At 37.1% G+C, this 144,179-nt stretch overlaps 7 protein-coding genes and 2 long non-coding RNA genes across 20 annotated transcripts; 5 read left to right on the top strand and 4 right to left on the bottom strand.

Annotated features, from left to right (window-relative positions):
• Nucleotides 1–8,657: 8,657 nt before the first annotated feature.
• Nucleotides 8,658–12,011, top strand: LOC125279302 (piggyBac transposable element-derived protein 4-like). The gene is made up of 4 exons (XM_048208811.1): nucleotides 8,658–9,314; nucleotides 9,997–11,175; nucleotides 11,567–11,904; nucleotides 12,005–12,011. Exons 1-4 carry the CDS (start codon nucleotides 8,658–8,660, stop codon nucleotides 12,009–12,011), a joined length of 2,181 nt encoding a protein of 726 aa, XP_048064768.1.
• A 4,532-nt stretch (nucleotides 12,012–16,543) lies between these two features.
• Nucleotides 16,544–18,818, top strand: LOC125280625. The gene is made up of 4 exons (XR_007187670.1): nucleotides 16,544–17,102; nucleotides 18,036–18,283; nucleotides 18,484–18,594; nucleotides 18,679–18,818. It is a non-coding gene; the product is annotated as an uncharacterized LOC125280625 (long non-coding RNA).
• LOC125280623 (serine/threonine-protein kinase pim-1-like) lies at nucleotides 18,124–21,616 on the bottom strand. 4 transcript variants are annotated; one of them, XR_007187669.1, is made up of 9 exons: nucleotides 20,560–21,487; nucleotides 20,064–20,267; nucleotides 19,876–19,970; nucleotides 19,638–19,688; nucleotides 19,176–19,551; nucleotides 18,919–19,095; nucleotides 18,646–18,734; nucleotides 18,356–18,538; nucleotides 18,124–18,260 (listed from the first exon to the last, which is right to left on the bottom strand). XR_007187669.1 is itself a non-coding variant. In XM_048211286.1 (7 exons), exons 1-7 carry the CDS (start codon nucleotides 21,491–21,493, stop codon nucleotides 18,616–18,618), a joined length of 1,164 nt encoding a protein of 387 aa, XP_048067243.1. In that variant the 5' UTR covers nucleotides 21,494–21,616; the 3' UTR covers nucleotides 18,574–18,615. The 4 variants fall into 4 exon arrangements, 3 of the variants coding, with proteins under 3 accessions (XP_048067243.1, XP_048067241.1, XP_048067242.1); XM_048211286.1 differs by lacking the exons at nucleotides 18,124–18,260; nucleotides 18,356–18,538 and having other exon boundaries at nucleotides 18,574–18,734; nucleotides 21,352–21,616; XM_048211284.1 differs by lacking the exons at nucleotides 18,124–18,260; nucleotides 18,356–18,538 and having other exon boundaries at nucleotides 18,574–18,734.
• A 16,406-nt stretch (nucleotides 21,617–38,022) lies between these two features.
• LOC125280097 (G2/M phase-specific E3 ubiquitin-protein ligase-like) lies at nucleotides 38,023–41,380 on the bottom strand. Its single transcript, XM_048210421.1, has 3 exons — nucleotides 40,481–41,380; nucleotides 39,928–40,142; nucleotides 38,023–38,573 (listed from the first exon to the last, which is right to left on the bottom strand). The coding sequence occupies exons 1-3, from the start codon at nucleotides 40,573–40,575 to the stop codon at nucleotides 38,458–38,460; spliced, it is 426 nt and encodes a 141-aa protein (XP_048066378.1). The 5' UTR covers nucleotides 40,576–41,380; the 3' UTR covers nucleotides 38,023–38,457.
• Nucleotides 41,381–43,011: 1,631 nt separating this feature from the next.
• LOC125279301 lies at nucleotides 43,012–43,985 on the top strand. Its single transcript, XM_048208810.1, has 3 exons — nucleotides 43,012–43,266; nucleotides 43,426–43,553; nucleotides 43,647–43,985. The coding sequence occupies exons 1-3, from the start codon at nucleotides 43,110–43,112 to the stop codon at nucleotides 43,983–43,985; spliced, it is 624 nt and encodes a 207-aa protein (XP_048064767.1). The 5' UTR covers nucleotides 43,012–43,109.
• A 16,927-nt stretch (nucleotides 43,986–60,912) lies between these two features.
• LOC125280353 (serine/threonine-protein kinase pim-1-like) lies at nucleotides 60,913–64,238 on the bottom strand. 3 transcript variants are annotated; one of them, XM_048210848.1, is made up of 9 exons: nucleotides 64,074–64,238; nucleotides 62,792–62,995; nucleotides 62,604–62,698; nucleotides 62,389–62,439; nucleotides 61,927–62,302; nucleotides 61,670–61,846; nucleotides 61,414–61,502; nucleotides 61,162–61,306; nucleotides 60,913–61,084 (listed from the first exon to the last, which is right to left on the bottom strand). In XM_048210848.1, the coding sequence occupies exons 1-8, from the start codon at nucleotides 64,174–64,176 to the stop codon at nucleotides 61,301–61,303; spliced, it is 1,101 nt and encodes a 366-aa protein (XP_048066805.1). In that variant the 5' UTR covers nucleotides 64,177–64,238; the 3' UTR covers nucleotides 60,913–61,084; nucleotides 61,162–61,300. The 3 variants fall into 3 exon arrangements, with proteins under 3 accessions (XP_048066805.1, XP_048066803.1, XP_048066804.1); XM_048210846.1 differs by lacking the exon at nucleotides 64,074–64,238 and adding an exon at nucleotides 63,278–63,962; XM_048210847.1 differs by lacking the exon at nucleotides 64,074–64,238 and adding an exon at nucleotides 63,278–63,962 and having other exon boundaries at nucleotides 61,171–61,306.
• On the top strand, nucleotides 61,231–61,850 carry LOC125280354. Its single transcript, XR_007187583.1, has 3 exons — nucleotides 61,231–61,362; nucleotides 61,447–61,585; nucleotides 61,719–61,850. It is a non-coding gene; the product is annotated as an uncharacterized LOC125280354 (long non-coding RNA).
• Nucleotides 64,239–70,016: 5,778 nt separating the features above from the next.
• naa35 (N-alpha-acetyltransferase 35, NatC auxiliary subunit) lies at nucleotides 70,017–91,462 on the bottom strand. The gene is made up of 23 exons (XM_048210845.1): nucleotides 91,353–91,462; nucleotides 90,456–90,584; nucleotides 88,217–88,250; nucleotides 88,018–88,132; nucleotides 85,895–85,969; nucleotides 83,321–83,488; nucleotides 82,497–82,563; nucleotides 80,787–80,830; nucleotides 80,610–80,660; nucleotides 80,370–80,453; nucleotides 80,164–80,278; nucleotides 79,866–80,044; nucleotides 79,717–79,776; nucleotides 77,071–77,177; nucleotides 76,424–76,490; nucleotides 76,230–76,328; nucleotides 75,245–75,423; nucleotides 74,865–75,001; nucleotides 74,699–74,766; nucleotides 71,582–71,722; nucleotides 71,359–71,481; nucleotides 70,963–71,043; nucleotides 70,017–70,277 (listed from the first exon to the last, which is right to left on the bottom strand). The coding sequence occupies exons 2-23, from the start codon at nucleotides 90,574–90,576 to the stop codon at nucleotides 70,218–70,220; spliced, it is 2,175 nt and encodes a 724-aa protein (XP_048066802.1). The 5' UTR covers nucleotides 90,577–90,584; nucleotides 91,353–91,462; the 3' UTR covers nucleotides 70,017–70,217.
• agtpbp1 (ATP/GTP binding carboxypeptidase 1) lies at nucleotides 91,018–143,565 on the top strand. Of its 7 annotated transcripts, none has more exons than XM_048210838.1 (26): nucleotides 91,018–91,108; nucleotides 94,777–94,843; nucleotides 95,020–95,141; nucleotides 105,724–105,791; nucleotides 105,901–105,964; nucleotides 107,696–107,842; nucleotides 108,034–108,165; nucleotides 108,331–108,424; nucleotides 108,546–108,583; nucleotides 110,201–110,409; nucleotides 110,512–110,689; nucleotides 111,028–111,128; nucleotides 111,969–112,085; nucleotides 118,294–118,784; nucleotides 119,239–119,322; nucleotides 121,607–121,693; nucleotides 121,806–121,954; nucleotides 122,243–122,330; nucleotides 122,432–122,576; nucleotides 123,104–123,254; nucleotides 124,611–124,791; nucleotides 125,122–125,251; nucleotides 125,345–125,476; nucleotides 127,279–127,455; nucleotides 138,363–138,532; nucleotides 142,026–143,565. In XM_048210838.1, exons 2-26 carry the CDS (start codon nucleotides 94,812–94,814, stop codon nucleotides 142,198–142,200), a joined length of 3,462 nt encoding a protein of 1,153 aa, XP_048066795.1. In that variant the 5' UTR covers nucleotides 91,018–91,108; nucleotides 94,777–94,811; the 3' UTR covers nucleotides 142,201–143,565. The 7 variants fall into 7 exon arrangements, with proteins under 7 accessions (XP_048066795.1, XP_048066798.1, XP_048066796.1 ...); XM_048210841.1 differs by having other exon boundaries at nucleotides 91,086–91,108; nucleotides 94,780–94,843; XM_048210839.1 differs by lacking the exon at nucleotides 91,018–91,108 and adding an exon at nucleotides 91,801–92,001 and having other exon boundaries at nucleotides 94,780–94,843.
• The last annotated feature ends 614 nt before the right edge of the window (nucleotides 143,566–144,179 follow it).

Below are 144,179 nucleotides of genomic sequence, written 5' to 3'. Positions count from 1 at the left end.
GCACAAACATTTGCTTGACCATCCGCAACAGCAGCACATTGAAAAGTTATTTATTTACCTCCAACTCTCGTTGCAGAACACACAATCCACAGTCTCCTCAACCATTTCCTCCTCCATATTCTTCTTTTCTTTTTCTTGTTTTCGCTGCAAATCAGCGCACAGGCAATTCGTATTGCAAGCTTCTTGCGGGCTACTGTTTTTAATAATAATAATAATAATAATAATAACTCCGGTCTTGCACGCGTGATATCGCGTTGTTTCCTTGTCACATCTCGCGTGTGTTTGGTTGTGAAACGTAGTTTGCGTGTCAGACAGAGTTGTCGGCGATTCTTCCTATTGTAAAGTCATGCAGTGTGAAACCTTCTGTCGCCGATCCATCGTGCAGTTTGAACACAGCAGCGACTGAATGCTGGCCAAGATAGTCATGCAGTGTGAAAAGAACAGTGACCCGACTGCTTTGAAAATCGTGCAGTCTGACTCTGAACTCGGCTTTACCGGGCGTGACCGCAGTCATAACGGTCGACGGTGACGTCACGTGCATACCATCGACGTCACTTTCCCGCCGGAACGGGAAACTCAGCTGGACTGAGTGGCAAAAGAACCTGCTTGCTGCATGACTGGATTTAATAGGGGAAAACGCGAGTAAAACTAACGATTACACTATAGGTTTGACTCGAAATTGTTTCTTAATTATTCATTTAGTATATAGGGTATTTAAATTTGTTCTGTGCTTTACTGTTTATATATGTATATTTTTATATGTATTTGATGCAATAGCATTGACCAGTTCTTACTAAATTGTCGTCAGTAAATAATAATGCTGAGAAATAAATTTAAAACTTTCTTTTATTATTAAATTTTAAACTTTCTTTTATTATTTCATTGAACAGCTTGTGTGAACATAAGAACTTGTTTAAAACTTTGAATGTAAAAATAATGCATTGCTTAACATTAAAAACAAACTTTGATTAATACATTCTCTTTTTTTCTACATGTTTTTGTTTTAGATTCATATAGACCCCTTAAAAGTTTGTAAACATTGCAAGGTTTCCTGGTGGGCGGGGCTTAGCTGGAGGCAAAAAGAGATGCTGGACTCAATGATGACAAACGTAAGCTAGCATGTTTTAGGACGGATTTATTAAACATAGATGCAGAAGAAGGTTCAGAACTGTCCGGATATGTACAGTCACTGACTCTGCGGGACCGTGACAGCTATTTTTGTAAATTAACTTAAGTTTTGGATATTTCCTAGACAACATATGAATTACTTTCGGGTGGTTCGGGGAATTTTGTCAAGGCTTATTGTCTAATGTAACCTAACGCTGGGCTAACTATGATTATGGCTAGCAATGCGGATTATTTTAAGAGACCATTAAAAGGATGGCAATTAATTGTAATAGGTAAATAAATAAATAATAATAATTGAATAGATTAGCCATCTTTTTTACAAGTAATAAATGAAATGCACAGATTGAATAATTAATACTAGCATTCAATTATTTAACTTTTTTTTGTTGCTATTTTTAAATTGCATTTAAGTTGTTAGCTTGTCATTTCTGGTCTTTGAAATTTGTTTTCTTTTCGAATTATTTATTTTGATTTTATATATTGGAATTATTTTGTAACCTTTTTATGTTTTAACTGATCCATGTTTCTCTTTGTCTTACAGGTAAAAATCCTTGGTGAAGTCACCAGATATGGATGGGTAAGTACTGCATCTAAAGTTAAAATTGCTTGGAAATAAGATTAGAAATGCCTTTCTCTTGCAAAGTGTGTCAGTACTCTGTAGAGTCTATTCCAGAATTTGTCAGACATGCTAAGGAACACAGGAATCTTGCAAACTATAGATTCTCTTGTGGATTTTTCCAGTGTCCATGTAACTTCAAAACTGCCGTTGGCCTTCGTACACATATGTATCGTAACCATGCAGTGATTACACCAAGTGCTGACAAATCACACAGTGGTGTTAATATGACATGCCAGGTTATGGGATGTTCTTTCACTTCCACATCTGTATCTTGTCTTGTTAAATGTCCTTTTCAAAGCTGCAAGAAAATATTCAGGGTTAGGTCATCTTTTCTCTCTCACATAAGCAGAAAACATTCAGCATGTGATATCTGTGGTGAAGACAGTGCAGTAGGTCTTGACACCAATATGTCATGTGATGCTGATGAGTCTGACAATGTAACGTTTGCAGAGATTGTGGGAACTACTTCAGCCCATGCAGAGGGAGATGTGCTAATGACTAACTTGGCCCTCTTTTACCTCAGAATGCAAGCAAAAATGCTCCTGCCATGCACCACAATATCAACATTAATAGACGAATTCCAAGATTTACATGAGCACCAGATGGCACATGTACTGGCAAAAGTAAGCCAAGAACTGACAAAACTTGAGATACCTAGAGATAGGATCCAAACCATAGTTGAAGGGCTCTCAAAGGAAAATTTGTTGAAGATGTACAATCAGGGTGTGTTTAGGTCAGACCAAACTAGGAAGACTTTTTTTTAAGAGGAATTTCTTTTATGTTGAGCCTACTCGGATTTATCTAGGCATTAATGCCAAAGGAAAGGAGTGTTTCTGTCAGTATGTGCCTGTCAAAGATACACTTAAAGCCTTTTTAAGTCATTATTCAGTTAGACAACAGTATAACACCACTAAAATGCAGCAAGCTGTAGAATCAGATATATTGGAAGATGTTCAGGATGGTAAGAATTGGAGAAAAAACACTTTCCTTCAGCAGTGTCCATCTTCTTTATCCATAATTCTGTACCAGGATGCATTAGAGGTTGCAAATCCCCTTGGATCTGGCAAAAAAATCCATAAACTTCTGGCTGTATACCTTACCTTGGGTGAAATTCTGCCATATAATAGGTCCTCTATAGATCCCATGCAGCTAGTGATGCTGTGCAGGGAACAGGATTTACAGTTTTTTGGCCAAGACTTGGTATTCTCTCGCCTTGTTAATGATTTAAGGGATATTGAGGAATCTGGAATTATTTTGGATGATGGTGAGAAACTGCAAGGAGCTCTCATAGCAATTGTTAGTGACAACTTGGGATCCCATTCTGTGGGAGGATTTACTGAAAATTTCAGCAAAAGCAAGAACTTCTGTCGGTACTGTATGATACATAGAGACGACTTTGAAAGGGAGCCTACAAAAATTGGTCCTCTGAGGACTCAAGAGGCCTATAAGAACAGTGTGAGAGGGTTGTCACTGGGTCACAGCCTTATAGATGGTGTGAAATCTGATTCTGTTTTCAATCGTTTGAGACACTTTCATGTATGCCAGCCAGGCCTTCCACCATGTTTAGGGCATGATCTTTTCGAGGGGATTGTGTCGACCGATCTTGCTTTGTACATCAAGCACTTTGTATCGGTAAAGCATTTCACATACACTCAGTTAAACAGGAGTATATCTCAGATAAAGCTTGTTGGCAGTGATGCAAGCAACCGGCCATGTGAAGTTGTGCAAGATGGAAAGAAGTTGGGGGGGAGTGCAGCCCAGAATTGGTGTTTTTTGCGCCTTCTCCCTCTTTTTATTGGTGATCGAATCAAAAATGCCCTTGATGACCAAGTGTGGCAGTTGTGTTTAAAGCTCAGGGAAATTGTAGAGCTTGTTTGTGCACCCAAGATTCACACCAATCAGGTAGCCTATCTCAAGGTTCTCATCAGGGAGTATGTTCAGATGCGAGTGGATATTTTCCCAGATTCCCCTATCAAACCAAAACACCACTTCCTTCTCCACTATCCAGACCTAATCCTTAAATTTGGTCCTCTCATTCGTCTTTGGACAATGCGGTTTGAGAGTAAGCACACATATTTTAAGCAGTGTGCACGGAAGCTTCACAACTTCAAAAACCTCTCCAGTACTCTGGCAGAAAGGCACCAGTTGCTTCAGGCATATCTTCATGCTGGTAATGTCTTTCCTCCTGTTCTTCAAGTAGGTCAGGCTAATGAATTTAATGCCCACATGTATAATTTCGCCATTCAAGAAGCTGTACGACTCAGTAATTTGACTGGTAGCATCATGGTGTAGCATATGCACACGTATCAGGATAATCAATAAACTTTGGAATGTTCAGAACGCTTTTAGCATGCTGGACTGGGTTGTAAAACCATCCCGGCTCCGAACAGTCTGCCATAAGATGAGCCCACTTGACACTTTTGTGGACCTGCGAGGGTAAACAGAAAAACTCCAACTTCCTCACTTTGGTGACTTCAAAAGGAGCACCCCCCCCCACCCCCAGAGACTGACCAGATCCACATTCCAAAACCCACACACACAGGCACACACAAAAACACACACACAGACACATACAGAAACACACAAACATACATTTTTGACTGTATATGTAAAATACCACTATGCCAACATATACCCCTCCTGTATTTTGAAGCGTATGCATGTTTCCTAGTGTTTAAATGAGTGTATTTGTGCTAGTGTGCATTGTAATAGTGGAATTCTGTCTGTAAACCATAACTTCTTTTCTATGCCTTTCTGATCTGTCGAGTTTGATCTCTCCGTAAAGCTCCGGACTCTAGCTATTCACTGAGGTATGTCACATAGCTGGCATATGCATTTTTCTATGTGTTTAATGATACTGTGAAGAAAGCACTCAATCTCAAAATCCGATCTGATAGTCATTAAGTATGCAAATTCATCTAGGAGACCAAACAAAGGAACTTTGCCCGCCAAATAGTGCTGCGCATCTATTGGCCGCTACAATTCAGGAGGTGTGTTAGCTTGGGTTTCCATAAAACAACGACACACACCTTCTCCTGGGTTCTCCTGATTGTCTCACGAGCACCTCGTGCACGTCTCTCCTGGACGCCGCTGGTGACCACGCACTGCCATCGCGCTCACCTTCGGGACCACTTCTTTGGACTCTCTCTCTCTCTTCGGTTAAGTTACTTAAGTTTAAACCTCTTTTGAAAACCCCGCCGGAGAAACCCTCTCGGAAAGGACCAACCAAGCCAAGCGCATTGAAACTGCTACTCACGGACTTGAACCAATAAGCAAGTATTATCATTTATCTGAAATTTGTCTAAACTGATTTCTGTGCTGGCTCTCTCAAAACGGTTTAACTGTGTAATTTGCCATTCTTTGATCATCTTTCTTTCCCTGTCTTTTCTTCATTTTCACTCTTGTGTGTATATATATGTGTATACTTCTGTATATATTTTAGACGTATAATCTCTGTAGTCGTAGCTGCATATATTAAACACTTAATTCATGCTCGATTGTTCTGTTTGTTCTTTCAACTGAAGGTCAAGTCACTTTAACGTTTTCCGATCGTTTTAGGCTTTGATGCTATAATAGGAATATTCTCTTGGCCAGAGAATAACTCCGTTTATAATATTCTGTGAGGGGCTTAGTTTGCTGGACAAACGAACAGTTTCTCTAAATAATTATTAAACCAGAACTAATCATATATGTAATTGATTATAATTCATTGTAATTGATTCACAGTATATGTTTAATTCCCCGTTGGGTCGATATATGAATCATAATTTATTCATAAAAATGTATGAATTATTATATTCATATTTCATCCATAAATTGATTAATAACTGTACGAACCGCTACATCGTTACAATGGAGACAGTCATGGTCACATACAAAGGTACAACATATAAGAAGGGAATGGGTGTTGTACTTGATGTTAGTGGTGGTGGATATGTGCTGGGGAAGATTGCTCTGATAATAGTATGCCAGGAAAAGGTGTATTTTGTTTCAGAGAGACATCAGTCAGTGCCAGTGTTGGATCTTGGTGTGCACTGTGTACAGCATGACAGTGAGACTCGTTATGTGTGTGTTTGTGTCGACGGGCTTGCAGACTATCACCCAGTGTCTGTTTATAGACATTTGGATCTCGAACTTGTTGTGCTTCACCATTCTATCTGTTTAGGTTGCAAGACAACATGGAGTCAATCATAAAGGGCACACTTGCCCACTTGAGTGAGGAGACGCTGACATGTCTTCTTGAACATCTCTCTAACATTGGCATAAGGACCTGTGAATCTACTGTCAAATGTCGAGAGCACATTATTGTGACGCGAGAGCATATCAATGTAATGCGCGATTCATATCATGCGCTCGCGCGTGGATTTCCTCTGCTCTCGTGCAAATCTGTCCGCTCGCGCGCAGATTTCCTTTGCTCTCGCGCAAACCTGGACGCGCGCGCTCAAATATACAGTGCTCTCTTATGAACTGCCTCTCCTCTCGCTCAGATATTGCGTGTGCACGCTCAAACTGTTTCCTGCGTGCTCAAATGTGTCCTGCGCACTCAAACTGCACATGTGCGCTCACAAATCTCTCCGTGCTCTTGCAGAAACTAATTTGCTTTTGGATTAAACGCTGTCAAAAGTTATAAACCAATCAGAAGAGACGACTGATCCATGAAAATGCTACGTGGAATCTTATTGGCTGAGAGTGAACTGCGCCTGGAATTCTTTCGACAAAAATATATATTTTATTTCTTTACAATTTAATAATATTTATCAAATGTAACCTAGTCTAACTGCATCACATTACAGGTCAAACCCCTATTTATCTAAATAAACAAACAAAAAATGTTTCTTAAAGTTATTGTGGTCATACGTTTTGTGTTGAATTTTTTTTTTTAAATAGGTAACATTTTACAATAAGGTTTTTATTTGTTAACATTAGTTAATGTATTATCTGACATGAACTAACAATGTGCAATACATTACTGTAATTATTAATCTTTGTTAACGTTAAAAATACAGCTGTTTGTTGGTTGTTTACTTCACAGTGCATTTAATAATGTTAACAATTATAACTTTTGTTTTTAATAACGTATTAGTAAATGTTGAAATTAACATTAACAAATATTAATAAATGCTGAAGAAGAGCAATTCATTATTAGTTAATGTTAACTAATGCAGTTAAATAATGTTAACGCAACCTTATTGTAAAGTATTACCAACAAATATCTTCTGATTTAAGACCGAACAAGATCAGGGTCAAATCGTCATTCCCTTAATACTTAATGTGGAGATCACATACCACCATAGTCAATTTCTTTTGAGGTCTGGAATTAATGATTCTGATACATCAAATACATTTTAACAGTCACTGGTCACCACCTTTTGTGAAGCTGTTTAAAACATATAGCTTACATGACCACTGCTTTCAGCAGCAATGCAAAAGCAGGTTTAAATATTCTGGTATGATTGTAATTTCAAAAGGTTAAATAGACATAACCGAATCGTTGTCATTTAGGAATAAGATTGCGTTCTTTTGCTTAATCGTGCATACACAAGAGCTTAGGTATTTTTGTATGTCATGTTTTATACCAGACCTCAAAAGAAATTGACTATGGTGGTATGTGATCTCCACATTAAGTATTAAGGGAATGACGATTTGACCCTGATCTTGTTCGGTCTTAAATCAGAAGATGTTTGTTGGTAATACTTTACAATAAGGTTGCGTTAACATTATTTAACTGCATTAGTTAACATTAACTAATAATGAATTGCTCTTCTTCAGCATTTATTAATATTTGTTAATGTTAATTTCAACATTTACTAATACGTTATTAAAATCAAATGTTGTATTTGTTAACATTATTAAATGCACTGTGAAGTAAACAACCAACAAACAGCTGTATTTTTAATGTTAACAAAGATAATTACAGTAATGAATTGCAGATTGTTAGTTCATGTTAGATAATACATTAACTAATGTTAACAAATAAAAACCTTATTGTAAAATGTTACCTATTTTTTAAATAAATTTCAACACAAAACGTATGACCACAATAACTTTAAGAAACATTTTTTGTTTGTTTAGATAAATCGGGGTTTGACCTGTAATGTGATGCAGTTAGACTAGGTTACATTTGATAAATATTATTAAATTGTGAAGAAATAAAATACATATCTTTGTCGAAAGAATTCCAGGCGCAGTTCACTCTCAGCCAATAAGATTCCACGTAGCATTTTCATGGATCAGTCGTCTCTACTGATTGGTTTATAACTTTTGACAGCGTTTAATCCAAAAGCAAATTAATTTCTGCAAGAGCACGGAGAGATTCGTGAGCGCACATGTGCAGTTTGAGCGCGCAGGACACGTTTGAGCACGCAGGAAACAGTTTGAGCGTGCACACGCAATATCTGAGTGAGAGGAGAGGCAGTTCATAAGAGAGCACTGTATATTTGAGCGCGCGCATCCAGGTTTGCGCGAGAGCAAAGGAAATCTGCGCGCGAGCGGACAGATTTGCACGAGAGCAGAGGAAATCCACGCGCGAGCGGACAGATTTGCGCTCGCGCATTACATTGATATGCTCTCGCGTCACAATAATGTGCTCTCGACATTTGACAGTAAAATAACGCCATAGTGGTGGTGGTACACAGCACAGTCAGCCAAGTGACAATGCAGCAAGCGACACAATTACACTGACATTAACTCCAGTAACTGAATTGGAAGTCTCCTCAATAATGACTTCACCACAGTGCAGTGTTCCTTTGCAAAATAAAACCTGGACTTCGACATTTAAAATTCCATGGGAGAAGACTAGGCCCACTCTACAAAGATGTCTCTCTCAGAACACAATCCCAGAAGACACAGACAGACGGCACATGGTTAGAATCACTGTAGATGCCATGAGAGAAAAATGCTTAAACCCAACATGGACAGAACAGATGAAGGTGACAGAATGGGCAATGGATACTTCACGTTGTCCTCACAACTGAAAAATAGAGTGGATAACCTTAACAGAAACAATACCCTTGCCCGTCTCAGAAAGCCAAAAAGACCTGCTGATACTAATGATGTCCACCCAGCACAGCCAGAAAAAGTTGCAAAAACTGACAGCTATGGATGCATAAACTGGCAGCCATCTCAATTACCAGAAGGAGAGACAATAGACTCTCTACATCATAAAAAAGAAGAACTTAAATTAATTTTCTCTCAGGAAGGACCAAGTGTATCAGACCATGTAAGAGTGAATGATTTGATGGTCTTAACTTACGCAAGTCAGCGCAGTGCAATAAACTCCACACCTTCACTTAGTGTAGATGAATTGAAAAGAGAATGGCCTTTCCTGTTTATGAAGAAGTTTTTAATGCAGCACTTCACTTCACTTACTGGGATCGAACTTTACGAAAGGCTGAGAGAATGCATTGCTGGAAAAGGAAGGAGGGTGCTCCAGTTCTTCAAAACTCAGCTTCTTCGCTGGACAAAAGAAGTGAAGACTGTTCTTGCCGACATTGAACGTCTCCAAGGCGAAAACATGGACTCAACAATTGCTGTAATTTTGCTGATGATGACCTTCTTTACCTCTGAGGTTCTTCGGTCATTTATGACCCGACATTTTTTTTTTTTAAATGTTAAAAATCGTAGCTTCATCGGAATGGTCCGAAACTTGGTGACTTTATTGGTACTTGGTATATGAACACCCAAAAAAATTGGGGACAGGATTTGAAAAGTCTAAGTGGTCGTAAAAAAAATAGTCACACTCAGGGTCTTCGGGTCAAAAATGACCCGCCATAGGAAATGAATGGGAAATTGGCAAAAATATGAAAATACTGAGTTTTTTTGTGTGTACAATCTACAAATCAGCCACGATGCAGAAAAAAAGCACACAACAGTGAAGGGGTGAATCTCTAAAACATCAAGAGTGCAAAACAGACAAAAAAATTCACACACACACACACACACACACTTATACACACAAAAACACACGCACACACAAATGAAAGTGTGTCACTGCAAAAGCTAATTTTGGATTCAAAGGAAGATCAAAGGATGGAATTCTTCCCTAGTAACCTTCAGGCGTATTGCAGCACTTGTTTATGAAAACAAAAAGCCAATCACAGCATTTGTTTATGAAAACAAAAACTTGGGGTATAAATATTGCCACTTTGAGCCCAGCCCACAGTTCATTCTCCACAATGGCTAAGAGATATACTGCTCAGGAGACCCTGGCTTATTTACTACATAGCAGTGATGAAGAAGAGGGAACATAGCCAGATGAGCAAGTCTCTGAAGAGGAAGATTTTACAGAGGCTGACCCAAACTTCACTGAGGATTCAGAGGAGGATTCAGAGGAGAGAGAAGGCCCTGAAACTTACCTCTCCAAGAACGGGGAAATACTGTGGACTTCAACTCCTCACACAAGGACACAAAGGAGAGCACGGGCAGAGGAGGTCAGAGGAAATGCGCCTGGACCAACAAGGTATGCCTGTGTAAGGGCTGAAGATATCAAATCTACTTTTGAACTTTTTTTTCCAAGCTCCATGCAACAAAAGCTTCTTGAGATGACAAATTTAGAGGGGCAACGAGTGTTTGGTGAAGACTGGTCTAATATTGAATGTAATGAAATCCAAGCATTTATTGGACTTCTAATTCTTGCTGGGGTTTTAAAATCTCACCACGAATCTGCATCCAGTTTATGGGACAGTGAGTTGGGGAGGGCAATTTTCCGTACAACCATGCCACTGAAAAAATTCAAACAACTGACTAGGATTTTACGTTTCGATGATAAGAGGTCAAGAGCTGAAAGGAGGGAACAGGACAAACTGGCACCAATCAGAGAGATGTGGGAAGACTGGGTCAAAAGACTACCTCTCATGTACAGACCAGATACCAACATTACAGTTGATGAGAGCTTGGTGGGATTCAGGGGCCGGTGTCCTTTCAAACAGTACATGCCAAAAAAACCTGCCAAATATGGCATTAAAATATGGGCAGCCTGTGATGCAAACTCGAGCTACTGTTTGAACATGCAGGTGTACACAGGAAAACCTCCAGGGATGCCACACAAAAGAAAGCTGGGAAGGAGAATAGTCCTGGAAATGATGGATGGCTTTCAAGGGCATATTGTCACTTGTGACAACTTTTTTACTTCATATGCTCTTGGCATAGAGCTCCTAAACAAGAAAATGAGAATGATAGGAACAATCCGAAGGAACAAGCCAGAGCTGCCAAGTGCTCTGACCATTCCAAGAGGCCGGGCTAAGTTCTCATCTCTGTTCGCCTTCACAGAAACACACGCCATCGTGTCGTACTGCCCCAGAAAAAATAAAAACGTTCTTCTCATGAGCACTGTGCACGAAGATGCAGCAGTGAGCGAAAGAGAAGACAGGAAACCTGAAATGATCTTGTCATACAACAGGACCAAAGGGGGAGTGGACAATCTTGATAAGGTATTTGCTACTTTGCTACAAATTTTTTATTGAAATAAATATATATTCTAAAAAAATGATGATGATAATAATAATAAATATTACTAATATATGTAATATATATATATATATATATATATATATATATATATATATATATATATGACATCCAGTGATAGTTCAATTCACTTTACATGCCATAGCTTAGAATAAAAAAAAAGTATTTTATGCAATTATTTATGTGTATATATATATATATATATATATATATATATACATAAATAATTGCATAAATAATTGCAAATACTATTTTTTTTATTCTAAGCTAAATGGCATGTAAAGAGAATTGAACTATCACTGGACGTCAGCAGTAATACTAAATGTTTGTGTATGCTTTTTTGTGATATTCCAGATTGTTGCAACATATACCTGCCGGAGGAAGACAGCTCGCTGGCCCATGGCAGTCTTCTACAATATGCTAGATGTATCGGCATACAATGCCTTTGTCATCTGGAGGGAAATAAATCCCAGTTGGAGACAGGGGGACAACTACATGAGGAGGCACTTTTTGCAGGACCTAGGAAGAGCGCTCGTGTTCCCCTTCATTCAATCAAGGCGGCACATTCCACGCACCCCAGCCTCTCTGCAACTTCTGAGGAAGGTGCAGGAATGTGATGAGGAAGCAGTTTCCTCCATGTCTGGTCCCTCCCAAGCTGGTCCCTCCCCCGCCAAAAGAAGAAGATGCAGAAAGTGCTTACCACACGATTTGAAAACAGGCATCGTTTGCTCAAAGTGCCACATTCCAATTTGTAAGGGACACTCTATTGTGATGTGTGACTGTGTTAATTAGTTTGTAAATAATATGTAAATATAGTTAGAATGATTTTTTTATTTCTCTAATTTACTGTTTGATAATTTACTGTTTTGATAATTTTTAGTTTATATTTAGTATAATTAATTTAGTTTGATAACTGTTAGTTTAGTTTTGTTCATAATTGCCCGTTGCCAATTTTGGATAAGAGTTACTGTTCATTCAATTTAAATAATATGGACATAATAATATGTAAATATTTAGTTATGATGATATTTAAAACACTTTTTTTATTTTTCTATTTTCCATTTACATGTACTGTTTGAAAATTATTATATGTTTGCTGTTATTTTTGTTTTTTGTTCATAATTGCTGTTGGCAATTTTGAAGAGTTACTGTTCATTGAATTGCAAAAAATAATTTTAATGGAAATGTTTATAATAAAAGGTTAATAAAAATATGTTATGATTGAAATAATGTAATTGTTTTTATTAAGTTAGAATTAAAACAATGGGTAACAAAATGCTTTCCATTTGTTCTCTTTCTAGTGCAATGTTCAGGTTTGACTGTATTATAAAGTAAAACTGGCACTTGAAATTACCATTTAAACCAACCAAACAAAAAAAAAAAACTTGACAAAAATAGTCTTTAAGAATCTGTGATTATATATTAAAATCCACAACCTGAAATAAATAGGCAAATATGTGCAAAAATCACTAGAATTCACAAGCCTTTCTACAGAGAGCTGTAAATTCTCTATAGTGGTAAAATGTGCTATTGCATGATAAAAATGCTTAATTTGTCCACCAGATGGCACCAATCTAATTTCAAAAATTGTTTTCTATAGGCCTTGGCTGTACTTTAAAATAAAATACAGCATTAATAAAAAAAAATAAAAAAAAATTACAAATATATATAAATTTTCTAGTATATTCAATGGGAAAAAATTGATCATAATTATTGCATAAAAATTCATTATTATCATAAAATTCTCTTAAAATTGCTGTGGAGAAGAAAAATGACATACAACACTTGCTGGAGAAAGCCGACAATCAGCAAGATGGTATGATTTTCTGCCTCAATGTCTGTTGCATGTGCACACATTTTTAAGTTTAAATGAGGAAACTAAATGTGAATTTTAATGTTCAATTCATGATAAAATAAATTTTGTTTTAAATTCTTTTGCATGTGACCTGCATCTTCACTTCATCAAGATGAGCTGTGCTACTTTTTTATTTAACCTTTATTTTACCAGGCAAATTATTAAGAACATGTTCTTATTTTCAATAAAGGCCTGGCAGGAGAACAAAAAGTCTCCCGAAAGACATACATTAAGATATACATACACCAGAAAAAAAAGAAAAAAAAAAAGAAAAAAAAAATCAGTTAAAACATTTACAGGTTGTAATAAAAGCACTCATTAATAATTTTTTAAATGCACAAACTGAAATATATGTCTCTAATTTCAATAACTTTCAATAACTACACTATGTTGAAGATCCTCATTCATCTTCTTCCACCCACGGCATCTGGGAAAAGTGTTGCTGGCAGTAAATGCTGTGTGAACTCTGCAGTCTCATACCTGTTGGAGCAAGTGCCGGTATGCTTTTTTTTACTGTGTTAGCTTGTGATAAACAACATTGTTTCTCATGCAGCAACATTTTCTGATGCTTTTCATTGTTCCATTTCTGTAGGCCGGTACCAACGTGACCTCCTTGCTCAGTGAATCCATGAAAGGGTCCCTGAAGTCAGCTCAGCCGCAGTTGGTTTCCATCGGTTCTCTACAACATGGAGCCCAGTACGTAATTGTGGCAAAGAATGATTCTTTTGCCCTTCCACTTGACGTTGAAAGCCTGACCTGTGCTGTAGACAGACTTTTCAAACTCTTCTGGCTGTGCAATCTTCAGTATCCATGCCAACTGTCTGTTTTTTTCATTTTTTGAGTATATATATGACCTACCTTTGACCCAGTCCTCTTGCAAATGTTCAAAGGTCATGGAATTGATTGCAAAATTGCAGTCTCGTCCCTAATTGAAATAAGCATGTATACCTGTCCAAAGTGTCTTGAAAAAGTTTCTTTTGAAACAAAGTTGTTAATTTGGCATTTAAGGGAGGTACATGCACTCTCCGACAGTCACAACCTAACTTTAATTTGTAGTCAAAATGGTTGCCCCAGAACGTATCATAATTTCAATTCATTTTTAAAACATCTTAGCAGAGATCATTGTAACATGAATTCATGCCCTTCAGTATAGTCAGGATGCACTGAAAACATAGATATAGCAAATCAAATTGATGAAAGCAGAATAAGTAATTTTGAAGATGAATGTCTGAAACAGAACCAGTTCCGGCAGTTTAAGCCTAACAGATTGTGCTGCTGTTTTTGCTGCCCGCATGTATGCCTCTTCTAATGTAACTTATACTGATGTTCAAAAAAGTATAACCTGCACAAAAGAAGTCACTGATCGTGCCTTAGGTCATTTGCAAGAAAAGACTAATACTTTAGTAAAGAACTTGGCAGTTCCGCTAGATAGCACTGAAGTTCAAACACTTATGAAAGATTTTAAGAGTACTAGATACATGTTTAGTGACATAGATACATTATTTAAACTAAGTACTTTTCTGACAATTTTTCCTTTGAGAAACCAACAGAAGTGTTTCTTGATCACAGATTAGATTGTGTTAAAAAGAATGGGAAAAAAGCAAGGTGTTAGTGCCTGTCACATGTCAGTACATCTCAAAAATTAACACAATTACATTTCTATTTAGCTGTGACAAAATGCAAAATATGTATATGCAGTCTTGTGGTGGACAGGGAAAAATGCATGATTATTGTGATGGTGTTCATTAATCTAAACATCCTCTTTACTGAAACCATTCCAATGCATTACAAATTATAAATTACAAATCTCGATGATTTGGAAACAACAAATCCTCTTGGATCAAAAACAAAGATTCACAAAATGGGGGCCGTTTACTTTGCATTAAGAAATGTGCCTTCAGAGTACAATTCTGTGCTTTCCAATATTCATTTACGTCTTTTCTTTAATTCTGTTGATTAAAACATTTATGGTTTTGACAGAATTTTGGAACCACTTTTAACAGACTTAAAAGAGATTGAGCAAAAGAGGTCAAAATACATGATAAATATTACTTTATGGAATGCTTTGTTTGTTTACAGCAGACAATCTTGCCTGTCACTCACTCTGTGGCTATGTGGAAAGTTTCTCTGCAAACAGATTTTGTCAAATTTGTTTAATTGACAAATCAAGTTCTCAATATATTTTTGATGAGAATAACACAGAGAGACGTACAAGGGAAAACTATGCATACCATGTACAACTCAATGATGCAAGTGCAACCGGTGTCAAGCATAACTCATGCCTAAATAGCCTACAGTATTTTCATGTCACTGAGAATATCGGTGTGGACATCATGCATGATGTGCTTGAAGGAGTCGCACCTCTTGAGGTGAAATTGATGCTGCGGCATTTCATTTATGAGGAGAAATGTTTTTCTCTGGAACTATTAAATGAAAGAATAGCAGCGTTTAACTATGGCTATGAAAATCAAAAAAATAAAGTGCAATTAAAAATTTTAGGACATCTGAAAATGCTATTAAGCAGACTGCATCACAGATGTGGTGTTTACCACTAGTCTTGCCTTTTCTGTTGGGTGATTTAATTGATCCAAAGAGCCCACATTGGCATCTTTTCCTGTTGTTGCGTGAAATATGTGACATCATTTTTGCACCTGTTGTGTCAAAAGGGCTTGCAGCTTATCTTAAACAACTACAGACATCCCAAGTCTCCCGGAAGTTCCGGGAGTCTCCCGCATATTGATAGCGGCTCCCTGATAACCGCAAATTAGTTAAAATCTCCCGGAATCTAGAGCGAGCGAGCAAGAGCGCGCATAGAGACTGTGTTTCAAACCAGCGCGCGCACGGCAGAGAGGGAGAGGGAGCGAGAGAGAGACCTTGCGTGTGTGTGTGTGTGTGTGTGTGTGTGTGTGTGTGTGTGTGTGTGTGTGCGTGTGTGCGTAGCGCATGTATGACAGAGAGCATCCCGAATGGCCTTTTTCGGCAAATCAACCAATCAATTATCAGTGAGGTGAATTGACAAGTTTCATTTCATGTGCATATTATTCAGGCAAGTTGCCAAGGCTACATGAAAACAACAAACTCCTTAGACCTGTTTAAAGTTGCAATGGAAAATAAATAAAAGCAGTTTACATAAATAGTATAAGCAGCTTATATAAATAGTAAAAGTAATCTTCATATTTAAACATAATTAACGAATAATTGCATATGCCTATAGCTTATAGCTCCTTCCTCTTTTTTTTTTTTTTTTTTGGGGGGGGGGTGTACCTCCCTGAAATGACTTTTTGCAGATTGGGATGTCTGCAACTAATAATAGATCACCATACACAATACAAGCTGCTTTATCCTGGTAGGAATCTAACTCCTAAACATCATTATATGACACATTATTCAAGTATTATGACTGTATTTGGACCTCTTTCCAAGTTGTGGTTTATGAAGTTTGAAGGCAAACATCACCCTCTTAAGCGACATGCCCAAGTAGTATGCAACTTTCGAAATATTTCAAAAACGCTGGCTCATAAACATCAGATTCAGCAAATGTAGCACTGGAAATTGAGCTCACCACTCAATTTTGCCATGACTCTGCCAAATGCTTTCCCAGTTGTGATTGCATCTTTGTATAAAGGTGACAAATTGCTTGACAGACTTAAGACAGACTCTCATTTTGAGACTCTTATACCAGTTCAGTTCATGTGGCTAATACTATCAGTTTTTTGGGGACAACATACAGGACTGGATGCGTTCTGACTTTAAATAGTGCCCGTCCCTCCCTTGTCACTTGTCGCTTGTCGCCTGTCAATGACGCATTATCCCTAGTTTCTTTGCGTTGCACAGTAACCATGGCAACAGACGCAGACAGCTGTGTAACGTCTATCGGCACGCTGTTGTTGTTTCGTTCAAACATTATGGCAAACTATGGGACAAAAGGAGAAATAAAACGAGGATCAATATCGGCGTGGCGTTTCCGACATTGTGAGAGCTTTGCAACAACTTTGACTTGACAGAGCTCGACGCCGTTGCACGTTATTAGACAAGGTAAGCAAATGTAGGCTATGTTATATAGCTCAACACGATGAAATGTTAGAATATCATTAGTATTATATTCTAATGTTGATCTAGCTTACTGTTAAATCTTATACAGCCAATAAACTAATACTTACATAGATAAAGTTAGCATTACAGCTTTCAACACACTCAAATGCAGTTTAGTATGATAGTGTAACGTGAGACTAAGTGAAACAGCGCTGCATTGCCTCACAATTTTAATGTGTCAAATAAACTGTATGAGTAGTATTTCAGCTTTGCGAGTATTTTGCGAGTAGAATGAAATGTCCTCATTCCTTTATATCCTCTGGGACTCGCGTGTGGCACTGATATCTGTCTCTCATTAGCAATCGCGCCCACGATTCTCGGCCACGCCCTGCTTTATACAGTCATGTAAAAAAATAAATAAATAAACATGCATTCACTCATCCATAAACATTATTTCCCCATAAACATTACTAGATCCATAGGAATGACAAGTTCCATGAGTCCACGCCTTTGTTATTGTTTTGAAGAGTTTAGCGACCCCTAGCGGCGAAAAAAACATACTGTGCCTTTTACAGCCTCCCTAAAGTTTGTAAAAAAACAAAACAAAAAAAAACCTTTTTTATTATTATTTATGACCAATATTGCAAAATCATCAATCACATTTAATAAAATAAAATCATTCTCTTTTATAAAAGTGTTTCTTTATGGAATTAAATAAATATTCAATGTTAAGATTTACATTTAGGTTTAAGTTTCAATTGAAGGAGTGCAATATGTCAATTTTCATTTATCAATTATGATTAATCCATGTACTGTAAAACCATGTCTTTTATTGTTTTGAATATCAAGTATAAAATATACAATTTTACACAAGTTGAAGGCACTGTATGGTAACATGTCTGTTAACTTTTTCTTTTCTTTTTTTTTTAACAACAGTAGATCTCTGAAGGCAACCTTTGTGGCTGTTCAGATGAACTACACTCAAATTGTTTACAAAAGTACAATTATTTATTTTTACATCATTCGGAAAGCAATATTGCCAGATGCTAATGTTGCTACTTCAAGCCAAGATGGAAGAGGCTAAAGCGGATGGATGGAGACGCCACTGGATTCAGACACACAGATGAACAGATGACACTTCTGGAGTGACCGCTCTTACACCTGGAACAAATAAAACAAATGAGGTGAGAAAAGTTGCAGCTTCTCATTTTTAGGTGTAAATTATGAAGTGACTTTGAAGAGCTTCAGGAACCTACATAGAGTTCAATATTCTCATAAAATGTTTGTCATTTACTGTCGGTACTTCTGGATGTTTCCATCTCAGTACTTTGGTCCTTCATCTCATCCTGAGTTCTTGTTTTTGGTGGATTTTTTCATCAAACAGAAAGAGATTTTCTGAACCGATGACACTTCTGGAGTGGCTGTGACCGGACTTACACCTGGAACAAAAAACAGAAATGGGTTTTATTGCCTAAATTCATTACACTTTGAACAGGTGAGATGGTCAAAATACATCTTAAATAGTTTCTAGCTCATGGCTCAGTACCGAAAACCATTCATGGTTAACAATCCTTTCCAGATCAGGCCGACACTCAGGCTTCTGCTGCAGAAGAGAGCAGATCAAATGGCAGCAACCTGTGCAGAAAGATGGAGAGACGTCTGATTATTACCGTAAACTTTACATCCACTCTTCTGAATCCTTATTCTAAGATCTTCAGGTCAGAAAGCAGACAAATTCCTGCATTATCAATACAGCCATCTCCTATAAAGCCTATGAAGTTTAGCATTAGAATTGAACTTGAAGTAATAAACAAATTACCTTCTGTCAAGCCCGGTTTGTACCAGGTGTTCATATTGATCCTGTACAGGTCAAAAGTATCTGGAAAGTATCCGCACAGCATTCTGAACAAGAGGATCCCCAGAGTCCAGACCGTCGCCGGCTTTCCATGAAACTCGCCCTTCATCCTGTACTCGGGAGGGCAGTACATGATTGTGCCTGGAGGAAAAAGAGTTTGTCCCATGTGTGAGTCTCTACCCCAGCATGAGTTCACATGAGTTTGGAGAACTAATACACACCACAGAATCTCGTGTAGGCAGATTCTGTCAGGAGATCGCCGCATCCAAAGTCAATGAGTTTGACTTCGAGGTTCTTCAAGTCTATCAGGAGGTTCTCTAATTTGATGTCCCCATGGTAAACCCCGCGGCGACAGCACGCCTCAGCGGCTAGTGTTGCCCCCCAAATGATGAGCCGAGCAAAGTTCTCGTCGATGCTGCCGCCGTTGCCTTGCACTAAGCGAGACACATCCATGCTGTGCGAGAGACGCTCGAGGACCATGACGTAGAAGTCCTGCTGGTCCTGCCAGTCCAGCAGCTCGATGATGTCCTTCACTGGACCTTTATTGGCCAGGATTGTCAGAGCGACTTCTTTGGGAAGGGGCTCGGGATGATCAGGCTGGAAGAAACAAACATTATATGATGTCAGATGGTTTTAAACAGGGATTTAACGAGTTTGTCTATTGAAAAATCTCTTATACTCACAATACTGATACATTCCGTGTGTTTTGTCTTTTTGACAAATTTCACTGCCACCTGATGGACAAAACAAAAAGCAATTAATGTGTGTAGAGGTCGTATCATAAATTTCAAGCGAGAGTTTAAGTTTTAACAGATCAAGAGCCCTAAAGAGTGAATATATGATACAGGTAGATGGCTTACATTGGATAAAGTGAGATAATGCAGATCAAAAACCATTTGCTAAGTAAAAAAGACATCAAACCTGATGGCCATCTGCCAAACGAGTGCCTTCATAGACAGCACCAAATCCACCTTGCCCCAGCTTACGGCCAATTGCATATCGGCAGCAGATGTTGTCTATTAAAAGATGAACAGAAGAAGACGATGTTTAGTGGTGCTGATCTGCAGATATTGTGAGATTATTGTTAGGGACTGTGTTAGGAAACTCACCCTCAGGTCTCATGTTCACTTCATTACTGTCCAGCGGTTTCGTCAGAGGAGACGTTTCACCTGCTGGAGCGTCGTGAACTTGAGTTTGGAGCTCTTGAAACTCCAGAGGCTCAGCAGCGGGAAGGACTCGGATAACACCGACAGGAGGTTCCTCGAGATCAGTGACCTCTACAGATCTGGAGATGGACTGTAGAGACTTTTGATCTGAAGAGGAGAATATCAGCACAAGAAGTTATGCTAGCAGTCAATTAACTGGTAAAATACTGATTTATTGGGAACACGACGCTTTGATATTAAAGTAAATTACTGATTGTTCACCTATTGATTTTTAAAGTGCAAAAAAAGTAGAATTTTATTTATTTTTATTTTTATTGAACTTAATAATTATAGAGGGTCTGTTTAAAATCATCCTATAGGGGGCAGAAAAGTTCCTGTCACTCATTTAGGTGTAAATTATGAACTTGAAGTGACTTTATAAGATGGTTGTGTCATTTACCGTCGGTACTTGTCCTGGGTGTTTCCGTCTCAATATCTTGGTCCTTCATTTCGCCCTGATCTGAGCTCTTGTTTTCGGTGGATTTTTTCTTCCCACTGAAAGAGAGCCACTTAAAGAAGTTGCCCCCTTTCTTTTTCTTCTTTTTCGGACGCGAGTTGGGAATCACGGCTCCCTCTCCCTCAGCAACATCAACAGGCCAATGAGGATGTTGTTCCTCCGCCGTGCTGCTGCTGCTGCTGCTGGGGTTTGGGTCGTGAACCTGCTCGCTATCCAAAAAAGATCGTACTCGTGAACTTCTCTGTCCCATGATGAACCACTAATGGTATCAATCAATCAGACTAGAGCAGCTACAAACCGAGTGAGTGAGTAAAGTGTGAAGAGTGTCTGCTTTTACCCGCGCGACATTCTAAACTCACTGTGACGACATCGTGGATAATAGACACCGTCTAGCAGGAATTTAATTTGAAAAACAACATCAGAGCAATGTGTAAGATAATAGAATTACATCTGAATCTAATGACTGTGCAATAACTTAAAAAAGATGAACAACTGAACTGTGCACGGTTACTAATATTTTAAATATTGTACATGTTGGAAATAAATGTATTAAATATATTATCTGTTAAATACATTTTGTTGAAACAACATTTGAAGTGAGCATTTTTAGAAAATCAGTGTTTTATGTTATGTTATATATGTTATGTTTATATCCAACCATTACACTTATTACCTATTGGCTTTCACTTGTCGGTATAATTTCTTTGCTCCACATCAGCTACATCATCAACTAACCGGTCAGAAGCGTCCTGTTGCATTCGACATGTTGTCTCTTCTTCTTGAGTCCTCCATCATTGTCCACCTTTAGATTGAACAGAAAAGGCTGAACAGTTTCTGACATTTTCAGTGAGTCTGAGGTAATCAGAGCTGCTACCATGAGCTCTTGAAACTCCGCCCTCTTCTTGAGAGCAGCAGCTCATTTGCATTTAAAGGGACACACAAAAACAGCATTTTTGCTCACCCTCAAAAAATGACAAATTTAACATGCTATAAAATATGATCTGTGGGGTATTTTGAGCTAAAACTTCACATACACACTCTGGGAACACCAGAGACTTATTTTACATCCTGTAAAAGTGGCATTATATGACCCCTTTAATGAACAAGGTTTATTTTCATCATTTTATTTATTTTGTACTTTAATAACACGAGATGCTTTTCAGTTTTAGCTGATTGTGACCAAATATATTTTGTTTGTTTTTGATCAGCCCTGCAAAAAAAAAAAAAAAAAAAAAAAAAGTGAAAATTGCAGATGAATGCAAAAGTGTAATACCAGTAAAAGTATAAAACTCCTTAATATTTTCACAAGTAAGGTGTACATTTACAAAACTCCAAACTGATCACACTTGTGACACAGCTAGTCATTCTTTCAAAACCTGATCTCATGCTTTCATTCTAGCTGTACATATTTTCATTCTACATAATCACTATTCCAAACACAAGATCATTGTGATATGTAAAGAGAACATTTGGTTTAATCACAGAAACACAACAGTATGATCTTCTTTCAGTTTAGTACTTAAAACATTCAGTTAATTCAATAGCAAACAATGCAAAATACATGCTTTAAATCACCCTTGTTGCTGAAATAATTACAGTTACACAGGATACAAATGCCATATTAGAAAATACACTCCCCCCACCCATCACAGAAAAAATTCTGCATTTTTATATTTTATAAAAATATAATTTTGAATTATTTATAAAACGTTTTCCTCATGGGGACCAAAAAAAAAAAAGTCATGGTAAACTGCGTTGTGAACCAAATGTCCAAACCAAAAGGATGGTAATACCAGTAATTTTAGACCTAGTGGGGACATTTGGTTCACAGCGCTGGGTTTACCATGACCCCACACACTCACTCTGACAATTGTGGTCATCATCTAAGATAAATTGCTTATAATGTAAAAATAATTCTTTACATTTGGTTATCCATATCGGAAAATCCAAACAAGTTCTATAGAAACTATAGAATCAATATCTATAGAAATCTATAGGTGTTACAAATGATCCATTGATTAAGTTCAGTTCAATTTAATAATAGACAAATGTATTACAGTTTTTTTTATTCGCTTTGGTACTATTTTCACAAGTAAGGTGTACATTTTCAAAACTCTTAGTACAAAAATCCAAACTGATTACACTTGTAACGCAGCTAGTCATTCTTTCAAAACTTGATGGAATGCTTTCAGTCAGTTGCACATGTTTTCAGTCCACATAATCATTGTTTCAAAAACAAGATTATTGTAATATGCAATGGGAACATTTGGTTTAATCACTGAAACACAACAGTATGATTTTCTTTCAGTTTAGTACTTTTAACAATCAGTTCATCCAACAGCAAACAATGCAAGATACATGTTTCAAATCGGCCTTAGAAGTGCTGAAATTAATATGCTACAGTACTATAAAAGACAGATTACACAGTTTCACATTAGGCAATACACTTACATTACTTACATTTACATAATCTATAATTTCCAAAATATCCATCCTATGTGTATCAAGTGAATGATCAATGAAGACATCCTCTACAATCATTTGGGCAAATTAATTTTTATTTTTCAGATATAATTGTAACATAGGTATACTTTCTATTATGTAACTAAATGAGAACAAAACATAACATTTAGTGCACACATTACATTAATTGGGATCAAGCCTGTCTTGAGCATTTGGCCATAGATTCTCATCCACATCACAATGAATGTTATCATTGTTCAAGCACCTTGGAAAAAACCTTTTGGCGTGACGAATCCATGCTTGACATTGGTCTACATTGATGTCATCACATGCATCATCCATGGCCTGAAGGAGGGTGGCACGCTCAAGGGGTTGGCGATCATAGACCTTCCACCTCCATGCTGAAAAACATTCCTCAATAGGGTTGAGGAAAGGAGAGTATGGAGGCAGGTAGAGAGTCATGAATCGAGGATGGGCCTGAAACCATGCTTGAACTACCTCTGCGTGGTGAAAGCTGACATTGTCCCACACAATTACATAGGTGACCCTTTCACCTTGACAGGCCAGCTCAATTTCATTGAGAAACTCAATAAGATGTGCAGCATTACCTGTAGCATTATAGGAGCCAAGTAATGGCCTACGTCCTACGACACCATCTTCAGAGATAGCTGCACACATGGAGATGTTTCCTCCACGTTGTCCAGGCACTTGGACAGTGGCCCGTTGGCCGATGATGTTCCGTCCACGGTGACGAGTTTTGGCAAGGTTAAAGCCCGCTTCCTCAACAAAAATCTACTTGTGCTGGTTCACATCAGCGTCAAGCACCATAACCCTCTAAAAATATATATTTTGGTTAGTTCTTTTTACAGTGTTGTTCCATTATACATATGACGCAAGTGATGCATCAAATAGTAACAGTAATACAATATATAGTGCTGTACCTGAACATACTCAGCCCTTAGTTGTTGCACCCGGTCATTGTTTCTCTCAAAAGGCACCAGGTAAATGTGTTTCATTGATACCTGGTGCCTCTTTAAAAGACGGGTTACTGTTGATAGGCTGATGGATGCCACATTTGCAAAGGTGTCATTGTTCTCCTCAATTGCCTGCTTTATTTCTGACAGCCGTATATCATTCCTGGCCCTCACCATTTCCACCACTGCCAACTCTTGCCGGTCGGTCAGCACACGGCCACGGCCACCACTATGGGGTTTTCTGTCAATTCTAAGCATAGAACAGAGTATACTGTCAATAGATCATACTGTACAAATACTGTAACATGTCTGATGAATTTACATGCATTACAATTTACTGTGAATGTAATAGTATACATCCTCCACACTTACCGGTTTTCTTGGCAAAAGGTTCGGATGATAGAATTGACAGTTGATCTTTTTAGATTTGGATCAACTAATCTGCCAGCTTCTGCCATAGTAAGGCCTTGGTTCACCACATGATCAACAATGATGGCCCGGTCTTCATTAGAGACAACAGTTCTGCCTCCCCCTCTCTCATGACCAACCCTTTGATGGGCCCCATGCCCACCTCTTTGACCTCTCTGTTGGTGCCCATGCCCACCTCTCTGACCGATCCCTTGTCCATGAGCTCTTCCTATTCCTTGCTGTCTATCCTGTTCCATGTTGAAAGAAATTGCCAGTGTTTACACCCCAACTTTTACAGTTTTTTTTTATTCGCTTTGGTACTATTTTCACAAGTAAGGTGTACATTTTCAAAACTCGTAGTACAAAAATCCAAACTGATCACACTTGTAACGCAGCTAGTCATTCTTTCAAAACCTGATGGAATGCTTTCAGTCAGTTGCACATGTTTTCAGTCCACATAATCATTGTTTCAAACACAAGATTATTGTAATAATGGGAACATTTGGTTTAATCACAGAAACACAACAGTATGATCTTCTTTCAGTTTAGTACTTTTAACAATCAGTTCATCCAACAGTAAAGAATGCAAGATACATGTTTTAAATCACCCTTTATGCTGAAATAATTATCATTATCATAGTTATCACAGGCTACAGATGCCACATTAGAAAAAAACACTTACATTACCTAAATTACATAATTGACATAAAATCCATAATGTTTGTAATAATATCTATTCAGTATGCTATCAAAAGGTTTGATAAAGTATGACACAGTCATGAGGTTTTGTATAGAACAGAGTGTGCTGGCAATACAGTAAATGTTCCCACTGTACCACATGACTGAATCTATACTGTAGTTGATCTTTACTGATGAAGGGTGAGTTACAGAAATGTGTCAGTCTCTGCCATGGTAATGCCTCTTTTTACAGCATCACATGGCATTCTATAATGTAAAATGATGTTGGTTTGCCATGTTTTATGGGGACTTTCCATAGGCATAATGATTTTTACTTTATAAATGCTATGTTCTATCCCCTACCCATAAACCTACCCATCACAGAAAACTTTCTGCATTTTTACATTTTATAAAAATTTTATTTCATAAGATTTATAAGCTGTTTTCCTCATGTTGACATTTGGTTCACAATGCAGTGTTTACCAGGACCACAGACGCACACGCATACACACACACACACTTTTTTTTGTGGTTATCATCTAGGTAAATCTGAGATAAATTGCTTATAATGTGAAAAGAATTTGTTACATTTGGTTATCCATAACTTAAATTGCAAAAATGTTCTATAAAACTATGCCTATAAAATCAATATCTATAGAAATCTATAGGTTTACCAAATGATTCATTGATTAACCATTAAGTTCAGTTGGATTTAATAATAGACAAATGTATTAAACTGAACGAAAAGAGATTCAAATTCTGAATTTATCCTCTGCATTTAACCCATCCAAATTAGTGCAGACACATTACAGTGAGTAGTGGACACACACACCCGGAGTAGTGGGCAGCCTTTTTTTTTTTTTTTTGCTGTGGCACCTGAGGAGATATTGGGGGTTACCTGCCGGTACTGAGAATTTAACCCACAAAAAAGGACAAGATGATACATCGGACATTTAAACAATTTTTTTATTATGAACATAGGATACGGAAGCACCTTTGTAGCAAATTTCATTGCAGGTAATAAACTCGCTCAATCGATCTCTCTTTCACAACACTCTTCTACATAGTACAGTAAGCTTCAATGAACAATATCAATTGAGAACATACAGTTTACGTTGCTAAGGGTGTTGTGTAGTGATACACAGAACTGTTGGGTGAGTCATAGCCGTGTTTTATCGTGAAGAAAACAGCTATTGACCAATCAGAATCAAGGACAGGAACTAACCCAGATAGCATGGTGACATTGATACAATGTTGAGTTTTGATCCAAACCATCATTTTGGTTGAGACTGACATTTCAATGTTTAATGTATGTTGGATCAACATTGAAATTTTGATGAAAGCCGACAGCACACATGGGTAGAGACAGTGACATTGAACTAACAGTGATTTGTAGTTGATGACCACAAAATCATGCAGGCATGTGTTTCTGCAGAACACTAGCGGGTGTTTCTCAATCAGTGGGCCGTTTTCAAACCACGATGGGCTTTTACCTGATTTGCTCTATTCCACTGGGGGCTTGGTTTGGGGCAGACCTTCATGATTTTAGCAAGTCTGCAAAAGTGATTGAAAAACATCCACTGTAGTTTGAAATCGGCCTCTGATTAGTAAATGCCCATTTTGGTTTTGCATGTGCTAATCAATTCCTCCTCATTTGAGAGAAAACACAGGTGCATCTTATACAGTAGTGTTGTTTGTTGAACCACCAAGCATCTTTCTTATTATTTCTCTGTTCTTTTGTTTGTTTTTTGTGCTTGCTATTTGCATTCCATTTATTGTTACTGAATCTAATAAGATGTATTTATTTGAAAAAAGAAATAAACCATCCATTTTCTAAATTCTTAAATAGTGCATGCATCTTGCTTGAGTAATATTTATTAGGATATAATATTAGTGAAAGTGACATGAACATGAGCAAGAATATCATACTTTACATAGCCAATATTGCATACTGTATTACTCAATGCTTGCAGAGCACCTTGTCTTCTTTCCTTTAATAGGAATGAAGGCACATGAGGATGGACAATTAAAAAAAAAAAAAAAAAAAAAGATGCACCCTCTTGATAAATGTAACATTGATAATACATTGAGTTGTAGTCAATAGGATTATCAAAAGAAAGAAAGAAAACAGCATCTTGTGTTTGAGAAAGTGAATGACATGACTATTTTGTGATAAGATCTGCAAAAGGTGAATCTGTAGCTCTAAGGAAATTTTCAAAAAAAAAAAAAAAAAAAAAAAAAAAAAAAAAGCTTGTTACTTGAATGCTATGTAGTTTCACAGAAAATTAAGATGAAGAATTATGTAATGGCCATAGTTCAGAGGTGTTTATTCCTCTTCATGAGGAGTTTAGCTCCACCACACCTGCCTGGAAATTTCCATTGATCCTAATGTCATTGATTAGTTGCTTCAGGTGTGTTAGAGCTGGAGATAAACTTGGGTGGAAAGATTGGACACTTCCCCATAGTGTTAAGTGTTGATAAATAGATTAAATATACATAATTTAACAGTATTATACTTAGAATATTCAGTGTTTAGCAATTTATAAAAAGTGAAATATATTGTGTTTAGCATATTAACATTTTTGAATGTGACTGTATGTTTGACAAGTGAATTGACTTGCTCTTAAAGGGATAGTTCACCCAAAAATTAAAATTCTGTCATCATTTACTCACCCTCAGGTTGTTCCAAACCTGTATAATTTTTTTTGTTCTGTTGAAAACATAGGAAGAAATTTTAAGGAAAGTTTGTAAAAAGGCCATTGGGCCACCATTTACATCCATAGTATTTGTCATTCCTACTATGGAAGTCAATGGTGGCCCAAAGCGGCTTGGTTAGCTGGTACCTGGTTGACATCTCGGGTGGCAGTATTGCACCTGTCAAACAAGAAGGACCATAGCCGTTTCTCAATATGCGTTCTTGTCTGTACTTTTGTTCTTGTGGACTAATAAAATTTGGGTAATATTATACTCATTACAATCTCAGTAACGCACGTTAAAACAACAACACATTTTAACCAAAATTAAGTGGTGTTAGTTTTATTCTTATAGTTTTATAAGATATTCCAGCACTTTTCCAGCAACTTTCAACTTTCAAATCGCTTGAAAAAACACCTGGACTGGTGCCACACTAACACTAAGATAACCGAGAGAGCTTCAGGTCGGAGAAGAGATGCAGAAATATCAGTGAGCCGCGAGCGCACATACACGGTTTGTTTGCGCATCAATAATCATTCATATTCATCAATAATCAATAATCATTATTGCGCATCAATAATGTGACATTGAAGACTGGATGTAAATGTAAATACAATAATAACAGACTCACGTAATGTGTGACTCCTGTATATGTCGCTGTAATCGTCTTTACATTCTTTACAATTGTCATCCATCAAAATTTTATTAGCGACACTGGTTTCCTTTATCCATCCCATCTGAGAGATGTTTGCGTATACTATGTTACTGATGCAGTTGGGTGATTTGATCCTCCGTTCAGTCACACAGCGCGATGAAAAACGGGGTGGGCTGCTCCGAAACAATCGCAGAATACACAGAGAAGTGGTGTTTGTTAATATTTAATTTAATGATACAATTAATTAATTCTATTAATATATTTAAATGAATTTTAATTTAGGCCTATCTCCAAGCCCCCCTGGAGGATCACTGGCCCACACAGTCATTATGCTTTACCACAACGCCCTCCACTGGATGTATAATGAGCAGCAATACAGCCTACATTTTAGCATTTTATGCCATCATACACTACGGGACAAAAGTCTCTTCTGCTCAAGGCTTCATTTATTTGATCCAAAATACAGCAAAAACAGTAATACTGTGAAATAATTTTTACAATTTAAAATAACTGTTTTCTATTTTAATATATTTAAAAATGCATCATTACTCCAGTCTTCAATGTCACATGATCCTTCAGAAATCATTCTAATATGATGATTTGATAATCAAGAAACATTTATTATCATTATCAATGTTGAAAAACATTTTTCAGGATTATTTGATGAATAGAAAGTTCAACAGAACAGCATTTATCTGAAATATAAATCTTTTGTAACATTATAAATGTCTATACTGTCACTTTTGATCAATTTAATCATCCTTGCTGGATAAAAGTATTAATTTCTGTAATTTAAAAAAAAAAAATGTTTTCAACATTGATAATAATATTAAGAAATGTTTCTTGAGCAGCAAATCAGCATATTATAATGATTTCTGAAGGATCATGTGACACTGAAGACTGGAGTAATGATGCTAAAAATTCAGCTTTGACCACAGGAATAAATTACATTTTACTATATTCACATAGAAAACAGTTATTTTAAATTGTAATAATATTTCACAATATTACTGTTTTTACTGTATTTTGGATCAAATAAATAAAGCCATGGGTGCAGCAGGCGCAATGATATTACGCAGCGCCTGTGACCCCCTACTTGCACAGGGAGCGTGCCTTGCAACCATGGAGACATTTGTGAGAGACGCTGTGTAATATCATTGGCCTGCTGCACTCATGGTACGGCAGCAAAGTTCCTTGATTATTACGCTGGAATGAGAGTATATTTCCTAGCCATTTCGGCCTAGAAAATCGCAACTTTTCATTTTCCGTCAGTCTTAGTAGCCTACATGATGTAACTACAGAAGAGTCAAGGTTTAAATATGAAAAATATTGAAACTCTTTGGTCATTGAGCGAGATGCTATTGGTCTAATCAGATTCAATGAACTATGCTAAGCTATGCTAAAAGTGGTACCGCCAGACCCGGAGATCGGCTGAATGGATTCGAAAACTGTAAAACTCAACTGTTTAACTCTAGGGGAGTTGGAAAATGAACCTGTTTTCAAAAAAAGTGGAGTCTTGCTTTAAACGTACAATTCGTTATACTACTCCGAAAAGAAAAACATTTTCTACAAATGTAGGCTACATACCGTGCACCTGAGGAAAAAACAATGTCCTTATAATGTCCATTAGGACTAGTATTAAAGGTGATACAGAGGATTTTTTCATCGACTGAGAATCCAAAGACTGTTACTGAGTTTTTGAAATGAGCGCATGCGTAAGAACAACCCCCCTCCTTCACAACACATTTCAAAGGAACGCCTCCTAAAACTCGTAAACACGAGTATTGGAACATGAGTGTTTACCACCGGCATTCGCTGTGTCGTGTTAGTGGATTCATTATGTCGGACTCACCGCAGGTAACTCATAATCTGCAGTTGTTACTCCTGTCTCCTGACAAAAACATTGCATGCAGCGCCTGTGGAGTGTGGAAAGTTACTGGAGCACGCAGCCGCACTCGTCTCTCAAAAGGAACGTCACGGCAGTGATTGACAAGCCAGAGAGCCAATCGTTTACGCGATGATCGCAACATGTCAGTAACTGTGTTAATTCTAATGCCTGATCTGATATTAATGATTCATGTACAGTCTGGTGTTCTTTGTCTGTGTGTCAGTAAATCAAACCCGTGACTAAACGTCTACTTGTGTTGTTTCTCTTAGTAGGATGAAAATAATCTGTTATTTAACGGTGATTAAATTATATAAAGAAAGCGATCAAAGAAAGCTCACTTTGCAATCGTTGGAGCAGCGCGTGCTGAAGCTGTCAATCAAACAGTGCGAGTTTATCAGTGACTGACGCACAAAACTCCCGTTTTATTCAACGAATCTCTTAGTTAAATCGTGTTTGCACTGTTAGTGAAGATGAAAGCATTCGTTAGTGTGCAGAAATTGAGTTGCAATGACGAGATCTCTGCATCATCATCATCATAAATGATACATTGTATAAACCAGTGGTTCTCAACTCCAGTCCTCGGGACCCACTGCTCTGCACATTTTGTATGTCTCTCTTATATGACACACTCAATTCAAAATGTATTTTCGATGCTTCAAAAACTTCTAACTAACCCACTGATGTCACATGGACTACTTTGATGTTTTTATTACCTTTCTGGACATGGACAGTGCACCGTACATACATTTTCAATGGAGGGACAGAAAGCTCTCGGACTAAATCTAAAATATCTTAAACTGTGTTCTGAAGATGAACGAAGGTCTTACGGGTTTGGAACGACATGAGGGTGTCATTAATGACATAATTTTCATTTTTGGGTGAACTAACCCTTTAAGAGACGATGGTAACTTTAACCACATTTAACAGTACATTAGCAACATGCTAACGAAACATTTAGAAAGACAATTTACAAATCTCACTAAATATATCATGATATCATGGATCGTGTCAGTTATTATCGCTCCATCTGCCATTTTCGCTAATGTCACTGCTTGCATGCTTTACAATACCTGCACAACGTCTGATGATTCAGCTGTGCACAGATCCAGACGTTAATACTGGCTTGTCTAATGCCTTGAACATGGGCTGGCATATGCAAATATTGGGGGCGTACATATTAATGATCCCGATGGTTGCGTCACAGTCGGTGTTATGTTGAGATTCGCCTGTTTTTCCGTGGTGTTTTTCACGCATTAGATTTATATAAGAAGGAGGAAACAATGGTGTTTGAGACTCACTGTATGTCATTTCCATGTACTGAACTCTTGTTATTTAACTATGCCAAGATAAATTCAATTTTCAATTCTAGGGCACCTTTAAAGTGTTTTCAGGTTACAGCAAAATCGATGTCAAAGGAGTTTTTTTCTTTACCACTTTTGATAACTTTAAGGTCCAGCTATAATATCTTCATCAGAAGTCAGTTCATGTGTTATTTGCAAGATATACCAACAAGCATTTTGAGATCATGTACTCCATATACAAGTGTCTTTTCAGCTAAAGTGGGCCTGATTTATAAATAAATTAATCCTATATTATATGGTTCAGGGTTATGTAATTAAAGTGTGTTTTGTAGCTTGAATCAAGCCTATGAATTATTATATCAAATATATATCACACTTTGACTGTCCATTTGCCCTGTTTTTTGCCATATGCCAAATTTCAATCTTATCGATGCCTTTATTAATTTTGTACTTTTGCCTTTATGGTAAAAAAAAACATCATCATCAGCCAATCAAGATGATATTACTTATTGATCTGGTTTGACTGTAAATCCTGTTTGCAAATCTGCAGCATTTACTTAAGCAATTTACTTAAGATTATCGATCGCAAATCAAGTTTGCATTATTTAACAGGTTATTCCAAATCATTTGGTCATGAATATCGTGCCGGCCTGACGGAAGATCTCCAGGAACAGTAAATGAAGTTAAAACTGTAGAAGTGAATCTGATGTTGATAAATGTTTGTGTGTTTCTCTTTTTAGACTGCAGCAGTTCCTGACATCAAACCAGCAAATTCTTCTTCTTCACTATTTTAAGTCTCTTCTTAAACATAATTTATGTCAAGTTAAGAGCTAAACCCGACAGGCAGGGTTACAGTACACCATGAACCTGTCTTGTATGAGTGGGTTCTACTGACATGTATTGTACAGTACAGTCCAAATGTTTGGAACCACTAAGATTTTTAATGTTTTTAAAAGAAGTTTCGTCTGCTCACCAAGGCTACATTTATTTAATTAAAAATACAGTAAAAAACAGTAATATTGTGAAATTATTACAATTTAAAATAACTGTTTTCTATTTGAATATATTTCACAAAGTAATTTATTCCTGTGATGCAAAGCTGAATTTTCAGCATCATTACTCCAGTCTTCAGTGTCACATGATCCTTCAGAAATCATTCTAATATGCTGATCTGCTGCTCAAGAAACATTTAATGTGTACAATTGTACAAAATATTTGTGTACAATATTTTTTTTCAGGATTACTTGATGAATAGAAAGTTCAAAAGAACAGTGTTTATCTGAAATCTAATCTTTTGTAACATTATAAATGTCTTTACTGCCACTTTTGATTGATTTAATGCATACTTGCTGAATAAAAGTATTTATTTCATTAATTTCTTTTCAAAAAAATAAAAATAAAAATTCTTACTGACCCCAAACTTTTTAACGGTAGTGTATAATGCTACAGAAGCTTTGTATTTCAGATAAATGCTGTTCTTTTGAACTTTCTATTCATCAAGGAAAAAAGTACACAACTGTTTTCAACATTGAAAATAATCATAAATGTTTCTTGAGCAGCAGATCAGCATATTAGAATGATTTCTGAAGGATCATGTGACACTGAAGAGTGGAGTAATGATGCTGAAAATTCAGCTTTGCATCACAGGAATAAATTACTTTGTCAAATATATTTAAATAGTACACAGTTATTTTAAATTGTAATAATATTTCACAATATTACTGTTTTTTTACTGTATTTTTAATTAAATAAATGTAATCTTGGTGAGCAGACGAAACTTCTTTTAAAAACATAAAAAATCTTAGTGGTTCCAAACTTTTGGACTGTACTGTATGTCCATACCTCACTGTATGATACGACAGCATGGTGCTGGCAACGGCAAGGTCAAAGGTCACAGGAGCCGCTGAAGCACCCTGGACGACTGCACTTGCATGTGTGACACTTGATCTCTGTTCAATCAGATTCAGTGTGATGCCACAAGTGACACACTGTGTACCTTTTTATTTTGTAAAAGTGTACAGCGGGTCACTAGCTGTGTTTCCATCCAAAGCTGTGAATTTAACTTATGTGCAAAATTGGAATCCCACATAAAACATTTGTGAATAAAGCAGCGTTTCCATCCAGGGAGTCAACGAGAACAAAAACATCACTTTCTGATAAACTGTTGCTAAATTTATTTTGTAAATGTGTTTCCATCGTAGATTCTTATCAGACAAAAATTTTATCTGACTCAAACAAGCGCATACGTTTTCATGCACATTTTTAGAATTTCAGTCAGGACCACTTATGTCAAAAATTACAAGAGACAAACTTTAGTCCTTTTTTTTTTTTTTTTTTTTTTTTTTTTTTTTTTGGCATGTTTTGCTAAAGTTACTGTGATGAGCAGGGCGGGCGAGAGCCGTGAGGGAACGGTGCGAGGCCGGTGACGCAAGTGATAATGAGTGTCACCTGCGAGGCGCGCCGGCCTTGAGTCTCTCACGGAGGAGCTCCGGGAGCAAAAAAACATGCTGTCGGAGAGCCCTCACTGCTGAGGGGGATTGCGGTGCTGCGGAGTTCGGGCAGCGCGGGGGTGAAGACCACGAGAGGCTGCCCGAGGCGGTGGTGCTGGAGCATAGTGTCAGGTGGGACGAAGAGCTCGGTGCCGTGCCCCTGGGACAAGGTGGGGTGGCTGCCGTCCAAGAGGGAGCGGAGGAGTCGCCGCCGTGGGCCGGAGCCTGCTGCCGTCTGCCATGAAGGGGAGGAGCAGGGAACGGGGGACTCGCTGCCGGCTGCCCTCAGTCGGAGGAGCCATCGCCGGCCGCCAGGGGGCGGAGGAGGATCGAGCCGTCCACAGAGCGTCCAGTACCATCGTATGGCACTGCGAGGAAGAGCCTCTCGGCTGGCTGAGGACCGAGCGGCAGTGTGTCTGGGAACCGGACCAAGAATTTTTTTTTTTTTTTTTTTTTTTTTTTTTTTTCTCTCTCCCCTCTCTTGTTCTGTCGCTCCCCTTGCTTCCGTCTCCTTTCTCTCGTCTCGTTTGTCCTTACCCCAGGTGCTGCGGCCGCCGAGACAGGCCCCGGGGGGGGGGGGGGGGGAGTAGAGCGCAGTCTCGGGAGTACCCCCCGGCCTGCAAGGGGTGATGGGGATATGTGACGAGCAGGGCGGGCGAGAGCTGTGAGGGAACAGCACGAGGCCGGTGACGCAAGTGATAATGAGCGTCACCTGCGAGGCGCACTGGCCTTGAGTCTCTCACGGAGGAGCTCCGGGAGCATAAAAGGAGGAGCGACGACAGTGAAGGACGAGAGAAGACCAGGCCTGGACTTTATTTTATGTTTTATTATGTTTGTGTGGCCGGCAGACGTCCGCGAGGGTTGCATTACTTTCGTTTTGTTCTTTGTTTATTTTATATTAAAGTTACGTTGAGCTCCATGAAAGTCAAGAACGGGAACAGCAGCAGCTTCTGGGGACAACCTCCCATTTTTTTTAACTAGGAGAGCAGCACAAAATCCCCCTATTGAGAACAGAGCATGCATCAATGACAACAGAATGACATTAAGTTAAACACAAGTTTAAGGAGGAGCTGGGGAGGAGGTTGGTTGCAAGCAAGGTGCAGTGGAAACAGCCAAGTAAGCAGAGAGACGGAAGCTGCGTTTAAATAATGCACCTTATTTTAGAGTTGCCAATGGAGTCCAGAGAAATCGGATCAGCTGATATGGGTGGGGTTAGAATTTGCGAATCAGCTGATAGCTGAGCTTGCTTGAGCTTGCCTGAACTAACGCAGAATGCTTGTTTTGGGTTTGTTTTATGTTTATATGTTTGTCTTTTATTTTGAAATTCTCATAGTCTTGTTTCCGGGTTTCTTGTCATGTGACTTCCTTGCCTTCAAGTGATCATGGCTGCATCCAAAATCGCATACTTCCCTAATATATAGGTGAAAAACAGTATAAAACTGTATGCAAAAAGTCCCCAGATGGACGCTCTACTATCCATGAGGCCACAGGAGAATTTGTGATAACGGTGAAGTGATGCTGGTGGATCACATGATGATGACAACATCTTATTTTTTACTTATCTTACTAATTTCACATATTTTTTTATATAAATAAGTACCTACACTGTAACAAATTTCTGTAGTTTTCACAGCATTATTACTGTAAAATGAATAAATCCTTACTGTAGAACCTGTGTACCGCATGTTGCTGTAAATCTGCAAAGCGTCAGTTTTTAATGGTGGGTAAAAGCGTCAATTTTAATGGTGGGTAAATTCTGCAGTAAATATATTTTTTACTGTGAATCACAATAAAGAAATTTTGAGCTGGACTTTTTTCAGCAGCAGAAACTGAGGAGATTCCACAATTTCTTTAGGATTCGACTTCAACAAGGTAACTTTGCTCATATTTGCTCATATCTACCTGCTAATGCATTCGCATTCACGTTGACAAGTAAACTAAATAAGCTCTGGAAAAATCGACTGTGTTTTCAGGACAAAAAGCATGGTCATTTTCTGTGAGGAGTTTCATAAATAGCGGATTGTGAAAATATCATCGACGAGGGAATCATGTGTTAGAGAAACTGTATCTTATTTTCCTGAGTAAACGTTCATAGATCAACAGTGGAAATGATTTGACTTCACTTTAAAACACTTTAAAAGTGTGACAACTTGCCCCAGTCTCAGAATACATCATCTACTGACACTCGACTGTCTGCTTGTGTTAAACATGATTTATCTGAATATGTTCTTAGTTTATGGCAGCAATACAAATAATAAATCGTTTTTTACACATAGAGGTTAATGGACTGGAGATGTGACAGACTGTATCCACATCTTCTGAAGAATTAAAGAAAAGATGCATGAGACTTTATTGTCAAGATAGTGTGGAATATAAAAGACCAAACTCATGAATAAATGGTTATGTTTATGGTTACGATCAAGTTTTAAGTCACTGTATACATCTAGATATTATATTCTCTTACACGCTGTAATATTTTCACTTCCTTCTTTATGTTCTGCAGTCTGATGACACAGAATAACCAGATAATAATAAATAATCATTTAATGAGGACATTGTTCAAGTACACAAACTACATGTGAGAGAACAAATGATAATGCATATAATAATAAAGCAGGAACTAAAACTTTTATTACCATTATGCGATTGTTTATTTTTCATGCATTAGAAATAAAATCGTATTCATATGCAAATCATTATATATACTGTATTATTATATGTCCTTATTGCCAGGAAAATGTATATAAAATGGTAAACATTTGGCACCCTGTACTGCCATGCATTTCACTTTCTTTCAGTGTAAGCTATTCATGTTTTGAATATAAACAGGAGCATAAGAATATTAAACCTAGAACTGCTCCCTACTGCCTCCCATGCTTCCATGAATGCTGTTTTTTTATCCTCATTCACGTTCTTGAATCTTCATGTTTTCCTCTTCTTCCAACCTCCATGTCTCATTCCTCTCTCTGCTTCTTCAGAGCTTCCTTCTTATTTGTATAATATTCTCCTCCGTTCTCCATCACCATTCTTATACTATCTCATCCAGCAGTTCATTAACCTGTGATGGATTTTTATCTTTGTTATTGAAAACATGATATCTGGATTTACACTGTCTAACAAGCTCTTGAATCTGCCTGTTTTCAGTCAGAAACTCCTCTATAGGTTTATCTATCTGATCTCCTCTAGTGAACAGAATGATGGAGTAATCAGCAGCTTTTTCTCCAAAGTTCTTCTGAATCCATTTCACAGTTTTCTTCTCCTCGTCTGTGAATCTCACATCCAGTCTGATAACCAGCAGAAACACATGAGGACCAGGAAAAGACACGTTAGCATAGACTGTAAAAAAAGATGGACGACGGGTATTCATCGACGTCATTTTCCCACCGGAACGCACTCCCTCAGCTGGACTGAGTGGCAAAAGAAGCTGCTGCGGATTGGACTTAATAGGAGAAACGGCGAAAACACAAGTAAAACAAATGATTACACTAAAGGTTTGACTCGAAAGTGTCCCTTAATTATGCATTCAGTATGGTATTTAAAATTGTTCTGTGTTTTACTGTTTATATATATATATATATATATATATATGTGATGCAATAGCATTGACCAGTTCTTACTAAATTGTCCTCCGTAAATAATGCTGAGAAATAAATTTAAAACTTTATTTTATTATTTCATTGAACAGCTTGTGTGAACATAAGAACTTGTTTAAAACTTTGAATGTAAAAAGAATTCATTGCTTAACATTAAAAACAAACTTTGATTAATACATTTTTTTTTTTCTACGTGTTTTTGTTTTAGATTCATATATTTTATGAAAGGGTCAACCCAACCCCTGTTACAGTTGGTTGCAGGAAGGAGCACAGACGAGGAGAATAAATCCAAATACTAGTTTAATGACGTAATCCACAGGGTAACAGGCACAGAGATACAACACAACCTACTCAAACGGTGAACGGACAAAGACTGAGTGAACAGGGGGAAACTAAATAGCAAACATTACAAGGATGATTAATAAGACACAGGTGATACTGATGAACTAATAATGAAGGCGGGAAACAGAACATGTGATCATAGAACACAAACAGAAAGTCCATAAACTGAAACTGAAACTAAACAGACTGTGACAACCCCATTTCTAAACCCCAACCAACCCCCATTCCCAAACCCCAACAACAACACCAACCCCCATTCCCACCCCAACCACAACCCCAATATAAAAACATAGTGGTGGAGAACTTAGGCAACTCCAAAAGTTGGAGACTGAATGATGCCAGACTCCATCCAGAACTTAAATTCGGTGAAAGTCTTGTGCATTGGTAGTCGAAGTACTATACTGCATGTATTTGCCTCTGGAATCCTGGAAAATCAAAATGTCCTCCAGCTGAAGTTCTGCACATTCTCCCCCTAGGAAAAAAACATCAACTTTTACATTTATTAAGCAAATGTATTTAGCCAAAGTGACCAACGAATGAGCAAAAAATAGCAATTTTTCACAAGTGGACATAGAATTTTATTTTTAAAGGTGCCCTAGAATTAAAAATTTAATTTACCTTGGCATAGTTAAATAATGTACATAGTTGTACATAGTTCAGTACATGGAAATGACATACAGTGAGTCTCAAACACCATTGTTTCCTCCTTCTTATATAAATCTCATTTGTTTAAAAGACCTCCGAAGAACAAACAAATCTCAACATAACACCGACTGTTACGTAACAGTCGGGATCATTAATATGTACGCCCCTAATATTTGCATATGCCAGCTCATGTTCAAGGCATTAGACAAGGGCAGCCAGTATTAACGTCTGGATCTGTGCACAGCTGAATCATCAGACTAGGTAAACAAGCAAGGACAACAGCGAAAAATGGCAGATGGAGCAATAATAACTGACATGATCCATGATAGCATGATATTTTTAGTGATATTTGTAAATTGTCTTTCTAAATGTTTCGTTAGCATGTTGGTAATGTACTGTTAAATGTGGTTAAAGTTACCATCGTTTCTTACTGTATTCACGGAGACAAGACTGTCGTTATTTTCATTTTTAAACACTTGCAGTCTGTATAATTCATAAACACAACTTCATTCTTTATAAATCTCTCCAACAGTGTGTAATGTTAGCTTTAGCCACGGAGCATACTATCAAACTCATTCAGAATCAAATGTAAACATCCAAATAAATACCATACTTACGCTATTAGACATGCTGCATGACGAACACTTTGTAAAGATACATTTGAGGGTTATATTAGCTGTGTGAATTTTGTTTATGCTGTTTAAGGCAGTCGCAAGCTCCAGGGGTGGGGAGCACGAGAATTTAAAGGGGCCGCAGCCTGAATCGGCGCATATTTAATGATGCCCCAAAATAGGCAGTTAAAAAAATGAATAAAAAAAAATCTATGGGGTATTTTGAGCTGAAACTTCACAGACACATTCAGGGGACACCTTAGACTTACATCTTTTAAAAAGACATCCTATGGCACCTTTTAGTCAGTTATTCTCCTTAACCAAGGTTTTTATCAGATATGGAACAGTTTTATGGCTTCCAAATAAACTCCTTGCAGCAAAATTACATGAAAGCCTATGGATATGAATATGAATATGAACATGTAGGGCTATTTTAAAGCACCTTAATTATACAACTACTGTAAAAAAAATACTACTTCTAATAATAATAATAATTACCCAAAATGACCCCAAAACAAAATTATGTAACAATCCCCAATTTAGCATTCGGTGCTGCTAGAGTTAAAGTACCTTCGATGTCAATTAGCCAATCTCTCCAATAGCAAAGCACCCTGCTTTCCTCTTGTCGCCGACTACTTCCTACTATAGAAAGCACAGGCTGGAATAGATTGATCAAGTCCTGAGCACAAATCTTCTCAGTGTTTTCAACAAACAGGGCTTTGAAGTGTTCTGGATGTGCTTGGATGGCCTCAGCCAGTTTGAGTGTGCTCAGCCCTTCCATGAATCTGGAAAATGAAACATCACATGCAAGTTTTTAAATGTAAAGCCTATATATCAGCACTCACTTTACTCACAATGGAAAATACAATGGGTCTCATTAACTAATAACTGCATATACTACTCATAATTGTACACACATTTGAACTTCGAAAATTTTCGGCCTAATTCATAAAGCATCCATATGTACGTGTATGCACATGATATATATGTTCCAAACATTTTTCGTAAAATTTAGAAGTTATTGAATCACAATTTGTTTGTGAAAACTTTTTGTACGGATTTATTGCACAAATTCATGCATACCATGCTTAGTGAAGGAGACCCAATGTTTGTCATCACTTACTCTTGAAATGCAGAATGTACCCGTCCATCAACATACTGATGGATAGAGTGGTTTATTAGGCTGTCCCTCTCATCCATGGATGAGATGTGGCGCATTGTGCCCAGGACTGTGAGTATCTCTGAAGCTTGGAGAATCGCCTCTCTTGCTTGTAAGGCAGGAGCACACCAAGTCGACGGTCGGCCGTCGGGCAGTTTTTCTTCGTCGGCCGACTAAGTTTTCTCAGTGTGTTCCGCACCGTCGGCTGAAGTTGGTCCTCGTTGGCTTTTTTTCGGCCGATTCGACATGTTGAATCAGCGTCGGAGCTCGTCGGTCCGTTGGGCCATCTAATCATTCTGATTGGCTGCTCAGCTACTGCCACCTGCTAGTTCGAAAAGGCATTTCTTCTTACGCAGGAGCAGAACGGAAGTGCTACTTGGCCGCCGGCTGTTGAGCGTCGGTTTGGTGTGTCAGGGCAACTTTGGACACAGACGCTGCCGTCGTGAGCCAACCCCGCAGTCTGCTTTCGTCGGCATCGGCTTGGTGTGTTCTGGCCTTAAAATAGTCTCTGCATAAGTTAAAAACAAACAAACAAACAAAAAATGAAAATACAAACAAAAGAGTAATTAGCTTTAGCATATATTTTGATTACCAAATTTCAAAAGTCACTTTACATTTAATGCTATACATTTACTTGTAGGTTTTAAATTCATGCATATCCTCCTGGGACCCAGGAATAGACTTCTGTCCTCTGTAGTGGACATTATATTTTAGTGGTTTTCTCTGACATCATACATGTCACAGTTTTAAGTCTGGATGTCCTGTAAAGAGCACATTCAGGGCTTTGCAGAGATACCAGATTTTTAGAGGTTTCCCCATTACAACAACAACTTCTTGGTCTTTAAATATGACAACAAAAAAAATGAAAATTAGCACTCTTATGGAAATATGATAATATTTTGTGATTATTTAAATCGGATTAATTTTCAAATTGTTTATTATAAATCAACATCTCAGGAAAATGTTATGGGGTTTCAAATCAAAATATGACTTTCTGTTATGAAACAGAACATTGATTTCATACATGTCCACTGTAGAGGACACTGGGACTTAAATCATGTTTATCAGGCATTTCAGGAGACACAACAAGTGAATAGGGAAAGAAATTATATATCAATATTCCTATTAATTATTAGATATTATTATGAAAATGTTGCCAATTATTGCTCCCATTATTACACTTCTTTTTTCATTGTATGTTGCTCCAAGAACACATTAATATGCAAATTAGATACAGTGTATAGATACATTGTATTGAATGGGAAAACCCATGTATGGCCATTTTACCCTCATACTGCATAAAGTAAAATGGTATATCAATTAATTCCATTATATGTTTCATAACATAGTTGAGAATCATCTTTATACAAAGTTTGGTTAAAAACAATCCTGAAGCCTAAAAATTGATTGGTGATTAAAAAAAAAAATCCCATTGTTTTTGCCTATACATGTCATTTCATGTCATTTTATTTTTTAAACAACTTAGTCCTGGTGTCCACTACAGAGGACATAGCATAACATATGAATAAAATATAATTTTTTAAAAATGTTATTTTTTCATTTGTTTCTTATGCTCTAAACAATATAATGACGTGAAAAAATACTAAATTAAAAAAAAAAAAACATTTGGGGGTCTCAGGAGGATATGGCACACACAGTGGCTTTATAGAAATGAGACTGCTGAATATCAGACGGAAGCTTCAACAGAACCAGCGGATGTACAGTTTGAAATGTCTTCATTGTAGCTACACTGCAACCTTCTTTGCCGAGTCAAGGGCTGCGTCCGAAAACCTAGGTAACTGTCTTGCTGCCTCGCTGTCTTATAAGAGAATGACTTGTACGGCAGCGTTTGTACATGAAGGTACCTCACGAAACTGATTTCGGACATACTTCTGAGGCAGCGTAATAGTTTAATGATCTACAGCAATATAGCGCGAGCTTTGGTGAGAACTAAACAAATATTTAATTACTACAGTAGTAATTTCGCGATAGAAATGATATCAAAATTGAAATATGTTGGTCAAAATCTTACATTTATACACAAACTGAGCAGCAAACGCAACTTTCGGACGCCATCTTTATTTTTCTAGCTCAACTGTCACAGAATGGAAAGCACGGGATTGTGGGATATCAAAGGCAGCTAAGGATACATCTGTGCTTCCTTCAAAAATCGATCAGATGAAGGTATCTCAGGAAACAGGAAGTGAAGCTAACATTGGATTCGGACGTGCCTTGATGCCTTCCTACCTTGAAATGTATCCTCAGAAGGCAGCATTTTACAGTTTTCGGACGGAGCCAAGATGAAACTGCCAAGTGAGTGGTTGACCCTGATAAAAAGGATGCGATCGTCATCAGAGAATTCATCATCAATAAAGGCTGCAGTTGAACAAACCTTCAGTTACCGAAGGAGATGGATAACAAGCAAATCCCCAACTGTTGCTGAAATCTTCAAGGAATATCCCAGATTTCTTGACATGCCCACCTTGGTAATAGACATGCTCAACTAAGAGAGAACTTTACACAAACTTATATTTCATAATTGTAATATTAATATTTCTTTCTTTCTTTCTTTCTTTCTTTTTTTGCATTGAAGATGGACATTGAATTTTACAAACTCACAGATGGCAAAGAAGACTTTTTTATCCGGAAATGGGAAAGGAGCATAATTCCAAAGCTCAAGGAAATGGCATCCTTGGAGAAGAAAAATGACATACAACACTTGCTAGAGAAAGCCAACAATCAGCAAGATGGTATGATTTTCTGCCTCAATGTCTGTTGCATGTGCACACATTTTTAAACCTAGTTTAAATGAGGAAACTAAATGTAAATTTTAATGTTCAATTCATGATAAAATAAATTTTGTTTTAAATTCTTCTTTTGCATGTGACTTGCATCTTCACTTCATCAAGATGAGCTGTGCTACACTATGTTGAAGATCCTCATTCATCTTCTTCCACCCACGGCATCTGGGAAAAGTGTTGCTGGCAGTAAATGCTGTGTGAACTCTGCAGTCTCATACCTGTTGGAGCAAGTGCCGGTATGCTTTTTTTACTGTGTTAGCTTGTGATAAACAACATTGTTTCTCATGCAGCAACATTTTCTGATGCTTTTCATTGTTCCATTTCTGTAGGCCGGTACCAACGTGACCTCCTTGCTCAGTGAATCCATGAAAGGGTCCCTGAAGTCAGCTCAGCCGCAGTTGGTTTCCATCGGTTCTCTACAACATGGAGCCCAGTACGTAATTGTGGCAAAGAATGATTCTTTTGCCCTTCCACTTGATGTTGAAAGCCTGACCTGTGCTGTAGACAGACTTTTCAAATTCTTCTGGCTGTGCAATCTTCAGTATCCATGCCAACTGTCCTCTGTTTTTTCATTTTTTGAGTATATATATGACCTACCTTTGACCCAGTCCTCTTGCAAATGTTCAAAGGTCATGGAATTGATTGCAAAATTGCAGTCTCGTCCCTAATTGAAGTAAGCATGTATACCTGTCCAAAGTGTCTTGAAAAAGTTTCTGTTGAAACAAAGCAGTTAATTTGGCATTTAAGGGAGGTACATGCACTCTCCGACAGTCACAACCTAACTTTAATTTGTAGTCAAAATGGTTGCCCCAGAACGTATCATAATTTCAATTCATTTTTAAAACATCTTAGCAGAGATCATAGATATAGCAAATCAAATTGATGAAAGCAGAATAAGTAATTTTGAAGATGAATGTCTGAAACAGAACCAGTTCCGGCAGTTTAAGCCTAACAGATTGTGCTGCTGTTTTTGCTGCCCGCATGTATGCCTCTTCTAATGTAACTTATACTGATGTTCAAAAAAGTATAACCTGCACAAAAGAAGTCACTGATCGTGCCTTAGGTCATTTGCAAGAAAAGACTAATACTTTACTAAAGAACATTGCAGTTCCGCTAGATAGCACTGAAGTTCAAACACTTATGAAAGATTTTGAGAGTACTAGATACATGTTTAGTGACATAGATACATTATTTAAACTCAGTACTTTTCTGACAATTTTTCCTTTGAGAAACCAACAGAAGTGTTTCTTGATCACAGATTAGATTGTGTTAAAAAGAATGGGGAAAAAGCAAGGTGTTAGTGCCTGTCACATGTCAGTACATCTCAAAAATTAACACAATTTCTATTTAGCTGTGACAAAATGCAAAATATGTATATGCAGTCTTGTGGTGGACAGGGAAAAATGCATGATTATTGTGATGGTGTTCATTAATCTAAACACCCTCTTTACTGAAACCATTCCAATGCATTACAAATTATAAATTACAAATCTCGATGATTTGGAAACAACAAATCCTCTTGGATCAAAAACAAAGATTCATAAAATGGGGGCCGTTTACTTTGCATTAAGAAATGTGCCTTCAGAGTACAATTCTGTGCTTTCCAATATTCATTTACGTCTTTTCTTTAATTCTGTTGATTAAAACATTTATGGTTTTGACAGAATTTTGGAACCACTTTTAACAGACTTAAAAGAGATTGAGCAAAAGAGGTCAAAATACATGATAAATATTACTTTATGGAATGCTTTGTTTGTTTACAGCAGACAATCTTGCCTGTCACTCACTCTGTGGCTATGTGGAAAGTTTCTCTGCAAACAGATTTTGTCAAATTTGTTTAATTGACAAATCAAGTTCTCAATATATTTTTGATGAGAATAACACAGAGAGACGTACAAGGGAAAACTATGCATACCATGTACAACTCAATGATGCAAGTGCAACCGGTGTCAAGCATAACTCATGCCTAAATAGCCTACACTTAAAAAAAAATGCTGGGTTAAAAACAACCCAAGTTGGGTTGAAAATGGACAAACCCAGCGATTGGGTTGTTTTAACCCAGCGGTTGGGTTAAATGTTTGCCCAACCTGCTGGGTAGTTTTATTTAAACCAACTATTGTTTAAAAATTGCTATATGGCTAGCTTAAAATGAACCCAAAATAGTTGGGAAATTAAAAACCAGATGCAATTAGAGGCAACAATAATAGACAAAAGGTGAATGTTTATTAATAAGCAATTTAATAAATGTTTATTGTTTAATAATTATTCATTGAACATTAATAAATGTTAATTTCCAACATACTTTGGGTTAATTTTAATTAAGCAAAACAGCCATTTTTAAACAATAGTTGAGTTAAATAGAACTACCCAGCAGGTTGGGCAAACATTTAACCCTACCGCTGGGTTAAAACAACCCAATTGCTGAGTTTGTCCATTTTCAACCCAACTTGGGTTGTTTTTAACCCAGCATTTTTTAGAGTGTACAGTATTTTCATGTCACTGAGAATATCGGTGTGGACATCATGCATGATGTGCTTGAAGGAGTCGCACCTCTTGAGGTGAAATTGATGCTGCGGCATTTCATTTATGAGGAGAAATGTTTTTCTCTGGAACTATTAAATGAAAGAATAGCAGCGTTTGACTATGGCTATGAAAATCAAAAAAATAAACCTAGTGCAATTATCAATCTTAGGACATCTGAAAATGCTATTAAGCAGACTGCATCACAGATGTGGTGTTTACTATTAGTCTTGCCTTTTCTGTTTGGTGATTTAATTGATCCAAAGAGCCCACATTGGCATCTTTTCCTGTTGTTGCGTGAAATATGTGACATCATTTTTGCACCTGTTGTGTCAAAAGGGCTTGCAGCTTATCTTAAACAACTAATAATAGATCACCATACACAATTCAAGCTGCTTTATCCTGGTAGGAATCTAATTCCTGAACATCATTATATGACACATTATTCGAGTATTATGACTGTATTTGGACCTCTTTCCAAGTTGTGGTGTATGAGGTTTGAAGCCAAACATCACCCTCTTAAGCGACATGCCCAAATAGTATGCAACTTTCGAAATATTTCAAAAACGCTGGCTCATAAACATCAGATTCAGCAAATGTAGCACTGGAAATTGAGCTCACCACTCAATTTTGAAATGATCGCGCAAAATGCTTTCCCAGTTGTGATTGCATATTTGTATAAAGGTGACAAATTGCTTGACAAACTTGAGACAGGCTCTCATTTTAAGACTTTCACTTATACCAGTTCAGTTCATGTGGCTAATACTATCAGTTTTTTGTGGACAACATACAGGACAGGATGCGTTCTGACTTTAAAAGCAGATGAGAGGGGAGAACCATTATTTGGTGAAGTTAGACACATTATTCCCCAAAGTGAAAGAGAATGTGCACTTATGTTCCTGAGAGTTTTAGGAGTTAAATATTTTGATGAACACCTTTTTTCCTTCAATGTCATCAGAACCAAAGATTTTGACATGGCAAAGCTGCCTGGTGACTTAATAGATTACAGATCTTTAAATATTGTATCATTTTGTGATCAGCAATATGTAACTCCTAAATACAAAATTTTGTTTTAAACATGTTGGTGGTTGAAAATGTTGAACACATTGTGTTTTGACCAGACTTGACAATGAATTGTTTTGTTAACATGATCACCTATAGGTGAATGCATAAACAGTAAGTGTGTAATGGTTATTTCTTTGAATACAGTTTTTAGGTTAATAAAAAATACAATTTAATAATTTTCTGTATGAAAATTAAATGTTGGTACACTTGAGAATAAGTTCAGAAAATGTGGTACTTTATATGTTGGAAACTGTTTCATACATATTTGACGTTTTATTTGACTACTTAACAGTTTGCCACCTGATGTCACCGGTCACAGTTTGGGTTCCTTGCCGCTAGTTGGGGACACTTGTTATTTGATATTCAACAGTGCTTTGCATCTGCCTGCACTGACACCATTTTCTTTAAGAGCTGCTGTGCAGCCAAAATGATATACCAGTTATCACTGTAAAGCTGCTTTGGCACAAGCTGCATTGTAAAAAGCGCTATATAAATAAAGGTGACTTGACTTGATAATACATGCTGTAGTGTAAATAATATTTTAAATAGTACAAATACATAATACGTACATATTTATTCAAACTCTTATTCTAATTTGTAATTAAAAATATATTTTTGTAAATCTAAAAAGACCTCACTGTATATTCTGTATTGAATGTGAATGTGATTTTATACACAAATATGCAAATACAGCACCTAAAATGGAGTGTGATGTTTTCCAGATGATGCACTTTCACAGATGTATTACTAGGAACTATTCTCTCACATACATTACTGAATGTTTGTTATTTTTGCTTTTACTGATGCCATTAGTGCAGTGGTTCCCAGACCTGTTCCTGGAGCACCAACACGGCACATTTTGAATGTCTCCTTTGGTCCCAAAAATGACACACTTCATGTGCACTTGACAAGACCATAGGGTGTCCCATTTGTCATTGTAGTTTTCAGAACGGTGCTCAAGAGTGCCCCTATACTTCTGCTGAGCACCGCTGCAGACTTCTAGCCGACAGTCAAAGAACGCATTACTTCATGAAAGTGTGGACCACGAGGCCTTTGCTTTTCATTTGGGACAGAGCCTTTGTCTGACACCCATTTCAGGTCTTGGAGTCTCTACTAATGAGCTGATAACCAGAATCAAGTGTGTTTGATTAGGGAAACATACTAAATGTGCAATGCTGGAGAAGCTTCAGAAACAAAACACTTTTATGAACCATATTCATCTTCTCTATTAAGCATAGGAGCAGATATCAGTTAAAGGCACAATATGTAAGATTTTTATATTAAAATATCCAAAAAACACTCGCACAGTGTTATATATTTCGTTCAGCTGTGTACTTACATTATCCTAAATTTTTCAAAGAATTTGTAAAATTCAGAGGAATTCACAATTTTAAATAGTGCCCGTCCCTCCCTTGTCACTTGTCGCCTGTCAATGACGCGTTATCCCTAGTTTCTTTGCGCTGCACAGTAACCATGGCAACAGACGCAGACAGCTGTGTAACGTCTATCGGCACGCTGTTGTTTCGTTCAAACATTATGGACCATGGTAAGCAAACTATGGGACAAAAGGAGAAATAAAACGAGGATCGATATCGGCGTGGCGTTTCCGACATTGTGAGAGCTTTGCAACAACTTTGACTTGACAGAGCTCGACGCCGTTGCACGTTATTAGACAAGGTAAGCAAATGTAGGCTATGTTATATAGCTCAACACGATGAAATGTTAGAATATCATTAGTATTATATTCTAATGTTGATCTAGCTTACTGTTAAATCTTATACAGCCAATAAACTAATACTTACATAGATAAAGTTAGCATTACAGCTTTCAACACACTCAAATGCAGTTTAGTATGATAGTTGATGCAGAAACTTGTGAAAATGAGATCCAGGCAGTTTTTAAAGTTGATGGAAAATTATTTATTCATTACAATTAAATTTATGAAAATATTTAATAAAACCAAAAGGTAAAATAACCATCATAAAGTATTAGTCAATAGTTAATAATAAAATTTAGAGTATTGTAAAATCCAGAGTATTGTATCTAATAGATGAAGATCAAAAAGAGCAATAATTAAGACATTTGCAGATGAGAGACGAGAAGTAGAAGCCAAGGAGAGCAAAGGAGAGAAAAAGCTGAATTATCAAATGACCCAGTCAGCTTTATACCATGAGCATATAGGGAAATTTACATCCCACTCAAACGGATGTTTTTGTTCTAAAAGAAAAGGTTAATTTCACCCATTACGTCATGCAACGTCAACTGGCGGCCCGCGGGCCAAATGCGGCCCGCCAGAGATTTCCATCCGGCCCCCAGAATGATACTGAATTCAGGAATAGCCTTGTAAGAGGAAAAAGTTTAGGGCTGGTCCGAATACCATTTTTTGATGAACATCGACTATTCGAAGCTTCGGAGAGAGGGGCTGAACATATTTTTCTCTCTAATAAAGGCAGGAATCTGTGTCTGTATATCCGTTTGCATTTTTATTATTTCGAGAACCGTTCATCCAATCGACTTCACAGGGGAGTGCAGTGTCGCATTTGGTGCAATATAGATGGACACGCGAGACGCGACACATTCAGAATTAATAAACTTTTAGTAAACTACAGTTAGAGCAGCGCGAGCGGGAAGCGGCGCACCTCACGCGGGCAGGGCTTATGCTCCGAGAACGGACACTGCACTAGTGATATAAAACGCACACACACAGGTCTGTTAAATTAAGCAATACTTTTAAGGTAGTCTAATAATTTTCTGACTAACAAATTGACACAGAAATTTAAACAAAGAAAAACGAAATTAAGTTAAATTAAAAACGAGATTAATTTAGATTGATAATAACGGGTAAAAATGCTAATACATTTTGTCTATTATTCTATTTTCCACAATGTCAAAGCAACAAAACACAAGCTCAGACATGCACAAACTTATGGCGTTATTTTACTGTCTAATGTCGAGAGCACATTATTGTGACGCGAGAGCATATCAATGTAATGCGCGAGCGCAAATCTGTCCGCTCGCGCGCGGATATCCTTTGCTCTTGCGCAAATCTGTCCGCTCGCGCGCGGATTTCCTCTGCTCTCGCGCAAATCTGTCCGCTCGCGCGCGGATTTCCTATGCTCTCGCGCAAAACTGGACGCGTGCTCTTAAATATACAGTGCTCTCTTATGAACTGCCTCTCCTCTCGCTCAGATGCGTGTGCACACTCAAACTGTTTCCTGCGTGCTCAAACTGCACATGTGCGCTCACGAATCTTTCCGTGCTCTTCCAGAAATTAATTTGCTTTTGGATTAAACGCTGTCAAAAGTTATCAACCAATCAGAAGAGACGACTGATCCATGAAAATGATACGTGGAATCTTATTGGCTGAGATTGAATTGCGCCTGGAATTCTTTCTACAAAAATGGATATTTCATTTCTTTACAATTTAATAATATTTAATAATATTAATCAAAATGCAGGACATATCTTAGAAATGGCTTGGAATGGGGCGCTTGGATGTTTTCTATATTAATAAGCTATCACATTACAGGTCAAACCCCACTGAACGATTTATCAAAAACCATCATATTAGCCAATATCATGGACCAAAACATTAAATTAAACATTAATTAAAAACAAAAGATTAAACAACTAATAATGTTATAAATCAGTCTATTTAGAAATGTGTAAAATGTTATAAAGCCTATTTAAAAATATGTATTAATTTAAATGAATTCATTACAATATCGTTTGAAATTAATGAAGATATGATTCGTCCAGTGTTTTTAAATGAATTTCTTGAATTAATAATTCTGATCATCAAATACATTTTAACAGTCACTGGTCACCACCTACTGGCAGAACAGTGTAATAACATTAGTTTCAAAGGTCATTTATTGCTAAAATCAGTGTATATTCGGACTATAAATTGTTATTGCAATACTTGCATTATTATTTAATGTTTGCAACACAGAAGTAGCAATAGTGTGTTGTTGAAAACGCTTTGTGAAGCTGTTTAAAACATATAGTTTATGACCACTGCTTTCAGCGGCAATGCAAAACCAGGTTTAAATATTCCAATATGTTCGTAATTTCAAAGGTTTAATAGACATAACCGAATCATTGTCATTTAGGAATAAGATCGTTTTATTTTGATTAATCATGCATACATACGAGCTTAAGTATTTTTGTATGTCATGTTTTATACCCGACCTCAAAAGAAATTGACTATGGTGGTATATGTGATCTCCACATTTTAAGTATTAAGGGAATGATGATCTGACCTGATCTTGTTCGGTCTTAAATCAGAAGATATTTGTTGGTAATACTTTACAATAAGGTTTCATTAACATTATTTAACTGCATTAGTTAACATTAACTAATAATGAACTGCACTTCTACAGCATTTATTAATATTTGTTCATGTTAATTTCAACATTTACTAATACATTATTAAAATCAAAAATTGTATTTGTTAACATTAGTAAATGCACTGTGAAGTAAACAACCAACAAACAGCTGTATTTTTAACCTTAACAAAGATTAATAATTACAGTAATGTATTGCACATTGTTAGTTTATGTTAGATAATACATTTAACTAATGTTAACAAATAAAAACCTTATTGTAAAATGTTACCTATTTTTTATATAAATTTCAACACAAAACGTATGACCACAATAACTTTAAGAAACATTTTTTGTTTGTTTGTTTAGATAAATTGGGGTTTGACCTGTAATGTGATGCAGTTACTAGGTTACATTTGATAAATATTATGAAATATCCATTTTTGTCGAAAGAATTCCAGGCGCAGTTCACTCTCAGCCAATAAGATTCCACGTATCATTTACATGGATCAGTCGTCTCTTCTGATTGGTTGATAACTTTTGACAGCGTTTAATCCAAAAGCAAATTAATTTCTGCAAGAGCACGGAGAGATTCGTGAGCGCACGTGTGCAGTTTCAGCGCGCAGGTCACGTTTGAGCACGCAGGAAACAGTTTGAGTGTGCACACGCAATATCTGAGCTAGAGGAGAGGCAGTTCATGAGAGAGCCCTGTATATTTGAGAGCGCGCGTCCAGTTTTGCGCGAGAGCATAGGAAATCCGCGCGCGAGCGGACAGATTTGCGCGAGAGCAAAGGAAATCCGCGCGCGAGCGGACAGATTTGCGCTCGCGCATTACATTGATATGCTCTCGCGTCACAATAATGTGCTCTCGACATTAGACAGTAAAATAACGCCATACAAACTCCGCTGTTCTGCTCTCTAGCCAGAGAAAACTCCCGTTGCTGGAACACGCGTCGGTTCTATTTCTAGCATGCACGCGTTTTCTGCGTGGCTCGAGCGCGCCTGAGACGCGTGTCTCAGTGTGCAAACTCCAACCTGTTAAATATGGGAGCCGAAATAAAAACGGACACGCCACGCAGCTGAGTCGCTCACGCAGCCAGTGTGTCGCCGGCCTTATTCAAGGGGAATGAGAACCGTTTTTTATTTTTAATCTAACGAAACAAAAAGCCTTCTGAAAAGTAGCTTGTGCCATAGCCTGCCTTCAGTCAAGAATGACGATAAACGCGTTCTCTCATTGAACATCTTTTATTGTTTCACGTGCTCATTTTTTCACAAATGTCAAAATTTTCCTTGCCTGGGATTTGCGCACAATTGCGTGACAGTGATGGACAGCTTGAAAGCCTCACAAATATGAAGCCTTAAATATCGCTATCGCCCCCTGGTGGCTTGCTGCAGTACAGGTAATATGTAAAAAATAACATAAATTTGGAATTAGAATTAGTATATCAAATAATAACATACAGTGTTAGGATAAAATTCGAATTTTATTTTATATTACGAGTATCTGGCCCTTACAGTGTCTGCAGTGAAAAATTCTGGCCCTTGGACAAATATAGTTGATGACCCCTGCATTACGTCATCTACTGGTCCAGTGTCAAAAAATAGTTGTTTTATCCCCTATAGGGAATTTTGCAAATCTTACCCTTTTAAATGTCATCAGGAAAAATAACAGACATATTTTGGTCAGATTCAAATGAGCAATAATTCTGATCTGCCGTATTTGGCAGACATCCAATGTCTAACCACAAACGTGTCAGCGTGACCTGTCACACTAGAACACTTGAAGAACAATTGAACATAGAAATCATACTCTTAAATATAAAATAACCATAAGGGTACAATAACAAGTAAATACTTGAAATATGATAAGAATTAATATATAAAGTATTAGTACATAAATATATGAAATCAAAAGTGAAACTGATAAATCATAAGCCATAAACGATTAACATAAATATTAATAAAAGTGCATGAATATGAATATTGACCATTTCGGATCCATCAGTCCCCCACTTGAGTCTTGAGAGACTCATTACAAAATTGTCAAAAGATACGAAATGGATATCGAATAAATTGAATATAAAAGCATCACATCTAAATGAAGCTGCAGGTACCTCTCTAACCCCAGCTGACTGCATAAAATATTGACTGGAAGCCTTCACCAGGCTGGTCCGACGAGGGCTACTAGAAAAACCCGACCCCGAACGTCCCCTGGACTTTTGCTGGGTTGAGGACTTGCCGCAACTATTAGGCGGATAAAATTTCTTCCATTAGTTTTAATTTGTTAGCCAGTTTTAGTAAAGAATCAAATTAATTTGCCATAATAAATTGTGAATTCAATGTCAACTAGACCCAAATAAAAAGTAAGTAAAATAACATAACCATCAAATGTATCACACAAATAGACAAATTAAACAACTATATATCATTTGATAACCCTAAACAACTCAATCCTTCAAAGTCTCAATCTCTCCATTCTATGCTGCAGCAGGATGATGTAATCAGTTTCAGTCTTTCTGTGGACTTCCCCTTGTGTTGCTAAGCACTGAGGTGCTCGTCGATCCTTCGGTCCTTCCTTGGTTCTGGGACCCTCAGTTGGAGCAAACATTGGGCTTTTAAGCCACCAGTTGAGTTTACTCATTCTCTTCGTTGACCCTCCTAATGGACACTTCCTTTCCAGAGGTCACAATCAGGCGTCCCACAGGAAAAAGAACTTGTTTGATGAATATACCACACATAATCTCCTGATTACATCTACTCGAAATGAACCTAGACATGGAGAAGATATAACGGACACAAGGAAAAAAAACAAAAACAACAACCACACAAGACAACAATATTGTCATTTTTACCAAAGTAATATAAATTCCTCTACCTGGATAACACTCATCCCACCTTCAACATGTTAACAATCACAAAGCAATACATTATACATTTAGAACAGAATCAATTCATTCAGTGGAATCCATCATGACATGCTGGAAAGAAAAGTAAAGTTAGTGTGGGGTAAACAGGACAAGATTGCTTGTTCTGCTTTCCCAAGAAATTTTCCCCCTGCGCAGGTGTGGCATTGTTTCATTCTGCCACAATAACCCAGGTCAGGATTATTAGCCAAATTCATCCATGACCATTATTTCATTAGGCATAATTCATATAATGTGCCCATTTTAGAAAATTTGAATACAGCTGTTTATGGCATTTTTCTTCACCATGGTGCACCATCACTCACACACACACACACACACACACTTTCACACTTTTATGTCTCTGGCCAGAGTATAATTTTTTTTTTTTTTTTTTTTTTTTTTTTGTCACTGCATATGTAAACAGTGAACTGAATGGGGAATATATATATTGTTAAGGGTGGAATACCACCGAGTCCAATCGAATCAAACTCTTTCGACGATGTTGGAAATGATGAAACATAGGCACTGTGGCATTCCCCTCGCAACAGTGTCTAGGGTTTTGAAATTGTTTAGTCAGACGACGTCAGTCGCAATAGAATTGATGATTTTAACACAGCAAACACAAACACCAATTTTAAAGAAATATATTTTTTTTTTTTTCAAGCCTAGGCATGCCAGACTAAGAAAATTAATTTCGTAAATATATTTTATTATTCATCTATGTAATAAAAAAAAGTATCCTTTTTACAGTTGCTCATGAGCTGTTCTAATAATAAAAAACTAGAGATCTCATAATTTTGGATCCATGATTAACCATAATCATAATCTCTGATGACAGCATTTGTGATATATATATATATATTGATTTTACAGGTTTTTAATTAATTTGTTTTTTCCTTATAATAAAGAATACATATCTACTAGCCAAGATGGAGTGACTAATATCAAATCTCTACCATCCATATTCTATTTAAGAGAACTCTGTAACACACATGTCTGTCCTGAGAGCAAAGTTTAAACTCTCTTCATTGCACAACATTCTCTAACTAAGTCCAAACCCAGTTTAACTGAACATCAGTCAAGCCAACACTTAACTTCCATTTCATAAAGGGTTGGACTGGTGCTTATCGACAGAAAAGTGCAGTAGATTAACAAAATAAAGAACTGCTATGAGACTATTATCAATCTGTAAGTTGTGATGACGAATCTAATTTTGAAGCATTCTCTGCAGTGATCACAGTAAAGGCAGTGCCTGCATCCACACACGAGGGAGAGAAGGAAGTCCCCCACTCGTAGGGTCAGGTAGTCAGTTGAGCCTGTTTGGCAGTTTTAGTGTCTTTCTTCATCCAGTACGTTGGGTCTTTCAGTCTGTCATGAGGACCAGTTGAAACATGAGGTTGACTCTGAATGCAGCCGTCTTTCTCTCTCTGCATCATGGCAGGATGTGTTGTTTCTGCATTAACTCAGTCTTTTCGTCGTCAGCCCCGAGAAGTTTCAGCTTCCTCTTTCAGGGGTTTAGCTGGAATCAGGGGTGAGCTGAAAGCCCATCAACCAGGTGCCTGCGTTTCTCTGCAGCCTGGGTCTTTGAGTCTCTTTCCCCCACTGGCATGCACAGTCCATTCGCTCTTGTTCTCTTGTTTGTGTTGGGACATCTTCTTCTGGAAATTGAACACTCAGAGAATGCAATAAATCAAATTGACCCCACACAAATTGCCATCACAACCGAAAATGAGCAATCTGCTCTGCTTTTACTTATTTTAAGAGTCTCATCCAATTGATAACAGCAGTTCTAGATTTTATTTTAATAAAGCAAGTTCTTCTTTGCAGAAAATAGAGCAAGCAATTTCTTCTTTGCAAAAATGCAGAAAAGAGCAAACTAAACTATATTTTTAATTATCTGAACATATAAATAATACTCACAAATACATCAAAATCAAACAAAACAAAACAAAATGAAACTTTTCTTTCTTTACCTAAATCAATTTAATATTAACTTAGTCACTCAATCTCGTTCTCATTCAACACAATGCAAAAGTTATTTCCATTAACACTTACTAAAAATCTCTACAATAGATAAAATTTCAAGCTGTCCACCAGGGATTATGAATACATATTTCAGACATCTTCAGATCACTGATAACAGAATATATTAAACCTATATTTTTGCTTCATTCAGTTAATATTGTACTATTTATTAATTTCTCTTTTAAGTAGCTTTACATTTCATGCATATCATATTTTGATTTAACTTTTAACCTATCTGAGACAATGCATAAAATAATAATAAAACACGAACTATTAAGCAGGATTATTTAAGAACAACATATCATATAACTAAAATTTGGAACACAATACTTTGAAGATAGCAGCACACTCGATCTAACACAGCTGGGACAGAACAGAGCAGAACAGGAATTTGGTTCAAAACTAACTTCACCTCATCAAAGTGACTGAGGAAATAGTGAGTGGCAGATAGATAGCCATAAGTTAAATTTTTAAGCCTTTTTACAGTCCAATCTCCTTTATAAGACGGACATCCACATACAAAAATAATTACTGATGTGCTGCTCTGCTTTGACACCCACTCTGACAAGATCGAGTTATGTAGGATATTTTAAAAGTTATTTAGCATTTTAAGATTTAGTGCCTTGCAAGGACTTAAGTACACAAAAGAATAAGTCATGACCGAATATAACTTCATCTATTAGAAAAACACTCAAAATACTTGTGGTTGTAGACAATGTTAATAATTTTTTCTTATTTCTTTTCATACAATAATTTCTACAAATTTGCACACTTTAAATTTCTGCTTTCTGGATTTAGACAATTTCAATTTCTCTTGGATTTAAATTAAAAAATTGCTATATTATTTGCCAATGGATCTCAATTCAATAATTCAGCAAGGCCAGTCTTTTCCTGTTATCGTAATTGCAGAGCCCTTTTTAGAAGCTTCTACCCAAAACACGAGTTGACTTCACAGACTTTCAATAAAACTACTCAAAACAGTCTCACCCGAGGATTATCCTTTACGGGGAAACAAACGGTAGAATATATATATTGATATCAAACATTAAACAACAACAGTTGTCAACAATTGTCATCCTCGCAACAGAGCGCTCCCTCACTTTTCTCCCCGGATTCTGAATATCTCAGTTGATAATTTAATATCAACACCAATCACAATCAATGAATATTCAGTATTTAAACTCATCGGGGTCCCGGATTCGTGATTATTTCTTTGGCTGCAGTCCAAAATTATTGAAATATCACATCCTCATTACAGCAGATAGCTTCAAGGCTCAACAATTCGAAAAACAGCAGACTAGAAACAGAGGGTTTTTCTACTCACCTCTCTTTTAATCCTTGCAGTGCATCATTCGAAAGAACCCGAACCAGGCCGAATATATCCGGGTCACGGCACCAAAACTGATGCAGAAACTTGTGAAAATGAGATCCAGGCAGTTTTTAAAGTTGATGGAAAATTATTTATTCATTACAATTAAATTTATGAAAATATTTAATAAAACCAAAAGGTAAAATAACCATCATAAAGTATTAGTCAATAGTTAATAATAAAATTTAAAGTATTGTAAAATCCAGAGTATTGTATCTAATAGATGAAGATCAAAAAGAGCAATAATTAAGACATTTGCAGATGAGAGACGAGAAGTAGAAGCCAAGGAGAGCAAAGGAGAGAAAAAGCTGAATTATCAAATGACCCAGTCAGCTTTATACCATGAGCATATAGGGAAATTTACATCCCACTCAAACGGATGTTTTTGTTCTAAAAGAAAAGGTTAATTTCACCCATTACGTCATCTACTGGTCCAGTGTCAAAAAATAGTTGTTTTATCCCCTATAGGGAATTTTGCAAATCTTACCCTTTTAAATGTCATCAGGAAAAATAACAGACATATTTTGATCAGATTCAAATGAGCAATAATTCTGATCTGCCGTATTTGGCAGACATCCAATGTCTAACCACAAACGTGTCAGCGTGACCTGTCACACTAGAACACTTGAAGAACAATTGAACATAGAAATCATACTCTTAAATATAAAATAACCATAAGGGTACAATAACAAGTAAATACTTGAAATATGATAAGAATTAATATATAAAGTATTAGTACATAAATATATGAAATCAAAAGTGAAACTGATAAATCATAAGCCATAAACGATTAACATAAATATTAATAAAAGTGCATGAATATGAATATTGACCATTTCGGATCCATCAATAGTGTAACGTGAGACTAAGTGAAACAGCGCTGCATTGCCTCACAATTTGAATGTGTCAAATAAACTGTACGAGTAGTATTTCAGCTTTGCGAGTATTTCGGTGGAATGAAATGTCCTCATTCCTTTATATCCTCTGGGACTCGCGTGTGGCACTGATATCTGTCTCTCATTAGCAATCGCGCCCACAATTCTCGGCCACGCCCTGCTTTATACAGTCATGTAAAAAAAAAAAAAAAAAAAAAAAAACATGCATTCACTCATCCATAAACATTCCATCAGATCAGATCCATCAATTTTTGAGCAAGTACATATCCAGCCAGTGTAATAATGTTTTATAATAAGAGCGACATGGTGGATTTCCGCGGGAAATTTGAGCATGCAGCAGTTCCTCTGTGCGTCATTACGTCACGTCCGTAAACAGAAAGGAAGGAGTCCCGTCCAGGCTAGTCGGACGCTTTTGGTAGCAGATCATTTATAGCCTGTTCTCACAGCAGCTGAAATAATTAAACTTATCATTTTGATGGCGGATTGTAATCCAGAAAGATCCAAATGACTATCATCAGTGACAATTGGAGATTCACCCGTAGTCAAAATCAGGGGCGGACTGGCCATCTGTGTGATCTGGAGAATCAAAGAACGGCCGGTACTCCAGGACTTTAAACCACCAAATTATTACTAAATTATTATTATTATTATTATTATTCTCTAGTTGCTATCTGTCTGATATGCAAAGAAAAAGTCGCCGTTCTAAGGGGCATTCACATATCGCGTCACATAAGCGACTGCGCCGCATTCTCCTTTCCAATGCGCTTTCGCTCCAGTGGCGTCTGTCGTTGCTATGCAACCATGAGCCGCGCTCTCAATCGCTTCTATTATGAGCGCGCTTGCCTAAATTACAGTAAAAGCACTTTAAGTCATGAGCGCCGATTTAAACCACCAAAACGCGTCTGATGCAGCCATTAAACGTTACCGATGCTCAAATGGCATCTTGGACAAATGTGTCTCAGCTGTGTGAGCACAAGCGCTGCAGGTGTCTGTCAAGAAACAGAGGAGTGTACAAATGTATTCAGGGATTGTATTTGTTCAGTACAGTGTTGTTCAGTGCAAGATTTTAATGTTATTTAAGCTAACATAAAGTAAGGGAAAATACTTCCACTAGATGTTAAAAACTAATAATGTATGTAACAATGAGAGATTTTTATTTTTTTGGCAAAATAAAGTTGATGTATAGCTCCAGTTTTTTTGTTTATTTCTGACCCCTCCACGCCACAAGTGTTGCTGGTTTTGTTCCTAAATTACTGATTTTTTTATTCCATGCACCTTGTTGGATGTGAGAAGTTGCACCAGACTATTTCAATTAATAGTATTATATTAGTAATAGTATTATATAATTATATTACACTCTGTAACAATGAGAGACACACTGCTGTTTACATTTAGTATGGTAAATAAGATATTTATAGTATAGGTATAAAAAATATTTTAGTAGGCCTAATGAAATTTGAAGTAATGAGAAATAATGCAAAGGAAAGTAAATTTTCTGAAATGTTGCGCTTTCTTGCGCTTGAAGGATAATATGGCCCTCCTATGAGGTGTCAATCATAGAAACGGCCCCCTGCCAATTTGAGTTTGAGACCCCTGCTATATGAGTATTCAAGTTAATCTATAATATGCTTTTAACACAACATCTAGTCAACATCAGTGCTATTGCTATAATTTGGATGGTATAGTATCATGAGCCACAATTAAAGTCTTGTGACACTCATGCCAGGCGTTGTTGTTGTTGTCGAGTTTCCGCATGCCGATTGCTTTGGGCCAGGCCTAGTCAAAGTCCAGGGCCGTTTTTTAGTCCTGTAGGAAGTATCCTACAATTTGAGAACAAAGTATAACAGTAATTATAACGTGCACGGTTTGGCATGATCCGAGCTAAGCGATCATTAGATTTAATCACCATTGTCAGCGCAATTTATTGTAGGCCTAATGCTTTTTTCCTCAGTTGGTCAGAACAAAAGTGGCAGACATGTTACTTACTTGTTCAGATGATATTTTCCAGTGAAAATTCTTATATTGGTCATACTTTCTAGACGTAGAATCTGTGATTCTGAATCCACACCGGTTCGGTGACTGACAGCAAGCATTAGATTCATCCGCGCTGACGAGCTGTGCCGAGGCACAACGCACATACAGATATCTGTTCCGCATATGACCGCAATTGCAGGTTTCAAACAAGAGATGGCGACAAAGAGGAAAAATCGCGGACTGCAGCTTTAAGATTTACATTTAGGTTTAAGTTTCAATTGAAGGAGTGCAATATGTCAATTTCCATTTATCAATTATGATTAATCCATGTACTGTAAAACCATGTCTTTTATTGTTTGGAATATCAAGTATAAAATATACAATTTTACACAAGTTGAAGGCACTGTATGGTAACATGTCTGTTAACTTTTTTTTTTTTTTTTTTTTTTTTTGACTCAACAGTAGACCTCTGAAGGCAACCTCTGTGGCTATTTAGATGAACTACACTCAAATTGTTTACAAAAGTACAATTATTTATTTTCACATCCTTCGGAAAGCAATATTGCCAGATGCTAATGTTGCTGCTTCAAGCCAAGATGCAAGAGGCTAAAGCGGATGGATGGAGACGCCACTGGATTCAGACACAGAGATGAACAGATGACACTTCTGGAGTGACCGCTCTTACACCTGGAACAAATAAAACAGAAATGAGCTTCAGGAAACTACATAGAGTTCAATATTCTCATAAAATGTTTGTCATTTACTGTCGGTACTTCTGGATGTTTCCATCTCAGTACTTTGGTCCTTCATCTCATCCTGAGCTCTTGTTTTTGGTGGAGTTTTTCATCAAACAGAAAGAGATTTTCTGAACCGATGACACTTCTGGAGTGGCTGTGACCGGTCTTACACCTGGAACAAAAAACAGAAATGGGTTTTATTGCCTAAATTCATTACACTTCGAACAGGTGAGATGTTCAAAATACATCTTAAATAGTTTCTAGTTCATGGCTCAGTACCGAAAACCATTCGTGGTTAACAATCCTTTCCAGATCAGGCCGACGCTCAGGCTTCTGCTGCAGAAGAGAGCAGATCAAATGGCAGCAACCTGTGCAGAAAGATGGAGAGACGTCTGATTATTACCGTAAACTTTACATCCACTCTTCTGAATCCTTATTCTAAGATCTTCAGGTCAGAAAGCCGACAAATTCCAATACGGCCATCTCCTATGAAGTTTAGCATTAGAAAATGTACTTGAAGTAATTAACAAATCACCTTCTGTCAAGCCCGGTTTGTGCCAGGTGTTCATATTGATCCTGTACAGGTCAAAAGTATCTGGAAAGTATCCGCACAGCATTCTGAACAAGAGGATCCCCAGAGTCCAGACCGTCGCCGGCTTTCCATGAAACTCGCCCTTCATCCTGTACTCGGGAGGGCAGTACATGATTGTGCCTGGAGGAAAAAGAGTTTGTCCCATGTGTGAGTCTCTACCCCAGCATGAGTTCACATGAGTTTGGAGAACTAATACACACCACAGAATCTCGTGTAGGCAGATTCTGTGAGGAGATCGCCGCATCCAAAGTCAATGAGTTTGACTTCGAGGTTCTTCAAGTCTATCAGGAGGTTCTCTAATTTGATGTCCCCATGGTAAACCCCGCGGCGACAGCACGCCTCAGCGGCTAGTGTTGCCCCCCACATGATGAGCCGAGCAAAGTTCTCGTCGATGCTGCCGCCGTTGCCTTGCACTAAGCGAGACACATCCATGCTGTGCGAGAGACGCTCGAGGACCATGACGTAGAAGTCCTGCTGGTCCTGCCAGTCCAGCAGCTCGATGATGTCCTTCACTGGACCTTTATTGGCCAGGATTGTCAGAGCGACTTCTTTGGGAAGGGGCTCGGGATGATCAGGCTGGAAGAAACAAACATTATATGATGTCAGATGGTTTTAAACAGGGATTTAACGAGTTTGTCTATTGAAAAATCTCTTATACTCACAATACTGATACATTCCGTGTGTTTTGTCTTTTTGACAAATTTCACTGCCACCTGATGGACAAAACAAAAAGCAATTAATGTGTGTAGAGGTCGTATCATAAATTTCAAGTGAGAGCCCTAAAGAGTGAATATATGATACAGGTAGATGGCTTACATTGGATAAAGTGAGATAATTCAGATCAAAAACCATTTGCTAAGTAAAAAAGACGTCAAACCTGATGGCCATCTGCCAAACGAGTGCCTTCATAGACGGCACCAAATCCACCTTGCCCCAGCTTACGGCCAATTGCATATCGGCAGCAGATGTTGTCTATTAAAAGATGAACAGAAGAAGACGATGTTTAGTGGTGCTGATCTGCAGATATTGTGAGATTATTGTTGGGGACTGTGTTAGGAAACTCACCCTCAGGTCTCATGTTCACTTCATTACTGTCCAGCGGTTTCGTCAGAGGAGACGTTTCACCTGCTGGAGCGTCGTGAACTTGAGTTTGGAGCTCTTGAAACTCCAGAGGCTCAGCAGCGGGAAGGACTCGGATAACACCGACAGGAGGTTCCTCGAGATCAGTGACCTCTACAGATCTGGAGATGGACTGTAGAGACTTTTGATCTGAAGAGGAGAATATCAGCACAAGAAGTTATGCTAGCAGTCAATTAACTGGTAAAATACTGATTTATTGGGAACACGACGCTTTGATATTAAAGTAAATTACTGATTGTTCACCTATTGATTTTTAAAGTGCAAAAAAAGTAGAATTTTATTGATTTTACACATAATTATTATAGAGTGTCTGTTTAAAATCGTCCTATAGGGGGCAGAAACGTTCCTGTCACTCATTTAGGTGTAAATTATGAACTTGAAGTGACTTTATAAGATGGTTGTGTCATTTACCGTCGGTACTTCTCCTGGGTGTTTCCGTCTCAATATCTTGGTCCTTCATTTCGCCCTGATCTGAGCTCTTGTTTTCGGTGGATTTTTTCTTCCCACTGAAAGAGAGCCACTTAAAGAAGTTGCCCCCTTTCTTTTTCTTCTTTTTCGGACGCGAGTTGGGAATCACGGCTCCCCCTCCCTCAGCAACATCAACAGGCCGATGAGGATGTTGTTCCTCCGCCGTGCTGCTGCTGCTGCTGCTGGGGTTTGGGTCGTGAACCTGCTCGCTATCCGCAAAAGATCGTACTCGTGAACTTCTCTGTCCCATGATGAACCACTAATGGTATCAATCAATCAGACTAGAGCAGCTACAAACCGAGTGAGTGAGTAAAGTGTGAAGAGTGTCTGCTTTTACCCGCGCGACATTCTAAACTCACTGTGACGACATCGTGGATAATAGACACCGTCTAGCAGGAATTTAATTTGAAAAACAACATCAGAACAATGTGTAAGATAATAGAATTACATCTGAATCTAATGGCTGTGCAATAACTTAAAAAAGATGAACAACTGAACTGTGCACAGTTAAATATTAAATATTGTACAAGTATGTAGGAAATAAATGTATCATATATTATCTGTTAAATACATTTTGTTGAAACAACATCTGAAGTGAGCACATTTTTAGAAAATCAGTCTACATGTGTTTTATTATCAGTTGTGGAATCCAACCATTACACATATTACCTATTGGCTTTCACTTCTTGTCAGTATAATTTCTTTGCTCCACATCAGCTACATAAATTCAACAACTAACCGTTCAGAAGCGTCCTGTTGCATTCGACATGTTGTCTCTTCTTCTTGAGTCCTCCATCGTCTAACTTCAGTTTGAACATAAAAGGCTGAACAGTTTCTAACATTTTCAGTGAGTCTGAGGTGATCAGAGCTGCTACCGTGAGCTTCTGAAACTCCGCCCTCTTTGTAGGAGCAGCAGCTCATTTGCATTTAAAGGGACACACACAAAAACCGTGTTTGCTCACCCTCAAAAAGTGACAAATTTAACATGCTATAAAATATGATCTGTGGGGTATTTTGAGCTAAAACTTCACATACACACTCAGGGAACACCAGATACTTATTTTACATCATGTAAAAGTGGCATTACATGACCCCTTTAATGAACAAGTTTTATTTTCATCATTTTATTTATTTTGTACTTTTATAACACAAGATGCTTTTCAGTTTTGTAGCTGATTGTGACCAAATATCTTTTGTTTTGTTTTTTTGTTTTTTTTATCAGCCCTGCAAAAAAATATGACCTATGCAAGAGTGCATTCTGTTTACTGCTTAGTGCTTACTTACCACAACCAAAGGAGGCTGTACTAAGGGACTAAATGCCACTAGGTGGAAAAAACTTTAATTCACACTACTGTTTGTTCAAAATAAATGAAAAGTAACCTAGAATTGTGGATTTGTTGCTTTTCCGGTAGCACTTTAGTTTAGGGTCCAATTCTCACTATGAAATAGTTGCTTATTAGCATGAATATTACTAGGATATTGGCTGTTTATTAGTACTTATAAAGCACATATTAAAGGGATAGTTCACCCAAAAATGAAAATTGACTCACCCTCAGGTTGTACCAAACTTGTATACATATTTTTTGTAATGTTGAACACAAAGGAAGATATTTTGTAGAATGTGGGAAACTGAACAGTTATGGGGCACCAATGACTTCCATAGTATTTTTTTTTTTTTTTTTTTTTTTCTATTATGGAAGTCAGTGGTGTCCCAAAGCGGCCTGGTTACAAACTTTCAAAACAAAGAAATTTTTACAGGTTTGGAACAACTTGAGGGTGAGTAACTAATGACAGAATTTTCATTTTTGGGTGAACTATCCCTTTAATGCCTTATTCTGCATAATCATATTCTACATCCCTTAATCCTACCCAAAACCTAAATTTAACAACTACCATAATAATAGGGGTTTATTGATACAAAAGTTGTAGTTAATATTTAGTTAATAGTGAGAATTGGACCCTAAAGTATGACCATTTTTTCTACTGTACCGAACTCATATTGAACCATGACCCCAAAACCGAGGTACGTACTGAACCATAACGTCTACCACTAATTATATAAACAAAATTAAACTATCACATGTAAAATGGTGGGTAAATGTGTAATTACTCTTTTTGATTTTCAATTGGGGTGCTGTGTGCCCTACTGCAAATTTAGCAATTTTTTTTTTTTTTTTTAAATAGTACAAATTGCAGGTGAATGTGAAAGTTTTATAATAGGACATATTTCAAATTTCAATACTCTGAAAACTGGCTGACAAGTCTGGAAATAATCCAGACTAGTAAAATATGTATATGCTTATATAAAATAGCATGTCAACTAACATGAGTAAAACTAAATGACTTACTCATCCGAAATTGTATCCTCAGCTAGATCAAGTCGCTCTTCAAAATGCAAATTCATCGTTGGAGTTCCGCCCTTCTTCAGAGGAAAATTAACACATCTCTTTAGTTTCATACAGATTACATTGCAGGAGAATATTCGTTTTAAATTTGAATTGTTGTATTTAAAAGTAGACATTTCAGTAGACATTTCATTTTATGTGCTTCATGTTTGTGTGATAAGTATTTGATATTTCAGTTCATTTTCGTGACGTGTTTCAGAAAAATGCTCGCTGAGACTGAGACAGCTGAAAGCACACCCTGTTTATTTTCTTTATTTTCCAAAAGCACAAGGTGTTTTTTTTGTTGTTGTTGTTATTGAGAGTGTACACAAATAAAAGTACAGTTTCTACATTATGTCTTACACTTATTTGCATGACCAAATATGACTGAATATTTGTTTTTGAGGAAAAAATCCAGCATAACGTGCCAGTGCCTTCTTTGACCCCAGAGTGAGGTCAAGATGATTGACAGCGCAGTTTAAACAGTGACAAGATACATGTAACTAAGCAACAGAGATGACCGTTAAGGACACAATTATGATGAAGTAGTATGTCCCAAAGCTTTCTCCACACTCAAAAGTATGTATTTTTTCTTAACAAAAACTGTGCATATTTTAGGGCATAATATAAGTAGGCAAACTGGGACACAGCATGGTTGACATTCTGGATGGAAGCGGTTGAGTATATGAGGAGGAGTTGAGACGGCTGGGGTGCATGGACGTTTAGCCGGGGGCGGTAGGAGTATTAATTGTGAACTATGAAAATAATTGTCTCTTATTTTCTCTTATTATAATTGACTTATTTTGAGCAGGGCTCTGAAGCGGTTCAAGGAATGAAAACTAAAACCGGAAACGAACGGAATTTCGACCAGAACGTAATCAGTAACGGAAACGAAACGTTCTGAACAGAAACGCTAATTTGAAATGACCATTAACTGGTTAATAACGTTACTTTATCGTTCTGTTAAAATATTTTGATTTGGCAGTCAACCAATCACAAATTCAAATAATATAGCCTATGCAAATGTAACACTGACGCATCCAAAGTGTGAGAAATGCCCAGGCATTATTTTTTCTAATGATATATGTCACCAACCGTCAAGTATTAGGCCTACATTTAAGTGAAATTGAATGTCAAGTAGGCTAATATGTAGCTTGTTGTGCGTTTTGAAACCAGTGAAAATTACAGGATAGTAGAACATGAGTTTGCACAACATCACATCATTCTTCAGTGCTTCTGTGAATGGAGAAAACAGAATAAAACTATAGGCTACATAACACATATACAATAAAAGGGATTCGTAGCTCTGAATTGTCATTGTCCTTTTGTCCTGTTGTTTCTTCTACAGGGTACTGGTGTAAATTCTGCGCGCTGCCATTTTGAAGGTGCGTTTTGCTGCTGCTGCTCGGTATAATAGTTTTCAAGAACATTATGTAAATTGGTAAACCATTTAGCCTAGGCTACTAAAACGAACACCAAAACTTAACATCTGTTGTGAACTCAACAAGTCTGGGCAAACCACTGAGTAAGCACCAATCAGAGGTTGCATTTTTATGATGTCATCATGTAGACTACTTACAAAGTATTTAAAAATACAAAACACTAAAGTATTTTGATACAAAATGCAAAGCCATTTTCATCAACCCTATCAAATACAAATTAAAAAATACTATTTTGTATTTGAAATACATGACTCATAAATACTGCCCATCCCTGCCAATGCCTCCATCCTCACTTCAGCACCATATGTCCGCTCTGCGTCGATCCCCGAAAGCAAAGAAATGATCTCTTTATAAGACTTGATGATCGCAGACACTGTTGATAAATGTCCTGTCCACCTCTGCTCAAGAAGTCACTTTAATCACTCGCCTTTGTACTGCGCTGAAACAGTAGGCTTAAGAAAATAATCTGTACAGGGTGCAACATACATCAAAAAAATCTGTGACTGCTTTCTCTGCGGTTAAAGTGTTCACAACCACCAGGTAAATCTGGTGGTTCATGCAATGAACATATGGAATTTCTTGGCCCACTTTTTCTTGGAGTAGTTTCTGCACCCCGCCATTCTTTCCAGCCACAACCAAAGCTCCATCATACACCTGACTTAAAATGTTTGACGTGTTCAATCCCGCTTTTTCCAGTTCTTCCATAATTTTGTTTGTCAGTGTGTTGGCATCACCAGCATCTGCTGTAGCTATTGTGAGAAGACGTTCTGTTGTTTCATTTAACACAGACATGAAGCGAATAACTATAGATATGTTCTCGCATCCAGTGGCGTCCCGTGTCCCATCCACTTTAAAGCGGAACTCAGATTTGCGAAGCTCCCCCTACAGGTTCCTTCAGTGAATCATACTGTCGTAAATACTCCAAGCGCAGCTCTGGACTACAACGACTACAACGCTCACCAGCGCAGTAGTTTTGCAAATACAGTACAAGAAATCTCGATGGAGGTGGGTAATTTGCAAATACAGTACACTCGATGGAGGTGGGTCATTTTCGAAACTGAGTCTTTTAAAAACATAATATATACATTGTTTTTGAATTACCGCAAAGCATTTTGTCACTCTCGCGTGAACGTGAACATGAGGCGAGATTGTGTCGGGTCGGCGCAGCTCAACTTGCAAGTGCTGTTTTCTGGCGTAGACGTGCCAGAGGAGGTTAGTGCTCGCCTCAAACACACCACTACAAGTCAATTAACCATCATAAGGACTTAGAAAACTATTTATGAAGGTAAAACATCTTACTTAGTTCTGCTTTAATAGTATACCACGAATCACCGACCTCATGTACAATGGCATCAGTCACAACTTTACTCATAATGGAGATCAGTTCATTTTGTATGTCCGGACTTGTGTAGCTTGCATTACGGGGGATATGTTTTATTATTTCAGACAATGTAGGGTCTTTCTTGACAGTATAATTCAACAGGGAGAGAAAGTGACCACTACCATCCTCTGCCATGTCATCAACAGCTCCCTCTGAATGGTAAATGATTTTCAGCGAGAAACCCCACATCATCAATGAGAACAGACAAAAAAAAAAAAAAAACTAAAGTTCGTGAGGATTTGGAAGAGTATTTTTGGCACAGAAACACTCCGTCATACGTCCAACTCGTGTTTTGAAACTTTGGCCATGTTTAGCATGAGAATCCAACTCTTTAACAGTGTAAATAAGTCAGAATGAATGAAATAACATTATACTTGTATAATGCTATTTCTCTCTCTCTCTCTCTCTCTCTCTCTCTCTCTCTCTCTCTCTCTCTCTATATATATATATATATATATATATATATATATATATATATATATATATGTCTCTTATTTTCATATATATATATATGCTATTTCTATACTATATATTTAATTTATTTTTTTTAAAAAGTTTTTCACAAAAACAGCACCAAAGCATTCTGGTGACTTTGGGTGTAGCCGGCCTATTTAAGGCATTAAGATTTTTTTTTTTTTCTTCACAGGAAAACATTTAAATATGTAATTTTGGTGATCAAAGATGAGTTTTAAGGGATAAAATTACTGACTACAGGGGGACTTTCAGAAAACAATGTGTGGCTCATGTTTTCTTCTGAAAACTCTACTCGGAAAATGCTTACCTAAATTGCATTACTTGAACTTGAACTAAATTGCATCAACTGGAAAATTGTCAAAATAACGGAAAATTGTCAAAACAACATTGTTGCAATGTGAGCGACAATTTGACAAAAAAAAATAAAAAAAAATACCAGGATATTTTTATCCAATTGTTCTTGACTCGGTACAACAAAAACATCTAGTTGAGATACACTCAGAAACCCATGTCTCTTGAAGGACCTAAGGATTCTTAATAGCAACCTGTGTGTAGCTTCAAGACAGCGGCCATACATCTATGTTGGATTTGTGCTAGTTAGATGAAGTACAGGACAAAGTCCAGATGAAGTCTGAGCTTTGAAACATGTATATGCAACTAAGCTTATTCATTAAACATCACTTCGTCTCCTGCTTCCTGCTATTTGCCTCCTCTGTAAACCTGAAGTTTTGGGTACCAGACAAAACAGGAGTTTTGTTAACTATCAGGAAAAAATGCTTACAATTTTGAATACCAGACAAAACAAATAAAGAGACTGGATCCAAAGGTAAAGAGACTGGATCCAATATTCCTGGCATGGAGATTCAAACATTTTTGTCAGCAGGATATAGACAGGATTTAACACTCTGAATACACTTTGTACGCACCTTGTCAAACCTGGACCTGATGAGTGAAGTGAGGGTTAATTCTGAAGCCACTAAAAACAAAATATGCCAGAAAGGTTTTCTTTTTTTCCAATTTAATACAATATTATCAAACAAACAAACAAACAAACAAACAAAAAAACATGGTTTGTGAACTGTTCAAACTAAACCACTGTGAGTCCATGTGTATAAACTGTACCATTACAGTTATGAATATTCACTTATTCTGTGACTGTGATGACAGTTTGTGTAAACGAGCTCCTGGACACATGATTGATCTCATATGATCTTGACTATGGGGAAGTATTTGTGTGCAGAGAAGTCAAATTCAGGAAGGGCCTACAAAGAAGAAACACAAGGATGCAATGAATTTCACAATCTCTTAATTCTTCCATATGCAAAATGTTTTTTGGAAGGAATTCCAAAACTGAACCCAACCAATAAGAAATCTGCAACTCTGAAAAAAAAATTTAATCCCTTTTTCGGAAAAAGCAAACCATCTACAGTTCTGAAAACTCAAACTAATTATTCAGTGAAAAAATGTTTTATTGAATTGTAAAATTATAATTGTCCCACTGCTGAAACAATTGTAATAATTGATTCAGCATTGGGACAACAGGGGCTTTCACACTGGAGGAACGTTTTCATAGTTCCTATTAACTAATGGCAGAAGTACCCGCCTTTTGGCACATTCCCACCCCAGGAACTGGGAATGATTTCAGTGCTAGGAACACCTTTTGGGAGAACTAATGGCTCTAGGCAGATTAACTTCTGATCATGGTCAAGGCAGGAGTTGAAATATTGGATATAATGTTCAAATTAATGTTTAGTGTAACATTTATTCTGTTGCAGACTCTCTCTCAATAGATATCTCTTTAAAGTGCATTAAAGCACACAATATTATTTTTTAACTGAGAGTTAAAGTTAAAATGTACAAGTTCAAATGTTTTGTTTCTGGTAACAGAGACAGTCCATAAAACTTAAGTTGTACTGAACCCAAAATCTTCATATAAACATTTTGTACCTTGGTCTCCTTCTTGTGTCCTCCAGCCAGCAGTTTCATTACAACAATATTGGGTTTGGCCACTTTAAGGATGCGGTTAACCTACAACAAGAAGCAGCATATCAGTCACAAAATACAAAATATATAACTAACAATGTGAGCAGCACTATATGACTTCACAATTTGAAGTCATATAGACATATAGATGATAATAAGATAAGATTCTTGAGCAGCAAATCATCATATTAGAACGATTTCTGAAGGATCATGTGACACTGAAGACTGGAGTAATGATGCTGAAAATTCAGATTTGCGTCACAGGAAAAAAAATACATTTTATATATTAAAATTGAAAACCAAATAGCAATCCCTACAGAGTATATTTCTGTTAATAAGATTAGACTGTTTGAAATGTACCTCTGCATCAGGGCTGGTGACGTTTTCAAGTATGAGTTTGGCCTGCTGGAAATGTTTACTGGCTGCCATATAGAGATCCGCTGAGCGAGGAGGAGGATTGTATTTCTTCAAATCTGACATTTCCTATATTTACACACACACACACACACACACACTTTACTGTAATCTTTGCACAGGATAGTTGCAGTAAACATCATTTTGAAGTGAATAAAAGCAGTGCTACCTTAAACTGGATGTAGTGTACTGGTGGCGGTGTGACGACACTGTTGAAAGGGGCGAATCGATGCTCATAGCGAACCTGCTCGCTGTCCAGCTCAAACTGAGGTTTGCGCACCTTTCTGTCCATATCCAACGCTATCATGGTCTGCAGAAAGAAGACAGAGGAGTCAGTACCAGGGTTAAAGGCATTTTTTTTGTCCGATCTATTTGTTTATTCAAAAATACATTAAAAATGCAATAGAACACACATACAATGACTTGAGTCCACCCCTTCTATGAAGAGTGTTTTTAATTTAAACATTAAAAGATTAGTTCACTTCTAAATGAAAATTTCCTGATCATTTACTCACCCCCATGTCATCCAAGATGTTCATGTCTGTCTTTCTTCAGTTGAAAAGAAATTAAGGTTTTTGAGGAAAACATTCCAGGATTTTTCTCCATATAGTGGACTTGACTGGATTGAAGGTCCAAATTACAGTTTCAGTGCAACTTCAAAGAGCTCTACATGATCCCAGACGATGAATAAGGATCTTATTTAGAAAATGATCTGTCATTTTGTGGTTAAAAAGTATATCAATTTTTATTTTTTTTTAGGAAATGCCCAATCGTTTCGCTAGATAAGATCCTTATTCCTCGTCTGGGATCGTGTAGAGTCCATTGAAGCAGCACTGAAACTGACATTTTGACCTTCAACCCGTTGAACCCCAGTGAAGTCCACTATATGGAGAAAAATCCTGGAATGTTTTCCTCAAAAACCTTAATTTCTTTTCAACTGAAGAAAGACAGACATGAACATCTTGGATGACATGGGGGTGAGTAAATGATCAGGAAATTTTCATTCAGAAGTGAACTAATCCTTTAAAATTCATTCATGCAAAGTCAAAATTGTGATTTCAGGCAATTTCACAGAGGCTAGCAATATCAAACTAGCTTTGAAAGCATGAGATCCCACCCTCCCTTCAGAGCGTCTCCAAAGTCACGCCTCCTTCAAAACACTGCAAAGCGTCACGAGAGACATTTGACTTGTGTCTGAAAGCGCGTTACGTTACGCTAATAATGTTAAAACCACATAGAGCTCTGACTTGTACCACCTGACTGCTATAGATTAATTTCGCCATTGATAGTGTTGATAAACCCGAGTTTAACATATTTTCCACAACCAAAGGATGTCTTCCGACAAGGTTAAGAAATGAGAAGCTATGCACTGCATCAGTTAAGGTTAAATCACTTGTTGCCAGCTGAAAATATATTAATCACTGCAGTAATTATCCATTTGAAGGCTCTTCCCTATTCACTTAGTTAAATCTAGGTGGTGACTTTTTTTGGCCAGGCAGTGTAGTTGAAGTTGTCTCATATTTAATGATGTTTGCATCATTGATCATTATTTTCCAGTGTATTACTGTGAAGTAAATATTTTACGTTTTGTTGTTATTTAGGATGTGCACATGTATTCAGTGTGTAAGTAAATTCTAGTCAATTAGTCATCTTTTCATCAACGTTCCATGAAAATGGTATAAAAGTTTCTCAGAAACATATGAAACTAACACGAGTACAAAGAGTGCATTTTTAAGAACTTGGTATGTTTAAAGTCCCCCTGAAAACAAATCTTAAAGGAACACTCCACTTTTTTTGAAAATAAGCTCATTTTCCAACACCCCTAGAGTTAAACAGTTGAGTTTTACCGTTTTCGAATCCATTCAGCCGATCTCTGGGTCTGGCGGTACCACTTTTAGCATAGCTTAGCATAGTTCATTGAATCTGATTAGACCGTTAGCATCTCACTCAAAAATGACCAAAGAGTTTCAATATTTTTCTTATTTAAAACTTGACTCTTCTGTAGTTACATCATGTACTAAAACCGACGGAAAATGAAAAGTTGTGATTTTCTAGGCCGATATGGCTAGGAACTATACTCTCATTCCGGCGTAATAATCAAAGAACTGCTGCCGTACCATGAGTGCAGCAGGCGCAATGATATTACGCAGCGCCTGTGACCCCCTGCTTGCACGGGGAGCGTGCCTTGCAACCATGAAGACATTTGTGAGAGACGCTGCATAATATCATTGCTATTGGTCTCATCAGATTCAATGAACTATGCTAAGCTATGCTAAAAGTGGTACCGCCAGACCCAGAGATCGGCTGAATGGATTCAAAAACGGTAAAACTCAACTGTTTAACTCTAGGGGAGTTGGAAAATGAGCCTATTTTCAAAAAAAGTGGAGTGTTCCTTTAAGTTTTTTTAGCTTTTAGTATGAATTTGTTAGTCTTAAGGTTATGAATGGTGTGTTCCAAAACAATGACAAAATTCACATTTAAGAGATATAAGCATTCAAAACTTAGTCTCTCACTTTCTCTAAAATGGATCATGGATTTTCATGACATCACATCACACTTCAGCTTCTCATCAAATCTTCTGTCCAATCAAATGCTCTCTAGAATATGAAGTCCCGCCCCCTCCTACACTATCAACAGACACTGGAGCTGTGGCTGAAATCGGTCTCTTGTTCACACATTTACTAGTTTCTACATGGTGAACGGCACACAGTGCACTATATAGAGAATAGGGAGCAATTCAGACATGCTTTCCTTAGTATAACGTGAACCGATGCAGCGCAAGCTGTCTGCTTCAGTCTAGAGACACGGGAGCACAGAGCGGATCATATCCGTGAGTCAGATCAGGTATCGGACCCATTTAAATTCTGCACAGAATGCTGTATTTTAAAGTGATATAGAGGAGATTAGGAGGAGAAACTGTTAGATATTAAAAGGAAACAGATGTTGAGCTGTGATATAAATGAAACGCTATTGGCTATTTGAAAAAAAGGGGGTGGGGCTGTTCGATATATTGCCCTGTCTTCCTGTTTCAGTTGAAATCACATCAACACATTGAAAAATGCTGTGCGTTCCAAGACACTTCAGCGGGCCTTTAAACTAGATTTTTCCTCCTTCATGCACTCTTATTTGTCTCTGACCCACCAATCAAATCCTGATGATCATGATATATTCCTGTTTATTTCCATCTGAATATTTTCTCTCACTCTGAAATATGTTACACTACAAAAGTTGCAAATGCAATGTTGACAGCTTTGTGTATTCTAGTATGTGTATCAGGAGACATTACCTTGTACATGCCAGCGCACATGTTCTGGTAAGCTTGGCTCATGGTGATCTCTTTACTCAGAGGACGAGCTGAGGAGACAACGGAAACACAATGAGTGAGTCAGACTCAAACATCGCAATCCAACATAGCAACTGTAATTGTTAAATAAACGTCGGCCAGGGAGAACCTTTCTTCTTCTTCTTGCTCTTCTTGCTGCTTCGTACTTTCAGCTGCTCCTCCAGGATTCTCTCCTCAGCCATCTGAGAGCTGTCCGCTCGACTCAACGTGGACATGAGCCACGCATACAGGAACTCCGACAGATACCTGAACATACATGGAGAGAAAGATATATCATTTCTTTTTAACCTTTATCTGACTCTCAGAATTGAACAGGCTGTTTTGCTACTGTCCCTCAAAAGGGAAGTCAATGGGGCCCATCAACTGTTTGGTTACCCATATTCTTCAAAATATCTCTTTTTGTGTTCAGCAGAAGAAAAAAATTCATTCAATGCCTGTGCATTCTGATCGGTCTACAGCATTAAAAGCATGTTGGTTTAGCTGTCGTACCAGTAGATGTAATAATACTCATGCATGCTGTAGAGCTCCAGCTCAAAGCCGCTGAGCAGGTACTGGATCATGATGCGCAGGTTGTGATAGAGGATCCAGGTGCCCAGACAGGCTAAATGCTGCCTTTGAGGCTCCAGCTTCATCAGAAGACCGTGAAGAGCAGCGTCCACCTTCTCAGCCTAAAAAACAACAAATACACTCAATGATGATGTACAACTGACATGATGGCAACCATGAAAATGTTGGTTGAGTGGACTTTCGCTGGATGGACAAAAATGATTTAAAATACGTTCATTGGTGTTTTGAAGATGGGTTTGGAATGACATAGTGAACACTTTTGAGTGAACTAACCCTTACATTTATGCATTTAGCCGATGCTTACAAAAGAGGAACAAAATCAATTAATCAAATTCATCAAACCCTTTAAGTTCTTTGTAATAACAAGTTATGAATCGTGAGGAATAAGACCAGAGACACTTTTTAAGAAAGTATTAAAGGGTTAGTTCACCCAAAAATGAAAATGATGTCATTAATGACTCACCCTCATGTCGTTCCAAACCCGTAAGACCTTCGTTCATCTTCGGAACAAGGATTGAATGCGGATTGACAACAGACCCGGAAGAGAAGACAATGCTGAATAAAGTCGTAGTTTTTGTTATTTTTGGACCAAAATGTATTTTCGATGCTTCAAAAACTTCTAATTAACCCACTGATGTCACATGGACTACTTTGATGATGTTTTTATTACCTTTCTGGACATGGACAGTGCACCGTACATACATTTTCAATGGAGGGACAGAAAGCTCTCGGACTAAATCTAAAATATCTTAAACTGTGTTCTGAAGATGAACGGAGGTCTTACGGGTTTGGAACGACATGAGGGTGAGTCATTAATGACATAATTTTCATTTTTGGGTGAACTAACCCTTTAACAGTCAATTTTTAATTCACGTTGACTTTAACCAAACTAAAAACATCTACACACCTCATCCTGAAGGGTGGCAAACTCCTCCAGAATGTGACCCAGTTTGTCCCGCTGACGTGCTCTGTTGTGTCCGTGAATCTGGATAAGGCTACAGAATGGCTGTGACACAAAATAACACTGTTATTTCATCATATCTAATCAAAAACACAATTTCACTAGTTACAATAACATATCAAACAAAATAAATCACAAACCCGTGTGCAGTGTGTGACAAACGAGTCGATGTAATCTTTAGCCTGGTGGTTATTGTTCAAACTGCATCTGTGAAAAAATAAAGGAGCGTTAAAACAGTGTGGGAATATGTCGTCATCCAAAAAACGTAGTCATTTTTTTTTTTTCAAAAGAGTTCAACGTAAAATACTTATTTCATATGCAAAAATGTTACCCAATCATAGCAGTGAACATTTACATTGAATTCTTAAAGAACACATTAAAAGAAGTGTTTAAATCAGAGGGCTAAAATCATGGTGGAAAATGAGGTAAAACTTTATTTTACAGTGTCCTTCTTACACGTTACATGTAGTTACTATAGTAATAACTATAAATTATGCATTATTACATGCAACTAATTCTAAACCACATCCCAATCCTAACCTTAGTAAGTACATGTAATTAATATACGCAGTACTTAAATGTATACTTAACACTGTATAACTGAAAATGGTCTTTTATTTCTAAATTATGACAAATCTTTCCAACATTATAAATGCACCTCAGGAAACATTATAAATTAAAAAAAACAAATACAGCAACTTAATGAGCCCTTTAAAGAGATGTGAAATTTATAAGCAACAAATGAATTAAAGTGTAAATAATATAGTGTAAAGAAAAAATCACTCACTTTGGAGAGAGGACAGGTGGGCTGACAAAATAGCGCAATGCATCTTTAATCATATCCTGCATCAGATGAGTCCCAAACACCTTCTTATTGTCAATCAGAAATGTGGTCTGCATCACAAAGACAGACAGACAGAGAGACAGCAGTCAGGTGAGTGTTCAGATTATCTACATGCCAAGACCAACCATCATATCATTCTGTTGCTATGTGTAACAATGATATAGTTATGTGAATGTGTTATTCGTTGATAATTAAAGGATTAGTCCACTTTTAAATAAACTTTTCCTGATAATTTACTCACCCCCATGTCATCCAAGATGTGCATGTCTTTCTTTCTTCAATCGAAAAGAAATTAAGGTTTTTGATGAAAACATTCCAGGATTTTTCTCCATATAGTAGACTTCAATGGGCACCAAACAGTTGAAGGTCAAAATTAGTTTCACTGCAGCTTCAAACTGTTCTACACGATCCCAGATGAGAAATAAGGGTCTTATCTAGAGAAACAATCACTCATTTTCTAAAAAAAATAAAAAATGTTATACATTTTAACCAGAAATGCTCATCTTGAACTAGCTCTCTTCTTCTTCTCTATTTGAATTCTGGCAGTGTAGACACTGCTAAGTGTATTACTGCCCTCCACAGGTCAAAGTTTGAACTAATTGTTATATACTATTGAACTAGCATATTGAATATAAAAATTAGTTCAAACCTTGCCCTGTGGAGGGCAGTAATACACTTAGCAGTGTCTACACTGCTGGGATTCAAATAGAGAAGAAGAAGAAGAAGAGAGCTAGTTCAAGATAAGCATTTCTGGTTAAAATGTATAAAATTTTATTTTTTTTTTTTAGAAAATTAGTGATTGTTTCTCTAGATAAGACCCTTATTTTTCGTCTGGGATCGTGTAGAACAGTTTAAAGCTGCAGTGAAACTAATTTTGACCTTCAACTGTTTGGTGCCCATTGAAGTCCACTATAAGGAGAAAAATCCTGGAATGTTTTCATCAAAAACTTTAACTTCTTTTCGACTGAAGAAAGAAAGACATGCACATCTTGGATGACATGGTGGTGAGTAAATTATCAGCAAAAGTTTATTTAAAAGTGGACTAATCCTTTAAGCATTTAATAAATTTCTTGACCAGAGAAGTTTATTTTTTTATTTTTAAAGTCATGGCAGCAGCAAGGCTATCTTCATGTTGAGAAAAAAAGAGAAGTTATACAATTAAAAAATGGTTATATAAAGACATTTAAAGTCACCATGAAATCAAAATGGACAGTTCTTGTTTTTCATGAAAGGCAGCAGTGTTTTCTTTTATAAATTATGTATCCGTGCACATCATTATTTTTTAATAATTAATGCGCTCTCATAATCTTTAATCAAAATAACTTCCCCTCTTGCAGCTCTTACATCTCTTCTCTTGACATGTTTTCCTGACACGAGGGCGGGACAACCCAGTTCTACACCTTTCAATAAATAACCATGTGTGAATCTTGAATGATCTAAACTGCAACTAGCAAAAACAACTTGATCATATCTAGAAATTCCTAAAAAAAAACTACTAGGATTAATTTAATATAACTTATTTCCATGGCATTCATCCCATTCCACCTGCCACTTGTTTAATATTTGAGTTTATTACAGGTCTAAGATCAGAGAAAGGTTGTCACGGTTCCAATTGCGGTTCTCTGTACCAATTTTGTTACCAGAGCAAAATCTGTTGAATTAAGTACTTTTGTCTCATCCATTGGTTATCACTGTCAATCATTCAATTGCACAATGAAATATGGTTGTCTATCTAGAAACTTTGCAGTGTGCTTAGCAGCATGAAAAACTAAACTTGTATTCAGATTGTGAATGGGTAATAAACAGAAAACAAGAGAGAATCCTCTCTTTATAATCACTAAGGCTGTCAGTCTGAAAAGCGAAAGCTCACTGAATTCTGCACTCTCGCCAAAACTCCCGTTATAATAAAAAATTAATCATACAATGAATCTCTTATTGACATCGAGTTTACTCATTGTTGGTTATAATGAAAGGATTCACAAGCATTATACTCATGTTGAACAAAACAAAAACATCAGTCAAGTTAAGCGTATTCTGACATACTGATTAGAACCTCTGATTGGCCACTGCGTTCATGCGCTCAACAGATATGATTGTGATTGGCTACAATGCTCAATGCTTGTAATAACACGCTGTAAACAGAAACCTTTTATTCAGAAAACTCTCAAACAAATACGAACAATAGTTTTTGAAAGGAGCGTATATTAGCAGGTACAGAATATGCCCGGTACTCTGTACTACCGGTACTGCAGAAATGATGGTACTGTCAACTTTTTATTTTTAGTACCAACTGGCACCGATAGTTCTGGTATGTTTGATGACCCAAGTCCAGAGGGTGGAATATGACACTCTGAAATATCCATGTTGAGAACCTCCTTTCCAGCAAAAGCTGTAAAAGTTCTACTTTAACTAAGATATTTATAATCTTTATAGTCATTTTTTACAGATACAAATGCTTGAAGGCATGATTTTGAGTTTGTCCATTTTCTATATATTCCAGATCTACGAGTAAAGCACAAGCTTCATATGTAAAGATCTGTAAAGAGAACCAGAGAAGAGATTTATAATGTCAGATGAAGTTGGTCTTACCTGCAGCAGAGATCTAGACAGCACACATGGAGACTGCTCACTGAATTCACAGAAGAAATCCTGAAACCCCAAACACACTCAGCAGGATTAGTTACATTTCTCTCTGATACTACCATAGAAAGCATCTGTTGATACTGAGAGTTATTTACCAAGATGCTGTGCAGGTTGGTTATGTTGATGACCTCACAGACATTTTTAATGCGCTCAATGAGTTTGCTGAAGTAGTTGACCATCTCTTCTCTCTTAATGATCTTGGCGTAGCGTGGGAAAGTGGGCGGGAGCAAGCGCTGGTTAACCAGGGGCTCGAAACCCATCATGATTGGGTGATCTGGAAAAAGCATGGTGTGTACATTTGTGGATTTACAAATGTCCACAAGGCTATTGCTCTGACAAATAAAAATTGAATTAAATAAATAAGCATTACATTTTTCACATATAGACTGTTACCTCCTTTGGTTGTGTCATTCTGTGACTGTATTCCATACTGTATGGTGGAGTGTATCGCGGGCAGTAAGTCAGCAGCCTGAGTCATCAGCTTCTGTGCTTCGCTGACAGCACTCGTCTTAAATGTCAAATCAAATCAAAGATCAGATAATGAACTGATGAATCTTATTGTGAAGCACTATGCTTGAGTAAATTTAATAGTGTCATACCTCTTTTTTAGTGAAGGAGATGAGCGCGCTAAGCAGCAGGCGAGTGAATTTAACACGACTGAACAGAGCCAAGCATTGCTGATGCTGAAGGCAAAAGAGAAGGATGATAATCAAGATCCTCAGAATTTCTGTACAGTGCTATTGTCTGGCTGATAACACACCACAATTTCATCCAAACCATTCACACATCTCTTTATCTGAAGTCTTCTATTCAGAGAAATGATTATATATCAGTCTTACATCCAGTTCCACTTCAGGATCTCGTTGTTCACCCTGTCGACTGCGTGTACTCTGTACAAAAAAAAAAAAAAAAGGAAAGGAAAGAAAAGAAAAGGAAGAAACACATATTTAACAAGTCGGGTAAAAAAAGATAATTGGAGAAGAATCATGCCAAGTTTTGAGATGGAGTCACCATACCTTCACTTTCCTCTGAAGTTCATCCTCAACATCTTTAAGCATTCCTACAGAAATTTTAAATGAAGAAATTAAAATGTAAATATATTGCACCGCTGCATTATTTTAATGATAATTAAGAACATTTACCCTCAAATTCTTTTTACTGTAGTTCATCTAGATGTTTTACGTTTTGTTTGTTGTATACTATCTTTCAAAAGTTTTTTTAAAGTTTTTTTTTAAAGTCTCTTTTGCTCACCAAGGCTGCATTTATTTGATCAAAAATACAGTAAAAACAGTAATACTGTGAAATATTACTACAATTTAATTATATATATATATATATATATATATATATATATATATATATATATATATAAAACTCTTTTCTATTTTGAAATATTTAAAGGGGTGATGAACTGAGAAATCAAATTTTCCTTGAGCTTTTGACATATAAGAGGTCATCATACTTTAAGAGTATTCTGTAAGTTTTAGAGCTGAAAACTTCCTTATTAGTCCAATAAAAGCTTTAATTGACCCCAGATCCAGAAAACGACAGGATTTACAAAGTGGGGATCTATGACGTCAAAGGGCAGCAAGCACCGCCTCTGCAAAAGAAGATCAACGCCTACTTCATCACTGCCTGTTTAGCCCCGCCCACCAATTCATGCATGACATGCAATAGAATAGGTATAGCCTAAGTAACATAGGCCTACGAGGTGCTAAACCAGATCGAGCTCCCAAGCAATAAACATGCCGTTGAGGATTACAAAATATTGTGCAGTGCCTGGACTCGACAGTAATGCAACAACATGTCAGTAACTGTGTTAATTCTAATGCCTGATCTGATATATAATGATTCATGTAGTGTCAGATGTTCTTTGTCTGTGTGTCAGTGAATCAAACCCATGACTAAACGTCAATTTGCGTTGTTTCTCTTAGTAGGATGAAAATAATCTGTTATTTAACTGTGATTAAATTATATAAAGAAAGCAATCAAAGAAAGCTCACTTTGCAATCGTTGGAGCAGCGCGCGCTGAAGCTGTCAATCAAACAGTGCGAGTTTATCAGTGACTGACGCGCAAAACTCCCGTTTTATTCAACGAATCTCTTAGTTAAATCGCGTTTGCACTGTTAGTGAAGATTTGTTAGTGAACAGAAATTGAGTTGCAATGACGAGATCACTGCTTTCATGCCACTATCTAAATATAATAGTTAACCTTGAGAGCTGTAATAGTAAAAACACGCTAAAAGAGAGAGTAATACTTGGCTATTTCAAATGGAAAGATGTTAGCCAATCACAGCAGTGGGCGTTTACACTGAAGTCTCACAGCAGACACGCCCCTTAAAACAGAGCGTTCAAACCAGAGGGCTAAAATCAGGGTAGGAAAAATGCCTTTTATTTATAAATTATGACAATTTTGGATGTAAAAAGCATATTAACTTTATAAGTGCACCCCAGGAAACATTATAAAACAATAAAACAACGCAGTTCATGACCCCTTTAAAAATGTAATTTATTAAAGCTACATTTCCATTACTCAAGTCTTCAGTGTCACATGAGCCATCAGAAATCATTCTGATCAATTTAATGCATTCCTGCTAATGCTAATGATTTTTTTTTTTTGCATTACAGTAATATGAATCGGTGAGAAAATATGCTTAATTGTCATGACAATGAAAAATAAATAAAACAAACAAAAAGTAAATAATAAATTTAAGATTTACACTCACCTGTTACTCTCAGATCTGTTACATTATTTGCCATTTTAAAGCCGTAAGTCATGGCCTGAAAATCTTCCTGTTATTGAAAAAAAAAAAGAAGAAGAAAAATTCATATTCACTGAATAAACCAGCAGCAAAAGTTAACACTGCAGAAAATACATTACACAAATGGTAAATAATGGCCACACAGTAACTAAATATTTCCAATGGTCTTCCAATTGGTCAATGATATATTACATATCGTCAGTAATCACACCAGACATTGTCATAATTTAAAGTGCCTCATTATGCTTTTCATATATTACCTTTCATTTAGTGTGTAATATAGATGTTTGTAAATGTAAAAGTGCACAACAAATGGAGTTATTGTCTCCCAAAAGAAAGAACCACCTAAAATGAGTCAACAGTAATTCCAGTGTTCTTCTTGAAGACGTGAACGTTACTTTGACCCACCCTCAAACAGTTATAGCTGAGACCTGGAAGAGTTTGGTTCTGTGAATCAAACACTAATGAAGACCTGGAGCTTAAATTCAGTATGGTATTTAGTAATGGGCATTTTTTTCTGACACATGCTGTAAGCGGTAGACCAATCAGAGCAGAGTAGGCTCTCAGAAAGGAGGGGTTTAGAGAGACTGGATCCTTAATCGAACTGTTTCAGACACTGTGACAGAAGAGGTGATGCTGCAATGTATATTATGATCTTGGGTGCATATAAACCTATTGTAGGAGAACTTCAAAGCAAAATGAGGAACCTTTAAAATAGCATAATGGGGGCACTTTAAAAAAACAACACTATTGGGACAAGAGTCAAATAAAATGTAAATGTGTCTTGCCTCCTCAAACACAGCGGCTTTGTTGACTTTCTCACGGGCGATGTCGCAGATCTTGAGGATACCCAGAGCGAAGGCTTTAAGAGCAGGGTCTTGAATAAGATCCGGATTATGAACATATAGACACGTAAACACAGTCTGAGCCAGAGAATGCCCCTCCAGCCATGTGATCTGAGACAGATGAAGACAACAGTGAGCGAATATTCAATATTCAAGAACACTCAACCAGACAATGCTTTCTTTAGTATACACTACCATCAACATGTTTGATGTCTAAGATCATTTTCTATTTAAATATATTAAAATGTATTTGTTTATTATTATATATAATTTATTCCTGTGATGCAAAGCTGAATTTTAGGGGTGTAACGATACGCTCAGGTCACGATACGGTACGTATCTCGATACAGAGTTCACGATACGATACGTATCACGATATTTTGAACAAAATGAAACTGAAATTCAAACAAGATTTATTCAAAAAACATTAACAAATTTCAATAATTTTCCTTGTTGTACATACAAGATCACATTTCAAGGTTTAATAAAAACCTTCTGTATTCAAATTAACAGTTGAATAGGGCTGTCTGTCACTGAAAAAAAATGTTAAATTTAACATGAACTTAGAATTATGAATAGGTGCTGTTCACATATCGCGTCTAAAAACGCGTGGAAGGCGCGGCCGCACCTCTTCTCCTTCTTTCCAAAGCGCTTGCGCTCCCGTGGCGTCGGTCGTTGCTATGCAACCATGAACTGAGCTCTCCAAGAGGATCAGGATGTTTCTGCAAAGGATAAATGATTTCTAGCCCTTGCATTAGTTTTACTACGAGATATATTGATGGAGATAAGATATAAAAACCACCATGTACAGCTATGATCAGCTGTTCGGCTGAGCTTTTGATGTTTTGTTACGGAAAGGCCATAGCTGATTGGTTGATTCTTGTCACACGACCTGCGGTGCGCATGCGCGTCGCGACCGCGTTGATCCCATTATGAGCGCGCCTGCCGCCCGGATACATTTGAAAATAATAACTGACTTGCACGCGGAAAAGACGCAATATGTGAACGGCCCCTAACTTAAAGCAAAGCATCGCAAGCGTCTTTTGCTTTTCTGTGAGCACAGCTGTTGCTATGCACTGCGGTGAAAGAAAGCCACGACTTTTCTCACGCGACCATGCAAGAGACTGACATGAGAAACGTTTAAACCTGCTTGCAAGATTCAATGTGTGCCCGAAACACTTACTGAACTAGAGAGCTGATTGAGACATACCATTTATATGCGGTGACAACCGGCTTCTCTCACTGCCACCTTGCAGAGTAGGTCACGTCGGCAGCTCAACCAATAAGATTAAACTGCCGTCATATCGTAAAAGTATCGCCATCACTCTACGATGCATATCGTAACATGTTTGCATCGCGAAATATCGTACTACGATAAATCGTTACACCCCTACTGAATTTTCATCATCATTACTCCAGTTTTCAGTGTCACATGATCCATGTAATTGCCCTATTTGTCCGTAAAGCCTCTTTGTCGACATCTCTTGTTTGAAACCTGCGATTGCAGTTGTTTGCGGAATTATCTTTACGTGGGTTGTGCATCGGCACGGATGAATCTAATGCTTGCTGTCAGTCACCACATCGGTGTTGATACTGTACTTCGGAATCACAGATTGTTGTCTTGGAAGTATGACCAAAATAAGAATTTTCACCAGAAAAATATCATCTGAACAAGTAAGTAACACGTCTGCCACTTTTGTTCTGACCAACTTATGGAAAAAAAAGCATAAATCACACTGCCAATGGTGATTAAATCTTACGATCGCGTTAAATCATATCACGTCAAATCGTGCAAATTATTATTGTTATACTTTGTTCTCAAATTGTTAATGTTAACATCATCAGCATTGCGTGACTAGTTGCGTGTATTTAGTGTGTATTAGCGTTATCTGTAGATTTCAATTTCTGTACAGTCTAATCTCTAACGTTAATTTGTCATAACATACAATCCGCCATAAAATGATAAGTTTAATTATTGCAGCTGCTGTGAGGAAAGGCTATAAATGATCAGTCACCTGCAGCATCCTCACATGATATAACCTAGCTGGGACTCGTTAAGACGAACGGCGACATGCTCGAATTTCCCATGGAAACCCACCAGTAGCACCCGAATTATAAAACATTATTACAAGATTACCATTGTGAATCAGGCTAAGGTAAGGAGATGAACACTGGCTGGTTATGTATGTGGTTATGTGATTTTGGATAATTTTAACCAAAAAAAAAAATTCTATAATTTAAATAGAAATATTTTGTAACATTAAAAATGTCTTTTCTGTCACTTTTGATCAATTTAATGCATCCTTACTGAATAAAAGTATTAAATTCTTTCCAAAAAAAGAAAGAAATTGAACTACTGTCTTGTTGAATGCTTATTTTACTCTACTGTTTATTATAATTATTATCATTACAGACACTTTATTATTATTATTATGTTTTTTAAATCAGTTGCTTTTTAACTTTGCAATTGATACACAGCTTCATGAAACGCAATTTCTTTGGTGACATCATACTGACCAGACAGCAGAAACATGTGTCCATGATCCCGATGAGCTCAGGAATACTCAGATCCTTCACTCGTATTGCTTCATCCTTCAGAAAGAGAGAAAGACAGAAGGAATAAGAAATAGGGGAAAAAATTACATAGATACAGAAAAAGAGAGAGTACACTTTCCGTACCGTGCAGTTAATTACACACAGATGAGCCAAAACATTATGACCTGACTAGTATGCTGTCGACCCACCGAGGCATGGACTCTACAACAGCCCTGAAGGTGTCCTGTGGTATTTGGCACCAATACGTTAACAGCAGATCTTCAATTCTTGTAGGTTGTGAGTTGGAGCCGTCGTGGACCAAACTTGTTGGTCCCGCACATCCTACAGGCGCTCAATCAGATTGAGATCTGAGAAATTTGGAGGCCAGGGCAACACCTTGAACTCTTCATCATGTTCCTCAAACCATTCCTGAACAATGTGTGCAGTGTGGCACGGTGCTTTTTCCTGTGGAAAGAGGCCACTTCCACCAATCAACACCACTGTCATGATAAAGGGTTTTACCTGGTCTGCAACAATGTTTAGGTCGGTGACACATGTCAAATTTACGTCCACATGAATGGCTGGATCCAGGGTTTGGCAGCAGACCACTGCCCAGGTCATCACACTCCCTAAAGGCCCTGGTATGCTTCAAACGAAATCGAAGAAAGAACTGATGTGACGTCAATTCGAACTAAATCGGGCCAAAACGAAGTTCGTTTTGTGTTCTTTTTGGAAGTTCGAAACGGCTTGCCACATCGAACTTTCAGGAAAGGTTTGTTCCAGCACCAAAACACCTTCGTACTACCATTGGTCAGTGACGATAACGTAACAGGAGGTGTGCGCTGAGGCTCTGCCTTCACTCGCGTGGAGCGCGTCTTTGACTCATTTGATCTGTAGAGTTTGTTGAGGTAAGAGCTCTGCGGGTGAAAACATGAACACACTGGATAGCCGCTTTATAGTACAAAATGAAGTTGTGCTTGTAAAAAAATGAGGCACTAACACTGTTTTTCATGTTTGATACTGTAAAGCTGCTTGATTTTAAGCAATCCATTGAATAAAGTGCTATATGAAGACGTGACGTGACTGGAGTGCTACTTTGCAGAGGTCGTGCTAACATTCCCATGTTGTTATGATCAGACGCTTTTCTTATGCCTTCTATAATAAATGCTTACTGTTTTCTCATTTTTGTTGTGTTTATTTTGTTACTGAGAAGAAAATGCACGGCACATGTTTACATATTCATCTAACCATCAGTCTCAGCAGTGTGGGCGGCGTCAGATGTTCGTTTACAGTATATCGCTGGTCACACATTTCGAACTTTGTTTTACATCTAAACGAAGAACGAAAAAGAAGTTTGTTTGAAGTATACCGGAGTCTTAAGCTGGCTTGTCATCGTCTCACAGTGATCCTGGTGCCATCACTTCTCCAAGTTAACAGTGCACAGCCATCCACGTCAAGTGAAAGTAAACGGGACTCATCGGAGTAGACAACCTTCTTCCATTATGCTCTGATTGGTCTGCTATGAAGCCCCATACGCAGCAGAGTGTGATGCACTGTGCTGTTGTGACATGTTTCTCCCATAACCATCATTACAATTTTGTATGACTTGTGCCACAGTAGACCTTCTGTTGAATCAGACCAGACCGGATAGTCTTCGTTGCCCTCACGCATCGATGACCAAACACCCTGTCGGCGGTTTGTGGTTTATCCCTCCTCAGACACACTGTTGGTAAATTCTCACCACTGCTGAACAGGAGCAACACACAGCTTTGCTGTTTCAGAGATACTCTGACCCAGTCGCCTTGCCATAACAATTTGGCTCTTGTCAAAGATGCTCAGATCTTTATTTCTTCCAATTTCTCCTGCATCCAACACATTGATTACAAGAACTGATTGTTGGCTTAGTATCTAATCTACCCTTGTTAGGAGATGATCAACGATTATCACTTCACCTGTGACTGGTCATAATGTTTTGGCTCATCAGTGTATGTATTTATACTTAAACTCACTATATTCAGGTTCATTATTACCAATACATCACTTCATGAGATGAAATAAAATATCAGGAGCGAGGATAATGTGAAACCAGCTCTTTCGGGTGCTACCTTAACAGCCTGTTCGAAGTTGAGGATTTTACGGTTGACTTGGTTTCCGATCATCCCAGCATCCATCTTTGGATCCATCATCTCGATGGCTGACATCGCTTCAAACAGACCAAACCTACAGGAACATGAGCATTATGTATACTGAATGAATGAGATAAATGTTGAATTACATGTAAAAAACTTAAATAAATATTCTTACAGTTTGTCATGGAGCAACTCGCCAAGTTTGAGTTCTGCAAACAGAAATACATTTAATCAGCAAATTCAGTTTTTGTACAGCATTTCAGTACAATATTTATCTACACGTGACCCCAATAAAACATGGCTGACGGCACCAGAACTTCCCGAAAATCCCTTTCGCAATAACACAAATGTATTCAGGTGGCGCAGTGCTGGAGCTGATTCATGATGTGGTCGAGCTCACATGGAAAAGGAAGCTAATTTTAGAACTCTTAGTGACCATAAACGGCAAAACTGACAACATCAGGAAAATATATTTCTGCAGCCATTGCCTCATTGAGCTTATCCTACATGCAATCAACATTTCACCAGAGCATTTTGGGGGGTGGGGGGGGGGATGTTAATGCAAGACGCAATATCCTTGTGAATCACAAATCACTGATCAAAAGCATTGGCTGTCATGGGATATAAAGTTTATAGTGATAAAATCACTATAAAAATAACTGCCATTGTCAGGATACATGGACTTTTTTGGCTTGTTTTAAAAAAATATCTGGTTTGAATAGTAATGTATGTTACATAATGCATGTCTTTCTCAGGGCTTTGTGGAAAATGGCTATTCTGAGAAAGGACCGTTTTGATCATTGCCAGTGACATTGACTGTAGAGTTCAGCCAATAAAAACTCACAGCTATGTCATGCCCATGATTCTCTTATAATAAGCCATTAATATGAAAAGCAATTGCTGTCTCAGAAAAACATCAAAGCAGAATGAAGTTTTTGGCAGAATATGGGAAGATGTGTGTGGAGTGGTGAATCACAATGAGTTGCATGGTGAGGCTCCAGTGCGGCGTCTTTGAAAATCTGCTGAGAAATATAGTTATAAATGCATCTCTACCACAGTGAAGCATGAAGGAAGAGTGTTGAGAGCCTTTTCAGCTGCTGGTATTGGTGAGCTGCTTCACTGCGAAACGACATTCAGAATGGTTTGCTTCCCACAATTGAAAAGTTGTTATCTAAAGATGGTAATTTTTAAAGGGGTCCTTGATTTATTATGATTTCACTTTTTTAACTTTAGTTAGTGTGTAATGTTGCTGTTTAAGCATAAACAACATCTGCAAAGTTACGACGCTCAAAGTTCAATGCAAACGGATATATTTTCTTCTAAATAATTCTCTGTTTAAGGACAACAATGAGCTTCTTCCTGGGGTAGTGACATCACTAGCCCTAAAATTTACATAAACCCCGCCCCCGAGAACATGCAACAAAGGGGGTGAGGCCATGTTGGGCTGCTTTAGAGAAGAGGAAGAGTTGTTGTAGTAGAGTGTTGTTTTCATGCTGTCATTTTACACTGAACTGCTTCACAAACGAGGGTCAATTCAACGCTGGATTTGCACAAAAGATGAACATGACGGCACATGCTAGTGGATGAGTTGAATCAACTCCACAGCAACTACATAAATTTATCCACTAACCATTCAGAAACGTCCAGTTTCATTCTAAAAGTTGTAACTTCTTCCTGAGTCTCTCCATCAGTGTCGACTCCGGTTTGAACAATGTAAGGCTGAACACCGTTACTGACAATCCTCATTTTGGCTGCGTGAGATTCTCCAGCTTTGTTGTTGTTGAGCTGTTAAAGCTCCGCCCTCTTCTGGAAAGGGGGCGGGAGCAGCAGCTCATTTGCATTTAAAGGAACACACACAAAAACAGCATGTTTTTGCTCCCACCCAAATTAGGGCAAATTTGACAAGCTATAATAAATGATCTGTGGGGGATTTTGAGCTGAAACTTCACAGACACATTCTGGGGACACCAGAGACTTATATTACATCTTGTGAAAAGGGGCATTATAGCTCCACTTTAAACAAGACAATGCTTCAGCCCAAATTGCACAGAAAGACAACCAAGAAGTGGCATGAGAACAAGTAAATCAGGCTCATGGCCTGTCAGAGTCCAGATTTGAAACCTATAGTGAATATTTGGTCTCACATTGAACTCAAACGAACTGGGAGACATTGTTCAACTAATCATGAACTGTTTAAAGCCATTAACATGAGTGGAACAACTTGCAAGTTGCAAGTCTGCGAGTTGTAGAGGGCTATTCCCTGCTATTGTGCAATTCTTGCTAATTTCCTGATTAGTGATTTGTGATTAAAATGGTTTAGACCATTAAAAAGCCCACTAAATAATAATTATTTTGCCATTTTTAGCTTGGCCCATTTGTTTTGCCCAGGATTGTACGCGGCTATAGACACACACCTTTACAGGCTCCTTTGAACTCTTGGGTGACGTCCACCCAGTTGGCATTGTTTCTCATCTTCTCTGGGATCCCAAGACCCCAACCTCCCTCCTCCTCCTCTACTGATGACTTCATCACCATGGAGACAACTACGAACACAAAAATATACATGCATTAGATTAGAGCAATCTTTATTAAGAGATGCCAGGAACATCACGTACAAGCACATATTAATATGACAAATTAGGGAATATAAAATAAACAAAGAGATCAGGGAAAGACAGAATACTAAATTAATAATACACATGATTGAGTAAACAATTTAACAATATCAAGATAGACTTCAGACTGAGCACAAGGGCCACTTCAACAGTTTGCATGATTAAAATTAAGTGTTTTTAAATAACTGGGCTTCAGCACAATAGATGAGTGAGTTACCAACCTAGGCACATTTTGGGGCAATATATGTACCACATAATGCTGTCTCAGCAGGCAGTTCACTAGTTTTTAAGTACAAATCAGGCATGACAGACCAATTCAAACACACAGGGTTGGTTAACTGTACTAATTAGCACACTTGTGCAAAAGAAGTCTTGCACAATATGACTGATGGTCACTGACTGCAACCTCCATTTGTTGTTACTGGTCGACGACGAATCCTCTTTGAATTCAGGTGAGTGTGTTTTAATGGATATAATAGGATATTAATTACACGTTTAATTTGATGAAATTATACAAATACAGAACCAGCATCGATATGTCAAACTACACATGAACAAATAGCCAATGACATTAGCGGTAATTGCTAACCTGTCTAACCCCTAACATATATCTTTACTGCTAAATATATACTTTACAACATTTGAAGTACATATTCATTAATAAAAAGACCTTCAAATTGTAAATAAATACAATACCTTTAGATTGTCAGTATTTCTGTGCTGTTGCAAATATTCAGCGCTGCCGCAGCGGACGCCAGTGAATGACATCACACTTTGATTTGCATTCTGGGACATGTAGTTCAGCGCTGTAAAATATGTAATAAATAAAGATGTTTGTTATAACATGTTAGAAAATAAATAAAAGTATCGAGAAAAAAAATAATAAAAAGTAACTAATGATAACCAATAAATGATAACTAAATTGAAAGATTTTCAATAAAATAATTAATCAGTATGTTTTTTAAACGTGTATACAATTTCTAGATTTGTATATTATTATTATTATTATTATTTATAATACATTTATATAATATATTTTATTTTTTAAATATAATTGACAAAAGGTTTCAGTTTTTTCTGTCGACGTTACATTACGTCACGCTATAATACAGCTAAGCTGCTTGTGGACGCTGATCTGTAAGTCATCTGTTCGTCAGACTCTGATGTGACACATGATGTGCAGATCATGGCTTCTGCTCCAGGTCTGTTACTGGACGCGCCCTCACTTCCGAGTGTGTTGGGGGGTTAGAGTAAATAATAATAATACCATCAGGGGGCTTGTGTCTGTGCTGCCAAGAGAACGCTGTGAGGAGTTCAGATGGCGCAGGTCTCGCATGCTTTAAAGGTTGGTACACGCATGTATTTTTATTTCTGCTCTGGTGTGTTGCTCATACTGTGCCAGTGACAGAGATCAGCTGCCCTGTTAGCAGATATGTGCTAACAGCAGAGCTTTCTCTGTAGGACAGGTGGATCTGACATGATCCTGAGTGGACTTCATACAGGAGGGGTTTTATCAACTTAATATTTAATAATGACATTGAATTAATTATTCATTAGCTGATCTGAATCTGACTGTAATCTATATGGCCAACCTCCTCTGATAACCTAATTTAATTAGAGTGGACTTGCACTATTACTGGCCTTGGCTCAAAACCTAATGCGTTCCCTACATGGATAGCTTTTTTTGGGGAGCCTATAATGCCCTAAAATGGCTGTCTAAGTAGAATCTCAGTAGGTTTTCATGTCCAAAAAAATGCTGTCTGTGTGGGCAGGTAGGCTGTGATACACAAAAATATTGTTTATGTTGGCAGCTCTTTAGAGTTTGATGTTTAAAATTGTGGACAGCAATGCCTAAAAATATGATCTAGTTTGGAAGCTCAGTAGATTTTGATGCCCAAAAATGCTCAGAAATAGTCTTTGATAACCTAAATGCTGTTTATATTGGAAGCTCTCCAGGGTTTTATGCCCAAAAATTAAAGGGATAGTTCACCCAAAAATGAAAATTTGATGTTTATCTGCTTACCCCCAGGGCATCCAAGATGTAGGTGACTTTGTTTCTTCGGTAGAACACAAATGATGATTTTTAACTCCAACCGTTGCTGTATGTCAGTCGTATAATGCATGTCAATGGGAACTCCATAACTCTATAAGAGTCAAAAAAACATGCACAGACAAATCCAAATTATACCCTGCGGCTCGTGACGACACACTGATGTCCTAAGACACAAAACGATCGGTTTGTGTGAGAAACCGAACAGTATTTATATAATTTTTTACCTCTAATACACCACTATGTCCAACTGCCTTGAGCGCACGCACAGCATCCGGTGCGTGAGTAATTTTGACCTTCAACTGTTTGGAGACCACTGAAGTCCACTATAAGGAGAATAATCCTGGAATATTTTCATCAGAAACCTTAATTTCTTTTCGACCGAAGAAAGAAAGACATGAACATCTTGGATGACACGGGGGTGAGTAAATAATATGGAAAATTTTATTTGAAAGTGGACTAATCCTTTAAACTATACGCCAGAGCGCGTACACACCTCACGCGCCGGATGCCGTCTGTGCGCTCAAGGCAGTTGGACATAGTGGTGTATTAGAGGTAAAAAATGATATAAAAACTGTTCGGTTTCTCGCACAAACCAATTGTTTCGTGTCTTAGGACATAAATGTGTCGTCACGAGCTGCAGGGTTTAATTTGGATTGGTTTCTGCATGATTTTTTTGACTCTATAGATGGTGTTCCCATTGACATGCATTGTACGGCTGACAGACGGCAACGGTTGGAGTTAAAAATCATCATTTGTGTTCTACTGAAGAAACAAAGTCACCTACATCTTGGATGCGCTGGGGGTAAGCAGATAAACATGAAATTTTCATTTTTGGGTGAACTATCCCTTTAAATCTTTATAGGCAGTAATGTTTTCTAGGTAGGAATCTCAGTAGGCTTTGAAGCACAAACAGTGTTTTCATCTAAGTAGCTTGCTCACTGGGTTTTGAGACACAGCAGTTGATATTAAAGGTGCCCTAGAATTAAAAATTGAATTTACCTTGGCATAGTTGAATAACAAGGGTTCAGTACATGGAAATGACATACAGTGAGTCTCAAACTCCATTGTTTCCTCCTTCTTGTGTAAATCTCATTTGTTTAAAAGACCTCCGAAAAACAGGCGAATCTCAACATAACACCGGCTGTTACGTAACAGTCAAGGCGTGTTCAAGGCGTTACACAAAGGCAGGATGTCTGGATGTGCACAGCTGAATCATCAGACTAGGTAAACAAGCAATGACAACAGTGACAAATGGCAGATGGAGCAATAATAACTGACATGATCCATGATATCATGATATTTTTAGTGGTATTGGTAAATTGTCTTTCTAAATGTTTCGTTAGCATGTTGCTAATGTACTGTTAAAGTTACCATCGTTTATTACTGTATTCACGGAGACAAGAGAGCTGTCGGTATTTTCATTTTTAAACACTTGCAGTCTGTATAATTCATAAACACAACTTCATTCTTTATAAATCTCTCCAGCAGTGTGTAATGTTAGCTTTAGCCACGGAGCAAAACCTCAAACTCATAGAGAATCAAATGTAAACATCCAAATAAATACTATACTCACATGATCCGAAGCATGCATGCAGCATGCATGATGAACACTTTGTAAAGATCCATTTGAGGGTAATATTAGCTGTGTGAACTTTGTAAATGCACTGTATTATAGTCAGGGGGGCAGGGAGCGCGAGATTTAAAGGGGCCGCAGCCTGAATCGGTGCATAGTTAATGATGCCCCAAAATATGCAATTAAAAAAGTTAATTAAAAAAAATCTATGGGGTATTTTGAGCTGAAACTTCACAGACACATTCAGGGGACACCTTAGACTTATATTACATCTTGTGAAAGAACGTTCTAGGGCACCTTTAAGATTCTTGCTGCTGTTTTTGTTTTCCACCCTTGAATAACTAAGATGTTTATGGTTCAAGACTGTATGAATTAACCTGTGTTGCTGTATAACCTCGGACTGATTTCAATGCATTAATGTGACTTGATACTCTTTATAAATTAAATTAGATTTTCTGTATAAATGCATTTCTACATTTTTTTTCCCCCCTCAGCAGTCAGTTTGACGTCTTATTGAATGTGAGAAGACATGAATAAACCCAAAATGGCAGCAGAAAAAAGGTCAGTTAGTCTTTATTTCCAACTTATATACATACACACACACACATTAGCAGTACTGCAATTAACATAGTTTTTGACTGCCTGATGCTACCTAAAGAGGTGTGAAACATCTTTACTATGTAGTAAGCTTTGTCAATGTTTACTTTGCCTGTTGTGATGTTTTCCTGTATTCCCAGTGCTTCCCGGGTGCTGATGTTGCTGAGTCAGCTGGAAAGACTGAACGAGGAGCCCAGAGTCTCTGATAAGGATACCATCCGACAAATCACAGGCAAAATCCTTCACCTCATCCAGACCCAAGGTGACCTGACACACGTATACAGCAAACAAATGCATTCATACAATGAGTGGGATCAGAACCTTCAAACATGCACAATAAAGTCCTGGTCTTTTTGTGGAAAATCCATCAAATAAAACCGCTTGTCTTAAAGTGCCCCTATTATGCTTTTTCGCATACCTTTAATGCAGTGTGTAATATAGCTGTTTGAGAATGTAAAAGGTCTGCAAAGTTTTAAAGCTCAAAGTTCAGGACAAATAAAGTTATTGTCTCCTAAAAGAAAGAATCGATTCTGAACTGCCTGAAATGAGTCGTCAGTAATTCCAGGCTCACTTCCGTAACATATCTGTGTAGGTTTGTAACAAAATTGGAGATTTCAAGTCTATGGTCTTCATTGGCTGCCCTCGAACGACATCTCCTCAATACTGTAGTTGTAGCTGAGGTCTGGAAGAGTTTGGTTCGTGTTGTGGATATGTTGGGAAGATGCTGTTTCCTGCACTGCAAATCCACTTTGATGCATTTCCAAAGGTTGAGAACTCACACTGGAATTGATACGTTAAAGCCGACTCAACTACCATTCGTATCACTGTGTATCAAGCACTAAGGAAGATCTGGAGCTGAAATCCAAATATGATAATGAGTGTTTGGTTTCTGACACGCTGTAATGCTGCATTCACACAGGGCGTCGGCGTTAACGCTTGTTGACGCGACCGTTATAGTGATAGCCAGTCACATTACTTTCCGGTGTTACATGAATGCAATTGGCTAGGGAATGCTCTAGAATGTTTGTACAAGGTGATCTGAATGGCTGACGCCTGCGTTGACGCTTGAAAAGTTGAGAAATCTTCAACTTCTGCCACTTGCAACGCGAGTGAAGCGACGCAGCAGAACCCACTATACAGTTCGGCAACACATGACGTCACCCATTCAAAGTAAATGAGAAGCTTTAATGCCTACGCCCCGTGTGAATGCAGCGTAAGCGGTAGACCAATCACAACAGACTGGAGCATATGACCAATCAGAGCAGAGCAGGCTCTCGGAAAGGAGGGGTTTAGAGAGACTGAATCCTTCATCAAAAAATTTAAGACACTTTGAGAAAAGAGGTGATGCTGCAATGTATGAGAAAATTAATTAAAGGGTTATTTCACCCAAAAATTAAATTTCTGTCATTAATTACTCAGCCTCATGTCGTTCCAAACCTGTAAGACCTTCGTTCATCTTCAGAACACAAATTAAGATATTTTTAATGAAATCTGAGGAAATCTGATCCACACATAGGCAGCAACGACATTGCACCTTTTGATGTCCAGGAAGGCAGTTAACCATGTTTTTAACTAACTTTCTGGACGTCTAAAGGTGCAATGACGTTGCTGCCTATGTGTGGATCAGATTTCCTCAGATTTCATTAAAAATATCTTAATTTGTGTTCTGAAGATGAACAAAGGTCTTACGGGAACAACATGAGGCTGAGTAATTAATGACAGAAATTTCATTTTTGGGTGAACTAACCCTTTAAATTTAAGTGTTTTTTGACCTTGACCAAAACAAAATGCATATATATATATATATATATATATATATATATATATATATATTACAGTAATATATATATATATACAGTAATATATATATATATATATATATATATATATATATATATATATATATATATATATATATATATATATATATATATATATAATATTACTGTATATATCACTTTAATTGCCTCCATTTTGAAGAGTTTGAAGCATTATGGGAAACAAAGTGTTCATGGTCCATAAAATTAGATGTATTTAAAAATACATTTGTACAATTGCATTTGTATATATTTGTGTATGATAACTAGAGCTGTACACCAGTGAAAGCTGTAATGAAAACAAGCAATTGACTTTCTGAAATCATTTTTGTGCTGCCTTTGTAAGGATTTGCTCATCTGCCACAATTACGTAAAGTCTTATTATATTAGGATGCTTTTCTCAGCCAGTACTAATATATGTGATTATTTCTGATGAATTTGATTACTCATAGGGCATCATGTAAAAAGTTCAAGTAAAAAATCAGATTACCAAAAACACATCTTAATACCAGGTGAGAACAGCCTGATCTTGCTGAGATGCTGAGGAGATCAGCTGTGAAATGTGACAGCTCTGGGATATCCAGCGTTCGCTTTTCCCCCTGACCCCCGCTGACTGTAACCAAACACTGCATATGCGTAATATCTCTACTGTCTGCACAGTGACCCCCACACCATGCCATCAGCAACTGAGAGAAAATATAGAAATGTTCCCACGAATGATCGCCCCTCTCCCTCCCTCTCTCTCTCTCTCTCTCTCTCTCTTTCTCTCTTTAAGTTCCCCTTCACATTCTTGGCCATATCCTCACATGCTCGTGACCGTCATTGATCTGTTGTGGGCTTTGCAGGCGTGTGTTTTGACTGACAGTGGGAGGGGTCTGCTTCTATGTGAAATATGATGACACCGGTGTAGAATTTCCCCAGTGTTATGAATGAAGCGTTGGAGTGCGTTCAGGTTATGAGAAGAGGCATAAGAGTGGGTTGGATATGCGTTAGGACTAAAGATGGACTATAGAAGCCATGCAAGAAGGAAGACGGGCGGTTTGAGTCGCCCCTCGTGCAGCCCTGGTAAGATCAGATCTTCTTACAACGTCTAAACTTTCCAAACAATGCTTAAGATATGTGATGATCAGTCAGTGAGTAAGTTTCACACTGAACTAAGGAAAAGTGTAGCAGCCCCTATAATAAATCAAATTGTCATCTCTTTTATAATTTTGTTAATTTTAATATATACTATATAGCAAATGGCCAGTGCTTTAAACTGCTGAATGTGGACAATTAAGGTATTATAAAGACTAATAACCATGAATTTCTGTAAAGCTGCTTTGAATGTGTGTATTGTGAAAAGTGCAATACAAATAAAATGTATTATTTTTATTTTATTTTTATGTATTATATTAAAAGTTATTAAACCTTTAATAATATAAACACATTTGAACACTTAATTAATTTGCATTAATAAAACAGATTAACTGCAAGAAATCTTCCACACTCAATTAAACAAATCTGTAGATATCTCTAAAATAAATGTATTTCAGCTGTCATTTAATACATTATTAAATTAATAAATATTTAATAGAAATATTTAATTGAATTTCAAAGTAGTCATTTAAAGATTTATTTTGTAATCAGTAAAATTCGCTGAAGTAGATTAACAGTAACAAACTGCAAACAAATTGCATTCTACTAAACAAAGATATAACCCTTAAAATAAATAAAATGATTTAATTAATTATCTTATTGAATTTCATAGTAAGTTTTTTTTTTTTTTTTTAGTTTTTTATTTAGTAGTAGTAGTTAAAGGTGCAATGTGTAAATTTTAGGAGGATCTATTGACAGAAATGCATTATAATATACATAACTGTGTTTTCAGTGGTGTATAAAGACCTTACATAATGAACCATTATGTATTTATTACCGTAGAATGAGCCATTTCTATCTATACCGCGGGTCCCCCTCCATGTCAAGTCGCCATTTTGCACCACCATGTTTCTACAGTAGCCCTAAATGGACAAACTGCTCTACAGAGCCCGTTCCGTCACTATGTTCGTTGGTGTTTTTAGAGCTAACTTGCATCATCACTACTTTGAATAAGCACTAAGAAGTACTAGTAGTAGTCTGGTTTATTAGAAGCAGAGACTGTTCATTGTTAAAAGTAAGAAGAAACCTCATTGCTTGACTGGCTACTCTCTTCTGTCTCAGATGACAACATCTTTGTCCTGTGTCGGCCACCGTAGCTTCTCTATGTGCTTTGAAAGGGAGGGGTGAGCTCGGTGCTGAGCTGTTTGTTGCAATTCGCAACCTCACCGCTAGATGCTGCTAAAATTTACACAATGCACCTTTAATAGTATTTTTTCAGTAAAATTTGACTGAAGTTTCTAAAGCAGATGAGGAAGTGTACTTTAGGTTGCATAAATGTCAAAATGTAATTAATTTATGTGGCAATTATATGAATTAGGGCTGCACAGTATTTGAAAGAACAGACAATATTTTGTTTTTCTGGGATATGAAAACAGTTTCACCAGATAAATAGCTCTACTTGGAAAGAACTAATCATTCTAGAATGATTGGGGTGATTTTGTAGGGGAGTGGATCTGCATAGACAATAATAAACTAATTACAAGCATAGATAAATACAATAGAATAACGATACAAATACTTTAGCCTATGTTTTTCATGCAAGTGAAATAGTATTCAAATACAGAAATTGAATAATAAAATGGAAAATAACACTGCATAGTCTTCACTGTATAAATTAAATATAATTCATCTACACATTTAATCTTTGTATTTTGTTGTTTGATTAACATTAATGACGCAGATAGCAGAGGGTTTATTAGGCTGCTGTCACTTGAAGAGCTAATGCACTGATCCAATATAATGATACGCATCCATTTTCTTTCTCAATTGTTTACACTAATGTAAACTATAAGTAACTGTGTTTATGAGGACTCTTGCCGAGACTGGCATCATGACACAATTTTGTGTGTATGTGTCCGTTCAAGCTACAAATAGACGAGAAAGAGACCGGAATTGGTTTTTAGCGTGATGTCTGCACGGCTCTGTGTGCGCGCACAGGAAACAGCGCACGAGAACTGAGTTCTCTTTAGCGTCTTCTTGTGCTTGAATGGTTTAAAATCACTTGAATGTTTAAACTGACAGAACCTAAAACACGTGCAAATGATAAACTTTCACTCTATGATGGTTAAACACAAGAGTTTCAAACCGTAGTGCCTGGTCCGTATGGATCAGCGCATCCTGTGATGTGACTGTAGCGTGACTATCAATGCTAATACAATATATTGTGCAGCCCTAATATGAATTCAAGTTCAAAAAAAGAATATTTCAATATGAAATTTCTTAGCTGGTTCTTACCATTTATTTATTTTTGGGTGTGTGTTTGGGGGGGTGATCTGGTTACTCTGTACTTGGATCCATTTTGAAATGCGTTCAGGTTTTTCTCTGATCTTTGCTTGTGTCTCTTCGATTACTCCATGTCCATCAGAGAGGTCAAAGTGATTTGAAACCTTGCGCCGCCTCAGCCTGACATGTGTACTCTCCAGCCTTCTGCCATGTCATCAGTTTCTGATTTGCGCTTCTCTTTTTATTTATGCGTGTATACATCTAGGCTGGGATATGTAACAAGTTCATTTGCCGTTAATGTTAGATGAAGCGGCTGTGTCTCGTGCGGGTGTCATTTCAGAGGGATCTTGGCATGCATAACTCAAGCACGCTGATATATTTAACGCTGGCCAAAGCTCTTGCTCTTCACGAGGTGTTGACTTTAAAACTTCCACTGCTGCATGTTCTTGACTGCTTCATTTTTTAATTTTTCAAGTTGTTTTTAACGTGACTGTGCAGTGTTTAGTCTGTCACTAAAGAGGTGTTGAGTTGATAGATGCTTCCTTTGTACTTTCTGCTCTAATAATAGAACCAGTCAACATGCGTCATTATTTTGCCAAACGTTTAGTGTCATTTGCAGTGTGCCGTTTTAAAATCTTGAATTAAAGATGAAAATTGTGGGGAAGGAATTATTATTAAAAACTCTTGTGTTCTTTTTTCAATTAAGTCAACATTCAATATCACATTTATACACTATCGTTCAAAAGTTTACACCAAAGTTTGATAAAAATCAGTAATATTGTGAAGTGTTTTAAAGGTGCCCTAGATTGTTTTTTTACAAGATGTAATATAAGTCCTAGATGTCCCCTGAATATGTCTGTGAAGTTTCAGCTCAAAATACCCCATAGATTTTTTTTTAATTAATTTTTTTAACTGCCTATTTTGGGGCATCATTAACTATGCACTGATTTTTTCAGCACGGCCCCTTTAAGAGATGCGCTTCCTCTGCCCCACGAGCTCTCGACTATAATACAGTGCATTTACAAAGTTCACACAGCTAATATAACCCTCAAATGGATCTTTACAAGATGTTCGTCATGCATGCTGTATGCATGCTTCGAATTATGTGAGTAAAGTATTTATTTAGATGGTTACGTTTGATTCTGTGTGAGTTTGAGGCTATGCTCTGTGGCTAAAGCTAACATTACACACTGTTGGAGAGATTTATAAAGAATGAAGTTGTGTTTATGAATTATACAGACTGCAAGTGTTTAAAAATGAAAATAGCAACGACTCTCGTCTCCGTGAATACAGTAAGAAACGATGGTAACTTTAACCACATTTAACAGTATATTAGCAACATGCTAATGAAACATTTAGAAAGACAATTTACAAATATCACTAAAAATATCATGATATCATGGATCATGTCAGTTATTATTGCTCCATCTGCCATTTTTCGCTGTTGTTCTTGCTTGCTTACCTTGTCTGTGCACAGATCCAGCCGTTAATACTGCCTTTCCTTGTCTAATGCGTCGAATGGGCTGGCATTATGCAAATATTGGGGTCATACATATTAATGGTCTCGACTGTTACGTAACAGTCAGTGTTATGTTGAGATCCGAGTGTTTTCCGGAAGTCTTTTAAACAAATGAGATTTACATAAGGAGGAGGAAACAATGGGGTTTGAAACTCAATGTATGTCTTTTCCATGTACTGAACTCTTGTTATTCAACTATGCCGAGATAAATTCAAATTCTGATTCTAGGGCACCTTTAAAACTGCATCATTGCTCCAGTCTTCAGTGGTACATGATCCTTCAGAAATCATTCTAATATGCTGATTTGCTGCTCAAGAAACATTTTATATTCATTTCAATGTTAAAAACAGTTGTGCTGCTTAAAACTGACTGATTATTTGATGAATAAAAAGTTCAAAAGATAAATGTCTTTAATGTCACTTTTGGTCAATTTATGAATCCTATCCCTCCCCAAATTTTTGAACGGTAGTATATAATAAATACATACATAAATGCCACATTAATTCCATGAATAGCATAGTTTAAGCAAAACTGTAAACATAAAATCTAATTTAGTTTGTGGAAACTCCATTTAATCTGAATCAGGCTACTATTCAAAGACAAATAATGCAAAGCTAAGATTCATCTGTTACTGAGACAGATCCACTCTTTCACACACACACACACACACACACACACACACACACACACACACACGCGCCTCTCTTCTGGATGAATGCCATGCCAAAACATCTCTGCCATTCAAGGCCTGTGTCATAATAGGCCCTTTAATGCTTATAATCTCAAGGCTTCTGCCAAGAAGACATTTCTTGAGTGATGCATGGCTATTGGATTTTAAATGTGTACAATGTGATGAATGTGACAATCTAAATGTGTTTCAGAATCATATTTTCAGACGAAAAGAAAAAAACAATATTTCTGGGGAAAAAACAAATGTATAATTCTAAACTTGTCATTGGACACTCAAGCCTAAACTGAGAACTGGAAACATATTATAAGTCTTGGTGCATTTGAACAAAGACTATAGAATAACACAAGACGCGTCACTCGTATTGTTTTGAATGGGGGAAAGTGCAACGCGCAATATGGCAGAATAAGACCCGCCTTCTAAATAAGAGCCAATCACCAGTCATCGCGTCACTGCAGCGGTCGTTAGAAGTTCCGGTTCCAATAGAAACAGTTAGATGCGTGCCTTCGAAATGAGACACAAGAGACGCGCATTTAGGATTGTGCACTCGCATTAGCTTGTTCCAGCCTGAAAAATACAGTTTTTTTTGGTCATGATTTGAGCGTTTAAAAACAAAATTTATAAGGCATTTGTTGTCAGATTTCATTGGTGATTTCAAATATGAAATTTAATCGAAAGCTTGGCAAACAGCTTTGGAGAATTTGATGTTTCCCCATTCAAAGAGATAGGAGCTGCACTTGAATGCCCGAGAGGCGTTTCAAAGATGGCCGCCGAGTGAAATGACTCGTCTTAAAGAGACTTTGATTTTAATTGATCTTAAAATGCAACTCCTAGCGGATGGTGGTGGTACAGTAGTTTAGTTGTCTAGCAGGTCACCAGACTAAAAAAACCTATATTTTAGTTTTTATTTACATATGTCTATTTCTATTTGTGTGTGTATATATATATATATATATATATATATAATATATTTGTTTTTTTATTTAATGTATTTTAATGAGTTTGCATGTAAGCAATAAGATACTAGAGGCTGTGCTGTATCATGAATAAGTCACGGCTGAAGGGCATTGTTATGCATCCCCTTCAGCCGTGACTTATTCACGATACAGCATTAACCTCGAGTACCTTATTACTTTTATAAAACGGTTACCACACAATACAAATATTAAAGCCAAAAATATGAATCAATGCAACTTTCATGAAGTAAACTTTCACTAAAGTCTTCCTTCCGCTGGAAAATTTTAAATTTTTAATTTTAAATGCTGACTATAAACACCAGCTGAACGCAACTGGCTCTGACTCGGCACGTTTGAGCATGATCAGTCGTTAGTATCAAATTACATTCATAATCGGCCTTACAATCGTTAAGTGTGTCCCTGGCTTAAGAGTGTTGTGTAGTGATACACAGAAGCATTGGGTGAAGCCGTGTTTTAAAACACGGCAGCTGCATTTTCTAAATTCTGGGTGGCAGTTGAGAGAGTAGAGTTCCCATGACAACTGCTAAGCATCCTCAACACAATAGACTGCTGGAGTAACCACTAACTCTTCTTTCTATCTCTCATTTATTGTTAAGGTTAGTTAAATTCATCAAACTATTATTTACATGCTTTAATGTCCAACTAATTTGTTTCAATTGATTATTTATTTTATTAATAATTTTAAAAGAGTTAGTCCACCAAAAAAATGAAAATTCTGTCATTAATTACTCACCCTCATGTCGTTCCAAACTCGTAAGACCTTCATTCATCTTCAGAATACAAATGAAGATCTTTTTAATGAAATCTGAGAGCTTTCTGTCCCTCCATTGACAGCTGCTTAACTACCACTTTCCAGCCCTAGACAGGTAACTTAGTAAAGACATCTTTAAAATAATCCATGTGACTCCAGTGGTTTAACCTCAATCTTATGAAGTGACTCGAGTGCTTTGTTTGCACAAAAACAACAACAACAACAAAAATATCAACCGCTTTATTTACAAAGTATTAATCTCAGAAAGTGGTAAATTTTTGGGCAAACAAAGCACTCGCGTTGCTTTATAAATTTGACATGAGGGTGAGTAATTAACACTGGTTAATACCGGTATCACCGGGATTGGGATGGGGCATTCCCTCTTTTCCACCTTGCTTTTAAATCGCTAATTAAATCAGTCATTTCTAACGGTGCGGAGCAGAGCGAGCGATTTCAGTTAATTCCTGGAAGTTGAGCTTATATGAATGAACTGAAAAGGCCCGCGCCAGTAGACGCTCCGTTATGAAAGCCTGTGCGCGTTTTACTTTCGCTTTCAAATTAGCGCCAATTCGGGGGCAGCAACTGCTTGATTGGTGGGTTATTATTCTTAATGAAAAACACAACAACTAGAAAATCACAACTAATCCTTTGCAGGTTCTCTATTAGCACTGGGTTTAAATCCAAAATATTGCAAAAATCAAAAAATCTTCCGCCATCATCTTGTCAGTCAGCTTCTCACTCTCGTAATAAATGAACGGACTCCTGCTGCTGGACTGTGCTGTGACTCTCGTTCGGCTTACGCTGCATTGAGCAGATGTGTTCAGTTTTTAATTGTAGCATCTGTTTTCTAACTGAACGAAATGATTTTTATTATGGGCAAGTGAAGTAACCCGTGTTGCGGCTGAACACCGGTAACACCGTCAACACTATCGCAACAAACTTACCCGAGTTATTTTATTTTATTTTATTTTATTTTATTTCGAAGCTCGTTATTACCTATTGAATTTATTTGGAAGCTTGTTTCCTCGCATATTAAAGATAAAAGATAATTGACCCTTCGCAAAGGCCCATCCCCCACAGTTACTTTTGCTTTGTCTGACAAACCGTGGTGCCGTCACGCCACACGCAGTGAAAAATACATCGTGGAGCAAAGAGGACACGGACAACACGTCGACAGACAAGACAGAGCAGGTTACTTATGATATTAAACAAAGTCCCAGCTTTCAAACTGTGTAATTTTTTTAAGAAATTCAAACAATAAAATCCGTTTTGTGGCTCTTTAATGTGTTGTGACAGATTGCTGTAGCGCCTCAGCTCAAGCGGCTCGTAAACCGATCATCTCTTCCTACTAGTTAATTTATAGCATCAAATAAACATGATTGAACATGAGAATGAATGTTGTTTCAAACACAGAAAGACACACCATTATTCAACTTCAAGTCCACCGAGGTTAATCTTCTAACTCCTGACTGCTTTGTCGGATAAAATGGCGGATTCTGCGTTATGATTGGTTAGATCGCTTGTCAATCAAACTGCCGATGAAGGGTCAATTGCAATCACAATTCTCAGAATTGCGAGGAAAAAAAAACAGAATTGTGAGAAGTCACAATTAGCCTTTTTATTTTGTATTCAGTGGTGGAAACAAGCTTCCTTTTATTATTTTATTTTATTATTTTATTAAGAACAACTGTTGAATCATTGTATGTTAACAGTATGTTTTGTCACGTTATAGAGAAAACCCGTAAGGAGATGGTGTCTAAAGGCTCTGGTGGGATGGAGGTCATTCTATCATCTCTCGAGGTACCATCACTCAAAACTGATGACTTTATGCTGCCATGAAATCACATCCGTTTTATCTTAGCTCAAGTTGAAGTGCTTTTCAGCTGCTAATTCACTTGATTCTGTACAGAATACACGGGATTTGCAGACCACTCTGAACATCCTTGGGATTTTGAACGAAGTGTTGAATGTGGGTGAGTTTCAGTGTTGTTATTGTTAACTAAAACTTTTAAAAAATGTAAAATAAAATGTAAATCTTGGATGAAAAACATCAACTTAAAAAATGAGAAATGATACCTTGGCAATTAAGTGAAGTTAAATAAATTTAAGTTCAAGGACTTAAATTATTTAAACTAAGGGTCGGGACACACCAAGCTGACAATCAAAAACGTTGGGCGGTCAGTGAGCGTCTGTCAGGCTAGTTTTTGCAGTGTGCTCCAAACATCATTTACAATTAATCATGGGTATTCATGAGCTGATGTTTCACACTGTACATTCCTAAACCCTGGGTTTTTTGTCACTATTTCTGTCAGCATTTGACATTTTCTTTCTCTCAAATGCTGAATTTACTGTTTATATACAACGCACAGTGTTTTCATGACTGTCCAAAGCACGCAAATATGAGTAAGCGATTGGTTGTCTGTTGCTAGCTGTAACATTCTAACACTGCATCGTTTCACACTGTACAAGTTTGGCACTGCAATGTGGGGAGCATGGTTTCAAAACCCCGGATAAAAAGTGGTGCTAACCCCTCTTCTAAATTACAAGTGTGAAACATTCCTTTACCCAGGGTTAAAAGCGGTGTTTAGAACGTCGATAACCCGGGGTTAAGCGCAGTGTAAAAAGCACTTAGTTATAGCGAAGACTGGAAGAGTTTGGTTCGTGTTGTCGACATGTTGCTGTGAAAGCAAATCCACTTTGCATGCACTTCCAAAGGATGAAAACTTGAGCTCGAAATGATACCGTAAAACCTACTCCACTGTTATTGTTTGTACAAGTGCTTCAGAGCCTTCAGAGCTGAAATTCAGATATGGTAATGGGTGGTAGACCAATCACAACAGACCAATCGGAGACGAGTAAGCTCTCTGAAAGGAGGGGTTTAGAGAGACAAAAGCCTTTATTGAGCCGTTTCAGACACTGTGAGAAAAGAAGTAATGCTGCAATGTATATTATGAAAAAATTAAAGTGTGTTTTGACATTGAATGTGTGTAAGCCTGTTGTGGGAGATTTCCAAAATAAAATTAGAAACCTTTAAAATAGTTTAAAGGTGCCAATAATCGTAATAAACGATGGTAGCTTTAACCACATTTAACAGTACATTAGCAACATGCTAACAAAACATTTAGAAAGACAATTTACAAATATCACTAAAATATCATGTTATCATGGATCATGTCAGTTATTATTGCTCCATCTGACATTTTTCGCTGTTGGTCTTGCTTGCTTACCTAGTCTGATGATTCAGCTGTGCACTGATCCAGATGTTAATACTGGCTGCTCTTGTCTAATGCCTTGAACATGAGCTGGCATATGCAAATATTGGGGTCATACACATTAATGATCTTCGACTGTTACGTAACAGTCAGTGTTATGTTGAGATTCGCCTGTTCTTCGGAGGTCTTTTAAACAAATGAGATTTATATAAGAAGAAGGAAACAATGGAGTTTGAGACTCACTGTATGTCATTTCCATGTACTGAACTCTTGTTATTTAACTATGCCGAGGTAAATTCAATTTTTAATTCTAGTTCACCTTTAATAGTGACACTCCTAGACTTCAATAAAAAGTCTAGACACTAGAATCAGCTCAGAGAAGCTGTAATCAGGAGCCTTCAGTCAAAACAGTGTGTTTCTGAAGGACAGAATGGCTGTGTCAGGTCTAGCGTAATGTTTCTCTGACTCTAACTGCTGTACTTGCTGTGGTAGGTGGAGGCCGTAGGACCGGGGTGTTTGTGTCTAAAGGAGGAACAGCGATTCTGCTGCAGCTGCTAGTGAGCTCCGGCAAAGACCCTCCTGCCAATGAGGAACTAATGCTTCTCATTCATTCTCTACTGATCAAAGTCGGCCCGAAAGGTACAAAAGACAGCTTTGCTAACCCTGTAAACTAAAATCAGAATACACAATATTTGGTACAATCCAAACACCTTCTTGTAAGTTGTCTAGGTTTATTATTTATCTATTTGAATCTGTTGAAGTTTGATTTAAGATGTCAGAAATTGCAGTGGACAAATTAACAATTTCCATTGACCTCACTTCCTCTTCAGACAAGAAGTTTGGTGTTAAAGCGCGTCTGAACGGGGCTCTGAATGTGACTGTGAATCTAGTGAAACATAATCTGCAGAACTTCAAGCTGCTGTTGCCATGCCTGCAGGTGCTTCGGGTCTACTCAAGCAACTGTAAGTTAACTCGCATTACACTTTATGTGCTCTGTAGTAAATTTACAATAAGAAATACCTTTAAAAAAATATGATTATAAAATATGATATCATTCTGATGCATATATGCATTGCTACAGTAAGGCATTAGTGAACTTCATCAAGATTTTTTGTCTTTTTCTGTAGCGGTAAATGCAGTGTCACTGGGAAAGAGTGGCGCTTTGGAGATCATGTTCGAAATTATTGGACCCTTTAGCAAAAAGAGCACTACTCTGCTGAAGTATGTAGTGCGTGTTCTTGTTTACTGCATCTGAGAAGGATATAATGGACATTTTGTCTAATTGTTGCAAGAAAGATAATGATCATTCATTTTACTTTATTTGATTTTTTTCCCAACACAGGGTGACCTTGGACACATTGGCATCATTACTGAAGTCCGGTAAGATGCATCCTTGGATGATTCTCACAAAAAAGAACGTCAATATTAAACACCAAAATAAATAGAAAAAAGAAATATATATATATATATATATATATTGCATAAAGAAAATGAAGCCCATATGACATGATTTGTGTATGACTTAATTTTCATCATAGTTTTGCACATTTTGTATCACCATGAATAATCTAAAATTTTCATTACTTTAAAGGTGCCGAAGAACATGTTTTTAAAAGATGTAATATAAGTCTAAGGTGTCCCCTGAATGTGTCTGTGAAGTTTCAGCTCAAAATACCCCATAGTTTTTTTTATTTTTTTATTTTATTAATTAACTGCCTATTTTGGGGCATCATTATAAATGCGTCGATTCAGGCTGCGGCCCCTTTAATTCTCGTGCTCCACGCCCCAAGAGCTCGCATTTGCCTTTAACAGCATAAACAAAGTTCACACTAGTGATCGACCGATATTGATTTTTTTTATAACCGATACCGATACCGATTATTTGCATGTTTATGTACCCGATAACCGATATGCAGAACCGATATTTATTTACTGTTATACTTCTGTTTTTGACAATTATTACAACACAAATGAGCTGAACAAACCATTTTATTTATAACAATCACTCCCTCCTTGCATACAAAAAAAAAAAAAAACTTTACTGAATAATATTAGCTGGAATATATAACATTGTCAGGAAAGTAACAAACAAAACAGCATACATCATTGCATTTTCCAACTAGTGTTATTAATTATTATGTTTTGTCGGTCTAGATCATGAAATGCTTTCTGACAAAGTGCTGTAACTTATCTATGCATTTACACAAAACTATAAATTGGGCTACTCAACCGCGATCGCGTGTGGAGATACTAAATAATTTCCACAGAGTGACTCAATGAGTTTGTCTCAATTGTTTAGAAACAAGCTGCATAAATTAACTATATCAGGAATTTATGTCTCAGATCTCATTTGTGCATGTCTGTTATGTTAAATAAAGTTGATTAATTAAAGCAAACCAAGTAGAACATATACTTTACCTGTGCACTGAGTTGTTGTTGACTGATCTCCTCAGACGGAGGAAGTCTCAAAACGGCCACAAGATGGCGCCGTAAATCGGCGAATCCGATATTACAAAACCGATACCCGATTATGGAAAAATGCTTAAATATCGGGAAAAATATCGGTAAACCGATACATCGGTCGATCACTAGTTCACACAGCTAATATAACCCTCAAAATGGATCTTTAGAAAGTGTAATGTAATCTTTACAAAATGTGGCCCCCTTTCACAATCATTATAAAGCTTGAAAGAGCCAGGACATTATTTAATATAACTCCGATTGTGTGTCTCAAAGAAGAAAGTCAAATACACCTGAGATGGCTTGAGTGTGAGTAAAATCATGGGGTCGTTTTCATTTTTGGGTGAACTATCCCTTTAAAAGAAAAAGCATTTATTTAAAATAACATTTTTTTGTAACATTATAAATGTCTTTAAAGTAACTTTTGACCAATTTAATGCCTCATTGATGAATAAAAGTATTCATTATACACACACACACTGTTTTACACATCTTTGCAGAGCTGTTAATGTTGTCTCTTGTGTGTGTGCTCTTTAGGAATGAATGCCCGTCGGGCGGTGGACAGAGGATATCTTCCCACGCTACTTACAATCTACCAGGATTGGCACCGCAACGACACACGTCACCGCCACGTGGTCATCCGCAAGAGCATTCTGGGATGCATCAAAAACCTCACTAACATTAAGCTTGGCAGGAAGGCCTTCATAGACTCCAATGGGATGAGGATCCTTTATAACGCATCCACTGTATGAAAGTTTTATATAAAGTTTTATTTTATTGGTAATATTATTGGAATGTGGCAAACAGCTTCAGCGCAGTATAAAGATATATTACTGTGATGTGTTCAGGAGTGCCTGCCCGTCCGGACGCTTGATCCACTGGTCAATACCTCCAGCCTAATTATGAGGAAGTGCTTTCCAAAGAACCGCCTACCACTGCCTACCATTAAAAGTGTCTTTCTCCACCCGCTGCCACACGTACCAGCTGGTGGACCAGTGGCGCAGCTGTACAACCAGCCGCCAGGAGGTAAAACACAGTCACAGGTGCCAGAAGGGGGTGTTTTTATTGGTCTTGGTACATGATCATTCTGAATCTCAACTTATGGTCAAAATGCACCACGTCTTTCCTGTTATTATGCGGGTGATTTATCTATCCTCAATGGATAAAATCAAGTCCCGTCCTTTAAAAAAAACAAAAAAAAAACAGCTTGCAGTAAAATTAGTAAAAATTGGTAAAGGAAAAGTAAAAGTAAAATTGGTTGCAAATGCTTTTTCTTTGTCCTCCACTCACTTCAGCATAGAGTGTCAGTGTTGTTTGATGTGAGTAGCATCAGTGGTAAGAGATCCCTGTGTCTTCTGTGTTAGTGGATGATGTAGTTGATGAGAGCGATGAGAACGAAGCTACAGAGGTCGACACAGAAAATGACACCGAAAATGAGGAGGATGAAACCGGTCACAAATCACAGGTAACAATGATCTCATTAAACTTCAACTGATGTGGGTCTTTTAATGGCTTATACCAATATTTAGAGAACATTGTGACTAATGGAGATTTATAATGTGATTTCTAATATTTATATGGGTGAATCTCAAAACAAATGTCATGTTCCACCTACATAATGCATATATTGCATTTTTTTGCAAATTTGTCACCCCAATTCTCATTATTGTAATTATTAAATAATATAATTTTCTTTTATTTTTTTTTTATTATTTTTTTATTTTTTATTTTTTTAAATTTTGAGGTGAAAATGACCCAAGCAGTTTTTGTGCGGTTCACAGATAAAGTACAAATACAGTTTATCAATATCGAATGAGATACAATCACTGTTATTTCTTTATATACTATTTTAGTATTTATTAATATTTTGAATTAGCTTTTATTTATTTTTTTATAAGTTTCATGTTAATTTATCTTCATTTCTTTTGAGATTCATTATCAAATCACATTATAAATTATTTATTTATTTATATATTAAAATTATTCAATTTATAAATAATGAATTACATTTTGGTATCATTTAAAATAAATAAAGTCATTTTTAGTAAGTTTTAGTAATTTTTTATGTTCTTTTATTTATTTATTTATTTATTTTATATATATTCAGTTTTATTTCAGTTTTATTTAAACTTATTACGTTTTATACTCAGTATTTATTTCAGTTAGATGCCAAGGCAACATTTCTCATTTTCATTTAGGTTTAAGTTTCTCTACTCGTTGGCCTAAATGGGGGTTTAGAATATTTGTAAAAGAGCCATCAAAGTTCTGGAAAATTGATGTTCATCAGGTTTGTTATGCACTACAGAATGATGACATAGAGACCGATATCAACAAACTGCGGCCCAGACAGATCAGCATGCGTCCATTTGATGAGCTCAGAGTCTACGAGCATTTCTGTCGGGAATTCACCGAGAATTTTGAGGTGAGGACATTTCTTATTAACTGATGAAAGGTCAATAAAAATGCATGTAAATAAAATGACTTGGATTGCAAAATAGCAGACACAAAAATGCTTAATAAAAGGTTTTACGAACTTAAGTTAATTTTGCTCATCCAAGGTAGCCTTGCTTTTTATTTCTCCATAGCACAAATATTCACATCTTTTTTCAGACCTGTAGATTGTTTGCTTTGTTCCAAAACAGGGACTTAATTTGTTACAATGTGGCATTTTCTTCTTGGTTCGGTTCACTGTCACAAGGCAACATTTTAAAGTGTACAAAATGTGTCTATACAAGTCACATATGAGTAAAACTGGCCTCTTATTGGTCAGAGTTTCCTCTGCGTCATCCATCAAGATGGATTGACAAGTTCACTTGATTCATCTTAAGAAGGCTTTAAACACAAAAAGTGCCAGTAATACAAAGTTTCAGTCATCATTCAAGATATTAAAGGGTTAGTTCACCCAAAAATGAAAATTCTGTCATTAATTACTCACCCTCATGTCGTTCCACACCCGTAAGACCTTCGTTAATCTTCAGAATACAAATTAAGATATTTTAGTTGAAATCTGATGGCTTAGTGAGGCCTTCATTGGGAGCAATGACACTTCCTCTCTCAGGATCCATAAAGGTACTAAAAACATATTTAAATCAGTTCATGTGAGTATAGCGGTTCAATATAAATATTATAAAGCGACGAGAATATTTTTGGAGTGCCAAAAAAACGCTTCAGAGCGTTATGAATCAGTGTATCAAATCATGATTCGGATCGCGTGTCAAACTGCCAACGGCTGAAATCACGTGACTTTGGCGCTCAGAACAGCAGATACACTGATTCATTTGTGCTCTGATGCTTCCTGAAGCAGTGTTTTGAAATCGGCCATCACTAAATAAGTTGTTATTTTGTTTTTTTTGGCACTCCAAAAATATTCTTGTCGCTTTATAATATTAATATTGAACCACTGTACTCACATGAACTGATTTAAATATGTTTTTAGTACCTTTTTGGATCTTGAGAGAGGAAATGTCATTGCTCCCTATGCAGGCCTCACGGAGTCATCGGATTTCAACAAAAATATCTTAATTTGTGTTCTGAAGATGAACGAAGGTCTTACGGGTGTGGAACGGCATAAGGGTAAGTAATAAATGACAGAATTTTCATTTTTGGGTGAACTAACCCTTTAACGGTGTTAACGGTATTACTGGTATTCAGCCACCACACCGGTTACATCATTTGCCCACCGCGGTACCCGTCCCCCACCGTCATTTTGATTTTTTTTTTTTTTATTATTTTTTTTTTTTTTATAGTAATAATAAAAATCATTTAGTTCAGTTAGAGTACAGACTACAACTAAAAACCGAAGCCTTGTTTACACTAGTGCGTTTTTGCTTTAATACGGCGTTAAAATGAAAACGTTCCTCGTCTATACTGGCATTTCCACTGTGTTTCAGAAACGATCTCCTATCACATGACCATTCATGCACACAGGACATGCACTTACAAATGTAAACAGTTGCGTCTTGCGCATGTAGGCAGCTGCAGTACTATAAAATGCAGAGTTTAACTGCACAATGGCTGCTAAAAATCACCACAAAGTCAGCAAAGCATGCAGTTCCGTCTCCATGTTATTGTTTACATGGTTGTCGAGGCTGGTATGTTACAGAGCCATAGAGAGAGACTGCTCTGGGCTGCATTTCCCAAAAGCATTGTAAGTTGATTGTATAGCCAACAATGGTCTCTACGATCAATTTAGGCTTGCAATGCTTTTGGGAAGTGCAGCCCTGGTCTGTTATTGTCGTGTTCTGGTAGCGTAATGTGGGCAGCCACTGCTCCATTTACACTGAAACACAACCCCGGCGTTTTCCAACTGAAACGAGTTCTGCAGGATTTTCCAAAGTCTCCTTTTTTGAGGTCGAAAACGCTGGCGTAGTGTAAACAACAGGCGTAACCGTAGCAAGTTATTTAGTTTTTAAAACTAAAACGCACTAGTGTAAATGGGGCCTGAATGTGTCAATCACATGACCGAGAGTCGCAGCACAGACCTGCAGCAGGAGTCAAGGAGTCAAAGACTTTTTGAGCAATGCTGCTGGGCAATGTTGCCGTCAATGGGCAACCTGATGAAACACAGGGCAACTAATTAGGTCAACGGACAGTTGGCAGCAACTAATCAGAGAGGAGCAAATCTATTGCCAACCCAATAAATACTTTATTATAAACACTTTTTAGGCACTTTATTTCAACTTTTTAAATATTTTCTTCATTTTTATTAAATATAAATGCCTTTCCGATCTGATTTGTGGTGGGAAAAGGGAGAAGAGTGAATTTGGCGGATTCGAACCCCGGTTGATTGCGTCAAAAGCTACTTTCACGTGCCATACGCCCTACCCTACGGCCTACGCCACTGCAGACGGTACATGAAGCATGTCTTTTTAGCATTTAACTAAAAATATTCGATGGTTAAATTACAGCCTAGGTACATTTAAATTGGACATCTGTTGGTATTTTAAGCATTAAATTAGGTAAATTCCCTGTTTTGAGTTGACACATGACAACTTGCCAGTGTAAAATGATATAAGTTCACCCTCCTTTTCTTCGCTCCACTGCCCCTGATAGACCGTCATCTTGTTTGAATTTTTTTGTAAATCTCCTAGCCTCTCCTAGGATCTCAAAAAAATTTCATTTATCATGAGAGTCAGTGAGGAGCTGACTGACAAGACGATGGCGGAAGATTTGTTTTTTAAAGCAAAATGTAAAAGCATCTATTTGGCAATATTTTGGATTTAAACCCAATGCTAATGACAACCTGCAAAGGATTAGTGTTTTTCTAGTTGATGTTTTTCATTAAGAATAATAATGAACCCACCATTCAAGCAATTGTCGCCCCGAATTGGCTCTAAGCAGAAGTAAAATGCGCCTGTGCAGCATTCATAATGGTCTGTGTCCACTCGCGTGGAGCAGAGCAAGCATTTTCAGTTCATTCCTATGGAAGCTCAACTTCCATAGCTCGCTCCGCTCTGCACCCTTATGCGACAGTGCGAATTTTACTTTTGCTTTCGAATTAGCAATTTAAAAGCAAAGTGTAAAAGAGGGAAAAACTCCACCACCTAACCAGAATTTCCTCACCGTCACATCGCTAGTACAATCTAGAACTAACTGATAAAAATTATATACACTGCGTTCCAAATTATTATGCAAGTGACATATCAGTAAGATTTCAGTAGAATAAACATTTAGATTTTAGTTTTTCTAAGAAAATGTTTGTTTGTTTATTTATCCATGTCTTTTTAGATAACTGGTATCAATCTCAGACAAAATAATTTGCCAGATCTATGGAAACCCTACTTAGAGGTTGTTCCACATTATTAAGCAAGTCACAGTTCTCATGCAATATGGGGAGGAAGAAAGATCTTTCTGAAGATGAAAAGCATGAAATGGTGCAGTGTTGTGCAAAAGGCATGAAAACAACTAATATTGTGTGAAACTGAATGTAGATTATCGAATTATCATAAGATTTGTGAGTGATTTAGAGTTGTGGCAGTTGTGTGTAAAGATGCATTTTAGACACCACTAACCAAACCTCACAAAGAGAAACATTTACAGTGGGTTTAGAAATACATGAAGACTCATTTTTAAATAGTTTTATTCACTGACTAATGCTGTACTACAATGGATGGTCTAAACGGATGGATTTCTGGATGGTTGGTGAATGGCCACCACGTTCCAACAAGACTGCGACGTCAGCAAGGAGCTGGTGGGTGATGATTTGGGCTGGAATACTGGGAAGTGAGATGGAGGGTATTAAAATGACTTTTGCAAGATATGTGGAGTTCATAACTGGCCATTTTCAGCTATGATATAAAAAGGAAGGGTAACACTTTACTTGAAGGGGTGTGCATAAGACTGACATGACACCTTCATAATCTTGACATGACACGTGTCATGAATATGAAGGAGGTTTTATGCATGTTTATGACAACTGTCATTAAATGTCATTCACTCAATTATGTCATTTTTAATGCAAAGATGACATTGTTTGAGATGTCTTTGTTACGACAACTTGACATAAACCAACACATCATAACCTGTCAGTGTCTTTGTCATGACAACGTGACATTAGCAAAACATCATAACCTGTCATAAACATGACATAGCAGATTAATTATCAAACTTAAAAAACTACTTAGCTTTATGGGTTAACATTACTTTACATTATTTTGGTAACACTTCAGTATAGGGAACACATATATAAATGATTAACTATGACTTTTCCCTCAATAAACTCTTAATTTACTGCTTATTATAGTTAATTGTTAGGTTTAGGTATTGGGTAGGATTAAGAATGTAGAATAAGGTCATGCAGAATAAGGCATTAATATGTGCTTTATAAGTACTAAAAAACAGCCAATATTTTAGCCATATGAATGCTAATAGTAATAAGCAACTAGTTAAAAGACCCTAAAATAAAGTGTTACCATTATTCTATAACAGTGTAATCTTTTTTACGAAATTTGAAATTGTCTATTATCTGACCTTCTGTTGGAGGAAACTTAAAAAAACAAAAAACAAAAACAAAAAAAACATATAATGAAAAATAGTCATGACGCTGTTATAAAATTATTTGTCAGAGTATTGTCACTTAATGACATTTTAATGACAAGTTCAATTTGTACCACTGTACTTGAGCTCAAGATACATATTTATGACACTATTATAATGGCCTCATGTCAAAACCAACTACATGACAGTTTAATGCAATGTTAACCCATAAAGCTAAATGAATGACACTGACAGGTTATGATGTATTGGTTTATGTCAAGTTGTCATAACTCGGACATCTCAAACAATGTCATCTTTGCATTAAAAATGACATAATTGAGCGAATGACACTTAATGACAGTTGTCATAAACATTCATAAAACCTCCTTCATATTCATGACACGTGTCATGTCATGATTATGAAGGCGTCATGTCAGTCTTATGCACACCCCTTCAAGTAAAGTGTTACCAAAGGAAGATAGTGCCTTCTGAAATACAATGCACTATGCACTATCCCATGCTGCAAAAAAACACCACAGCAAAAAAACTGTTTGAAAATGTATTTCTACACCCACTGCAAATGTTTCTCTTTGTGAGGTTTGGTTAGTGGTGTCTAAAATGCATTTTTACACACAACTGCCAGCCTGCATGGAGAGACTACAGAGAATACCTGTTTGCTGCTCAACACTGGCTTTTTTATAGCTGCCCTTTTAATACAATTAATCTTTTTGACAGGAACTTTCATTAATAAGCCTTTATCTGACCGAGTTCTGCTGTGCTCTAAATCACTCACAAATCTTATGATAATTCGATAATCTCCATTCAATTTCACAAAATATTAGTTGTTTTCATGCCTTTTGCACAACATTGCACCATTTCATGCTTTTCATCTTCAGAAAGATCTTTCTTCCTCCCCATATTGCATGAGAACTGTGACTTGCTTAATAATGTGGAACAACCTCTAAGTACGGTTTCCATAGATCTGGCAAATTATTTTGTCTGAAATTGATACCAGTTATCTAAAAAGACATGGATAAATAAACAAACATACATTTTCTTAGAAAAACTGAAATCTGAATGTTTATTCTGCTGAAATCTTAACTAATATGTCACTTGCATAATAATTTGGAACGCAGTGTATATTTAATTTAAATTTAAAATGTATAATGCAGTTGGTTAGAGTAGGAATCAAGGCTTTCTTGGGACAGCATTCCTGCAAAGCATGGAGAAAAACAATTACACAGCATTTTAAGATGAAGAGGTACTCTTTGTTTTTCAACTGCAGTAACTAATGTGTCCACTCACAGAATCAGACAATGCTGCTTGTTATAAAACATTTCCCATTATGAATTATGATACCACTTGGTCCGTTGGACTGGATTTCTTTCTTTCCTCAACCGAACCGCGCCAGAGTTCATTTGCAATCGGGCCGAGAACACCTCGTTCAGGCGATCTCAGAGCCATTGTTTTGGTGTGGATCTGAGCACGATTGCCGTGTTCATGTATGCCCAAGTGAACTGAACTAAGGGAGAAAATGCACCAGGTTTTGAAACAAACGCTCCAAATGAGCCAGGTGTGAAAAGCCCTTTTGAACGGTAGTGAATGTCATACTGAAAAATCATCGGGGGTGATCACTGTTTGTTTTTTGTTCTCAGGACAATGATTTTGAAAGCCCAAGATCTGTCATTCCTCTATTAAGCGTCAACCCAGAGCTTCATCGTTCCATCATCATTCCCACCACGCCTACATCCTCAGGGCCTCAAAACAGACGTTCCCCGCAGGGGGACGCTCTGCCACCCAAGTCAGATGGATCACCTCTGGAGCTGGACAGCATCTCTATATCAAAAAGCCCAGATGGCAAATCGGACTGCGATCTGGTCTATAGTTTGGGTCGCCTGGTTCTAGATGGTGGCGTGAATGGAGGCTCTGTGGATGGGTCTCAGGAGGAGGGTGGGGAACAAGCCGAGCTCGAAGTGCCAGACACAGCGGCACTGCTGCCACTGCATGACCCTGACCTCTACTTAGAGATGGTGAAGAGCACACGCTCAGTGCCTGGCTACACAGAGGTGGCATACCCAGATTACTTTGGGCATGTGGCACTCAACCTCCGTGAGCCCATTCTGGAGAGGGTTTATGGTGTGCAGAGGTACTACACAAATGTTTTTTTTTTCTGCTGTTAAATATAATACTTGAAAGGGTAAACAAACCCCCAAATTCTTATTTAATTCAGTGACAATATTCCAAACCTGTTGCTTTTTTTTTTCTTTTTTTTTCTGTGGAGCACAAAGGGAGATGTTCAGCTGAATGTTCACGCTGCTCTTTTCTATACAGCAAAAGCCAGGGATTGTCAATCTCCAAAAACTCCATAAAATGTCTTGTGAACTATATTCCAAATCTTCTGAAAGCATATGAAAGTTTTATTTGACGATTAAACCGAAAATTTAAGTTATCAGCTTGATAACTCACTGAATGTTTTGAGTGGAAAACAGAACATCCCATTTTGTGCTCCACAGTAGAAAGAAAGTTACGAGGGTGAGTAAATGATGACAGAATTTTAATTTTTGAATGAACCATTCAGCTAAGACTTTCTTTTTCAACAGAATGAAGATCTTCCAGGACATTGAGAGGCTCATTCACCCCAGTGACATCCTCGATAAAGTCGTATATGACTTAGACAATCAGAGGTCAGTGTGCAGTTTGTACAAAGGGAGTGTCTGAAACAGAAGTAAACTGTCTTGCTATTCAAATTCAAGTGTTTTTATTACAAAATTCTTAAATGCAACATTTTGATCAGTTGCTATATACATTACATAACACATTTTCTTTTTGTTACAAAATGCTGATTCAACTAAATAATAATAAAAATAATAATGAAAGGTCCTTTTGAAAAAATGTAAAAATATAATATGTTTTAATTTGTCACAGTGCCACCTACTGGTCAGGAGATATTAAAATCTTTTTTTTGCTTATAACTTCTGAACCATTTGCCCAAAAATCATAAAAGTGGTCTCGTTAGATTCAGTACTGTAATGGTAGCCAATTTTCTCACGTCAGCCATTTTGGGCGTCAGCTATATTGAAATTTAAAGTGAAATGCAAAAATGGGTCATTGGTACTATGCCCTGAAGGTACTCTTAAAGTTTCTAGACAGCACCACCTTCTGGTCAAAACTTATAATGACTTTTCAAAAATGCTAAGAGCTTTTGATTAATTTTGCCTATTTTAATGAAACTTGAATTTTGATAGTTTCTTTGAGTCATACTGAGAACAATTATAACATATTCGGTCAAACTTGTTGTCTGCCATTTTGAATTTCTTTGAAAACCTACTAAAAACTAGCTCCTCCTAGACCTAGGTTTTCACCAAAATCGGCTCATATCATTTTCAGACCGTGCAAGTTATTAAAGCTTTTTGACTGACCATGCATCAAGAAATTTGATGGCAAGGTGCCAAGCTGATTCTGAGGCTGTATCTCTATTTGTCATTGTCTCCTCACACTGATCTCAAAACATCAGTTTGGTAACAGAGCCACTTATTGTTCAAACACCATAAGCAATTAAATCATATTACATGTGAATGAATTTATCTATGTACATATATTTTCAGTCATTTTGACTAAAATCATATAAAAATGTCTTTAATTACTCATTGTTGCAGTTGGTCTGATGCTCCCAGCCATGCTTGCATAACTCATCATGCCTTTTTTGTGCTTGGCCCTATTAATTGCTGCTTGCAGCTATATATATTTATTATTATTATGAATGTTTATTTATTTTAAATTAATGTTTTTTAAATTATTTTTTATTTTATTTTTGACTAGAATGAACACCCATTATCTATCTTTGCACATCTGGTGTATATCATATATGTTCATACCATATATGTTCCACTTTTCTGTTTCTTGGCAGAAATAGAATGGTTGAAGTTGAAAAAAATGTTTATAAACTATACTTTAATCTCTGTGTTAGGTTCCTTTTTTTTACTAACTGCTCAGGTTTATGGGATATCTACGGAAGAGGATTAGGGCCAAGCAATAATAAAAAAATAAAACCATCTCGAGATTAAAGTTGTTAAATTTCGAGAGAAAACTCGTTAAATTTAGAGAAAAAAGTCAAAATAAAATGTTGAGAATAAACTTGTTAAATTACGAGAAAAAACTCGTTACATTTCGAGAAAAAAGTCATTAAATTATGAGAACAAATTCGTAATTTAACAAATTTGTTCTCGTAATTTAATGACTTTTTTCTCATAATTTAATGACTTCATTCTCAACATTTTATCTCGACTTTTTTCTCAAAATTTAACAACATTTTTCTCATAATTAAACAAATTTGTTCTCGTAATTTAATGACTTTTTTCTCATAATTTAATGACTTTATTCTCAACATTTTATCTCGACTTTTTTCTCAAAATTTAACGACATTTTTCTCATAATTAAACGAATTTGTTCTTGTAATTTAACGAGTTTTTTTCTTGTAATTTAATGAGTTTATTCTCAACATTTTATCTCGAACTTTTTCTCGAAATTTAACGAGTTTATTCTCAACATTTTATCTCGACATTTTTCTCAATTTAACAACATTTTTCTCATAATTAAACAAATTTGTTCTTGTAATTTAACAAGTTTTTTTCTTGTAATTTAACGAGTTTATTCTCAACATTTTATCTCAACCTTTTTCTCATAATTTAACGAGTTTATTGTCAACATTTTATCTCGACTTTTTTTTTTAATTTAACGAGTTTTTTCTTGAAATGTAACAACTTTAATCTCGAGATGGTTTTATTTTTTTATTATTGCTTGGCCCTAATCCTCTTCCGTAGGTATCAGACATGACATGCCTCTGTACTGCATTCAAGATCAACCATATTTATTGTTTCACACAAACCCAGGCTGTCTTTGTTTCTCTGAGTTATTCAAAATATGTGAATCATCAGTGTTAATGTATTTGTCTTTTCAAAACCGTTTCAGTTGTCCAATTATTGACAATGGGGAGTCTCTCAAGTTCAACTCTAAATTTGAGTCTGGAAACCTACGGAAAGCAATACAAGTCAGAAAGTATGTGCAGAATAAGCATTTTTTTGTTGTTGTTTTATAAATGTGCTTTTCATCAAATGAAGAAGCTGCTTCTTATTTTTCCATTCTGTGTATTGCCTGTTTCTGTCGGCAGGTTTGAGTATGACTTGATCTTGAACTCCGATATCAATAGCAATCACTATCACCAGTGGTTCTATTTCGAGGTGGGCAATATGCGTCCTGGAGTTCGTTATCGATTCAATATAATCAACTGTGAGAAGTCAAACAGCCAATTTAATTATGGTGGGTCATTTCAAGCATTAGTACAAAAAAATAATCAAGTACACAAACGCAGATGCGAATAGTGATAGTTACTTTCAAATGTCTGTGCCATTATACTGGATTATTAAGTAGTGTTATGAATTGTGCTAGAGCTAGAATGTCATGTGTTATGTAGTGTATGTTTGGATGTTGTACAGTATACAGCTACTTAAACGCACTCTATAATCCATCTCTACATCTTCAAAGTCAGAGTGTGTTTGTCAGGTTTTTGCCTGATTTTGCCTGCTGGTCTTTCCTGTGGTGTGACAGGTATGCAGGTGCTCATGTACTCTGTACAGGATGCCATCAACGGCAGGCCCCAATGGGTTAGAACAGGATCTGACATCTGCTACTACAAGTAAGTACCGTCCTTTTATGTTGCATATCATTGTATTATAGCCTGTAAAAGTGCATTGATTTGTGGGTTGTCATGCATTGACCTCTATTCTTATCACATAGGAATAATTTCTCACGAAGCTCCATTGCAGCCGGAGGGCAAAAGGGAAAATCGTACTTCACCATGACCTTCACTGTGACCTTTCAGCATAAAGATGATGTTTGCTACTTTGCCTATCATTACCCATACACCTACTCTATGCTGAAGGTACTATACAAATGTACCCTCCCTAAATTGATGCAACATCTGATGTACAGTAATACATGAATGTGTCTTATCAAGAAGCACATTAGTTTGAATAATATTCCTAAACTCACATACCTCTATATGTACTAAAATGATGTACTTTGCTGGTAATGAAAGTGCCACCACAGTTGTACTTTTGACTATGTAGTATGCCAGTTTGGGTGCATAAAGTTGTGTCTTATATAACAAACTACATATTATATACTGTGATGTGCTGTAAAAAACTTTACCTTACTGTTACTAACGCTACATTACCGTTGGCGCTGTGGACTAGTGGTTTAGTGTCCATGCATTCTCTTTTAATATACCAATATTAGCCCAGTAAGCATGCATACTTCAGAAATGTACCAGAAAATGGATACCATCAGGGGACATATGGCATGATATTTTCAGTATACCTTGATTTTACCATCATCCTAATATTGCATGCAATATAGTAGGATAGATGCAAAATAGAATTCAATTTGATTTTGTTCCTTATTGTTTAGATGCATCTGCAGAAGTTGAGCGCTTTGCGTACTGCTCAGATTTACTACAGACAGGATGATCTGTGTGAAACGCTGGGAGGAAACAGCTGTCCCCTGCTCACCATCACAGCCATGCCGGAATCCCTCAGCAATGACCATATCAGCCAGTTCAGTATGTAACACACACACACACACACACACACACACACACATAGGTATGTCACTGATAAACATACAGCTATAGCAATCAGTTTGGTGCAGGGGTGCAAAACTTAGTTCCTGGAGGGCCACAGCCCTGCAGAGTTTAGCTTCAACCCCAATTCAACGCATCTAACCCAGCTAACTACTTATCTGAAAACTACAGGTATGTGTGTTAGATTCTTGCATTTTTATGCACTCTTTAGCACTCACTTTCATGAATGCTCATGAACGTTGTCACATGCTTTCTTATGCAAGCTCACATGCACTCACTCTCATGAACACTGTCACATGCTTTCTTATGCAAGCTCATATGCACTCACTCTCATGAACACTTATATGCATGGTCATGCACACTCACATGCACTCTTCGCTGATGAACACTTTCACATGGATCCTTTTGCACCCTCGCATGCACTCGCTCTCATGAACAAACTCGCATGCATCCTCATACATGCACACATGCACTCTCTTACATGAATGCTCACATGCGTCCTTGTGCATGCTCACATACACTCTCTCTGATGAACACCCTCACATGCATGAACGCTGTCACATGCGTTCTTATGCAAGCTCACATGCACTCTCGCTTATGAGCGCTTTCACATGGATTCTCATGCGCGCTCACATGCACCTGCTCTCATGAACAAACTCGCATGCATCCTCATACATGCTCACATGCACTCTTTCTGGTGAATGCTCTCACCTGCACTCACTCTCATGAACGTTCTCACGTGCGTCCTTATGCACACTCACATGTACTCTCTCTGATGAATGCTTTCACGCACATGCTCGAGTACACTTTCTAATATACACTTTCATATGCACTCTCGTATGCATGCTCCACACAATCTCTCACGAACACTGTCATGCACTTTTGCATGCCTGCTGCCATGCATGCACTGTCACATGCACACACTCAAGCATGCTACCAAGTGCTCTGAAATGCACTCATGAACTCACAAACACTCACGTTCACATTTTTTTGCTCTTTTACATACATGCTCCCATGCAATTTTGCACGCTCTTTTACATGCTCTCTCATTCATGTGGATCCTAGTTCGATTGTCATTTCAACCTCTCATGCACTCTCGCATAAACCCTCCCATGCACACACTTTCACGAACACTCCCACATGCACTTTCTTATGCATGTATTCTTGAAAGCACTGGCTTACATGCTCTCATGCATTGTTGCATGCGCTTTAACCTGTGTATGCACTCACTCAGGCACTCTCCCACGTGTTCTCTCAAGCACACAGTCCATAATGTGATTGTCATTCCAGCCTCTGTGAATGAGTGTGGCTCACTCAGCTATGCTGTGTTTGTAGGAAGCCGTCCAGTGGTGTTTCTGTCAGCGCGGGTGCATCCTGGAGAGACTAACTCTAGCTGGGTGATGAAGGGCACTCTGGAGTATCTCATGAGCTGCAGTCCTCAAGCCCAAAGTCTACGAGAGAGCTACATCTTCAAAATCATCCCCATGCTCAACCCTGATGGGGTCATCAATGGAAAGTATGTCAACACACAACAAAATTACCTCCATGTTCCATACTGCTTCTGCAAATGAACGGAAGCTGTTGATGACACTGTTTTAAAATCATCATAAGATTACAGCACAAACCAAGGATTTTATTATTATATTATTCGATTTTTAATACATATATGATATGGGCAGGAAAATGTACTGCATATTAAAAATGATGCAGATATTGTGATATTGTTTGTCATTCTTTACTCTTAATGAAAGTTATCACGCAGCGTTACCAGTATTAGAAAGGACGATACTTCTTCATGAACTTTATGTGTAATCACATATCCAATCTTTTTATGCTCACGATGCAGTCATCGCTGTTCTCTGAGCGGGGAGGATCTGAACAGACAGTGGCAGAGCCCCAACGCTGAGCTGCACCCCACCATCTATCATGCCAAGAGTCTCCTGCAGTACCTCAGAGCTACAGGAAGAACTCCACTGGTGAGAGAGCATCATATGATGAGATAAGAGAACTCTTTTTAAACTTTTTAATGACACCAGCTGTGTGTTTATCTGTTAACTGTGTGTGTTTAGGTGTTCTGCGATTATCACGGCCATTCACGGAAGAAGAATGTTTTCATGTACGGCTGTAGTATTAAGGAGACGGTGTGGCAGACCAATGTCAACACCAGCACCTGTGACCTACAGGAGGACCTTGGATACAGGGTAACACAGCTGCACAGTTATATACTAACCACTGTAAATCTTTTTGGCTACTTTGATGTATTACTTAGATATAATCTGGCATTCACAACACACAGCTCCTTCTGTCCATTCAGACCATTTATGAAAACTAATCTGAAAAATTGGGTTATTCACATGTAATGCCAAAAATTATAGAATAACACAAGACGTATTGTTTTGAATTAGAGAAAGTGCAACGCGCAATATGGCGGAATAAGTCCCGCCTTCTAAATAAGAGCCAATCGCCAATTGGTAAAGTCATCGCATCACTGCAGTGGTCCTTAGAAGCTCCGGTTCCTATAGAAACAGTCAGACGCGCGTCTCCGAAATGAGGCACAAGAGACTCATTTAGGCCTGCGCATCTGCATTAGCTTGATCCAGCCTGAAAAATACCGTTTTTTTTTTTTGGGTCATGATTTGAGCGTTTAAAAACAAAATTTATGAGGCAGTTGTTGTCAGATTTCATTGGTGATTTCAAATATGAAATTTAATCGAAAGCTTGGCAAGCAGCTTTGGAGAATTTGATGTTTCCCCATTCAAAGAGATAGGAGCTGCACTTGAATGCCCGAGAGGCGTTTCAAAGATGGCCGCCGAGTGAAATGACTTGTCTTAAAGGGACTTTGGTAATGCCCACATTACATATAACTGCCCACATTTTCATATTAAAGGAATTGGTCACCCAAAAAATGGAAAATTGGAAATGCTTGTGCACAACACAAAAGAAGATATTTGATAGATGTTTCAGGTGTTTTTGTATGGATTAAATTGATGCTACCTTTGTGTCATTTTTAGAGCTTAAAAGTTTTGGGTGCCATTAACATTCATAATTTGGACAAAAACAACTGAACAATCTTCTTTTCACAGAAGAATGAAATTCATGCGATTCTGAAATCACATGAGGGCAAGTAAATGACAGAATTATTCTTTTAAAGAGGACCTATTGTACCCTTTTACATAGTCTTGATTTTGTTTTTGGGCTCTACTAGTATAGGTTTTCATGCTTGAACGTTCAAAAAACACCTTATTTTTCACTTATTTTCGTTATCTTCGTTGTTGCAGCACCTCTCTTCCCAGTCAGCAATGCTCTGTTTAGTTTCTCTCTGTATGAAGCCCCTCCTTCCGAAAAGCATAATGTGCTCTGATTGGCCGGCTGGACCAGTGTGTTGTGATTGGTCAGCTGCTTTGACTGTGGTATGGAAATGTAACGCCCCTTAGCATAACCGTGTTAGATTCAGGGTGGAAAAAGTCTCTTGGGCATGGACATTGCGACAACACACTACTAACGCATCTCATCCAGGCCCCGCCCCTTTATTTTGTGTATGCCTTGGGTGGGAATTATTTAAATTAGGAATATTACGACTATTATATTATAATGATATATTGTTTATATTATAATGATATATATATATATATATTATAACGTTCATTCCCAGAAGAAAACTCAAGGCTACAATGGAGGCATTTCAGGGAGATCAGAAACAGTGACACTGATATAGAGAATAACTCCTGCTGGAGAGACTTTGTGCTTTGTAACTTTGCAGGCCCTTTTCATGCTGAAACAGCAACATTACACACTAAAGAAAGTTGAACATATATTTTAAAAAAGGCATAATAGTTCCTCTTTAAAGGCAGTATAAACAGTAGTTTTATTCTAAGAGAGTGAAAAATAATCATGTAAAAAATTGAGAATATAGAAAAGTTACCTCTTTTATCAGTGTTGATCTTTTCATGTAAATAAGTTGAAGAATGTAAAAGCCACTTCTCATGTTCTCCGTGTGTTTTAGACTCTGCCTAAGCTGCTGTCTCAGATGGCTCCAGCGTTCAGCCTGTCCAGCTGCAGTTTTGTAGTTGAACGCTCCAAAGAGGCCACGGCGCGTGTGGTGGTCTGGAGAGAGATCGGAGTGCAGCGCAGTTACACCATGGAGAGCACCCTGTGTGGCTGTGACCAGGGCAAATACAAGGTGAGGGAGGGCTGGTTATTTTTACACACAAACTTTTACCTTAATATAACCTAAAACATCTGAATATAACTGAGATTGCTGGTAGAAAATGAGTTCTGCTGAAAATTACCAATAATATCGGATTACCAAAACAACACCAGGTAAAGAACAAGTAGTGTACGTAGGATATAAATTAGCATTTGGTTCTTGTTATTCAATTATTTCATGATCAGAGAAGCGGCAGGAAACAATTGACCGTATCAAACGGGGTTCTTACGTCATGCATGCCATGAGAAAGCATTTTTATGAGTACAGTCCAGGGATCAATGATTGCCCAGGGTCAGTGTCTGAGTTTCTGGCCTGATTATTGAACTGTCACTTGAATATAAGTTTATTTCAGTTTATTTAACCAAAAAAAGTTAACTTACCCTTTTTCACTAATTTTATTTTATTATTTTACTTTACTTTACTTTACTTGGGTGGGTGGGATATATTAGGCAGCAAGTGAACATTTTGTCCTCAATGTTGATGTGTTAGAAGCAGGAAAAATGGGCAAGCGTAAGGATTTATTTGACAAGGGCCAAATTGTGATGGCTAGATGACTGGGTCAGAGCATCTCCAAAACTGCAGCTCTTGTGGGGTGTTCCCGGTCTGCAGTGGTCAGTATCTTTCAAAAGTAGTCCAAGGAAGGAACAGTGGTGAACCGGTGCAGAGTCATGGACGGCCAAGACTCATTGATGCACGTGGGGAGCGAAGGCTGGTCCGTGTGGTCCGATCCAACAGACGAGCTACTGAAGCTCAAATTGTTCAAGAAGTTAATGCTGGTTCTGATAGAAAGGTGTCAGAATACACAGTGCATCAGTTTGTTGCGTATGGAGCTGCATAGCTGCAGACCAGTCAGGGTGAACATGCTGACCCCTGTCCACCGCCGAAAGAGCCAACAGTGGACAAGTGAGCATCAGAACTGGACCACGGAGCAATGGAAGAAGGTGGCCTGGTCTGATGAATCACGTTTTCTTTTACATCACGTGGTTGGCCGGGTGTGTGTGCGTCTCTTACCTGGGGAACACATGGCACCAGGATGCACTATGGGAAGAAGACAAGCCGGCGGAGGCAGTGTGATGCTTTGGGCAATGTTCTGCTGGGAAACCTTGGGTCCTGCCATCCATGTGGATGTTACTTTGACACGTACCACCTACCTAAGCATTGTTACAGACCATGTACACCCTTTCATGGAAACGGTATTCCCTGTTGGCTGTGGCCTCTTTCAGCAGGATAATGCTCCTTCCACAAAGCAAAAATGGTTCAGGAATGGTTTGAGGAGCACAACAACGAGTTTGAGGTGTTGACTTGGCCTCCAAATTCCCCCGTTCTCAATCCAATGGAGCATCTGTGGGAGGTGCTGAACAAACAAGATCCATGGTCTCACCTCACAACTTAAATGACTTAAAGGATCTGCTGCTAACATCTTGGTGTCAGATACCACACCTTCAGGGGTCTAGTGGAGTCCATGCCTTGACGGGTCAGGGTTGTTTTGACAGCAAATGGCGACCAACACAATATTAGGAAGGTGGTCTTAATGTTATGCCTGTTCGGTGTATACTTCATGCAAGTATGCGAATGCAGCCAAGAGTGCTTTACCAGCACTCGTACTTGTGTTTGGGTATTAGATTCTAGCTATGCAAGATTGGCTTTGCGCATTGTTATATTGCAAAATGAGTAACCAACTTCAAATCGCTGTGATTTGTGTACTTGTGTAAAGTTTTTCTGGCCTTGCTCTTATTGTTCTTGCTGTTATCTAGTAGTCGTCATGGAAATTATTTCTCACAGGGTGTGGGAATACTAAACAAAGAGACAAGAAACTTTCAAAATCGAACACACCGTAACCCTATGTGAATGCTGTGGAAACAGAAATTACTAACACAGGATCAGTTTTAACAGTAATGTGGTTCGTTTGTGGGGTGCAAATAAATGTTGGTCAGTCTGACATCAAGGTTCTTGGCTTTCTGTGTGGGTGAGATTGAACTATCTAATCACATGACAAGATCTTGGCAGGGCGGTTCTCAGCTGGAATGAACAACAGCTTCGTTTTTGATAAAATTCAGCCTTCTTAGACGCTTTAACCCATGTTAGCAATTCTCACTGTATTCATTTGGCACTGTAATTCAGAGTTGCTGGGCTTCATAACTCAAGGTTAACTTTTTTAGCTGTGCCTTTACTCTGCCTTTGAAAAGAATGATATGAGGAATGTTTTCACCAGTTCTTTTGTTCTGGAACAATCCTCTAACCCTTTCTGCAATCCTGCAAGTCAAAACATCTTTATCACTGAACTTCATGAAGTGGAAATGATTATACTCATAGCCTGTCCAAAATCAACTTGGTGTCACTAGTACCAGAGAAATGACAAGTTAACAGTTTGATCGATTATTCTTTTGACTATTTTCTGCATTTTAGAATAACAGTAAAGTCACAAAATCTATTAAATGACACAATTGCAATTATGTAGTTTGTCTAGATTCAGCTCTGCTTACTCTGGACTCTCAATCACTTTTTCATTCAAAAGCATGAAAGCATAATGCTATTTTGGTCCGTGTACTTTTGTGTCCATTCATTTTTCTATTTTTAAACCAAAAATGAAATACAAAAGATGTGGTTCTTCTTTAATACTTTTAACTGACAAATTGTTTGTTTGGTTTTTTTTTGTTGAAAATCATAGAAATAATATACAACTATGACACTGCTACAGAAACATACTTTTGAACCTTTATTTTTAAGTGTGTATATTTTATATATATATATATATATATATACACACACACACACACACACACACTTAAAAAGAAAGGTTCAAAAGTATGTTTCTGTAGCAGTGTCATAGACGAACCATTTTTAGTTTACCAAAGTTCTTAAAAGAAACTTTTAATAACTTTTTAATAATTGAAAGAGACTTTTTCTACTTTAAAGAACCTCTTTTGTGCAATGAAGAGCTTCCAGAGATGTTAAATGTTATTCATGGAATCAGAGATAGCAATAAAGAAACTTTGCTAACATTTTACTATAAGGTTCATTAGTTAACATGAACTTATAATGATCCGCACTTATACAGCATTTATTAATCTTTGTTAATATTAATTTCAACATTTACTAATGCATTATTAAAATCAAGAGTTGTATTTGTTAACATTAGTTAATGCACTGTGAACTACCATTAACAAACTATGAACAGCTGGATTTTTATTAACTATTGTTAATTAAAGATTGACAAATACAGTAACAAATGTATTGCTCATGGTTAGTTCATGTTAGTTAATACTAGTGGTGGGCTGTTATCGGCGTTAACGTGCTGCGTTAACGTGAGACTCTTATCGGGCGATTAAAAAAAATATTGCCGTTAATCTATTCTCAAAGTTGGGTTGGGAGCTGGGTCTATACTACGCAAGCTATGATGACTTTCACCTTGATATTTTAGCGAGGATGTATACCTAGCCGAATTGCACTGTAGGGGGCGAGAACGAGTCTTCGAACCTGTGTGTATGCCTACTGTGAAATTACCACATCAAACGTGACGTGCTAACGTGGATGCAGCTATGAAGCTGCCGGGTTTGCTTCAGGGAAAATTTATTTTTAAGAAGCTTCCCAATGGAAACCTCGACAAGACTAAGGTTGTTTGCACCTTGTGCAATGCGAAATTAGTTTACTGTAGGAGTTCTTCTAGTCTCAAGTACCACCTAAACGCAAAGCATCCCTTAGCTAATGCGGAAGATGCCGGGCCAAGCACTGATGTAGCGCAGGGGAAGAGTCGTCGTCAAACTACTATGTTTGATCCTGGTCTGATGCGCCACCTGGCTTGAGAAACCCGTTCTCAAAGACTTACTTTTAGTCATTATTTGGGTAGCGCACATATTCTGAATGCCTTCGGCAGAATTCAAATGAGCCATTTTAATCTAGATTCATCTAGATTAATTCCAAGATTACAGTGAGATTAATCTAGATTAAAAAAATTAATCTATGCCCACCACTAGTTAATACATTAACTAAGGTTAACAAATGAACCATATTGTAAAGTGTTACTGAAACTTTTTATTTTTAAGAGTGGAAATGTTAAATTTAGTATCTAGAGTGTTTTACAGTAGCTTTACTTAATTATTCCAAACTTTTGAATGGTAGTGTTCAGATAGACCATGTACACACTGCAGCTGAATTCAGTTGTTAATTCAAGATAACCACATTCTACAACTGAATTAACTCCTGAAAAATGCAGGTAGTGTCAGCCGCATTTACAAAAATTCTACACAGTGTGTACGAAACCAAATCAACACCTAGTTGTCAATGATGTATTTTAACGTGCATCAGAGATGTTTCTCTCTTCTGTACGTATTGGAAATGGAATATTACTATGGTTACCACGGTGTCAATCATTGCAGTTTCGGGAGTGAGTCGTGTTCTGTACACACATGGAAGGATAATTTAGGGGACTCACTCCTGCAATTAAAGGCCCACTGAAGTGCCTTGGAACATGTTTGGAATATGTTGATGTAATTTCCATGGAAACAAGAAGACAGGGCAGGACATATCGAACAGCTCCTCCCCTTTTTAAAATAGCCAATAGCATTTTGTTTATTTCACAGATCGGCCAGAGCCATTGAGTTTGTTAAAGACTCAGTTTCCTCCTAAATATCGAACCGTTTCTCTTCCTAATCTCCTCCATATCACTTTAAAATATATCATTCTGTGCAGAATTCAAATGGGTCCGATTCAATTTGTGTTCTGCACCGACTCGCGCATATCATTTTGTCATTGTTTTGGAGCACTTTAACTTATAGATAAGAGTAAGGCTAACATATTCATACTAAAAGCTAAAAAACTTCAATTTTGATTTCACTTTAAAAGCCGTTGTCACTCCTGAAACTTGACAGTGTGTACGTGGCCTATATACCGTAAAAGTATCTAGATGTACACTACCATTCAAAAGTTTGTAATAATTAAGCTAAGTTAAATTTGCTGTTGTAGTGGTTATGTGTTGGTATGGGGTAGGGTTAAGGGATGTAGAATATGGTCATATGTGCTGTATACGTACTTATAATAAGCCAATATGCTACTAATATGCATGCTAATAATGAAATACTTAATAGTGAATATGTGTTCCCTAATCTAAAGTGTTACCTTTTTTTTCTTTAATGAAATCTCTTATGTTTACCAAGGCTGCATTTATTTGATACAATAAAAGCAATATTACTGTGGAAGATTCTTGGAAATGCATCAGTATTGGAAATGAGAACTGTTTGACATTTAAAGGGTTAGTTCACCCAAAACTGAAAATAATGTCATTTATTACTTACCCTCATGTCGTTCCACCACTGTAAGACCTTCATTCATCTTCAGAACACAAATTAAGATATTTTTGATTAAATCTGATGGCTCAGCGAGGCCTGCATTGCTAGCAATGGTACTTCCTCTCTCAAGATCCATAAAGGTACTAAAACATATTTAAATCAGTTCATGTGAGTACAGTGGTTCTACCTTAATATTATAAAGTGATGAGAATATTTTTTTGTTCGGCAAAAAAACAAAATAACTTTTTAACAATATCTAGTGATGGCTGATTTCAAAACACTGCTTCGGAGCATTCTGAATCTTTTGTGTCAAATCAGTGATTCAGATCGCATATCAAATCGCCAAACTGCTGAAATCACGTGACTTTGGCGCTCCGAACCACTGAATCAGTTCGTAAACTTCAGAAGCTTCATGAAGCAGCGTTTTGAAATCGGCCATCGGATTTCATCAAAAATATCTTTATTTGTGTTCTGAAGATGAACAAAGGTCTTACGGGTGTGGAACGACATGAGGGTGAGTAATTAATGACAGAATTTTCATTTTTGGGTGAACTAACCCTTTAAAGGGAGCACGAGGGGAAACACCCTCACTCGTCACCAAGTTGAAACAGGTGCTCTGCAATGTTTTTAAAATTAAGTTACATCTCTGGTTTCAGAGACATTCGAAAGTGCAGGAGAAACCTTTCTAGTTTGGCCAAAGAAAACTAGCAAATCTGATATTTAAAAAATATATATTAATATTTATTACAGGTGCACATAAAAAAGTCAAAATTCTTAAAAGATCCTAATATTTTATTTTGTGCAAAGCATGGATGGTTCTAAATTCTGTCACCAATTTAGTTTCTTGTACACCAAATTTAAAACTAAAAATACAGTCACATGAGAGCCAAACAGATATTTTCTTATCCATACCACTGCTTTTTCTAACCGTCTTGATGAATAATGTTTAAATGTCAGTAAATATAAAATGACAGGTTTTCATGATGAATGTGAACAGTAGATGGCGCTAGAGCATGTGTGAAGATGCAGTAGTCTCAGGTCTCTGATAGTGACTCACAGTCTTCTGTCTGTAGGACACATAATGGCGTCTCTGTGAGTTCAAGTAACATGGCTGAAGCTTCTTTTTGTTTAGTATCTGAATTTACCAGTGCCATAACCAACTGAAAATGTACAGTATCTGGATTAGTGTTACATTCTCCTGTAGAGAAACTAAAGCAGCAGCACTATGATCTATAGTTAGTTTTCAGTTCACTATAAAAATGTATGCATACCTGTGTTGGAGCCATCATCTAGTGGTTATGTTCTCTAACACACACGTGTCAAACTCCGCTCCTGGAGGGCCACTGTCCTGCAGAGTGTAGCTCCAACCAGCCCAAAAGCACCTGCCTGGACATTTCTAGTAACCCTGAAGACCTTGATTATCTGGTTCAGGTGCGTTTAATTGGGGTTGGAGCTAAAGTCTGAAGGACAGTGGCCCTCCAGGAACTGAGTTTGATTAACATATGAGCGTTTGATTCGGAAACCGCAAGCTCGCAACCTTTTCTGTCTGCTTATCATTTACTGTCTAATACTGTTTGTATAATTAGTAAGTACTAATGTTTTTTTTTTATGTTTGATTTTCTTCCCTTTGTTTTATTTTAATTCCTGTTCATTTAAGTTTAATTTTTAAGTCAGGTCCACAATGCAGGTTATTGTCCCTTTTAGACTGGAAGAGACCGTCTGACTGACACGTCAAGCAGCCAATCACAGTTCATTTTCTTTATCGGAAGGTTGAAATAGTTCATAAAACAATAACAGACATGGGGCATGGGGGGAAATGACATTTTAAAAACATTTAAATAGTGTCTCTGCAGTCTCTGTGAACAGTTGTACAAAAGACACTTGAAAATTGTTTAAATATTGTGAGCAGAATTTCTGCCCATGCAAAAGTAATTCAGTAAGTGCTGTTTACTTCAGACAAAATTAAGGAAAAAAAGCTGCTTTGTGAATGTGTAGTTTACTTGCTTCTAAGTGCCTCAAACAAAACCCTTTATCACAAACTTTGGAAAATCCAATGATTCATTTTTCATCAGAACCACTCAACCCAGTGCATTGTAAACACGACTTTGCTTCCAGCATGACTGATAAAAACCACCTGTGTGCCTTTCCTCGAGGAAGTTGTGTACAGCCCATCAATTAGATTAGATTTTGCTAAAATGAGAAAGTATTTTTCAGATTTGTGTGCAATATGCATCAGAGATCAGATGATTAGTGCTCGGTCTGTTTAGACACATCAGATTATTCCACCATGTGAAGATAGCTGTTTTTATTTTTGACCATTTATTTTTTATAATATTTTTATTAACTTTATTTAATATTGAAGCTAGTTTCTGCCACAAAATAAAAAATCTCACAATACAATTTTTTTTCTTGCAATTCTGAGTTTATGTTAATTTATTCAGTTTATATATCAGTTTATATCGCAGTTCTGAGAAAAAAGTCAGAATTTCTAGATGCTAGCTCGCAATTGTGAGTTTATAACTAACAACTCTGAGAAGTCTCAATTGTGAGATATAAATGCAATAGCAAAAAAAAAGGCAGAATTGTGAAATAAAAAGTCGCAATTACCTTTTTTTATTTTGTTATTCTGTGGGGGGGAAGAAACTGAATTCTGAGAAAAAAAGTCAAGATGTAAAGTCGCAATTGTGAGAAAAGAGTCTGAATTGTGAGATAAATAGTAATAATTACTTTTATTTGTTCCATGCTGAAAACAAGCTTCTTTGATTTAATCAACAGATTTCATTTTAGTTTTAGTTTTGTGCATGATAATCCTGGTGATCCAAAAAGATAAAGTTATATGTATTATTATATTTTTCAATGAAAAGCTACATTTCTCATTACATTCATTTTTGGATTATTTTTTAGAGATTTCTACCTTACCGGGCTTTCTGGGTAAAAAAAAAAAAAAAAATGCTTCTAGCATGCCGTCTGACATTCAAAATGAAATCAGTGAGGAGATTCTGATCAGATCAGCTACTGTAGTAACAGTGTCACAAATCATCTCACATACATCTTAATGGAATGTTCTGTGTTAATAAAAGTCAAGCTCAATCAACAGCAAATTCTGGCATGATGTAGCCACAAAAATTTGTTTGAATATTTGTCCTGCCTTTTACTTTATCCTTAAAAAAAAGCTGTGGGTTACAGTGAGGCATTTACAATAGAAGTGAATTGGCCCAATTCATAAATATTTAAGTACTCTGTGTTTCAATAGTATAGGCACAAGACATAAACAATATGTTTGTTAACATGATTTTACTGTGACAAAATCGCTTGTGTACCTTTTTATGTGTGAAGTTATATCCAATTTTACCACTTTATTGCCATGGCAACATAGCACCTAAATCCTACAACGTCAATAAAATTGATGTTGCAAATTTTATAGCTTTAATAATGCACAAGATTTAACAGAATAAGTGATTTTATATCATAAGCTTCACATTTCTACATATAAGCTTTCCAGAAATTGGCCCCCACTTCCATTGTAAGTGCCTGACACTCATTACACACGCAGCAGCACACAAACATGCCAGATATTAAAAATAAAATAATTTTATTTTTAAGATTTATTTTAGAAGAATAGCAAATCTAGTTCACAAAGATGAAATACATTAACTTTGACATATTCAATAACATGCTAATATACAGGGCTTGACATGAACTTTTTTGCTCACCAGACACTGTGGCTAGTGGTTTTCCAAAGTTACTAGCCACTCAGCATTTTCACTGGCCACAATTTTGACATCGATACCATGCACTCACTGTAAACCCTAATTCTCAAAATACTTAATTGTTTTGAGTACGACAAACTTAAATTGAATTAGTTCAGTTAAATTAACTGTTATGTGTATTTAGAACTTTCTATTACTTTTGAGTTCACAGCACTGACATATTTCAAGTAAACTGAACCATTTCATTGTTTTGAGTTGTATGAACTTATTTCTTTTAATTTAGACTAACTTAAGTTTAACTGAAACTGGACTGGGATTTCTATTTCCCAGCATGCTTTGTCCATGGCACTCAAAAGGGAGAGTAAATGATAAAATGAAGTGTTATATAATAGTTTTTGTTTTTGTTTTTTTTGTTTTTTGTGCAAGATTAATGGTAAGGGAGATTTAGTAGTGATTCATGTTTTGTTATGCTAATTTAGAAGAGTTTTTGTTAATGTGGGTTTTTGGAGAGTTACCATCATGGTGACAAGTGGTGCATGTGGCTTGGTTTGAGAGCAGGTCAGTTACATGTTTTAAGTTGCTGTACTCATTCAGTAAGAGCTATACCTTGCTATTGTTAATATGTTAGCAAATGAGCAAGTTGGCATTTTTAGAATTTTCTTAGGGTTTACGGTGAAGTAAATAACTCATTTGATTTGCAAGAACTCAAAATAAAAAAGTTAATAAACTAAATATTTTATGTTAATTGCTATCAAAATGTATGAGTTAGCCAACTCAGTACTTCAAGTTAGGAGAAATTAACATGCATGAGTACTACGAACTCAAAACTTGATAGTTCTGCTTACTTAAAATTTGGAACATCATAATAACTCAAAAAATGTGATGTAACTGATTACCTCAAATTTTTTGTGTTAGCCCAACTTATTTGGGTTTACAGTGTGAGAGAAAACTGCCATATAGATATTTTAATATTATCTCATAATTTGGCAGCAGATATATTAGGCTGCTGTCACTTTACGGGAATACTCTCCAACACCAGCATTTTGACATTTATTTTTGTGTGTATTTGACTGTTTATACTCAATAAGCAGCGAAAAAGAACTCAATTTATTACTGAGATGTGGCTTTATGTGCGCACACTTTGTATTATTATGAGTATTATTATGCGCAATATGTGCATGAGTATTGGAAGCTTTTCATATATTTCCTTATCGATATGTATCGAAAAATCGATATTTTTGACAACAGTTCACTTAGTTTATTATTTCAGATGCCTTTTCAAAAGACTACAGTTGAAAATTATATTATATATAATATTTAACAAGGAGTGAATGCGTTACACGCCACTGCTGAAATCTGTATGTACATATGTTATGTATGTATGTATGTAATATATATATCAACAGTAGTCAACATTTGACAAAAACTTTCATCAAAGTTGTCCTAAAACATTCTTCTTAGCACAACTTTGAACTTTTTTGATCCACTTCAAATGTTGACTACTGAATGCATGCATGTATGTGTGTGTGTGTATATGTGTGTATATATATATATATATATATACGCACGCACGCACGCACGCACGCACACACACACACATATAAATATAAATATAAATAAATGTATGTATGTGTCTGGACATGGACATCATGTTCTACTGAACCCGTAATATACCTTGAATTAATTCCTCTATATATATATATATATATATATATAGGAATATATATATTTAGGAATATTATATATATATATATATATAATATTCCTTTATTTGTTTAATTCATCGTGTCTCACCCCTGTTGATAAATGCAACCCAGGTGTCATTTTGCAAACTAATCCTGTACAAATAGTGCTTGTAACAGATAATCTGCGTGTATGTTTGCAGGGTCTACAGATCGGTACAAATGAATTGGAGGAAATGGGCGCTCAGTTTTGTTTGGCTCTGCTCAGGCTAAGACGCTTCACGTCCCCCTTAGAGCTCCACAACCACAACTCCCATCTAGTGGACATGGACAACGACCTGATAGACACACGCAGCATCCCCAACGTCACCAGGTACACGCACACACACTCCAGTACAATGACCATATCCAGCTCAGGGGCGTCCTGTTATTGTGCCGCCGCATGAACCAGCACAAACCGTAGAAGACGCAACAGCTGCCATATCGAATTTCAATACAACATTAAGCAGCTCGGAGCCCATAATGTTCAGAACAATAATAGCCCTGATGTCCATGATGTCAGAAGCTTCTAGATTCTAGAAGCTTCTTGAGAACGTACTTCGGCCCCTCCCAACGTGTGTATTTCTGTAATGGATAAGAACACACACACACGATCTTGCAGCCCTCTTCTAATGGCCGGCACCACTTGAGGAGATGTCGGTCACATGGGGCTCAGCGCACTTGAGTGAAGAGAGAAGCACTCTGCTCATTATAGTCATCTAATCACCTGATCAAAACGCCCGCTAATCCACTTTGAGTCTGCCCCCCCTCCCCTCGGCCTGTCTCGCTCGGATCCAGTTTCTTCCCCCTCACACCATTAAAACCATTAAAAACCCACTAAAACCAGCCAAACCACCAGACCACACATTAAACCATTTAACTGCTTAACAAGAGGGCCATAAAACCATCATCACTCTTAGTAAGGTTATTGTGTTAGGAGAGAGAGATACCGAGCGAGAGGGATGCAGAGAAATGCCTCCTCTGCTGCCACATGAGGTTTTCGACCGCTACCCTACAGGAGTCGTTTGTTGGTTTTGTTGTATTGACCGGTCATTTATTATAGCTCAAACTTAGAGTTAGAGATTTGAACAACCCCCTAACCTAAAGTATTAAACTGTGGCTCATAACTCGTCCCGCTCTGTGTGAATGATGCCTCAAATTGTGTGGCTTGATGAGGAGGGGTGGGAAATCCCATAGACTTACATTGAAGGAGGGTCCCGAGCTATATATAGAGAGCCGAACATCATAAGGACTGGGGGGTGGGCTCTGTTTACTCGGTCCACAATGCACCAACCAACATGGAAAATCTGGAAATATCTGGTAATTTTTAAATTTACATTTCTAAGCTTGTCATGAAAAAAAACTATATGTACAGTTAGGTCCTTATATATTTGCACACGGGCACAATTTTTGTTAATTTAGCTGTTTACCAACATATTCAAGGTACATTTATATTATAAATATGGGCTTAAGGTGTTAGTTCAGCCAAAAATGAAAATTCTGTCATTTATTACTCACCCTCATGTCATTCCACACCTGTAAGACTTTCGTTCATCTTCAGAACACAAATTAAGATATTTTTGATAAAATCCAGTGGCTCAGTGAGGCCTCTATTGACAGCAAGATAATTAACACTTTCAATGTCCAGAAAGCTACTAAAGACTAGGGGTGTGACGAGACAGGTATCTCACGAGACGAGACTCGAGATTGAGTTCACGAGACGAGACAAGATTTTTACACACTATTTTTAAGAAATCCTCAATGGCGAAATACATGACTAGAAAAAATATTCTGCAGGTGTATTTGAAATGATTTAACTAATCATCTTAATGAATGTTCTACTTTCTGAGTATGAATTATCATCTGCAGTAAAAGACAACAATACTCAAGTAATGTAAAAGGTTTTGCCACAAACTCAACTGACTGACTTCTCTTCTGTATGATTTCAGTCTCTTCAGATCTTACTGTACATAATTTATGAGCTTCTACAACTTTTGACCTCCTAACTGAACTCCTCTCCACAAACTGATCATAAAAACAGTATAAATGAAAATGGTAACACTTTACAATAAGGTCTCATTTATTAACATTAACATATTAACCAACATCAACTAACAATGAGAAATATATTTGCTACAGTATTTATTAATCTTTGTTAATGTTAGTTAATAAAAATAGTCATTCGTTGTTAGTTCATGATAGTTCACAGTGCATTAACTAATGTTAACAAATGAAACCTTATTGTTTGTGCTTAATAAGATTAAGAGAAAACTGTTATTCATTCTTATGGTAACACTTTACATTAAGTGCAATCATAATCACACTCTCTCAATATTCAAAGTGCAAATACGACCAAATTTTTCTTTGATACAGAGTTGAGAGATGGTTACAACTACACTGCCCAGCCTAAAATAGCTTTTAAACTGAGAGATATCTGTATGCGTCAGGGAGCCGCTTTCAAAATGCGGGGTATTGACATCGCGTTTGAATGCGTGTTCGCGTTTACTTTCACTTCCAGCGATCGTGAATATGGAGCGGCGGCGACCGGTATCCAACTGAATTAAATGTTTTTTATTTAAATACAAAGCAAAACGATAGTGGATGCGTAATGTAATCGTAGTGGTGGCATATTCTTTCCTAATCATCCTAACCACTCTGTCATGGCAACATCACGAGACTATACTTTTCGCCTTGTCGAGAAATCTCGTCACATTTTAGTCTCGCGAGATCTTGTGACACAAGATCTTGTCACACCCCTACTAAAGACATATTTAAATCAGTCCATGTGATTACAGTGGTTCAACCTTAATGTTATGAAGCGACGAGAATACTTTTTGTGCGCCAAAAAAACAAAATAACAACTTTATTCAACAATATCTAGTGATGGGCGATTTCAAAACACTGCTTCATGAAGCTTCGAAGCTTTATGAATCTTTTGTTTCAAATCAGTGGTTCGGAGCGTGTAAAGTCACGTGAACCATTGAAATTTTGAAACGTTTCGAAACACTTATGACGTAACGAAGCCTCTTTTACTGAAATCACGTGACTTTGGCAGTTTGATACATGCTCCAAAACACTGATTCTAAACAAAAGATTCGTAAAGCTTCATGAAGCAGTGTTTTGAAATCGCCCATCACTAGATATTGTGGAAAAAAGTCCAAATTTTCTGAAGAGACTTGATCGCTTTATATGACGAACAGATTGAATTTAGACATTTAGACACACATATAAACATTCATCAGCTCACACATCAGTTGTGGTAAAGCATGTTTGCTTGGCATGCGAGAACCAATGAGGTTCATTCTCGTTTTACACAGCACATTTGAACTTCAGTGAGAACCAATGAGGTTTGTTCAAGCAAATATGTTTGAGCATCTGTTTATGTTTGCTGATCAATATGTATATGTGAATAAAATCCTAAATTCAATCTGTTCATCATATTAAGCAATCACATCTCTTCAGGAAATTTGGACTAAACCGCTCAATTCACATGGATTAGTTTTGCGATCTTTTTATGAAGTTTTTGAAGCTACAAAATGATAGTTGCATGGACTGTAAATGAAGATCTTCATTTGTGTTTCAAAGATGAACGAAAGCCTTATGTGTTTGGAACGACATGAGGGTGAGTGATGACCATTTTTTCATTTTTGGGTGAACTAACCCTTTAAGGTGGTGTTAATAGAAATGCGGTTAGCTGTTTGTGACCTATGGGAATAAACTGTTCTGTTGTATCTTGTTTCTGTCAGAAGATATGATCTCACATCTCATATACTCATCTTAGCTGACATAATAAATGACAGCCACGTGTCTGTGTGTGTTTCCTGCAGTCACACCACATATGTGTTGGATGAGGATGAGCCAGCGTTCCTGGAGGAAGTGGACTACAGTGCGGAAAGCAATGACGATAATGACCCCGATCTTGACCCCGATCTCCAGGATAACCATGCCCTCCTGGACCCCAGTTCTGACTCAGAGTTCAGCCACCAAGACTCTCTTAACTGAAATCATACCAGGCTCACTTTAGTGTAAGGCTTTAGCTCAACTCACCGGTCGTTTGCCTGTGTTATATGTCACCCGTGTTCGCCTAAACGCCTACTTCATAGAACTTGTTCACGAAACTTGCCTAAATTAGTATAACCAAACCAGAAGATCTGCTTTCTGATAGCAAACATATAATAATGCAGAAGGTCCTTTTGAGATCATGACGCATATAGATGCTTTTCAAGCTATAGCACTCTAAGTAATGTTACATTAATGTCATTATTAAATCATCCTCATGTCGTTCCAAACATGTTCGACTTTTATTCTTCTGTGGAACACAAAAGGAGATGTTATGAAGAATGTTCACACTGCTCCTTCCATACCATGAAAGCATACTGTAACCAGGTGCCGTCAAGGTTCAAAAAAGCACTATAAAAGCATTTTCGTGCTTTAGTCCAGATCTTCTGAAATTTAATTTGTTTTAAGTTACGTTTTATGTTCCACAAAAAAAAAAAAAAGTAATACAGATTTGGAATATGAGGTTGAGTAAATGACAGAAAGAGTGCTGTCAAATCGATTAATCGCATCTAAAATAAAACTTTGGGTTTTACAAACTTTTATTTTAGATTTGACAGCACTAGACAGAACCCACAAATAAAACAGTCTAAAATGTGTAAATGTAATCAAATTATACTCAAAATTATACTAAAATACACAAACTACATTTAAATGTTATGTGCTTAACAGAAAATATAAAAGGTCATTACCATTTCATAAATACCTGTGTTTTCTAAAACACTAGATTTGCATCTCTTTAAGAACAGATTGTACGGCTATAATCCTGATTGTGAACGACGTATGGTCATCTAACAAACCACAATGTCACCTAACTTCACCACGAGGACAGAAGCAACACCTCACAGTACAATAATGCAATCTAATGAATGTAACATCACACTTATTCTCTTGAACACTCACCTGTGTGCTTCCTGATAGGATCACCATGAGGTCGCAGTGCTAGATCTGTAATGTATTTGTGCGGGTGTGTGTTCACGGCACATTTTGTGGCTGCAGTTTCTTTTTAAGTGAGAGAGCTTCTGTATTTTAATTTAGATGTTAATATTTCTTTGTTGCATTTGTATAATTAGTGCATGATTTTTGGAAGTTGCCTTTTTAATTTATTTTATTAGTTTTATTTGTTTATTGGGAGAAAAGAAAGGTAAAATATGATTTTGACAGTGTGTTAGTGTGCTTGTTTGTATTTGTTTGTTTGATGTCAGCAGTTGGCCAAAGTATGTATGTATGGGGTAGAGAAAATAGTTTGGTTGTGTTTGAATGTTTGTCAGTCTTTGAAATTATGGGTAATAAACAACTAAGTTAAGCTGATCCATATACGTTGCATTTGTACTTAACTTGTATTAAATGACTGAATATTTGCCTCCCAAAAAACATACAAAAGTTTCAAGATGTTTGGGGTTAGAAAGATTTTTGTTTTAGTTAATAGTTGTATTCAGCATTTACGCATTAAATTGATCAAAAGTGACAGTCAAGACATTTATAATGTTACAAAAGATTTTTATTTAAAATAAATCTTTTTGAATTTTCTATTCATCAAAGAATAGAACAAAAATATTAAGCAGCACAACTGTTTTCAACACTGACATTAATAAGAAATTTATCTTGAGCACCAAATCAGTATATTAGAATTATTTCTAGATGATCATGTGACACTGAAAACTGGAGTAACTAAAAATATGAAATTATATGATATGTAATTTGCATATGTAATATGATATGCAAATAAATGCAACTTTATTTTTTAAAAGAAACTTTTAAAAACATTTAAAACTTACCGCTCCCAAACTGAAGAGTATTGTAAGTACTAATAATTATTATAGGGATTCAATAGATTACTAGATTACTAGTATAGATTACTGTTTTGATCATGCTTTAAATTAACAAGGTTCAAAAACAGATGCATTAAGGTTTATTGCTGCATC

The sequence above is a fragment of the Megalobrama amblycephala genome, linkage group LG12 (assembly GCF_018812025.1).
Source record: "Megalobrama amblycephala isolate DHTTF-2021 linkage group LG12, ASM1881202v1, whole genome shotgun sequence".
NCBI lineage: Eukaryota > Metazoa > Chordata > Actinopteri > Cypriniformes > Xenocyprididae > Megalobrama > Megalobrama amblycephala.
This window is presented reverse-complemented; position numbering and strand designations above follow the sequence as displayed.

Coding starts and splice junctions, on each gene's coding strand:
- LOC125279302 (XM_048208811.1), top strand. CDS start 8,658: ATGGACAGAACAGATGAAGGTGACAGAATGGGCAATGGATACTTCACG. Junction 9,315..9,996: donor TGACCTTCTTTACCTCTGAG/GTTCTTCGGTCA, acceptor GAGGGAACATAG/CCAGATGAGCAAGTCTCTGA. Junction 11,176..11,566: donor GAGTGGACAATCTTGATAAG/GTATTTGCTACT, acceptor GTGATATTCCAG/ATTGTTGCAACATATACCTG.
- LOC125280623 (XM_048211284.1), bottom strand. CDS start 20,866: ATGGGACAGAGAAGTTCACGAGTACGATCTTTTTTGGATAGCGAGCAG. Junction 19,971..20,063: donor AGTGAACATGAGACCTGAGG/GTGAGTTTCCTA, acceptor ATCTTTTAATAG/ACAACATCTGCTGCCGATAT. Junction 19,096..19,175: donor TGCCTACACGAGATTCTGTG/GTGTGTATTAGT, acceptor TTTTTCCTCCAG/GCACAATCATGTACTGCCCT.
- LOC125280097 (XM_048210421.1), bottom strand. CDS start 40,575: ATGCGCCACATCTCATCCATGGATGAGAGGGACAGCCTAATAAACCAC. Junction 40,143..40,480: donor GTACATTCTGCATTTCAAGA/GTAAGTGATGAC, acceptor TTCATTTTCCAG/ATTCATGGAAGGGCTGAGCA. Junction 38,574..39,927: donor TTGGCTAATTGACATCGAAG/GTACTTTAACTC, acceptor TTTTTTTCCTAG/GGGGAGAATGTGCAGAACTT.
- LOC125279301 (XM_048208810.1), top strand. CDS start 43,110: ATGGACATTGAATTTTACAAACTCACAGATGGCAAAGAAGACTTTTTT. Junction 43,267..43,425: donor AGCCAACAATCAGCAAGATG/GTATGATTTTCT, acceptor CACTTCATCAAG/ATGAGCTGTGCTACACTATG. Junction 43,554..43,646: donor ACCTGTTGGAGCAAGTGCCG/GTATGCTTTTTT, acceptor CCATTTCTGTAG/GCCGGTACCAACGTGACCTC.
- LOC125280353 (XM_048210846.1), bottom strand. CDS start 63,584: ATGGGACAGAGAAGTTCACGAGTACGATCTTTTGCGGATAGCGAGCAG. Junction 62,699..62,791: donor AGTGAACATGAGACCTGAGG/GTGAGTTTCCTA, acceptor ATCTTTTAATAG/ACAACATCTGCTGCCGATAT. Junction 62,440..62,603: donor GTTTGGCAGATGGCCATCAG/GTTTGACGTCTT, acceptor TTTGTCCATCAG/GTGGCAGTGAAATTTGTCAA.
- naa35 (XM_048210845.1), bottom strand. CDS start 90,576: ATGGTGATGAAGTCATCAGTAGAGGAGGAGGAGGGAGGTTGGGGTCTT. Junction 85,970..88,017: donor ACTTCGAACAGGCTGTTAAG/GTAGCACCCGAA, acceptor CTCTTTCTGAAG/GATGAAGCAATACGAGTGAA. Junction 80,661..80,786: donor AACTTCAGAGGAAAGTGAAG/GTATGGTGACTC, acceptor TTTTTTGTACAG/AGTACACGCAGTCGACAGGG.
- agtpbp1 (XM_048210838.1), top strand. CDS start 94,812: ATGAATAAACCCAAAATGGCAGCAGAAAAAAG. Junction 121,955..122,242: donor AAACAGCCAATTTAATTATG/GTGGGTCATTTC, acceptor GTGGTGTGACAG/GTATGCAGGTGCTCATGTAC. Junction 124,792..125,121: donor GATGGGGTCATCAATGGAAA/GTATGTCAACAC, acceptor CTCACGATGCAG/TCATCGCTGTTCTCTGAGCG.